We start from the raw sequence: 133,910 nt of genomic DNA, 5'->3' as shown, positions 1-133,910 counted from the left end.
CTGGGATGAGAGCAAGAGAGGCTGGATAAATATTACAAGATGCTGCTATCCCAGGGACATTGAGCCTCATCCCTGTGCTTTGCACCATGCCCCTGTCTGCCCACCCATCCCGGGGATGGTGTAACTGCCCAAGCATCCGTGGGCTGCCCTGAGCTCAGATTTGGATATGTGTCCCTTTGCACACAGCTGGCATGGGCATGGCTGATGGGATGGGGACCGGTGTCCCTGGCCCAAATCAGCTCTGAACTTGCCTGGCAGAGTGCAGCCACCAAGCTGGAGGAAACACTGGCAGCGACCTGAGCCCAGCTGTGCTGTGCCATGCTGCAGAGACACCAGCACTGCTCGTCAAAGCTGCAGTCCCATGCAGAGTGCCCACAGCCTATAGCCAGGATAGAAAAGGTCCAAAGAAAGGAAATGTTTGCTTCCCATTTTCCTTTCCAGCTAATGATCTCACTGTGCAAACATCTCCCTACTTCGCAACTGGTGCTCTCCAGACGTTCCCCTCTTGTTTTCACCATGGAAAACCCATGGCCGGGCAATCTGTGCATGCTAACCTCCTTACCCAGGCCTCTGTCGGCTGCAAAAACAAACACCCCTGGCAAAATAACTCTGCACGCACTTGTGAAGGGCAGCCACTACCACGCACCTCAGCCCCACCAAACAAGCCCATCAAGCCCCTGGGCACAGCAGCTGCAGCTCTCCAAGGCCAGGTCTCCCTCACACATCTGCCCCTCAGCATGGATCTAGGGGCATAGCTCATCCTGCTGTGCCTGGCCGCATGTGGTCCATGTATGCTTCAGGGTGGTGTGGGCAACAGTGATGGCTTTGCAGGCAGCTGGATGTGCCTGCGACCTTACCAGGTACAAACCATTCCCGGGTTTCCCACACAACTGATGGGATTGACCTTGCAGCCTACGTTAGAGCATTAATTACCTTGTTCCTCATTTTTATTATTATTATTATCATTCCTTTCTTTACAGGTATAGAATCACCTCGGGCTAGCAGGCACTGTTGTGGAAACAGCTTAAATCCTCTCTGACTCCTGCACGTAATATTTGCCATGCAAAAGGTCTCAGCTGGGTATCAGTTTCCTTGGCCTCATCTCAAAGTGCTAGAAGAAACAGCATCACTTTCATGCTGTTTTGTTCTTGCTGCTATCTCCTGATCTGCAGATTAAATACATCACAGTCTTCCCCTAGCCTTGATCCAGAGGCCAGATCAATGGGATTAACTTCCAGCTTTCCATACAACCTTTCCCCAAAAGCAGACTTAAATAACATGCAGTGATGTCCCTCAGCATCCCAGCAGGCACCAGTGGCCCCTTGCATCCTTCCCTGGCAGCAGTTTCCAGGCCAGAAGATGCCCCAGGAGGGCAGGACATTCCAAAACCCGAGGGCACAAACACTGCTGACACAGGATTGCTGTAACCCGAGCCATGTCAAGTGCCATCAAGAGCCTGGCAATCACTGGGAGCTGCATGCTCTCTCACCCCCCCACCCGCAGCCTGTTTCTAAATTCACCAGGAAACAGAGCAGCTCATTCCAATGCAGACTGAAAATTCCCACTGTGGCCCACACCACAAACGAGTTAGACCTCTGCGTTGCCCCTAACGCAAGGGGAAATTGCTTTTCAACTCTGCACTAACAGAAAGCAGCCATGCATCACTTACCAGTACTGAGTCCATTTATAAAAAACATGTTTTTGCTCTGCTCTAATTGCTTCAAATGAAGCAATTGCATTACACTCCCTCCCATTCATTGCACCTCACCAGCAGACGCTCCCCACCAGCTCACTAAGTTTGCCCTTAACATGAATTAGATCTCAATGCTCAGGTGGTGGAAAAGTGGCCGCCGTGCCTGTCATACCTTGCTGGGATGCAAACAGGCCTCACAGGTTTCCCAAGCCCTTAATGCAGGCTGGCAACAGGGAACAGGAACTGACTAGGCTGGTCAGAAGTCCTCTTCCAGCTTCACCAAGGAGGTTAATTTAGGAAAGAGAGAGACCCGGCAGCCCTTCTCTGCAAAGCAGGGATGCAGCCACACTCCTTTGCTCACTCTCAGCTCCTAACTGCGGCTTTTGGTGCTGTTTCTGCATCCTGAGGCCCAGCCTGGCTCTGGTCCCATCCCAGCAGGTTTTCAGGTACCCGGGGGATACCTGGAGTCTTGCAAGCACAGGAGAGCAAGCTGTCAGCTCTGTGCTAACCCAGCACTTAGGGTGAAAAGCAGAATAAATAGACTTATAGAGCTGTCACATTTAAACATGATACGGGTTAGGTCATAAATCACCTGAGCTTGTATTTCACATCATTTCTAATGATATATGTCATTAATAAGCAGCTTGTCACTTCCCTCTGCTCTCAGGCTGCTGCTACAGAGCACGGGGCATCCCTCCTGCAAGTATTTACACTTGGGAGATGCTCCCCTTCCCTGGGCAATGTCAATGCTTTGGGTTTATTCCTTCACCTGCCTTAATTTTCCCATGCAACATTTAGCATCCAGCAAGGCACACAGGACCAAAGGACCCTTCTACTTTGGGATGGCTCTATGCCACCACGCACAGGCTGACAAGCAGAGGGACTCGCAGATTCTCTAGCGGCAGCATCACTGGGGATGGAGCAGGAATGCTGCCACCTCACTGCCCGGAGCTGAGCCAGCCTGGGCTTTGCTGTGCAAAGGGGAGTGCTGAAGCACCAGGGCTCAGCACCAGCAGGTGCCATGGCTTGGAATCTTCCGGGCTCTGGCTTGGGCTGGTTGCCCTCCCGTGCTCCCCATGCTACAGCTCCCATGTGCACACACACACACACATGCGCGCATGCATGCTCTTCCTGCCTGCCTCCGGAATCTGCCCATTGCCATGGAAACAGAGTGACATCAGGCACTGCTAACGTTACTCCAATGACTAATTGCATTATGAATGGCAAGCCAAATTATGGAAACAATTCCCAGGCCCTAGGGATCTGCACCTAACATCCCAGGCAGATGCCAAAATGTATCCCTTGCCTGCAGAGATGCCAGGCAGGGCTGGAGGAGAAGAGCTGAGGACCCTCACCTGGGCTCAGATGTGGGGCACAGAAGGGCTGCTTGAGGTTCAGGCACTTTTACATTGAATCCCAGTTTTCTGAGACTCCTCAAGAGCTGTTTTGTACCTGCTCAAGCTGCCTACTCTCACTGGCACCTTGCTGCAGCAGGGCTGGTGGCACCATTGCAGCACGGTGTGCAGGAGGAGGTGCTGCACAACCAGGACAGGAGCCCAGATTCCCGGAGGGAGTGACCATGGACTGGTAGGACCTGCCTCTGCCAAAACAGAGCCAGGTTTATGTCCCCCAACTTTGTTAAATTTAGCCATCTCCTGAAAGCCTTTAAGGGCAGGCTGGACACCTTCCACCCTGTTGCTGCAGCAGGGAGGAGGGCTGTACCCAGAGCCATCCTACAGCACAGTGAGTGTCTGGCTTGGGGGATGCTGGTTATCCCCTCAGAACATAATTTCAGAGATTTCATCAGACTCCAGAATAAGGAAAGACTCTGGAGAGATGGCACTTTGCCAGAACAGCCGATATGAAAGGCAGCCAGGGGGTTAGCTATTCAAGTATTTTGCTTTTAAGTGACAAATACCATAAAAAGGGCTCCAGTCAGAGGCAATTCACAGGACAGGGTGATGGAACTCTTGCTCTCAGCTGACAGCAGCTATGTGCAGAGTTGACTGCTTGTGGATTCCTTTTCTTGGTAATCTGCTGGATATTGGAGCCATCTGAAAAAAAACCAAACCAGGCCAGCTCTATTTGTTTATTCATTTATATATTTTAAATCTCTTCCTTAAAATAACGATAGTTTATTGCATCAGCAGTTTATAACTCCTGTCTCCCTACAACATCCTGGCTGATTACAGCTCTGTATTATTTACTATCTGACACCAAAATAAGAAACATTGTGAAAATACGATAAGGAATTATTTGGGCGCCCCAGATGCAGCCTGAAACACACCAGTGTTCACATCCCACTAACAGAGTTAACCCTCCACTGCCCACCTGCAGGCAGGGCAGTAGTGGCTCCTTCCTCCCTGCACCCCTCACACTCCTGCTGCATCCTCCTCCAGGCACCCCAGGACATTAGGTGCAGGCACTGACTGTGTGTAATCATGTTAATTAGTGGAAGACACTGATTTCATCCTTCTGCCACTCCAGGAAGCATTAATTACAGCAGAAGGCACCACTATCACAGAGGTATTTCTCCCTGTGCCCAAGACCTTGGTGATATCCAGCCGCTGGGAAGGATGAGTGGTATGCCAGTACTTAGGTATCATCGCGGTATGTTCTTCCAGCGCTCTATGAATACATTTAACACAGCAGCTCTACTCATAAATCCCCATCCATCACAAACTGTTAGTCCCTCCTTGAGTGATGTCCTTTAAATTAAAGACAGACTGGTCATGTTTTTCACCAACAAATAAAAAATTTATTATCTCTCCTTGGGTTTTTTTGTTTTTCTTTTCTTTCCTACACAAAAGTGCACTTTCCCAGGCTGGACAGAAATACAGGTTTCCCTGTGGCTGCTGGTGGCCCAGGCTGCAGGCTGGGTGAACCACTTGACTGCAGCCGACAGTGGCGGGGACCCTGCATCAGCTCTTCCCCATTAATAGGCTCATTTAGGCAGCTGTCCCCAGCAGCACCCATTAACACACATGAGAGAGCGCCCAGAGGTTAGAGCTTCACTAATCAAATGTGCTATTAAGATCCTAATTCATTTCATTAGCCCATTTCATCTGACACTTAGTGAGGCTCAGAGATTGCTCTGTGTAACAGGAACGAAGGCACAAGGCCTGTCCTGTGGAAAAATAATCCTTTTCATTAGGCCCGTAGTTCCCTTTCATCCTTTATCAGTTTATTTCTAAAGCCAAAGGGCGCTGGGGATGTGCAGCTCTGGCAGAGCTGCCATGGACTTTCACTTTGTGTGTTGCACCATGAAGAATGTAAGACTGGGAGGAGTACACAGACAGCAGTAATAGCCAAAAAAACCCCCAAGCCCTGAAGAATAGGTGACCTGATTATTTGATTACATATTACTGGACTGTATTTTGGGGATGTTGTCTAGAAGACAGGCTGAATATTTAGAAGACACTGGAGACTGAAATGATTAAATACTTCAACCCCATCTGAAATAATTTCTGATATTTTTCTCCCTTTGATTGGTAGCCACGTGAGATAGTCTCAAAGGTCAGCAGAGAGGAGGAAAGAGGAATGAAATACAGATTGCTCAGGAGACTGATAAACCAGCGAGCTAAACTTGCACCAATGCCTTAGGCAGAGAGGCTGACACCACTTAATTTTCAGTACAGATTCTGTATCACCTCTTCAAAACAAATGAACATGACGATGCATGACTCCGCCTGGGAGCTGTTCACGACTCTGGGGATTTTGTGCGTGGGGAAAGGGCTCAAGTGACCAGATAAGCAGGTCTTCAGTTATCAAATGAGCATTCCTAAATATGTAGACTCCCTGCACAGAAACACACTTGAAACTGCATTAAACCTTCACACTATTAAAGAAATATTTTATGAAATAATAATTTTGTGAATATAATATTCACCTCAAGGACTAGGTTGTGGCAGTTCTTCAGAACAGAGCTGCAGAAAATATCTACATCTCACTGAAATGCTCCCATTGAGCAAATCTGAAATGTTCCAACCACAGGTTTAGCAAGCTCCTACCTGAAAGCAGCTTTCTTCCTGGGTGTCCAAGAGTTATCTGGGAGCAGCCCCACGTGCCAGCAAGGCTTCCAGGCCATGAGCTGGCACTGAAACCTCCCTGAGCTCACCCCAGAAGGCTGATGACAATGGCTCCCTGGCAGGAGAGAGGATGAGCTGGCCAGAGCTGGGCTGAGTGGCAGCTTGGTCCTCACTGTGCCACGCTGGTAGGGCATGAAGCAGGTAGATGGAGCCCTGGAGCACCCTGTACCATCCTCCCCACTGGCAGAGCCCCCAGGCCTGCCCGCCTTCACCTTGCTCAAGAACATATCATAAAATCATAGAATGATTTGGGTTGGAAAGGACCTTAAGATCATCTAGTTCCAACCCCCCTGCCATGGGCGGGATGCCTCACCCTAGACCATGTTGCCCAAAGCCCTGTCCAACCTGGCCTTGAACACTGCCAAGGAAGGAGCACTTCTTTGGGCAACAGCAGCACACACCTCAGTTTCCATCCCCAGGCAGCGTGTGAAAGGAGAAGAGATACAGCCTGGTGACATCCTGCTTGCTTTTTTCTTGCTGGGGTTGCTACCCGAGATGCGGAAAAGGGGAGAGGTTCTGTCCCCACTGTCCCCACAAGCCAGAGGCGGCAATGGAGGAATGAGCAGCAGATGGAGCATCTCTTACAGCAGGACTCTTAGGGGTACTTGGGCTCTTTTGATAATTTATTAGCATACAGAGTCCCTGCAGCCAAAACATAAAAATCCCTTTTTCTTCCTCTGTTCTAACCCATGCCTTTTGAGACAAACAGTTTCTCAGTAATTGATGAAAAAAAGCATTTTAAAAAGCATCTTTGCCCTCAGAAATTCAATCCCATCTGCTCCCTCAGCATTGCCCGGGGCATTGGCCTCCCCCCCGAGCAGCCGGCAGAGGAAAGCCGCCTCCCACCCGGACCCCTGTGCTGCTGCTTCAAAGTGCTCCTGGGGGGTCCCCAGGAAGGTGGCTCTGCCATAGGCACTGCGGTGCTCCATAGGGTCCCCGCTGGAAAGACAGAGCTCAAAGCTGAGCACCACATTGCTGTGATTGGGAAAATGGTGCCGAGAGAGGGGAGCAATATGCAGCACTGCTGCTGGGGAGGGCAGCAGGGAGCTGCTGGGAGGTTCCAAACCCACCAGTACTGCCCTTGGCAATGCAGCCCAAGGCCAACTGCATGTCTAGCCAGGCTCAAGAGCAGCAGCAATGTAGGCAGTAATGCTGAGCTGTAGCTGAAACAGGAGGAATTAACCCCACCAGCTCCTCCGCATGCCCCACATTAACTACTCATGGCACGACTGCATTAAGCACAGCCAGGGCAGCACCAGGAAACTTCAGCCCCAGGTTTTCTCTTCAAATATACGAGAGAGATTATTTTTCTTTTTAAATGCACCATCATCTCCCAACAAAATTAAACACAGGCAAGAGAAAAACCCCTGCTGAGCAGCAAGACCATGAATCACTCCCTTTCCTATCCCTGCCAGCTGCAAGGCTGGAGTGTGCCCATGGCTGGTAGGCAGAGGCGTGCTCTTGCAGGAAGCATGCTCCCTAAACCCCTAGGCTCTGCATTTTCTCCCTGGGCAGTTTCACAGCCCCACAAGCCCATCCCCACTCCCACCAGTGCTGTGCACCCCCATGGCTGTGCTGGCCGCAGCGGCTGGACCCCACAGCACCCTCCAGGGATGGCAGCTTGAGTTGATGCCATCTGCGGTCCTGCCCTTCCCATCCTGCAGCCCCATCCTTCCCCACAGCACCTACAGCCTAAATCATGGCCTGACTTTCCGTGGCAATGGAAGTTTGTGCCCATCTCGTGCCGGGAGCCACCATCCCCCTGCCCAGCCACAGCCAGGCAGCGGAGGTGCAGGCCCCAAGCGCGTCAATGAAAAGCTCTTCTTGATTTAGTGATATGAATTACAGCATGATATAAAGGCCTATTAAGGGCTGCTTTCTAGAACAAATGCTGCCCCCGTGGCTAATCAGCAGAATATTTCCTTCATTGAGAGACAAAATTAATATCGTTTGGCAGATGCAACGATGCCAAGTAAATAACTTGCAATTGAGCTTTATTGTTATGATGCCTTTTGTTGCTGGTCTTGGCCTCAAGAGGATAGCAATGAAAAAGGAAGAATACAAATGGAAACCTGTAAGAGCCTGAAATAAATGCATGCCCTGAAACTGCGGGGAGCTGGGGATTAATAGGGGCTGTCAGCATGCATGGCACAGCCTGGCCACACTGCCCTGTCCCCTGCGGAGGTACTCAGCAGGCAGAGGACAGGCACACAGCCTTGGCCAGGCTTCTCCCCCAGCCCCAAGGGCAGCCCAACCCTCATCTGTGGGCTTTACAGTGTGTTTGCATTTTTAAAAGGGGTTTGTAAAGAGAGAAGACGCTGTGTCAGTGCTGTGAAAGCTGGCATTAATCAAGGGTGATAGCATGGTCTCCTTGCGGGGGGTTAGCATTATAAAATACATATTAGCATTTTTTATATTAATCGGTATAAGCAAGAAAAATCCTTTAAAAAAGCTAATTAGAAAACTCATTTACTTAGAGGACAGGAACAAATTAATACCAGGTCTCAGGGCCATGAAGCATTCATAGAGCGAACTTCCCCAGGCTCATGACTCATCCGCGCCTCATGTTCAGGCTCTTGCCACGCTTGATGCAGTGACCCTGGCTCCCAGCTCGGATCAGGGGCTAATCCTGTTCCAGGAGTCACAAACCGTCTCATGCCAAACACAGGATAAACTACGCTTCAGAGCCCACTGTCAGACTAACACTTCTTCCAGCTCCCTGCTGAGCCCGTGGCAGCAGCGGGCGCTTTACAACATTAACAGTGCAACCAGGAGAAGCCAAGTCATTACAGGGGCCTGATGCTGTTGAGAGATGGGGCCGGACCAGGGCAAGAGGCAGCAATTTCTGTGCTTACAGAAAATGCACAGGCTTTTACTTGCCTTTCATCTTTCTTTCCTCCCCAGCAAGGGATGCAAGGGCGCCACAGCAGCAGAGAACAGGGGGATAGGGGCCCCACCAGCTCCCCAGCTATGCTCCATGGCCAACCCTGTTCAACAGGGAGCCTTCATGTAAAAGCATCCCAAGAAAAAGTCTGCCTGCCACCTTTCCATGGCCAGACTCTTCATTCCCTGTGTCCTCCTGGGACCTAGCTGCTACTGCAGCCCCAACACCCACCAGTGTACAACCCAGGGAAGCTGCAAATCCCATGTGGAAGACAAGAGTAGGCATGATTAAGCAAAATCCTTTGCTTGCCTCCCAAGTGCTGGAGCAGATTTTGCCAGCTGAGTAGCTGGAATACAGCAAATACCAGGTTTTTACCTTGGATTTGTGTTTGCAACATAAAGGGCATTTGGTGGCTCCTGCCAGTCAAGCCCAAGGGCAGGCATGGTCCTGCCACACTGGCTCACCTGCTGCACCCTGCTCCCTCCCAGTGCTCCAGTCATGCTCCACTGAGCCATTCAGTCCTTCCAGAGGTTTCGCAGCTCGGCTCCCTCCAGAGTGGCCATGGGCTGCTGCAAGGCAAAGGAGGCATCTTGCAAAACAACCAGGCTGCGTTAATAAGGTTAGATGGGAGAAGGAGAGCATTAGTAAGGGCTGAGAGCCTGCTCTGACAGCTACCCTAGCGAATTCCTTGTTTGCTTGTCTTTGAGGCAGTCAGCTACACTAGAAAGCTAACGCTCAAACATTTCTTAGCTGTACTTAATGCTAAATCAAAGCATGAGCCACCAAGTGAGCATGGCTACCTCCCAACCCACTGCCCCCCTGGACCAGGCTGGCTGCCGGGGCCGAGCCTCCGGCCCTACTGCCCATATCAGCCCCTGGGAGCTGCAGGGACTTGCCTTCCCCAGCTGCTGGGGGCTGCCCGAGGCACAGACATGCACCCAGGGTCCTGCAGGACTGAAGAGAGGTCAGCTCTCTGCCTCCCACTTTAAAAGTGTGAAACAAGTGAGAGCCAAGGGGCAAGGAAATGTCAAGCTCGGGGTAATTTGACTTATGGGCTTGCAAAGTGCTTGCACTTTGTTCATCTTCAGTGTCTAGATGGACCTGCACGAGGAGTATTTCTTGGTGAGTTAAAGGCCCTCCAGCCTTGCAGAAGAAAGCAAACCAGAAGGACTGGATCCAGACCGTAAGGTTCGTGCTAGGAGATAAAGTGCACAGTTAAGTGAAGATACCTGACTGCTGCAGCTCCCTGGCTTAGCAGGACATGTCTGCCTTGTCACTGAGGGATGATGATGCAAGACTGGCAGAGTCGTTTGTGTGCACAAAGCCCATTGGACCCTAAGCTGAGCCTGGGATAGGCACCCACAGGCCAGGAGCTTGCAATACATGAGACTGCATGTTCACACAGTTCATGTGGGCTGCACACCTCCGTTTTCCTTGTCACCCATTTCAAAGTATCTGGGGAACAAAACTCCTTAGGGATAGGGATCTGACCATGGCCCGGCAGCTGGTACACAGGGCAGGTGCAGAGGGGCTGGAAGGATAAGCAGCTTCCCAGCTTCAAGGGTACAGGACACAGGCCGCAAGGGCTCGGGCTGTCAGCTAAGGAGCTGCAGTACTGGCAGACTGCTTCACACAGGAGCTGTTGGGTCCTGGAGGCGAAGGGTGAGGGTGACAGACCCGAGACTCCCACTGCAAGTAGCTGAGGGTCAGAAGAGGGGAGCTGAGCCATCAGACATGTGTTAACTCCCACTAGGCGTGCACCATGCTGCCAGACACACACGCTCACACCAACTGCTACCAGCTCATCCTCCTGCAGGAGCTGGTGGAGGAATCCCACAGGGAACCCAAAACACTCTAGGCTGGAAATCACTACTCCCAGCAGCTCTTATTTTTAAACATAGGTTGCAGCCCTTATTTACCAGCAGGCGCAATGTTGTCAGGAGCAGTGACTACAGATGCCTCGCTTGCCTCTTGCAAAGTAAACCTCCTGTTTTGACTGCAAGCTGACTGATGCTCAGTTTTTTGGGGAGGAATATTTCTAGCTACACACTGTGATCCAGAGTTATCAGCCAATTAAGTATTTATGGCCAATTCCATTTTCTTAGCAAGATATTTGGAAAGCAGGAACCAGTTACATCAGAGATATGGGTTAAACTGTGCTCTTCCATAAACACCTCGATGCTGGCCTACCAGCAACTACATGCACAGAAGTCCAGTAAAAGCTCCTGTTAAGGCTGTGCTTGGGAAGGAAGCCATCACCAGAGTGTGGTTTAAACATTGCAGCAGTAACTGAGCCTGTCCTCAGTGACACATTACAACAGGATGAAGAAATGGCCATGAGCTCCCAGCCCCACAAGGAGGGTTAGCGGTTATGAGGGCTTCCCAGGGACAGACCTTGCTGTGAGCTATCACCAGGTGAACATGTGGGACAGCTCTTTCCTGCCTGACCCTTGTCAGGTGTACTCCACGACCATATGCAGCATCTCTGGTGAGTCCTGGTTTAACCCTGGTTTCCTGCTTTTCCAGCATGGCTATCACCTCTAATATGCTACTCTCTTCCTGACATCACTTAGAAACACTGGATCCAAACCCAATCTAAACTAACTCCCTCTAGGATACACCAAGAGGGACAACTGCTGTCCCTCTTCAAAAAAAACCCCAAAACAAAACAAAGCCTGCTGCCTATTCTACACCAGCCTTCCCCCACCACTTGAGTTTAGCAAGCAGTTGCACACAACATGGACTCACTGTCTATCAGCTTCTCCAGCCAATACCTACTGTTCTCTCTTCAACTCCATCAAAAACTTCAGGGCAGATTCCTGCTTTCACATAGAAACGTACAACCAGCACGGTGAATGGCAAAGGACAAACCACTTAACAGCTTGTATCTTTGCTTTTCAGTCTGTAGTGGGTTGTTTACAACACTCTCCAATTTCTGTGAAGTAATACTTCACATTTACAGAGCATGCTTGAGCCATGGATGAAACGTACTGCTTGAGTCATCTTCCACCTGTCACAGCATCTGCCAGAGACCAGCACATCATCTGGTTGTTGGTTGCCACACATCTCCCAGGGCAGCCATTCACCCTTCTGCAGCATTTCTGACTGCTGTCAGGGGCTCAAGCCCCGGTGACCGAGGTCATTGCAGCCTTTAAAACCAGTGTGCTATGACGGTGGGTGAAAGAAGCCAGCCTAAACGAGGACAGGAAATCACTTCAAATGCCATGGTAATGGTATGAGGTGACAGACATCTATTTGTTCCTAGGTTATATCCCATTAAGTGTGACTGCAGTCACCCAGTAGACTTTCCTGCCCTCATTGCAGCTGATGTTAATTCAGGGAGGATTTTCTTGGGATTTTAAGTGGTGTTTATCATACAGCATCTCCCAGTGGTACTGCAGAGACAGCTGATGCCTTGCCAAGCTCACGAGGACTGGAAAGCATCTGCATTTCAGATGCATCAGTATTCCTCTAAAGTTGTGACCAGTCGCTGAAGCATGACCACAGCTCAGTCCCTTTGTGTCCAACTCCTGTGGAGATGCTGGATTTTTAAAAGGCAGCCTTCACAGAAGAGCCACCCTCCAAAATCTGGTGCATTAGAGCACAAAGCCCTTAAAGTATTTCCCATTTTGTGCTCTCGTGCTGGTGCTGAGAAGAGAGGTAAAGGAATGAGGGGACTGCAGGTATTGGTTTTAAAAGCACTGCCAGCTCGAAAGACCGTGCTGACCTTCAACAGGGACCACAGAGTATCTGCTCTGGATTAAACTAATTGGTACCTGAAATGACAGTGGGAAAACAGGGCCAAAACATAGAAACTCTACTTGCCTGTGGTCTTTGCATGAAGTGTCTGAAGTACGTAATGCCAGCACAGCACCACAGGTGGAAAGGTGATCTTCCTTTAAGCTGCTTTCAGCTGTAGACCCTCTGGATGTACATGCCAGGACAAGCAGCTCCAGCCCCTCTGGTTCTTCTAACAGCTTCCCATATGGCCACCTCAATACAGGGGTTTGTGCCATGCAGTAAATGCAGCTAGCTGCAATTCACTGTAGGCACTTTTATACATCAATCACACACACAGATAAATACAGACATACTGAGCACTGTCATTTTTCACATTCTACCAGACAGCAAAATAATTCTTCACAGTCAAGCAGGGGAAAGGCACTGCTAGTTGTGGTCTCTGCTGAAACAGGATCCTGGGATGAACGCTGAAGAACACTGCACTAAGTGCTGTGCACTGACAAATACTTGATGCGAGGAAGGAAGTCATCCCATGAGCGACTACTGTCAGTTTAAGTGGATGGCAACATAATACATTGTGGCATTCAGCATTAAGCCAACCCTGATAAGCCACAGCAAGGCATGAGCTAGACCTGCACTTGAATTTGCGTGCTTTTGCCATGCTCAAGAATATTTGCCCACTCTTCTTTGCTGAAAACCCCAGGAGAACAAAAGATCTTTTGAGGGCAATATTTTAAACCTAAATGTGATGCAGTATGAAAATTCCCTTGTATAAAAGCTGAAGGAGGATATAAAATGCTCAAAGAGAGACTGGTGCTGGCACTCTTGTTAGTTCTAGGATATACTGTTTCCTTCCCACTCATGAATAATTTTCTGTGAAACCTGTGTCTGAGTAAGTCCTCTTGTACACTAAATGTCAACAGCCCTGAAGCCAACACCCTCCCAAAGTCGTACCAGCTTGAAACAGTTGAGTGCTTGGTAGCCTGCACCTACAGAGGTGGTGTGAAAAGCAGAGCAATGTGGGTTGGCTTTTAAAGGTCAGGGCTACTTTTTTTAAAGGTTATGGCTACTCTTCCAGAAGCAGCAGCCTGGGGCCACCTGCCCCAGAGATGGATCTCACTGGCCCACTGGGCTCCCAGGACTATGCTTGTCACCCCTCATGCCAGCTGACAGCAGGCAAGCTGGTTGTAGACAACAGCCTCGGTCAATGCACACCCCCCTCCCAGGGGCTACTCCCATCTGTGTAGGGCTCACTGGAGTTGAGGCCTTTAGCTAAGAATTGCACTTCGCACCAGCTTTGCTCAAGCTTGGTCCTTGGACAAGCCCCCTGGTCCAAACAGAAGAAAGGCTGTCTGAAACTTGGCCCATATTCAACTGAGCTTCAATACTCCTGGCCTACCAGCAATGGCGCATTCAACGAGGTCAAGCCAGGGAAAACCAGCCCTTCCCCTGTGTGGCTCTCCACTGACATTTGCATTGCCACTCACTCCTGCAAAAAGAACCATGCGAGTGGTGCAAATGAGCAGTGTCTGGAAGATTCTGAAGTTTACTTGGTGGAGTAGAAACTAGGAGACCTGAGCCTTGTCCACCCCTTCCCACCTGCACATGGTCTCCCTGAAGAGCAGCAATCGTACTGATGCCAGGAAGAAGGTCCTTAAAGATTCCTGATATTTGGCTGTTGATTGAGCCGAGAGCAGCTGGTAAATCAGTGACACCACTGAGCTGGGGTAGTAGACAGAAATCCAGACGGAGGAAAGCCCATTGCTCACAGCAATTCACAAATGAAAAGCAAGCTGTTTTCTCAAAATTTATTTATTCTGAAAGTGTACGACCAGAATATAAAAATATTCTTTGGTGAAAGCAAAACAGAGAAGGGTAGGAAATGAATGCCAAGTGAGAAACATTTGCATGTTCCAGGGGAAGAAGCCTCCAGAGACAGAACTTGGAGACTCCTCAAGCTTGGAAGTTAAGGTCATATTTCTATTTTACAGGAACTTCCTATAGCAGATCCATAGTTATCTCATTGTGACTCATAACTCAGTGGAACAGGTTGCTAGTTTGTTCTCTTTGAGAAGCCAATTACTTCAAGTGCATCACACCAATAAATGAAACCAGTGTGCAGCTTTATTTATTATTAGGTATTTGTTTTTCCTTATGACAACTGCATTACAGCTGCCACAAATATGCAAACCAGCTGAATTGAACCAGCATGCCTTCCTGAACATTTCCAATCTCTCTAAGCTTTGGTACTTTGCATGTTCTCCAATACCTGGATTTTTCTGACTAATTAACTCTTCCATTTGCTGGAAAATATTGAATGCAATTAGTATTTCAATGTGAAGCCTCAACGTATGCTGTGCCTAGCAGCTGAGCACTGTAAGAGAGGCCAGTGCTTGGTAGAAGAACTAGAAATCTGAAAGATGAAAGGGCGATTTATGCGCACTCCCGCCAAGGCCTGCTGCAGAATTTAATTGGCAAGGTCAGCAATAAAGGGGCTGCAGAGAGAACCACCAAGGTCATGGCCCCAGTGCAAATCACAAAGCAGTAACAAGTTATGACTGCCATGCTTAAAAATCAGAAATTACGTTTGGCTCCTCACCTCACACTCCCCCATGCCAAGCTGCAGAGTATGTTCTGATCAAGCCAAGTCTATTCCTTTGCTCTTCTCAGTCCAGCTTTACCTTTTCAAGGGGAGATACAAATCACTCCATCCAACCCTTCTGCAACTTCATCTAGCCTCTGTCTGCACTCTTCCTGCAGCTGCTTCAGCTCTCTCTCCAGGCTGGCCTCTGTCATCTGCAGTTCTCTGATCACCTCTGTAGCACTGACAGCTGAAACAGGCTCCTTGGATACAGACCTACCAAAGCCCATTTTGCTGGCAGGATGTTTGTTTCTGAACACGAGTCTGTGCGAACCGTGCATTCTTTTTTGGGGGGGAGCACAAAGGTATGTAAGATCTAACAGTTTTAGTTCAACACTTTCCTGTATCTTTCTAGCAGTGGCAGAGAACCCCTCCTTCTGTAGCTCTTCCTCTCTTGTTTTCACCTGTAGAGAGAAGGAAAAAGGGGAAAAAAATAGTATGGTAGATTTCTGTGAAAAAAATCGTCCTGCCAGGAAACAACACAAAATGTCATCACTGAACTAGGATGTACCAAAGAGAAAAAAGCCCACTGTGAGTGTAAGCCTAAGTGCATGGCAGTGAAAACTGAATTAAGCTAACATGTGCCTTCTACCAGGTAACAGCCTCAGTGACAAAAAAGCTGCCTGTAGTCTTTTCTTTGCAGATTCACAGTCCACCAACCCCTCCATTGATGACTATACACAAGGGCTCTGCACGCTTTCCTCTTAACCCAGGAGTGGGTGGTTTGACTTCAAAGCAAAATACACAGGGCAAAAAGGGAGACCCATCAGAGTGACTTCCATCACGATTGTGCTTTAAGCCGCCACACTGTCATAACAGATTAATTGCCTCATGACTAACAGTCTTATTCCAGTTTGCAAATGCTTTCTGTACTTGGCAATTCTAAAAAGTAGGGATGACAACTGTAAGCTAGAAATTCCTTAATTCTTAATTCTCATTATGAGGTAAGAAATAGGAGAAGGAAAATTATGGAGCAGAGACAAAGAAGTAGAGGCTAAGACCACAATGAGTACCAGACAGCACACTCTCACTTGAAGATGCAGCACAGTAAAACAAAGCTTTTCTTATGACAGAATCAGTCTGGACGATAAAAGCAATTGTATATACTGGGATTTCTCCAAAGCATTTGATTTAATGTTCTCTAACAATTTGATTTGAAGAACTTGCAAGATGGTAATTGCCTTGCCAGTTTTACTAGTGGATTGAACATAAATTCAGTGACTCATCTAAAAATGTAGTTGTCAGTGAAGAAACATCCATAAGAAGAGGTATCCTGCTAAGGCCTTCAGGGAAACGGCTCTTGGTCCAATGACATTTTCTGTTTCTGTTACAGCAACAAGCTGCCAAATCAGCTCAGCCAAAAAGCAGCAAAGTTTCAGAAAAGTGATGCTGCCTCTGCAACCTGCACAAATCCCAGAGCTCTCCTGGAACTTGTGCACAGTTCTCGAGTTCATGCTTGAAAAAAAACCCACAGGGAAACAGATGAGGATTCAAAGGCAGGTCATGCAATGACTTGCAACCCAGAAAAGAAGCCTTATACTATGAAACTTCAAGAGCTCAAACTATTCCGTTAACAGAGACAAATATATAATTTGGTTTAGAGCCTAAAAGAAAGTGATAAAGAAGGTGGTGAGAGACCAGACTCTGCTGACAAAGCCATAAGAAGCTCAAATGGATGAAAATTTGAGTTTACTATTCTGTTTCGGAATAAGACATTGTTTCCTACTGTGAGGATAATGGACCATGAAATGCTTCATTGCAGCTCCAGGGATGAATCCCTTGGCCAAAGCTCAGCTCAGGTCAAGCTCAGTGCTAATGATACCCCTTCCAGCCTTGAAACTGCTCTACAACCCATCCCTTCCCTGGCTGCGGGTGAAACTAACAACTCCTTAGGGTTTTAAATCTGCAGATCTGCATTAAGATATTGGTACCTCATACATTAGCACTTTGACAAATTCCCTGTAAAGTCTGGGATATTTTGCTGTCTCTCTGAAGCATCAGAGATTGGTCAGAGCTCAAAGCAGCACCAGATGCAAGGACAAGACTCCTAAGGTAGCAAAGCCTCCCCTGCCTTTGCCACTGCCAAGCTACAACTGCTCAGCTACCACACCTGGAGAAAAAAGGTGTGTTTTTTCCATAGATTAGTTGGGAGGATTTCACTATTGAAACCAATTCAGAAGCTTATGACGTAGAGATCAGCCTATGTTTTCTTACGGTATGAAACACAGGAGGCACAAGGGCTGCAGTCACAGTTGAATTTCCCCACTGACACCAACTTCACCACAACTTCACTCATCCCACATTTTTCATCCATCTTCTTGAGTTTTTCAGCCAAGTAATTAATCCTCTTCTGATTTGTTATTCTCTCCCCCTGCCCTCGCTCAAAAACAGATTAAGAAAATCAATCAAATCAGAAAAAGAGTAAATTTCTCTGAATTTTTCCTAACATGTTAAAGGCCTCATCAATGCAGAACCATCCACTAAGGAAGACCTCTGTTGATTAAGCCATCTGAATAGAGAGTAGATGCCAAGAGAAGCCTGTCTTTATCCTTGTCCAAAAATCAAGGCTTTCTCTTTATCATAATCTCCAAGGAATTCCAGGACATCTCTTGGTGTTGGCTAAAACAATATCCAAGGTCCAATTCTGTAACACCACTTTAGAAGAAACAAAACCGAAAAAAATAAATTCGATGTTATCTGGTCTCTCCACTGCCAATGAATAAATGGAAAATTTTGTTTGCACAAAATGGATTGAATGATGGAATCCAGGATGGAAAAAATTTCCCGTTACTTACAAAGAATAAAATCACTCAGCAAACAGAGCCCACAAAATGTGATTTATTTTTCACATTAAACTCAGACAGAATACTAGTAGGGCTATGTAAAAGTACTCTAATGGAACATAGGTTTTCATACTCTTCACAGTCCAAAATTGGAGAATTTTATTATCCATTGTGCAAGGCACATGATGGAAGAGCATGCTCCTCTCAGCATTAAGTGCGCTAAGTTCTAACTCACAGCAATAGCAGGAATAGGAATTACTATACTGAAGCAGGAGCAGCTGTAAGGACAATGACAACAGCCTTACAGTTAGGCAGTCAGGGAAGCAGAAGTAGTATACCAAATCCTGACATCTGAGTATCAGAAGGGTACTGCACATTTTATCTTCTGCAAAGAGGAACAATATTTCCTGGGCTGACACTAGATAAATTTAACAGGGTAAATTTTCAAAATAATGAATATGAAATAAGAGAATAAGTTTAGCAAAGCACTATTTATTTTGTCTCAGCGCAATCTGGAGCTGGAAAGCTAGCTCAAGTTCCTTTTTGCACTGTTCTTCATGGTAAGCTCTGCAACCATATGTATGCCAAATACTCTTGTTACAGTCTGTAGATCTCAATAGCTAAAAATCTCTGAGGGTTACCTTCAAGTAATATTCTTTACTCTTCACATACTGAGCACTTGTGATAATACTCAATAACCTCCTCTTGTATAGTTAATTGATGCTCTTTAACAGCTTGCTGTCTCCCATTAGTCAGCACACAATGATTATTCTACACTGCAACACAATCTCAGCAGACCACTTTGTATTAAACAAACATATTGTAATAGATTAGGAGCCTCAGCATTTTGTGCCTGCCCGTCTCTATCCCACTGCTATGCCTTTCAGTCTCAATCTACCAGCTGGAAGTTGAATTCCCAATTAGGTACGTAGTGCTGTCTGACAACTGCTGCACATCCTCTCTGCATAAATACAACAACATGATAATCGTTGTTTCCACTTCTACAAAACCAACCTCATCCCAAAGGGACATGGTGCATTTTGAGAAAAGCCACACCAAATGTAGAGGGAATCGGCTGAAGGGGAATCAGCATCTTCAAACTGACACAGATCCCACTATGCAGCGAGTACTAATCTGGTGAGCTGTTCACAACAGCACAACAGAGCAGTCACTCACAGATGCTGTAACTGAGACTGTGGAAGTGTGCTGTCCCTCTCCGCACTCCACGGTCAACGTACCCTACCAGCTTTCCCATTCCTAAGACCACTATAAGCTATCAGGAACCTCCCATGGCATACGACTGTCCTCACCAGTCCTACAACGGCTGCATATGGACAGATGCCACAAGCGAACACCAAGGCAAGTACTCCAGCTGGGCTCCTTTTAGCCCTTCACCTCACCATGTCACCGACTGCTGTCTGGGACAGGATAGTGGCCAAACTGCTCCAAGTGCTCCTAGATTATTTCCTTTTAAATAACTTCAGTCTTCCAAAAGACCACCGTAGGTTTTCAAAAGGTATTAAAAACTAAAAGCAAAAGAGAAAACTATAATAATTTTCATGTTCTAAGGAGAAGCCAGTGAATAAGTGTAGTTACAGATAGAAGTATTGCATCTTAGATTATGGACTGAAAAGGGATGGAAGTGACAGACAGCCTGTGCTGCCCTTCCCAAAGCTGGTACAGTGCAAAGGGTTGTGATATGCACAGACATTGCTGGCAGATTCACACGTGGGAATATGCAAAGGAATAAGCACTAGAATGAAATGGATCTCTTCAACGTCAACTGGAGAGTGGGCAGAGACAGGTGGCCTCTAGTTCCTGACATCCTGGAATTAAGCCAGGAAGGACATCCATCAAGTGTGGAAAGGATTTCCATCTCCCCAGGGACAGCGCCATGACTGATGCTGCGTTTCCAAAAAAGTTCAGGCTGAGGAAAATGGCCAAGCCAAAATAGAAAAGGGTGGGCCCAGTCCAGAGCTGGAAAGGGGCAGCAAGGTGAGGCATATCCAGAAAACAGGCTGAGCAGGCAGCTTGGCTCAGTCCCCACCATGGTGGATTAACTGATGCACTGATGCGCAGGAGAGACTTCAAGCCTGCAAACATCTACGCACATGGTTCATTTTCCCAGCACTGCCTCATCCCCACCTTCTCTGAAATTTCTTCTAACCTGAGATACTACTGGCTGTCCTTTTCATCCAGACAGCTATCTCAGCTATTTTCAGTCCTGGGAATCTTCTGAATAAATTTTACAGCAATGAGTTCAGCAGGCAAATCATGGAAAAGGAGTCACATATTTTAAATAAGCTGCCATCCAGTTTCTTCGCATGTTCCACTGTTTTGAGGCCAGAACAGTAATACCCAGATGCACCTCCTCTGGATGTATGCTAATTCATCATGTGGACAGTCCCAGGCTTTCAGCTGCTCATCTTGTGGAGGTCTACTTCTATCAACTGCTTAGTTGACCTACACATTTAGCTCATTTATCTCTCCTCAAAGAGGAGACCTTCCAGCCCTCCACAATTACTGCTGTGGTTTCCTCAGCTCTCTCACATTTGCCTGCAACCTTGTGGATAATGAACTTCCCAAGCACTTCGTGTCATTCTGCATGGCTCAAACATCACTGAAAGACTGATCCGTCTCAGAGTGTTAACAGCTTACTAATGAAAAGTACAGTAAAAATTATGCACAAAATGGTTCTTTTTCTGTTAAGGAGCAAGCTGAATGTGAACTTATTTGGAGAGAATTTTACCAACATGCAAGACATCCCAAAGAGATGCTAAGAGATCTAGATGTCTTTTTAAAGATGATGTTATTTAAATAACATTATGTTATTTAAATCATTTACAGTAATGACCTAACAAAAGTGACAATCTTCCAAATGCTGAAATCAACATTTTAGCTTTTAAAACTTTACACGGCAACCTAAAAGCCTCAGAAACCAAATGAATGTTCTGCCTTCGGTTACGTACTTGAAGGAAGCCACTAACTAGAGATAAAGTTTAATATGTAACAGCAATGAAAGGTCCAAACACCTATTTTGAGGAATAGAGCAGGGGGAGGCATAGGAGCATTTCCATTTTATGATTGTGTTGTTGCCAACTTCGAGGAAGGAGCAGCAAACCAAATTGTTGGTGCTCCTCTTGAAGTGGATGATAAAGACCAGAATCATGTAATTATTTTTTAAATCACAATCTCTTCAAATTATTCTAGTTTTGCAGAAGTGGCTGTAATAACAGTATTGTTCAGAAAAACAAACTGCACGAGCTTAGAAATAGCACACTTTCTGCCTCCAGTCCTATCTGTCCACTCCTCCTCTCTTATTTCTCTCATGAATAGGGAAAAGACCCCATATGCATACAGCATGAAACACAAATTATTCTTGCCATTCTGTACAGACAGATACTACACAGAAAAATCTCAGATCTTGTCTTTTTGGGTTGGGGAGTGAAAGGAAATTAGGAAATATAAATGGATGCAATATCCAAGCCACCAAGTCATACTGCCTTTTCTATCAGGGTATAATCACCCAACACCTTTCATAAACTCATCTAGTTCCTCTGGAAACACCAAACAGCATTTGACTTGCAGAATGTTTTATTCCTAAAGGAAGCTCATTTCCAAGCTTTATTTTAAAGCTACCACATCTAAGATGGCCCCCTGTACCTGGGGAGTTGAAGAGTGAAGTGGAATATGACACGCCTGGAACTACATGATTAATGAGGGGCCAGACTGCAGAAATAGAATAGACCTGCCGGGCCAGCCAGTGACCTCACCTGCCTGGCTCCCAACGGCTTCCCGGCACATCGCAATAGCCCAAGCACAGGCACTGGGAGACATACTCCAGGTTAGACGAGCTTCTCAGAGCTTTCAGTCTCTATGTATACTGAGCAGACTCATTCAACAGACAAGCATCAATTATAGATAAAGATCTATAAGTGAAAAATGAAAGCAGGATAAAGCACAGACATACTGGCATGCTCAGAGACTGCTGTGCAGAAATCCTGACAGCTGAGTGCTAGAAAACAGGCATGGCGAATTAAGGCTAGTTTAGGAGTTTCAGTCTCCAGGCTGGAAGCCAGATCTGTCCAGGGTCTGAATCTTGCTAACACTTGTCATTAATCAGTCCAAGCCTGAATAACACTTTTCAGATGACCATTGTTCATACCTTTTGCTGTCTTGCAGTTTGTATCTAGTTGTTTATTCCACTACCACCCCACCAAGAAAAACCTTGCAGAACTGCAATCCCAGCTGAGAGTCTATCTAGGATACAGAAAACAGGATAGAGAAGGATTTGCAGACTACTTTTAAGAAGCCCTCCTTGTCAGCACTGTAAAAACAGCACCAAGTACAAAAGGAAAGAGAGCAAAGGAAGTAATAAGCAAAAGTGTCAATAACATAGAAGGGTGAAGGACAGAGTCCACTATAAGCGCAGCAGAAAGATCTGTAAGCATTAAATGCAGCAGAAAGATCTGTAAGCATTAAATAAAAGTGGAATACAAGAAAAACAGTCGCAGGGATCCCACAATGCCCACCCACAACCTCTCTGTGCTTCTATACAAGAATTTCCTGGCTATACAATACACATTCTGCACACCTTGCTGCATGCAGAGCAGTGCTGAAAAACAAGCACCATGGTCTGTCTGTGAAAGGAGATGCCCAAGCAGAATTCATCTTAAAGATCATTAGAGATAGCAAGAACTGAACAAGTCAACACTATGGCTCTCCAAGTTTGTCACTGTTTTCTGTACAGAACAGTTATTTATAACTCAAGTGTTTTGTGTGCTTGTGTGTCCCCAAAGGCACTAAAATAAAGCCCTTTTCATGCATAAATAGAATGAGGGCTTTACACTTCTTTAACAATAAACAAATAATAGCTTGGCTACATGGACGGTTTCTTATGTTTGCACACACACCCCCTCTTCTTTTTTTTTGAACAATCATGTTTATGTGTATGATGAATTCTTCCTTAGTAATAAGACAGTGACCCATTCAGCCTCAGAGAAGGAGAGAAAGGCACCATTTCAAGGGATGCTGTGAATATGTAAGTAAGTGATGGAAAATCAAATCCTGCAGCTCCCACTTCTGGGAAAAATTATGGAGCGGGGGAGACAGGACCCTGCAGAGCCTACAAAGAAGTTCAAACATTTGCTGAACAGTGAATTCCAATAAAATCAGACCCCCAATCTTCAGAAAAACATCTAAATGCATTCTGCTGCTTATATAGAAAAAAACAAAACCAAAAACATGACTTAAAGCAAAAGCAATATCTGCATTCAGCTGTTCTGGGAACACTACAACACTGAGTAAGCAGGTGTTTTAGTACAAAAAAATACCTTACTCTAATTTCAAATTCATGTTTTATAGTAACTTGCCCAAACGTAATTTCAAACCTCTAAGAAAGTTACAGAGTTATTCTGCAGCTCTATAAAACTTGTCTCATTGAATCAAGCTTCTTTGCTGTAAGCTTTCAAGGTTTTTAATTTTCTGCAGTAATTTCTGCACACTGAAGAGTAACCAGTTAAAAATGCTGGAAATCGTAATTGTCTATTTTAATAGCTGAACACTTCCCACGCTGTCCTGCCCAAATGAGGTTTCTTTCTTCTTGTGAGATCCTTGGTATTCTTCTGATATAGCCCATTTAATACCAGTTCTCATGCATTTATGGATTTAAAGGCATAATAAACTGTTTGATAAGTCTAACCTACCACAAAGCACAGGCTACAGTATCTCACCTAGTAATTTCTGCAATGCTCTACTACATTTTGGTAAGCTACAGGGTCTATTCTGGAAACATGTACTTCTGTTTTTTTTTAAACACAGGCTCCAGCAGATTGAGAAACTACCCTATCACTGTGTTATCTCAGCAGTGAAATACATCTATGGTTAAAAATATGTCCCTTTTCAGTGAGTTCTGCCTCAGCCACTGGGTCTTTCATCTGAAGTCTTATATTCTCAAAACTCCACTTCTGTCTAAGAACTTGCAGAACATGATCCAGCTGTAACTTTGCCTTGGTTAAATCACACTCTTCTCACCTCTCAAAAAGACAAACCAAATACTTCCTTTATTACACCTCCTTTAATCCTTTCCAACCTTTCAACCATTTTCCAGTTGTAATGGTGGTTTAAGTGGGGCCAACACATCTCATTAAGCTCCAAATTGTGATCTATATATTATCCTCCATTTAATGACCAGAAGCAGATAGCAACACTTAGTTGCCAATAATCTAACAACTTCTACATGACCCATTACCTTCTATTTCCTAAGGCCACGAAATGGAAAGGTTTGCATGTATCCAAAACCTGATGCTGTACGCAGGTCTAACTGGTTTGAGGAACACACATGGGTATTTCTTACTAAACCAAAAGCCCAGCAACAGTATGAAACTCATATAATTTCTTTTGGCTTAACAATAACTATAAACAGCTAAAGCAGAATTTCACCTTAACATAATTACTAATTCTTAACTTGTTATTAGTTCAGCAAGAGCAAAAATCTTAGGCCCTAGGAACTGGTGGTGAATAAAGGAAAAGGGTGATCCCAAAGCAATATTAACGGGTGCATTATTTGTACTATAAACTATGAAGACATTTTAGAAGGGTTGTAAAGCTGAGCTATAACAACTGACAGAAGATGTAATTATACAAGCAGCTGCATTCTAAATTTTCCTGGGATTTGCAATTTCCTGCAATTAGAGAGGAATGTATTAATCTCCATCTTATGCATGCTAAAGCAAGATATTCACTACTGAAATGTTAGCTCCCAGGCACACCTATTGTCAACCCAAAACAGATTGACAGGGAAGCCACAGAGAGGCAATGAACCTATTTCATACAGGAATAGAAGGCCATCTTTTAACTGGGGGAGGAGTCCTCTGAGAAGAAACTAAAAATATAGTTGTAATACCAGGAACGCACATGGCTGCATCCAATGAGAACAGCTGCCATGGTCTGGTATGGCACTGCTGCTCTGTGCTTCCTTTTACTGTATACACTGAATACTGCAAAGCCCTTCGTAAGCCTTCAGAACAACATCCATGCTCTTCTCCAATGGAAAACTTTAGATGGTGAGGAAGCATAGTAATGGAAAGTTAGAAGTTAATTAAAGCATTTGAATGAAAGAACTTTATAAAAAGGAGTGACCTGAACTTGTCTGAATGGTTAAGATTTTTGTTGGGTTGGTTTGGTTTGTTCTGAGGGTTTTTGATTTGTGGCATTTTTTGGTTGGTTGGTTGGTTTGCGGTTTTTTTTAAGATATAATCAAATGGGTCTATATTTAGACTGATGTATCTAAATACATTGATAAGAGTCAGAAAAGTCAGTTTAGCTTAAGATAAAGGAAAATGATACAGGATTAAGAAAACAGGAAAATAACAATATCAATATTTTTCAGGGCCTTTACCAGAAAACTACAAAATATACCTCCAAATATCAATATAAAACACAAAACCACACAACTGATAAAAGCATTGCCTGTTTGCTTAGCTTACAAACATCTGTCCCACAGGCAAAGCAAAAGGGAAATTAATCCTCTTAGACCTTAAATCAACTGAACTCTGTGACTGCTGTGAGCAGGCTTGCTTTCAGTAAGGGCTTCATCCAGCTTTCCTGCAACAGAGATGCACTGCATCCTACACAATCACAGAATGGTTTGGGTTGGAAGAGACCTTAGAGATCGCCCAGTTCCAACCCCTTGCCATGGGCAGAGACACCTTCCACTAGACCAGGTTGCTTAAAGCCCCAGCCTGGCCTTGAACACTTCCAGGGATGGGGCAGCCACAACTTCTTGGGGCAAGCTGTTCCATGCCTCGCCACCCTCAAAGTGAAGAATTTCTTCCTAGTATCTACTCTAAATCTTACCCTCTGTAAGCTTAAAACCATTTCCTCTTGTCCTATCCCTACATATCCTTGCAAAAATTCCCTCTCCAAATTTCTTGTAGGCTCCCTTTAGGTACTGGAAACTGCTCTAAGGTCTCCCAGAGCCCCTTCTTCTCTAGGCTGAACAGCCCCAACCCTCTCAGCCTGTTTTCATAGGAGAGGTGCTCCAGCCCTCAGAGCATCATCTGGCTGTCATGGTTTAAACCCACCCAGTAACTCAGTACCACGCAGCCACTCGCCCACCCTCACCCTTTCCCCTCTCCGGGTGGGATGGGGAGGAGAATCAAGAGAATGTAAAACCCGTGGATTGAGATAAGAACAGTTTAATAACTACAATAAAGTAAAATATAGTGATAATAGGGAACAGAAATAAAAAAAAAAAAAGGAAAAACACCTATAAATGAAAGCTCACAAAACACAAGTGATGCACAATACAATTGCTCACCACCCACTGACTGCTGCCCAGCCTGATCCAAGCAGCGATCGATCCCTTCTGGGTAACCCTCCCCCAGTTTCTACACTGAGCACGACGTGCTGTGGGATGCAATACCCCTTTGGCTATTTTGGGTCAGGTGTCCTGTCTCTGCTCCTCCATGGCTTCTTGTGCCCGTCCTCACTGGCAGAGCATGAGAGACTGAAAAGTCCTTGATCAGGGTAAGCACTACTGAGCAACAACTAAAACATGAGTGTGTTATCAGCATTGTTCTCAGACTAAAGCCAAAACACAGCCCTGCACCAGCTACTAGGAAGAAAAATATCTCAGTTACAGCTGAAACCAGGACAGTGGCCCTCACTTGGAGAGTGATACCCTCGAAGAGATACACAAAGAGGCAGTTGCTTCAAGGTCAGCCCTTGGGTTGGACTGCTAAAGGATAGACCTGAGACAAACAGCCCAGAACAAAGGCAGCAATACTGAAAGCCTCATGAGGCACATCCCTCTCACACAAAGCTACAAAGAAGTTTCCTGTTGTATGAGTATTTTCTGAACTCTGTTCCCGAGATTTTTGGCATGAGTAAGTTGCTTGTGCAGTGGTCAACTTCTGAGGAGAACAACGAAATGCAAAGAATGTAATGTGTTTATTCTATTGCAGCAACTTTGTGGACAGAACCAGCCAGCAACAAATCATAAAATAATAAATGGTCTTCAAAGAAATCAGCAATTTCTGCATCAGCTCTGTTCAGCTAAAGAGGATGCTTGCAGTGCCAGCACGAAGACAGCAGACATGAAGCATCAGCAAGAACATAAGATGGCCAGAATTACTGTGCTCTGGAGCATGAAGCTCAACTAAACCTCCTCAGCTACTTCCTGAGAAGATACACAAGCCCATCACCTGGTACAATCCTGCTGCTCTCAGGAAAATAGGACAACTCCAGGCAGGAGCATCAAACTTGCAGATTCCTTACCATCAACCACAAGGAGACAAAGTTCAGGCTTGTGAAAGTCCCATATGCTACACAATTCTGAATGTGCACCACAGAGGTTAAGAGATGAACTCCTATTTCCTTCTCCAAATTACAGATCTTCAGCATTTTACAGTAGTAAAAAAAAAATTCCATTACAATTAATTTATAATTAATTTCTTTCTAACTAGTTTTATCTCTAGACTTTTCAAAATCCTTGAATTCAATTAGAAGACCACAGAAATTAATTTAGTAATAGGCACATACTCAAAATATATGATATGAAAACTGGAGTGTGTCAGTGTAACTAATTTAGACACTTGCAAAAAGGCTGTAGTGCTACTTTGAAAAAGATCCTGACAACTACAAATTACAAAGGAAGGCAACAGACAAGTATTGCTTCGTATAATAAATTGCTCACTTATTTTTCAATTTGTTCTTCCAAACTTTTATCTTGGGCAGCAGAGATAAACACTGATGATATATCATCTCAGATCTAAGTGACTTGCAGAGGCTTGGAGGGCCCCACATTGTTTTAAGCAGAGCTTTGTCGCTGTGCGACATGGAAGTAGCCACTTGAGAAACGCTGCTGCTTGCGACTTGCACTTCTCTCTATTATCCTGCTTTGGGAGAACAGGATGTGAAGCAAATTCAAGCATTGCAGTCCCTGTATATACAGCCAAAAAAGGAATGTTTATACAAACCACTCCTAAAACACACTGATGAAAGGAAGGTATTACCACCTAATCATACAAACTTAGAGAAAAGGGTCTTATGCAAAAATACAAGGAAAAAACAAAATAAAACAAAAACAACCACCAAAAAAAACCCCACACAAAATCAAGCCACAACTTTTAGTGAGTTTCTTTACCCCCAGACTGGTTTGGTTTTCAGTTAGAAAATACTCTCTTGACCCTTTCAGAGGCTTTGCATGACCATTGCAGAATGTCCACCAGCACCCAGTCCTGCAGCTCTTTCCTCCGCTTTTGGGGGAGGCAGGAGCAGTGCATCCAGAGCAACGAAGGGTCACTCCAGCAATCCAGCCTATCCACAACTATGGCATGAGGTGAATGGAGATTTGTCTACATGAAACATTTTCAGAGTTTCAGTGAAAAAGCAGACATTTTCTAAAGACACTACTCCTCAAATGCATTCAAGCAGTTTCTCTTATTACCTCACAGTTTTCATGGTGACTAGCAGCTGTAGGTGGACGTGAAGCTGCCTGAATGGCCATCATGACTCTTGCAGCAGCCACAGGCCGGGCCCTACAGCTAGCCTGCAAAGGGAAAATCAAACAGCTCTCAGTGTTTTGAGAGATCTGAAAAGATGAAAAGTTAGCAATGGTGAGTTCTGAGCTTAGAAGTGTGCTAAAGCTTTACTTAGATGCATTTCTTGCTGGGAAGAAGAGATGTGACAATATTAGCTGGCAAATGAAGTTGCTAAACCACTGTCCATCATATTTGAAAAATCCTGGCAGTCAGGTGAAGTTCCTGATGACTGGAAGAAGGGTGATATAACCCCCATTTTCAAGAAGAGGAAGGTGGAAGACCCGGGAAACTACAGACCTGGGAAACTATGGACCAGTCAGCCTCACCTCTGTGCCTGGCAAAATCTTGGAACAGTTTCTCCTGGAAAACATGCTAAGGCACATGAAAAACAACGAGGTGGTTGGTGACAGTCAACATGGCTTCACTAAGGGGAAATCCTGCCTGACCAATTTGGTGGCCTTCTATGATGGAGCCACAGAACTGATGGACAGGGGCAGAGCAGTTGACGTCATCTACCTGGACTTGTGCAAAGCGTTTGACACTGTCCCGCATGACATCCTTGTCTCTAAATTGGAGAGACATTGATTTGATGGATGGACCACTCGGTGGATAAAGAACTGGCTCGATGGCCGCACGCAAAGAGTTGTGGTAAATGGCTCGATGTCCAGTTGGAAAACAGTAACGAGTGGTGTCCCTCAGGGATCGGCGTTGGGACCGGTTCTGTTCAACATCTTTGTTGGCGACATGGACAGTGGGATTGAGTGCGCCCTCAGCAAGTTTGCCGACGACACCAAGCTGTGTGGTTCGGTTGATAGCTGGAGGGAAGGGATGCCATCCAGAGGGACCTTGACATGCTTGTGAGGTGGGCCGATGCCAGCCTTAAGAAGTTTAACCAAGCCAAGTGTAAGGTCCTACACCTGGGTCGGGGCAATCCCAGGCACTGCTACAGGCTGAGTGGAGAAGAGATTCAGAGCAGCCCTGCGGAGAAGGACTTGGGGGTGTTGGTTGATGAGAAGCTTAACATGAGCCAGCAGTGTGCGCTTGCAGCCCAGAAAGCCAACCGTATCCTGGGCTGCATCAAAAGAAGCGTGACCAGCAGGTCGAAGGAGGTGATCCTGCCCCTCTACTCTGCTCTTGTGAGACCTCACTTGGAGTACTGCGTACAGTTCTGGTGTCCTCAACATAAAAAGGACATGGAGCTGTTGGAGCGAGTCCAGAGGAGGGCCACGAGGATGATTAGGGGGCTGGAGCACCTCCCGTATGAAGACAGGCTGAGAGAGTTGGGGCTGTTCAGCCTGGAGAAGAGAAGGCTGTGTGGAGACCTCATAGCAGCCTTCCAGTATCTGAAGGGGGTCTATAAGGATGCTGGGGAGGGACTCTTCCTTAGGGACTGTAGTGGTAGGACAAGGGGTAATGGGTTCAAACTTAAACAGGGGAAGTTTAGATTAGACATAAGGAGGAAGTTCTTCACAGTGAGGGTGGTGAAGCACTGGAATGGGTTGCCCAGGGAGGTTGTGGATGCTCCATCCCTGGCGGTGTTCAAGGCCAGGCTGGACAGAACCTTGGACCACATGGTTTAGTGCAAGGTGTCCCTGCCTATGGCAGGGGGGTTGGAACTAGATGATCTTAAGGTCCTTTCCAACCCTTACTATTCTATGATTCTATGATTAATTTAGAGATCTACTTTTATGTCAGCTCATCTACAAGCAGAAGGGACAAAGACACAGAAATGAGTTGGATACTTTGTTCTGTTGTGATCAAGTACCCTTGATTTCAGGGCAGACAGAGAAAAAGGCCAAGGTTAAGGGGAAAAAAAACATTAAAGTTAAGCTTTGAATACATGAATGCAAACAGTCCTCCTAAAAGCACCTCTATCAACCCACCTAAAAAGCAAACACTACTGCAAAGTACGCAACACTTGTAACTCTTGCTGGAGGAGGAGGAACCCATCCCAGCAGTCTGCCCAGAGCTGTAAAGTAAGCCAGATACCTCCTGGAAGTTATTGTCCTCAAAACCCATTCTGGAAGGTTCAGTAAAACCCACTGTTTCTGGTAGAGCTGCCCTAAAATACAGCTACTGGCTATGGTGTTTAATATGGCCTCTGTCAGCCAGAATTAGCTATGTCCCCAAGATATTGCCCTTGTAGAGGACAATGTTTGTTACAGTGGCTCACCAATTGCAAGAGAGTCTCAAAATCCAGAAATCTTATAGTCACAGATACCTCAAATCCCACCCACCAGCCTCCAAGCTTTTCATATTCAAAAGATAAATGTGGTGCTGAGACCCGTGATCTTACATACCTTACATATCTGACCCCTACAGGCATTCCTAGCCTTCATCCATGTTTTATTGTGTGCTTTAACTGTGTAAATACCTAAGTACTACACTTATTATTTCTTAAAAATGCACTAAAACATTTACAGCATCTATGAAACACAGACTCTCATTGGAATAGTTTTTTTTACAGTTTATTATTAAATAAAGCTCATCTAAAATTTATTGGAGTGTAATTCTTCAGCTGCATTTACTACGTTTCATTGCCTTGGTCGGTATCCAAAATCCTGGCAAATAACAGAAGTAAAATATTAACACTGGTTATTGATTATACTTTAACTGATACTGTCACCTGAGCAAACATTCTGCATTTCAGCAAAGAAAGGCATATTTTGGGAAGCAAGAAAAACTCACCCACGCTTAATTCAAACCCCAGAGTTCTGCACACAAAACAGGAGAGGGCTCTCAAATTTTTAATGTTTCTCTCTTCCCTAAGGAGCTGGAGTCTTTTAGAATACATAAGCCCCATGAAAAATGTCAGGCTAGGTAATTTATTTCCAGTTACAGTTTTTGTGTGTTTGAAATTGGTTTGCTGATTTAGCTACTGGTACATAGTCTCTGTCTCTCACGCAGTTCTGCACTCATTCAGCAATCTGCACAGTAAGTTGCATCTGCAAACAAAGAATCTTTTTAATCTCTTTGTATGCTGCAAGCTTACACTGACTATTCAAGTCTGACCAACCTGCACACAGTTCTCAGAAACAAGTAAGATTCTTACAAAAATCTCCCAGGTCTGCTTATCTGCAGGAACTTTCCACATGCATGCCAGCCCTAAACCAGGCTAGCTAGGGGCCTCAGTTCTAACGCAAACGTTAGGTCCTGCTGTTAAGAGGACAACCAACACATGGAGATTGCTTCTTTCCTCCTTCCAACACAAGGTAGAGCACACTGCCCTCCAGGAGCAACCACTTGGATCTTCATGGGCAAGCAGCCTTAGATCTCCTGCTAGGACTATTGGTAGGTGACAAATAAACCAGTGCAAGAAAATACATGAGCAATAAGTGAATACAAAGATTAGGATCTTACTTCCTACTGTTTTACAGCACATCCATGCTTTCTAATAACCTAAATTGGCTAATACTATGCAAATTCCATCAACAGCAAATTTAATCCTACATTTAACTAAAGAACTCCACATAAAAGCCATTAGCCTTGTCCCTCCTTGCCATCCTCCTATCCATGTCCTCCATTGCTCCCTCTGACGGATGTTTCTGCTGATCTCTCTGGGTTTCCTCCCCCTTCCAGGCATCTGGGCCCAGCCAACCATGCACTTCCAAAAGCTGCTCTTGTGGCCTTGCTAGTTCTTCAATTTCTTCTTGCATGAAAAGCTCTACTGACAGCTGCTCGGTGCTCCAGATGGAGGTTTCAAACACAAAGTAGAACACAGAAATGCTCTGGGACCAGGGAAGGGGCAGGGGAAGGGAATGTGCTGACTGAGGAAATAGGCTGGCACTGAACCATTCCCTCCACTTCCTGCACCGCAGACAGCCTGGTTAATTAACTACTCACTACACTAATATCTTCATATTAGCAGAAAGCCCAGAGAACTAGAGTAAGCAGCAGCAATAGCAAAGATGCAATGTGAACAGTTTACTTTTAAAGAAAGAGCTTTTGACAAGCCTGCAGAGAGCTCTTCATGGAGAGCTCAGCTGGCCCGTTGCTGCAAGTCCCAGGTTTTAGGCAGCAGAAACACATCCTGGCCCTGCACTGGTGCGGGAGGAAATGCAGCAGACCAGTAGCTAACCCAACCCCACCAGTGCTCCTCACCACTCACACCGTGGAGGAAATAATAAGACTTTATATTTTCCTTGCCCGCACACATGCACTGCACGTGCCTTTACTTTCACGCAGGTTAGCCACACACACAGCACAGCCACCAAGCACTAGCAGTGGCTACTACGGTACCCACAGTTCCTCATGCCCCCCTCCAATTTATTATGAGGCATATAGAAAAACTTTGGAAGCGCATTAGTTTGAGTAGATAAAATTCAACTCAATCTCAGTAAGAAAACAAACAAACAAACAAAAATAAATCCCTAAGTATGTAGAACTATGTTTCAGCATCAGCCTCTGGAACTGCTTCCCTACTTCAAATAACGAAGCCTTAAACCAAAATGCGTCAAAACCCATTCAGTATTTTATAAATGCAAGATCCTTAGGAAAAAAATCTCCTTTTATTAGACTTCACAAGGTCTCCAGCAGTGTGCTGTGATGAGTTGGCAGTGGCAAAATGTTTGAGTGAATCACAGGACTCTTAGGATGAAGTGAAAGGCCTCTGTGTTTCAGTCCCCACCATCTCCACCTGATGGGGTGTCCCAGGCCACTCCTGCCACCACCACTGACCACCCCTGCACCTCCCCTCTCCCCAGCAAGAGAAAACAAAACATGCCTGTCCCCTACAGCCCCTCCCCAACACACTATGAATCTAAAGGGAATCTCTTCTGAATTGGGCAGCCCTGAATCCTCCTATCCCTATCAAGTCTGCGTGTGCAACAGTTTGGGAAGCTTAGGGGCTACTGAATGGAAGGGGAGGTGACTAATCAGGAAAAAAACACAGAAACAAAGACAAAATTCAAGTTTCAGTGTGCTCTTCCACTGTCATTAAGTAAGTCTGATACGGGCCAGGGATTACAACCTCTGGAAGCCTCAACTCTGGGTACTCAGGCACAACATGAGCCGAGCATACAAGCACAGCCACCAGTACTTCTGGAGAGGACTCTAGTCTGGAAAGAGCACGTTCAAGCTCAGATTAATGGCTCTAAGTCTTTCTGGGCCATGCTTCAGATGTGTATGCATGAGCAAGCTCCATTCCATCATATTGCCATCTCAGAGGAGTCTGGCTTGCTTTTAAATGCTAATGAAACATAGAGGATCCCAAGATGCAATATCCCAAGTTTCAACAAAAGCTCAGTATGGTGTGAGCGTTTATGTGATGAAAACTGAAACGATCCCCAGTTGAAGTGCTCTGCATTCCAGCTTGTGGATGCCAAAGATTTAACACAGACAGAAATCAAATCCCCATCTCAAATAGAGGAGTAGATAATAAACTATTCAGAAAGGAAAAAGCAAACAAGTTCTCTTCTGGAATTAAGAGATTTCATCTTTTACAGTTAAGTTTGTTTCTAAGAAGAGAAATATTTTTAAAGCTTAACCACTTCAATTAACTTTTTGACAATTTACAAATCCCCAAATTGTCACCAAAGAAATGATGAATATTTGCCCAGTACTGCATGGAAGAAAACAAAGCTAAGAGTAAGAAAGCCACATATTCAGATCACGCTTCTGACATATGCCTTTTCTCCTCCAAGATGCGGAACATATTGCTGCCTAGAGATGGATATTAGTTAAAATGTCATATTAATCAGGGTTTCACAAATCACCCAAATCCCGTGGCAACATTCAGATGTTTCCTAGTGAATGTCCCTGAAATGGAAATGGTTTCAGGGTCATTCCAAGCACACAACCAATGAAAGAGCTGGGGGCTGGCAGAAACAAACAAAAGAAAATAAGAAAGAAAGAAACAAATGAAAATAAGAAAACTAAGTTCCTGGATTTTGAAAGATTTACAAACAATAGTTTTAATTACCAGAATCACAGTGTGCAAATGATCAAACTTGCTACAAATAGACACATCCTGAAACCACATCCTGAATAACCAGACATCATGGCATAGCAATGACTTTAACACACTGAAATACCTCTACATTGTCCAAAATAAATAAATAAATCAATTTCAGGCTTGCATAAGTGAAACATACTTCAACAGGTTTTCTAGCCCAATCCAGTCTTAGAGCAGGTCCAGCTCCCCTTCAGCCACCCTTGACAGATATGTGCATAACCTGGTTTGTGCAGAGTCCAAGAATGCGATTTCTCACAGCTCACTGGACAACCTACTCCAATGTTTCTCTGCCCAGGGCATCAGGAATTTTTTTCCCTAGTATCTAATTAGAACCTCTGTGTTGCAATTGACACACATTCTTGTCCCATTTACTGAGGACAAGAGGAAAAAAAACCCCTTAAGATCTTTCCCCCACAGAAAATGTATTCAAAGAATCATACACCTCACTTTAGTCTTTCCATTTTTAACATAAAGACCTTCAAAAACCTGACATTATGACTTACAATGGTTTTCATTTCTCTCTTCTAGATTCTTCCCCAGTTTCTCTCCTGAACTGTGATGCTCAAAACCGGATGTAAAGAGTGAGCAACTGTACCTCGTTTTAACAAAGCTCCATCTAACCCAACACTGTCTCCAATAGTCTTCAATAGCAAATAACTAGGGAATAAGTTTAGAACTAGACAAATATGTAATACCTCACAGGAAAATACAACCTCCTAAACCCTAGGAGTTTATGGCTGAAGGACTTTCTTGACCAGAGAATACTTCCTATATTTCTTGCTTAACAATGATTTTTTTTCTTTAATTTGTCCAGTAATTCCCTCTAGGTTCCCCCATCATGAAAACCAAGTAGCATCAGAAGAACAATAAAAAATGTTTCCTCTTGCTCCACTGTGATATTCCTCTTCTAGTGCAAGGAGCCCTTGCCTAGGTAGATTTACTCACAGAGAAACCCTTTCACAACTGGGGTCATCACTGATTCCCCTCCCTGCACCTTTTCAGCTTAACCATTTATTTTTTTTGTTTCTTTTTGAGTTACGACTGTGACCAGAACTGCACATGGCATTCCAGGAACGGATGGGAACATTGTAAGTTTTGCTTTCCTCTGTTTTCCTAACACTTCTTAGGATTCAGTTTACTATTTCTGACCACTGACATTTCCACAGAACCATCATTATAACCCCAAGAGCTCATTCATGTGCCATGACAGACAGCTCAGAAAAAAAAACGTGTAAAATTACGATTCTCCCTTCAGATGCATTCTGTTAGATTTATCTCCATGCAATTTTATCTGACATTTTACCACTTCGCTACTCAGTACAAGGACCCTCAACAACCCTGTGCTGTTGTCCTTCATGTGCTCTCAGGGATTTAGCCTCATCTCTCAACTTGGGCACCTTGTTATGCACCTCCTTTCCCAGAGCAGTTACACACACACTGAGCACCACGATGAGGCTCCACCAGTGACCGCCTCTGCAAACCCATCGCAGCCGCCTCCTCTCTGCTTCCTGCTCTGCCGTTTGCTCAAGGGTAAGAGGAAAAAGTGTCACGTGGGCAGTTTATTTTTGTTGAGAAGCTTTTCTGGAACTTTACTAAATGCCATTTGTAAATGCAATTAAACGACATCAATCCAACTCTCTTGCCCACATGCTCACTGGTCCCTTCCAAGAGCTCCAACAGATTTTAGATTCATGATTCCTCTGAAAAAACTCTGCTGTCTCTTCCCCAGTACATCACGTTTCATCATGTGCCCTCAATTCTGTTCTTCAGAACAGTTTCTACTCAGTTGCCTGGCACAGACATCAGGCCTACTCGTAACAACAAACATAATTACTCCATGGATTATCACAGTTTTTGTGAAGTACATGGTAGTGGGCACAAGAGCTATAATAAACTGTACTGTCCCTCAGCTGAGCAATGCTTGTGAGAGCCAAGATAATTTCCAGATGTCTCAGTATCACAAGATACAAAGATAGAGGTAATGACCACTTTAGCTACCGCTGTATCTTTTAGTTGTTTGACTAAAATAAAATAATATAGAAGGAAAGACTTGATAAGCTTATTTTTCCAGGGAAAAGTCTGAAGGGGGCAAAAACATAAAATTGATGGAGGAGCCTGCATTCAGCAAGCATCCTGACTGTGAGGAAAAAAAAGACAGACTACAGACAGAAAGAATCACATAAGCAGCAACACTATTCAAAGGAAGGACTGATATAAAGAGGATTGATGAAGAGTCATCTGACACCCCAGCATTCCAAAAAATGCTGTCATGTAGCGTTACAAAATAATTCTGTTCCAGGGCATGTAGAAGAGGAGACACTTGCGATAAACCATCCTTTTAACAACACACTTAAGATGCACTCCATTTGTTACCCACGGTCATAAACTCGTGATATTCACTGAATCTCAGGAGCACTGGAACTTGACTGACCATCATTCAAATCCAATCACTGCACCTATTTCAAAGTACAATGAAGAATTCATCGGTTACTCTATTTAGACTTCATTTCCAAATTTAAACATAATAAAATTTCAGTGTGTTTATTATATAATATTTAACAGCATATATATTGTTATATATGAGAGGAGTCAGAGCATATGTTGCTTTGGAAATCATGCACTGGAAAAAAACAGTCATGTTCATTTTGCCATAAAAGCAACCAAATCTTATGATGCTAGAGACCTGCCTGGTCCAGTACCCCATCACTGACAGTGACCAACAGCAAGTGCCTAGAGAAGACTACAAGACAGAGGCAAACATGGAGATACTTCCTCAGAATATTTCCTCAGCCTGCAATGATTTGTACTCCTGCAGCTTCCTAAGTTTGTAATTCATAACTGTACATTTGGTAGTCTGTGATGAATTTCATCTTCCAAGAATGTGTCCAACGGATTTCAAATCCATGTACAGTAATTATATCCAGTGCCCTGTGGGAAGAAGTTCCATATTCTGTGTGAAGCTGCAGCTTCTTGTGCCTATCCCTGTCAAACTGATCCAAATTAGTTCCTCATCCTTACAGCCAAAGAGTGTGATTAGCTCTCTACATACATTTTCCAGGCCAGACCCTTCTGAAATCTTGGGCAAACACCCCTTGATCTGACAACCTGCCACTTTTCATTTTGTCAGCTGATCTGCAGTCCTGTCTACCAACACTTCAATCTTAAAACAAAAAACCAAAAAAACAAAAAAACACTCACACAACCCCAGAACCAAACAAAAAAATAAAAAGCCCAAGCAAAATTAAAACCCTCTCCTGAGTTAATACAGATACAAAGTAGTGATACAGCATTTCTGTTACTGCTCTATCTGCCCCAACTCTTTCTTTCACTTCTTCTCCATCCATAAGTTTCATAGATTCTCTGGTATCCTTCTTTCCTCTTGATGCATGAAAAAAAATTACTAGCTTTTATGCCTGCACCTTCATTGTATCTTCTTCTCCCAGCATGTTAATATTCAGATGAACCTTCTACACCTACATTAACAGCTCCTTTATTTATGTCCTACCACCCCCTCTGGGTGCTTCCCAGTGTCTCCCCATTCCTTATGTCAGCGAACACCATGTATACTTCCTTCATATCACCTGCTTTCCTCTGCAGCCAGCCTCCCACAGCCAGTCTGTTCCTCCACCAAAACTTGTGCTTAGTCCCTTCTCTCATTTCACAGGTTTCAAATCATTCTTATTCCTTCCCTCATCAGATATTTCAAAGGCTACTAACTCAGTGAAAGATGACAAGCTCTGGCCTCTCACGCCCTCCTTTTCCTACAAATACCTATCTTCATTTTTCTCACTATAACCATTACTGATGCTTTCAGCCTGCTGCCTCTATCCCCTCCGGGGGCTGCCATGATTTTTCCTCTTCTCTCCTCTGCAATGCCTATCCTATGATGCCTTCCAAAAGAACACTTATTTAGTTTCAGCATGCTGCTTCTCTGGGACAGATGCCTACTTTGTGTTTGAAAGAGCACCTGGCATGCTGTGGGCATAAACAGACAAGTAACTGTAGATCTGATATCGAGATTGCAGCAAGGTTGACACACAGCAGACACAGGGAGGCTGCCCTATGATGAGCCATAGTGAGAGCTGAATAGCATAGGATCTTAAAAGTCACTACGGATCAAGAAGGCCAGCCAAAGCCTTACCTTCTCACACCATGCAGCCTTTCGGCGAGTTGTAAGCTTATGCAGTTGCTCACGGAGCGTCGTTAGGTCTCTGGATAATTTGTCAATTTGCCCAGTCAGACTGTCAGCCCAGGGGCAGCACGAGGCCACCTTTGGCAGCCCACTTCCCTCTACACGAGCGTCCTGGGACTCACACGTATTTCCCTCTTCAGCCATATTATCTAACACAGTTTCCTAGAGGAAAAACAATAAAAGTTACTCTTCGTCAGAAGCAAAAATGGTGTGTCTCCCATCTTCTTGGTAATTCGTTAACTAGGAATTCACCGCTGCCATCTCAGTATACAGTTGCTCCATAATTTCAGAGTTACTTTCAGAGATAACCTCCTCAGCTCATTTTAACATATTTCTAAGTTAACAGAAAACTTATGCTGCTAACCTAGCTTATTTTAGAAAGCACTGAATACTGTGAGCTACTCTTCACTGCACTAAAGCATAAAGTAACACTCACGGGACAGAGATCATTACTGCAGAAGCTCTAGGTATGCTCCTTCCCCTCAAACTCTGAGGTTGGATGCATTTCTATGGCTTTTTGTGATGACCAGGAAGGAGGTACATGCTTACACTGTTCAGGACAGCCCCATCTGGTATGTGGCACAGTGAGCTGTAACACCCATGAGATCACCTGTGCCCATGTAAAACTGCAAGTTGAGGAAGACCAAGAGATCCCTGCTCCAGGCTCTGTCAGCTCTGCTTTGACCATGACCACCTAGCTGGTTCTATAGTTAATTCTGCAGCTGCCTTCAGAGATAGCAGCTGTTACTTGAAATACTGAAAAAAAAAACCCAACCCAAATAACTTCAGAGTCCTTGAAATGCATGCATCTGTATACACTGTGTGCACAGATTATGTAGAAACACAGATTTCAGGCCAGGGTAGCACAGCGTAACTAAAGGACCCAGGCCTCTTCACTCAAAGAGTATTAAATATTTATTTCCATATCATTATCAAGAAGACATTAAATAGGAGAGGTCATAATCTCTTTTAAAGACAAACTTTACATTCAAAATGATCTTTAGAAATTGGAGGAGTAATGTGAAAATAGTGAAATTCAGCAGTTGAGCAGCACAATCTACACACAGACAAGGAAAAACCAAATGCATAATTACTGGCTCAGCAGCCACACTGCTGGAAAAGACATCAGAAAACCAGTAAGTCACCAATTTTGTACTGTTAATGTCAAGCACTGTTTCAGAAAGTATAAACACAAGTCTCTGTGATAGAAGAGCGCTGACTATAACACTGATATACGGGTGAGGCACCTGAAGTTAAACACAGACAAACGGGAAGGGAAGTCCCATATGAGAACAGCAACAGCCATCAGAAGTTTGATTGAATGGCCTACAAGGAGACATTGAGAGAACCAATTTTGTTAGCCTAGAAACAGGAACTGGGAACACAGTGACATGTTAACAGCCTTCACTTATATAAAAGATTGCTATAAAGAGGATGGGAATATTTTTATTCCCCTCACCCCCTCTTTCTCTCCTCTGCAGGTAGGTTAAAAGCTCTGGCTTCATGTACAGCAAGAGATTTTTTGGCTCATACAAGAAAAAACTTTGTTAGATAGCTAAGAATTGCAAAAGATATCCTACAAAACCTCCTTTTTCAGTGAGCTTCAGAACTGCAAATTGGCATAAAGGAGCACTGAGCCCAGCAGCTCATGTCAACCAAAGGCCCAGCTCATGACAACACAAACATATTTTGGGCACCCACGAGCTAACAAACTGCATGGAACAAAACAAGACTTTCGTTGTGGTGGTGGTTGTTTTGTTGGGTTTTTTTTTTTTTTGTTGTTGTTGTTAATTTGAAATTCATTGAATGACAGAATTTTAAAGAAACATTACTGCAGTCACCCCATTTGCTGTAGTTATGTCGTGCTGTTATGCTCCTGCCCACAACCATCAGAAAGACCTGGCAGTAGCTATGCAAGCACCATCCCAGCCATCACAGCAGCAATGCAAGCCAAGGGTTAACTGGAAAGAGAAAACTACTGTATCTTCAAAGTGCATCTCATTCCCATACATCCTACTGCATCCAGGCATAGCAACCATCATCAGCAAAACAAAAGAATCCAGCCCATTGAATTACTGAGAAAGAAGTGCTGGTTAGGTTTTTTGCAAGTATTTATTTAGGACTTAACTCCAGGAAGCACACTAACGCTCACAATACTCCCCACACTGTTCAACATGTCAGAGGCAAACATTTTGGTGGATACACTGAAATGCCATAACATTTGCTGTTACATTTTGCCTATCTGGAGCAAGACTTGTGCTAGCATTGATGCTTTCCAAGTAACCATAAACAGTAGACATGTAAAGCAAAAAGCATGATAGAACCAATGGCAGTTTGAATGGCTCTGCATTGGAAGTACCCTTCAAGGTAGGTGAAGTAATTTTACATTCTCCTTTGCTTTGCTTTTAGTGTAGAACAAGGCATATGGGCAATTAACAGTCATCTCACTGATTCTTGAAATTTTGTAAACTCATATGGCTAATGTGGTGCTCTAAAGAATTATTTTCAGCAGCTGTGAATGGGCAAAAGTCATAGAGAAAAGTGAGATGGATGGTACCGTTTACACTCACTTGAGAAATCTAAAGATGCACAAAGAAAGGCTTATTGATTTTCTTGTGATCATTCAACACAGTTCAAGGGGAAATCGACAATGTCAACACTATTTGCCTGGGAAAAATGAAGCTGTTTTCAATATCAGCTGCTTGCAAATTTAGTTGTTCTCAAGTCTGCAATAAAGCTTAGAGGCCCTCTTCTGAAAAGCCATTTAATTTTAAGAAAACGTATGATTGCTGTGTTTAAAAAACATTAAAGACATGAAGATAAGACATTTTCATTTGTGTTAACTATATGAAATTCTGCCACTCTGCCCTGCAATTCCTCAGCTGAGCTGAGTGAGTCTTACTGAAGAAAACAGAAGGATGAAGGAGAACTAAGGAAACATGCCTTACTTTACCAAAGGCTTTTTTGCTTTTTTCATATGCTGTTGAACAGTTGGTTTGCAGCATTCATTTCTGTGAGAAGGGGCCTTTGGAAGTGGTCAGCTATGTTAGAGACAAGAAAGCTGCACCCATCAAAATCAGTGTGATTCATTACCATCCACTGCCAATAAACTGGTTCCAGTTGCTTCCACTCCAGAAAGGCTTCTAGTTGCATGGTTTCAGACTCCAGAAGCTGTAATAGCTAGAGAAAAGGAGACAAAGGAAAGAAAATCAGGTAACATTGATCTCTTGTGAACTAAATGAAATGTGTATTTGGTCTGAACAACAAAAAGTATCAGTGGTATATAGGACAACACCATGTTCCTTCACATAAACACTGCCAAACCAGCTGCAGAAACATAATGTGAAATATTTTCCCCAGCATCTCTGATTTATTCCTCACTCCAAATCTACAAACACCACCAGCTCCTACATACATAAATGTGAGTTTCTATACTGTTTTAAGGGATCAAAGAGCCATAATTCCAACATATTAAGGCCTAGATGCATGACCATCTCCGAATCTTCTACATTTCTTGACTACCAAATTAATCTATGTTTGTCCAAGAGTACTTTTTCATCTATCCATTCACTCACATATATCAAGGCTATAAGGTCTAAACACCTTTTCTTCCACGCCATGTACAGCCTTCTCTCAGCTAAAATTTACATCAGTTGGCCTTTGACTATGTCTCCTCATACTCAATAGTAATGACCCCAGCTGCAATAAACAGGTATCTCCACTAGTCCAATGTATCTCCCTCCCATGCTGCTCCCGTACCTATAGAAATCTCAGAACTCCGGTATCTTCCATCCTCTCTGCCTTTCCCCCAAAACCTCTCAGCCTTATTCAGATCACTCAAACTGAGATGATCTCTGATGCTCTGAAATAGCATGGAAGAACTCCCTTTAAAAATGTTATGTATTTTATAAATTGTCTGATCTGCTGCATTAGAAATCCCTCCCTTTACTTGAGAGCATATAAAGGAGAGAGGTTATGTTCTAGCTGTACGAATTATAATTTTTTCATAAATATATACATAACATGCCTGTATGCACACACGTATATGGGGAAAGAGACATCCCAAGACTAAATATTTCCATATCAGTAAAACAAAAGTTCTTGGAAAAAATGATAGATGAACAAACTAGGTATAAATCAAGAGCTTACCAGCTTTAACAATTTCAGTACTGGCCATATATTCTAAATGAACAATTTTAACACCAATCTGACACCAAAGGCAACTTTTTAAGATGACACGTAACAGTATATGGTCTCAAGGAGAATGGTAAGGACCAGATCAATACCAGTTAGACCACTATCTTCTGCTAGCTTTGTTGGGTTTAGTTCTTACTACATAACATGTAATTCAAGTAACTGCAAAGCATGAGTTGACTCTGCAATTTTATTCTGCAGATATAACTTTAAGATAAAGAAATCAAAGAAGGGAATGCACTTTGCAAGACTAACTGCTGGAAATTATGCGTAGTTTGCTCTAAAACACTGCTGGATCCAAAATACAATTATTACACATTTGTTCGCGGAACTGACACTTGGCATTATGCTTAATGACTCTGCTAGTTTCAAGCTCAGCTGGTATATGAAAGGTGGAAGAAAGGATTTCTGTCTCCTTTCTTTTTCATAGGTATATCTACAGCACAAATGGCTTACATTATGGGATCTGATGCTGGCAATAAAACCCAGCCAAAAGGTTGATTAAATATTCAGGCAACAGCTAAGTTACTTGATTTTAAAGTAGCTTTGTAATGTGGTCATGAGCTCTGTGTGATTGCAGTATGAACATGTCTTGTGACAGCTAAAGAGGGCTGAAGGTTGGAATGGGGAGCTTTTCATTTTAAGCCTTCAAAAACAAACAAAAAAATCTTAGGAAAAACGTAGTCATCATCTTTAGTTTTAGTCTCACTAGAAAAGCTCCTGAATATTAAAAAAGCCATGTGCCACTTGCTTTCATACCACAACTGAAAGGATACGATTCTGAAACTTCACGAACCCTGTAAATGATCTGTTGGAGTTAACTAACCTTACAGCAATCAAAGCTTTCTGAGCAGGCTCCTAACCTCAAGCCTTTCAGGATATTTTGCAATTCTTCTTCTTTTTCTTTTTTCTTTTCTTCTTTATTTTTTGTCGCCCCCACCCCCCCACCCCTCCTCTATTAGCTGTTCCATTGGTTATAACTTGAACAGCTCATTTGAAAGCATTCATCTGACTCACCTACTTGTGGCATCCTCATCATTCACCAAAGTGTTACCACCCTCTGAAATATCAGGACAGCAAGTGTGTGCTAGATTGTTTCAGCCATAAATCAGCAATGGGGTGACTACATCACTCATCCTAGGAGGACAGTTTTCAACCTAGTTGGAATGCACCATGACAGCTTCAGGCAGCCTGCAGTAGCCAACTTTTTAAGATTTCTGGTTTTGAGTTTCTGGCCTGAAGGACTTAAAGCACTATTCCTGGACACCAACATCCTCTGCCATCCTTTATATGGGCCTTTCAAGACTCTCATGTTATTGCAGCATGGAAAATAATGCAGAACACAATAAAAGCTAATGTATTACAAATATCCTTGAGATACCTTAGCAAAAACCATAAAACCACATAAATGTTCAAGGCAGGGACAGGGCAACAGATTACATGCCTGCATGCCATTCATTTGGTCACAACGTCAGTCTCCACATGACCTAGGGGTGACAGGCTCTCACTACCTGCACTTACGAAATGAACACCTATCTGGATCAGCCACCTTCTTCCCCCCAACCCCACCCTTTACTCAAGCATCTCATGATCATTTATTGTTCTTTAGCTAAGCTACACATTTTGTGAGTTTGAGGTTAATGGTGTACATTTTCTTAGGTCACTCGTTGCAGTCACAGCAGAGCTAGTATTTCAGCTGTATTTGCAATAGTGGAAACTAAAGCCCAAATTGTACCTCTGCATCTTCCCAAAACACTGCATCTTTTCTTATTCATTTAACACCAGCAACAGTTCACACAGAGATGCCTTTATATGCGATAAGCAGTTCCACTTCTGCTGCTACATAAACCTCTAAAAATGTAAGACAAATTTGCATACTGCAACTAAAGCTGCCTGCTCATTTTCAGTGACCTAAGGACCCAGATATTGTCACGCCTCCTAATGAAATTTAAAGACTAACATCTGCAGAAGAACATTAATTTTGTCTCATGAGCAAAGTGAAGCAGGAAGTCAAAAATGTGCCTCACAGATATCTAAGTGATGCTTATGGATAACGCATGAAAATTGTCTTCCCCTCTTCATTCTTCTGGAGGAAGTTATTGCTCTAAAATACTTACACTGAGATAAAAAGTAATGACAAATTCAAATCGCTAATCTCTGTGGAGAAGTAATTCCATAATGAATGCTGAGAGCAAACACTTTGCAGTAACAACTCCTCTAAACCATTGTAAAGAAATCATCACTGGTGCAAACGATTTGCAAGCAACAGCTTTGCTATAGAGGCTAAACTGTGCTTAACGGAGCTGTCTCAGAGCAAGCTGCCAGGAAACCTCAGAGTGATGCAGAAGAATGCAAACTCTGTAAAGAACAAGCCTTGCTTCCTCTGACATGTGGCTGTGATCAACAAATCCAAACATCCAGCATCCAACACAGCTCACGGACATCAAGAAACTTTGGGAACTTCAGTTGCAAAAGCCCTAGGTAACCACATCTTCTAGATGGTTTTGGATACTCAATAAGACGCCAAAGTTGAGTCCTCTTTGGTATCCACAAATCTAACTCGCACCAAAATCATTATTTGAACATATTTTTAATTACTTTTTATGTTGAGACAGCAATCTTTTTCATATTATTTACTAGCATACTACCAAATTCATTGATGCCTGTAGACTGTTACAGAAATCAATATTTAATAATTTGCAGCATAATGCATCCTTTTCATAAACTCAGTTCCAGAGAGCTCCCCGCAATGAGTATTTAATCTCTGATGTCCCTGGATCATAATTCAAGTACCATATCACTGGCAAAAATATTTTTAATCAAAAATTGCTCTGCCTAAATATTCAGAAAATCATCCTACTCTTAGACAAAAAACAGTCTTTCAGCAGTGAATTATGTTTCTTGGCTCAGAGGCAAAATACTGCTGATTCATCACCTATTCATGTATGACTATAGATAGAAAACTTGCATTGGACTCCCGATCACCGCAAATCTCACTCTTAAGGCTTGAGACAGGCTTAGACAGGGGTGTCTTAGTGTGAAAGCTTATATGAGGAAAGTATTGAGACTATTTCATACTTTTATTTGTTTGGTAGGAAATGACTTTATCCAAATTAAATTTTGGTAATCTAAATACTAGTTCTAAATACATAACAACAAAAAAACTGCAAATAAAGGGGTAAATACTCATGAAAAAGTAACACAGTTTACATTATCAGAAGTAAACCATAACTGGGATTAAGGCTTTAGAGACCTAACCAAGCACCAGTTGAAATAAAATAATCACAACACAGCTTCCTCACTGCTATCAATACAGAGCTCACTTACCAAAAAAACAAGCATTCCTTGACAAATGAGAGCCTCTTGGCAGGCTGGCTGTTAGGTGGGTGATGTTTTGTTTAAAATGGCACATTCTGCCCAAATTGCACATTAGCAGAGGTAAGTTTTGAGACCTCATCACCAAAAAAAGGAGAAAATCTTGGTATCATAAACATCTCAGGCTGGGACAAAAAAATAACTGTAGGTGGACACGCTCAGTGCTCCAAGATTCAGTTCCACATTGTGATTTATTCAGAAGCAAAGCTAGTTTAAGACATTCCCATATACCCCTTGAAGCCTGAAGCAAAAATAAATAGGCCTGAAAACTAGAAAGTCACACTGGAGTAGTGTGAAGTAAAAGCAGCTGAAGAGCAAAACCCAACAGACCAATAAGCAGCCTCTAGCTACAAGGCAAAAAAAGAACTACTCAAGTAATTTCTCTGCCTTTGAAATATCACTGAGGGTTAAGACACAGCAGGAGAGACATTCTGCCACCCAACCATCACAAGGCAGGTGGATCAGAAAGGCTCCTGGACAACAAAAGCGGATGAGAACTTCTCCTACCACCAGCTATGGACCCCACGACTGAAAACTAGGGACCTTCACTGAAACACTAGCAGGGATGAGGGAAGGTCCTCTGTGGCTCCAGAAGCAGGTATTTCTGTGTTTAGTGAGCATCATCTCTTCTGGAATTGTAATGCTTTTTGTTTGGGGTTTTGGGTTTTGGTTTGTTTTGGTTTTGTTGCTGGGGTTTTTTTGTGGTACAGACCGTAAGGGAAAACAGGATTTGGATCTTTTGCTCAAGACAAAATACATAAAATACAAACCACATCAGCTTTGGGTGGAGGAGTGTAATTCCAGATGCTTGGATGTGTGCAAAACCTCCAAACACCTAAAACAAAATCTGTGACTTTTCCACTTGCCAACACCGGTTTTATACCACTGCAGCTTGAACTCCACTTGAGCTATCTCAGTTTTACATTGCTGAGAACAGGGAATCAAACCACCAGTTAAAAACTTCAGTGACAAAAATCATCATTATAAAACATAATTGCTATTTGTGAAGGGATTTAGAAAACAGCTGTTTAAAATGAAACTGAAAGAAAATGGAATTTAAAGCAAACAAAATGAGGCATTTGGCACATAAAAATTGTACCACAGCTTTCACATTGATAAGCAATGAACTGAGATGTACTAACAGTGACATTCACTTGCAGAGCAACAGGTCAATGAATGGTCCACTTTGCATTTTTCCCTGTAGAAATGGCACATATTAAAACAGGAGAAAAAGATCAGGAAAAAGAAGACTGAAGTGCAAGTTTTATACTTTAACAGCCAAGATCAAGATGTATGAGAACGGAAAAGGTACACATTTTCTTCCCCAAAGGTACAACTGATTTTGGGTGCCTAACCTGGCATACCTGAGGAGCCAAATCTTCAGGCAGTACTAAGTACCTTTAGCTGAATATATGCTCAATTAAAGCACATCCAGTAGGCACCAAAATAAAAATCACAATTTACTTCAGAGAAATCCCAGCCAGAGGATTTCAAAGGAAAGCACCAAATCATATCACAGTACTGCCTGACAGCTGTTCATATTGTACTGCCAACTAGAACCTCCATGTAGCTGATGTCAAAAGAAGACCATTATTCATCTGCCTTTATTCAGACTGTTTCTGTACACAGAACAAAGTATTATCCATACTCAGGTTTTCTTCTTCCTCCCTCCCCCCTCCCCCCATACTTGCCCATTTTCCTATATTTTGAAAAGACCACAAAAACACACATAGAAATCAAGAGGAACAAGCAATTCCTGATTTGCTTTTTAAACTCATCTGAATTCAGAATTGATGCTATATTTCTGAACAGTATCAATATCCTGGTTTCCGTGTGTTTACACGCTGGATGTTACCGCACCACGAAGAAGTGCTAGTCATAGGAGGAGCATTTCCTTTCCTTTGTGTGTGTGTTATGACTACTAATTCCAGCAAGGGAACTAACCCTCTAGGTTTTACCCTCCCCGCTTTATTATCCCATCCATCCTTGCCACCAGCTTATTACGTCCACCTACTGCGTCCTTTCTTGACGTCCTTATTTGGCATTTGGCAGTGAAGACACAAAAACACTATCCTTACACCAAGCAAAAGAAATGCCTTTTTTTTTTTAAATCGGCCTGTATTGCAAACACCTACTAAGCCAAGGGGTTGGCTTTTTTCTTCTTTCCTTCAGATTTAGTACTTTCTCTTAAAAATAAAGGGTTATGTAGCACAAGTTGTATACAGGAATGTCTTAGAACTCCTGTTGGGGGTATGGGTTCATCTATTCTCAACTGAGTACACCAACAGGGTGCCAGTCCCAGTCACTCCACGTAAGGCTCCCAAGCCTCCTTTTCCCTCCCTGTCTGCTCCCTGCAAGAACAGTTGCTCACAGGCATATGTGAAGCACCCTCCTGATGCAGATCCTCCCACAGATGCCTGCCAGCTCCCTGCCACCTTTTTTGCTCGCTGGCCTGCAATGACCAGGTGATCCTTAACCTAGGACTGGATGAGCAGTGACATCCAGGGCTTCCCAGTTCTGTTTTAAGGGACAGGAGTTGTATGGCTTCACCTGCACTCCCAGGGCACCATCAGATGGACATCATGGCTAGGACTGGCTTGTACAGCATCCACAGCAACAGAAACCCAACCTCTGAGCACAAACAATTATAAATGTTAAATAAAATTGAGCTCTCACCCGAAGACAGAAAAAGAAACATCAAGAAGAATGGCTTCCACCATTGTGAGACCCAACAGTGCACAGAATTATCACAGATTTCATTCTAGAGAAACAATGAGTTTAAGAAGTTATTCGATATGCAGATTAGTCTAAGCTTGCCAACCTGATATGAATAGTTTCTTCCAATCTAGCTCTTCTTTGACAAGTCATCATAGCCTACCATGCATGCAGGTATTTCACACATTTTTAAATATGCATTATTGACTAGAGAAACTATTAATTTAAAGTCTGCTACAGTCTCCCTTATGTCAATTAATTTCTCTTGCTAGTCTCTTAACACAGTCCTTTAAATTAGCAACAAACATATTTTAAAAGAAGCACAAATCCGAAACCACTTGCAAAGCATGAGTAACAGCTGATTGTATAACTCTATTTCCTTGGCTATTTAAAAAGAGAAAGTAGAGCTAACATTATGGTCAAACTGCACACACAGTTTAACTTCACAAGGCTATAAAAAAAAGCTTTACCAGTCTTCTCCCTATCTGAGCTGCATTCTCACCTCTGAAAGACAGAGTTTAGTTCAGCTTTCCAGCAACAGTTCAGTTGTGACCAAAACCATATGAATTTAACTGTAGTTTGCTTCTTTAACTAGCACGAGGCTAGAGAATGCAACAGTCCTGTTTTGCTTGGCTTTCTGAATGGGTGTGTCTCTTTGATGCAGTTGTGAATGCAGGACAACAGAGGTTGCAGTGAGGGATCACACGATCGTCATAGCTCTGGGGCACTTCAGGAAGAGCCTTCATCAATAGGCATATTTTGGCACTAGAGTGACAAGCCTGAAGTCTCTTTTCTGATAGAAATGGGTAATTTATTTCTCTTTTAGATGAAAAAAACAGCAAAGGCTCCACAAGCAAAGATGCTCTGCACTCTCTAGTGGCCACTGTTAGCTTCAAGGCACAGTTGAAGAGATGGGTTATGAGTTTTAAAGCTCCTCACCTTAATATTTTTTTCCTGACATTTAATTTGTTTCTTCAGGACCTAATATCCCAATTAAGATCCACTAGGCTGGACCACTGAGACCCTTTCAAATTCCATCACAAGACAATGGCAGCAAGTAAGCAACTCTCACTCTGAAGTCTCCTACCAAGGAAAGTTAAGAGGCAGCATGACCAGGGTATTTCGATATGAATGTGGAAACAAGACACCTCGCACACCACGCACGCCCCTGCACATCAGCCTCAGCTGATCCAGCTGATAAATGGGAATTTCATCATTCAGCTCACAGACACCAGATATGATGCTGGTACAACTTTTTCTACAGCACTGTAAGGGACCACAGAGCCTGCCTGGCCTCCTTGTGCTGGCCCAAAGCGCCACCTGAGCTGGGGCAGCTTGCTCCCATCACTCGGTTTGCTAGCACTTCCACAAAAAAAGGTTATCCAGTGCCAACTGATGACAAAGCACCTCAGCCTTGTCTCTCCAGCTTATTAATTCCAGCTGCATTGTCTCAGGTGGAATTATATTATAGTATGTCACTGTCATTGTCACAGCATTCAAATTATGTTAAGTATGGCATAAAACAAGCAAAAGTACAAAAGCAGCAGTGAAACTCAGTATCATCCTATCAGATTTTCCGTCATTGGCAATCACAACCAAGTGTTCATATCAATCAAGCCACATAGTGCCGTATATATCTACTGTGTTTCAGAGATACCTTCCTTTCTTATGGTGTAGGAGACTAAGATATTGCTGCTATACAGCCCAACAATTTATGGAGTCCATGATGAACCACTGCATCATTTTTCAAGGACCAAGAACTCTACATACTTGGTCAATAAAATGTACTAAGTAATAACTCACCCCCCAAAAATGGTGATGGCAACTCCAGAACTGCAGCTCTATTAACTCCTCTTTTTTTTGTATGGCTAAGTTTAACTGAAGGCAATATTAATGACAAATTGCAGCCTGGGGAAATTTTCAGATGAAGGTAATAATGCCATGAGGAAGAATGATTTGCTTTAGTGTAGCTATATAGTGCTGCTAGTTCTTCCAATGGGACACTAATTGCAGCTAGAGGCCACCTTCCTTAAAAAGTATCTAAAGAAATACTTTAGCACTAAAACTGTCTGGAATAATAAAAAAAAGTAGCATCCTTCCCAAGAAGGAGCACTGAGAAGTGAAATTGGGTACAGCGTTCAACAACTACATGATTCATGGCTGGGTGACAAGCAAGTACTTGTCATCTGAAGAAGATATTCTCATACTAACACCATTAGCTATGAGCAGAACCACACAGGTAGGAAGAGACCTCTAGAGGTCTCTAATCCAATCTCCTTCTGAAAGCAAGCTGCTCAGAGCTCTGTCCAGCAAGTCCTGAACACCAACAACAGAGATGTCACTCCTTCTCCAGTACCTGGTTCCACATTTTTACCACCCTCACAGCAATTTCCCCCCCCCCTTGCATCTGGCCATTTCTCATGTTAAAACCTGTGCCTGTCGCCCTCCTCCTGTCCCAGTGCAACTGTGAGAAGAGCCTGGAACATGCTCCAGCCCGAACCACATCAGTGGCCTTACTGGACTTGCTCCTGTATGACACCGTCTTTGCATTGACAAACCCAGCCCAAACCAGACACCTAGCACTCAGTGTCACGAGCACTGGGCAGAAGGACAGAATTCCCTCCCTTTGGCCTGCCAGCTGTGTTTCTGCTAGCACAGCCCAGGATGCAGTCAGCCTTTGCTGCCTGGGCAAACTGCTGGCTCCTGGGCAACTTGTCCTCCTGGACTCCCACGTATTTGGTTTGCTTTTTGGTTTGTTTGGGGTTTTTTTGCAAAGCTACTTACTAAGCAGTCAGCTCCCAGCCTGTTCCATTGCAAGGGGCTATTCCATCCCAGATGCAGGCCTTTGCACTAGCCTTTACTGAGCTTCCTAATGCTCCTCCCAGTTCGTTTCTCCATCCCCTCCTAGTTCCCTTCAGTGGCAGCACTGCCCTCAAGTGTATTCAATTTGGTATTGTTCACACACTTGCTGGTGGTGTGCTCCATCCCATCATTTAAGCCACAAATAAGACGTTAAACAGTACTGGCTTTTGGGCTGATCTCAGAGGGACACCTCTAATAATCAGGCACCAATTTGAATTCAGTGGCCCAAACAATTTTCCATTCACACTACCATCCACTTATCCGACCCATCTCTAACCAACTCTGCTATAAGGATTTTCCTTTAGTGATACATAAACACAGACACATTCTCTGTCCCTGTCTTTCTCAAACTGCTTTAATTACATGTCTTTGCCTCCTTCTTGGATAGAATACTCCACACTGCATTGAAAGGTAACCATGAGCACGATCTGAGGGGACTGCGGAGGTGGAAAGTGTCTGTCCCAAAGCAGGTGGATCTGAACCAGCTGGTAACAGCAGGCATCAGATGAGCAGAAAACCATCTGACACCACAGTCAGTCACAGGGAAGGAGAAACAGAGGAGATTGTTTTGATCATATTCAGTCTTTGAGATTTAAAGCAGTTCAGCTCCTGCAGAGGCTTCTTTCTCTCCACAGCATGAGGAAGAGTCACTCCATATGTTTCTAACCTCTCCAACCTCCCTAAATTAATTCTCCCACAGACAGCCATTCATCCCTTCTCCAAACACCCATCCTGACCCTCCCCAACTGCTTCTTGGCTCTGGATAGTCCTTGTCCATCTTCCAGGCAGGATCTGGAAGCCAAGCCCCACTGCTTGCAGAAGGGAGCAAAACCTACAACAGCAGCACAACAGGGATGATCGGGGAAGTTAGGAGAGGAATTCCTCTCCCAATACAACTGGTCCACTGCCTGCCCCAACAGGGAGACTGTTTTGTGAGACCACACAAAGCATCCAAAGGCAAATCACTTATATTTAAGTATTTTCCAATGCCATCCCTTCTAAAACTGACTTGAATCTGCCTTAGAAATACCAATATATACTATTTTGCACAATTTGATTGCTCTTGCTTCTACAGTGCACAGCTGGCCAGACCCTTCCTTTCACTTTCTTAAGGATCAGGAACTCAGCTACAATTAGACACTGTCTAAAAGCAGCTCTGAAGCCATTTGACCTCTAATTCTTCCCAATTTTACACAGATGACAAGGTTTGCATCTGCTCTGCCTCATTTTTGCAAATGAGTACCTGATCTACCGTTTCCAAGAGCTTTTAATAGCTACTATAGCAAACCATGTTTTATATGATAAATGTCAGCAAATGAACTGAAAACCAATTGCTATGGTATTTCAGAAGGAAAATGACATGGCAGCTGAACCCCTCCTTCTGTAGAGTGAATCATTAAAAAAAGGCAGGAATTAAATTCTTTGTTCCTGCCATGCAGCATGGGTGGGCAGCACATACTGTCACTGACAGTTTCTTTGCTTTCTTAGCTCTTATTCTTTCCTTGCAATGAAATGCGAGACGAAAAAATGATACCTGAATCACTAAGAGGTTTTTTATTTCATTTTTAAATTGTTTTCTCAAGTAGCCACTCTCCTACTCTACAGGCAATACATAATAACAACCAAATCGCCCCATTTGCAAGACAGTATCCACTGCTACTCCACTAATTCTGAGGAGGGGTTCCCATGTACACAGCTGGAAGAGAAAAATACAACAGCTTTTTCCATTTTCAATAACCTTCAACATACCAAGCTTCAAAGCAACAGAGCCTTCTCCTCCAAAAAATCAACAATAATCCAATTACTACTGGATTTTAAAAGTGATTTAGGCAGTTCTAAGAGAACAAAAATGCTTTAATGTATTGTGCTAAGCATCCTCACACACAAGGAAAATGAGGGTTTCCCAGTACAGCTCATCCTCCCTGCAGGCTCTGAATCTCTACCACCCCAGCACAGTAGACTTCACTGTGCACAGTACCACGGTAGGCACTCTGCTCCTGGCATTGCACAACCACAAGACCAAACTAGAGATTATCCAGAGAGAAAGAATAAATCTTTCAACAAACATAACCCATGGGGGGTTTAAAGCCAGTTCTTGCTCCATTGTTGAGCTTACCAATATCAGGGCACCAAGGGGAAAGCAGTTATCTAGGACACAGCAGGACCCCCAGACAGGGTCAAACAGCCAGCTCAGACCAGCCAAGTACTGCAGACGCTCTCCTGACCCTGCTCATCATACAGCAGCACAAAGGCTATATTCTGTTTGAGCCTGCAGGTGCCCTTCATATTAAATCCATCCTTACAGCCTCCACTCTTTCTTGTTTGAACAACTACCATTAAAAATCGAGTACTCTGGATCATTCAGCTCCTTGAGCTTTCTTGTGAGCCTGCAGGCCTCCTGCATTTAGGTGCTGGGGCCCCATGTATAATTCAATGTGTTATCAGATCTGCTCTTCTCTGCAATATTAATGTCAGCTCCCATGTTAGTTCTCACCAATCTATGATGCATGTAAAAAATCTAAAGTAACTGTGGCTGCAACACCACCACAATACATTAAGTAATTTAACGAGTTGGGGGGGAAGCACTGGCTTTGACTGGCAGTGTTATTCAGAGCTCATGGCAGTAAGCATGCTTTACACTTTTAATACACAATCCAGCAAAAGAACTGCTAAGGTTAGAAACTGAAGCATTCAAAGTTTAAAAGTGCCACAATTCAAGCTGCCTAAACAACACTAATTTGACCATCCCATGTGTATAAGGTCTAGAATTACATGACCAAAATATTTCCCTTCAAAATCTCTCTTACCCAGCGCACAGAATGGCTGGTGCTCACTCTACAAGCTATTCCTTTTCCTTATAAATTGCATATTATTCTGTCTATTCTTCAGAGGAAAGCCATGGACTTATTTGCCATACATCACCCAAACCCCATTCTGAAGACAGAGTTTTTATCTTCCACATAAACAAGTTCTCTTTCCTAATGACCCATGTGAGATGAAATGATAGTATTATTGTCATTTTACAAATGGGAAATGAAAGCAAAGAGATGAAAGTGAAATGGTTCCATTTCTTGTGGTTGCATTAACTGGGACTTCCGAGACCTGATTTTCAGAGAACTTTAAAATTACTATAAAGCACTTTATGGACACACCTACCCAGCGCAACTCAACAGCTTGCAGAAATGCTTTATGTTGTTTTCACTGAGTTAGTTCCTGAGCCAATGTAGCCATGGCACACTGCTTCAGCTGAGCAGCTCGAGTGGAAGAAACCAGACAGCGGGCCCAGGCTGCACTAACATGCATAACTCCACTGACTCTAGGATCCAGCCTAATACTTCAGCAGAGCAATGTGCTGCAAGGATGACCTACCACGTTATCTGGTGTGTGACATTACTAGGTGATGCTGCCTGCACTGCTCAAACTCTCGAAGAGCTCTGAGCACAGGTCCCACCAAATTTAGCAGCAGATAGGCATACTCAACATTTCCAGAAATCAGATGTCTGAGCATCAAATTGTTCACAAAAAATGTGAACATCCCATCAGCAGCCCATCATGGAAAGTCTAGCTTAAATAACTTGCTGTGGGGAACATGAGAACTGAAAGGCACAGAAGATTGCAGCTCTCCAGGACAAAGCTCTACTGCCTCAGCCATTAAGGCTTCCTCCTCTTCCAACAATTCTCCCACTAATACAACTACTTCTTCACCTTCCTCAACCACTTTCTTCACCACGGCTCTGACTCAGAAACAAGGCACTCTGTTTCTGATATAATGGTTCTGGGATAAAGTATCCTAATAAACATGCATTACACTGCAACATGGTACTCCAAATTAAACGATTAATATCTTTGGTGTTTTAGAAAATTCCTGCTGTGGCATCAGAGACGCCCAGATGCCTGCAGGACCATAACCTCTAGAGGTACCAGATATGCTTCAGACTCTTGGGTCAACAGACTAACTAGCAGCAGTAGGAGGTTGTCCATCTGGACCATTGCTGAAGGGGGATGACATTTTCCTACAAGTAGGAAATTTCTCAGAATCCCACAAGGAGCAAGACAGTGCTTTAAGTCTTTAGACAGACTCATCTTCCCTGTTCACCGCACTCTATCCTAATTCTCCTCCCTGATCTTGACTTCCCCTGTCCATATTCAGCCCCTCCTGCCACAGCCTCTCTCTAGTGCCTCACTCAAATCTCTTTTCACCCAGATAGTCTGAATTCTTTCACATCATCACAGCCACCTTGCCTCCCCAATGCACTCATGCAGGCCTCCTGTCCAGGGACCTCTTCCAGCTCCTGACTTCACTGAACAAGAGCCAGAGCAAAGAGGCTCTCCACTGTCCATCCTATCCCTTTCCTCTGCCTGTCCAGAGCCCAACTTCTGCTCCCAGCCTGCAGCTCCTAACACAGTCACATGTTCCCTGTGTTCTTCAATGTATAATATTAGAATGGTTTAGTAAAAGCAAGTTAAAGACAGGAAGAGAGGAAAACCTGAATACTTTAAAAGGACCAAGCATTTGTTATTTTTATTCAGTGCTGTCGTAAGCATAATTATGCAAATACAAAAAACTTGTCATAATTGACCTTTTCAAAACATGTGTGTCCATGGGTCTAACATACAATTCATTGGTGAACCCTGAAATTTATTAAAGGTCAGCAGTTCTAGAACTTCTTCTCATTTCATCATTAAAGTACTTAAGATGTACCCAGCAACAATCATCAATGAAAAACAAACTTGCCTAAAATGGGTAAAAATTTTGATGCATTGGGTTAGAAAAACCTGTGCCTTTAAAAAGTTCTGTAAAAGGAAAAAAATGTTGTTGCTACAGAATCTATCAGCTTACTTGCTGTTCTGAAAATTCAATAATGCCAGAATCCAAATATTCTGGCCATCTGAAGCCCTGTAAGCAGATTTATCAAGTGGTCAGGAGTGATTCAAACTAAGCTTTTTCTAGCAGTGTGTAGAGTAAGTCTAAAAATCTCATTGTGTTTTGATCCTTTAGGGCTTGGCTGTCTCTTCTGCCCTACTGCTCTGAGAATCGTGTCACAGCTCACATAGAGCCTGGCATAACACTTAATAAAATAAATCTGCATGAAGATTTCTGTGGAGTCAAGACTCATCACAGAGGAGTTTCAGACAGAATATGCACAGAAAAAGCAAAACACTCTCCCCCCAACCCCCATTTTCACAAATACTCACAAGCCCTGATGCAAGTACTCTTGAATTTTATGCTGCATTATTTTTTAAGCAGGGTCCACTTGAAAAATTTCAAGTATTTTTTTCCTTTCAAGAAACTGAAAACAATGACAAACAGGCAAAGCTTCCCTTAATTAGAACAATAGTTACAACATGAAATGCTGATCCTGTTCCATGACAGAAATGACAAGAACCGTGGCCTTTACCAAGGAAATGAAGTAATGAACATATAAAAAGCTGAGGGCCAGATCAAACAGAATTAGTTGCTACAGCATCACAGAAGATAATGAATCTAGGGCAATTTATACCAATGAAGGCAGTTTGTCCTTGAAGCTCAAGGTCATTCTTTCAGAAAAGATCAAATCTTTTTTTTCTGGAATCTGCATGCAGTGCAAGCCTTTGCTTCTTGAATTCACCTTCTACACAATAGCATCGCAAGCTATAGCATGAATGTGATTTTTATTTTTTTCTGTTGGTATCTTCACTGAGAAACGTGTTGGTTCAACTGCTTCTTGTACAACAGATGGAAGGACATCATAAAATATCAATGGTCCCCTAGCAGGCTCTTTGAAATTCAAATAAGGTTACACATCCTTCACCCCTACCATACAAGACCATAACAGGGTTGATTCAGAAATACTACATGCTAGCACAGGTCTGTGTCAAATCAGTAAAGTGACACAGTGTCAAGCTTAGCAGCAGGGTTTTAACTGTTTATTTTCATTTAGCGCCTGCCTGCAGTGTCTGTCACCACCAGGAACATTCCATGAAGTCCCAAACAACCAGCACAAGGACACCAAATATAGCCTGGCACACAGCAGCTAGAATTATCCTGCCATAGGTACTCCATTTTCATCCAAGACAGTCAGCAACTTAGGATCCATTTCTGGAGATAATGCAATAGCATTGCAATTATTCAGTAACCAGCTGAATAACTTGTATTAGATTAACAGGTTTCACATTTGCTACTCTGCCTTCACAGATGTTCCAGGAGGTGGTGCTGTCACTCAGATAGGAATAGACCCAAAACTCTCACATGGTGTTTGTGCACTGAATATACTGGTTGATCTTACCATTTAACATGTCTATGAAGATAAAACACTTCAGCAGATCAGGAGGACTTTATGCAAGAAGAGCACAAGCCCATATGTGCAGGCATATGATGCAAACTAAAGACTCAAATTTCATGCAAAGTAACTAGAAAATGCATGTTCAACATTTCTGAAAATTCAAAGCCTATCAGCTCCCAATCTGAATGAACTTCTTCCAAAAAGAACAAAGCTCTTTAGTGCTTTGCATGAATTCAAACCATGGGCTATTACTCACAGGGAATAAACCTGTTGCGTCATCCATCTCTAACAGCCATCTGGACAGATGTTTTAAATGGAAACTGGCACAAGATTTAGGGTCCAGAATCAACTTACCTTACAACCTGATCATTTACCCCTTGAATGTCACAATAAGAAATTATGGAGTTCCATCTGATCAAAGGAAGCAATACACGTACATTGGCTTCCTTCCATGATACATGAACAGCCCAGAAAGCAGAGAAGTGCTACGCCCGTACCATCCTATTCCATCCTACCCAATCCCTGCTACTTAGAGAGCTAAAGCTTACCTGAATTTTTTATGGGCATGGAATTGACCATACATTAGGTATGCAAAGTCAGACAATTTGTTTGCTCCTATTTAATTGTTATCAAGGACCTTAGTTCCTTAAGCCAAATATATTTCCCTTAAAATGTGTTAATGATCAATTTTTTTTTCCATAAAATTCCAACACAAAATTATTAGATATTGACATCCAAGTTCTATAAATTTCTTTGCACACCTATCTGGCAGACAGCTGCATTATTTATTTGCTGTCACACTCAGTAAATTGATCTACTGGCATTTAAAGGTGTCATCTTTACTCATTACAATTTCAATGATTACTCCTGCATTGCCAGCACTGTACCAATGACCTGAGTTCTGACTTCAACTTTTAATCTCTGCTAATCACAGAACCTGTGAGATTGAGTTCCACGTATAAAGCAGGATATGAAGTGACAGAAGAAAACAAAGGAGTAGGCTGTTTTGCTTCAAAGTTCATTCATCTCTACATGGTAACAAGTTGATGAGAAAGTTAATTTAATGACTCTTAAGTGCAACATGCAGTTTTTCAAGCTCAAGGAAATACATCAGAACTGGTGACATTGCTGTGGGCTTCATAGACAAGAATGGGATTATATTAAGCTTACAATGACAAAAAAACTACCCAATTGGTCATACGTCACAACCGCTGTCCTACAGACGCAAGAGGAATGTGAGAGAGACCACACTGCCCTGGAAAATTTGGGGCAGATGTCACTTGCCCTCAGCCACATCTTCTGCATGCTCTCCCCAGTACACTTCCAAATTATTTTAGCAGCAGTGCTAGAGATCAGAACTCCATTTCTGCCCTGAGATATTTCAGGCTGGAAAGTAACTGCAGCCCTCCAGCCCCCCCAGTCGACATGGAGAACTATTTAGAAACGAGCAGTACCACTACAGCTTGGAAAACATACCAAAACAGAAGACGTACAAGATGCTCTAGGCTCTGCTGTAGCACACTCTTAAGTGATACATTCAAGAGGTTTTCAAGAAAAAGACACAATGAACATCCAGGACACGCTCCCTAGCAATGCACAGGCTGTTGCACGCTGCCATGCTGTTTGTCCCTGATCTACACTCTCTGGCATGGCCTCACAGGCAAACGGCTCCATAACTATCACCACTCATTGAGGTGCTTCTGATGAGAAAATGGCCACCAGCGTATCTTCTCATGCAACACTCTGCAAACTAGGGGCTGCTCAAAAAGACACAACAGCATTTTGGGAAAGAAAGGACATACATATAGAGGTCAAGAGCTAACACAAGCATGCATATGTACTTCAACTGGAAATTGAAGCCAGCTGGAATAATGTCACATCATATTCACTGACACCCCTGGGCAGCACAGGAACTAAACTCAGCAGTGACCTTAAATTCACAGCCAAACACAGATAGATAACCACAGCCAAGCCAAACTGCAGGAAAAGTTGGAATTTTTATCATGCCTCACTAGAGAAAAATATAATTAAAACTATTATACTTGGAAAGCTTCCCGCTCTATAAATCTGACAAAGACATTTATAATGATAAATGAATAATAATGTCCAGGAAAATCCCTGTATATAAAAGCCCTAAAAGAGTTTTAAGTAAAAAAATCCAATGGAAGAATGTTTTAAACAAGTTAATGTGCACCTTTTCTATAAAAGGAGTAGCATGACTTTTTCCATTTCATAAACTGAAGTTTAACTTCACAGCTATCTGTATCCTATCACACTTTTCCTGTCAGACTAAACATCTCTTGGTTTATTACAGGTCAGAACAACTTATCTCACAGGATATTCTGGATGACAATGAACTCTAGGCTTCAACAGAAACAGCCAAATGTCCTTTCTGTGATAGCTAATTTTTGACACTTCAATCCACTTTGCATTTCTAGCCTTTGAAGGATACCTAACACAAGAAGAAATTCATAACACCATCCAACAACAGGGATGCATTACAGTAAGACATATTGACGTGCTTGCTCTTTTTATTGATCCATGCAGCAGGCTGTTATTTGAGGTAACATTAACAGAAATGTCACATTACTTAAGAGAAAAAAAAAAAAAATTTTCACAGTTTTTGGAAAAAACATTTGGCAGAGTGCTGCCATCTGCACCAATATTTGAAAACCAATCTATTCAAATACGTATAATTTACTTTATCTTATCAAGATATTTCAAAATTAGAGGCTTTTTATTACATTTTTCCAGAGAAATATCACTTTGCATATTGAGTATTATATCCATCTGGAAAACTGACACTTGAAACAGCCTTGCCTTTTCAAGTCCATACTACCTTGTTATATCAGGCTCTTCATACATACTAAGCGTATGACTTCTGGAGGCTACTTTTGGGAAATAAGGGTAAGGGGAAACAAAAACTACAAAGATTGCTCAAATGATGACAGTAAGAATTTTAAGCCTCTCAAAAATATGCATATGTTGTGATGATTTCCTGCATTTTTTCCTGCTTATTTTAGAATCAGGCACAAGAGAGCAGCTTAGAGGAACCCCTTTTCTTTAATAGGTTCAAGAGCTTCAAGTAGTTAAGAATTTCACAGCTGATTATGCTGACAAACAGTTCCAATTTTGGACCAGTCCAAGCAGTATGTGACATAAGAAAAGAGTTTCCAACACACATGCACTGGAGCTGGAGGAGCCCATTTGGGATTGTGCCTGTCAGAGCCCAGAACTGGAGATGGAGATTGTGGCCGCTCACAGTTTAAAGAAAACATCTTCTGCCACCCTGCCTCTGCCTCTCTCGTTGATCACCCTCGCTTGAAGGGGTATCCCTTGTATCACATATTTGCTGTTTAAGCCTGAGAAACGTAGAATGAATACTCTACAGATTTTAACTAAGCAACATAGCTGCCCACTCAACCTTCCTGACTACAGCACTTTACCTAACCACAATGTTTAAAACACAAAAAAATTCTTTCCATTTTATCCTGGGCCTCCATTGAACAGCACACCTGAAGCAGACATCCAGAAAGGGAGCAGCATGAAAGAAAGAAAAGTCCTGGAATGATTCATTAACAGCACAGTCGAAATCGAATAAGCTTTATTAGAGTATCATTATGCTTTACTGGAACAGATCAGTGATACGTTCAGGGTAAGGCTTTGGAAGAAGGTAGTTGTAAAGTCCTTCTACACAGCCTGGAAGTTTCTAGTACCAGCACACCAGACCTTTCTGGACATTTGCTAAGCTCTGGAAGACTATAATGTATAAGCTTCAAAGGACTGTGCTGCTGTGTGTTCTGAGCTGCTGAGCAAACCATAGGAGAGAGACTGTGAAGCACAAATGAGAAAGAAATTTCAAGCTGACTTAGTCATTTGCTCTAGAAAAACAGTAATTTTCCAGGAAAATCTTCTAAAGAGTTGAACCTTATCAAGAGGCTGGATGTGAACATTCATCCAAGGAATGCTCAGTAATGAAAGATTAACATGCACTTTACTTTAGGGGTTTGAACTGAAGACTATCTCCCATCTTCAAATCTACTTTTCTGAATCTCTTTGTGCGTGGTATTTACAATCTCCACTTCTGTTCTTAAGGTAGCAGCAGAAAGAATATCTTCTTTGAGTAAACAGATTTGGACAGGCTGCAGAAATTTGCCAACTATTGGTTTTGTAAGGGCTGAGCTTAAAATTTCAATCTTCTTTCAGTTTCACACAGACTAAAACTTTTACAAACTGATTTGTAAAACAAATGTATTATGTTGTATTAAAACAAGTGAATTGTACTGTTTCAAATTATAAAATGACACATCCATAACTGAGTATATAAGAGTAGCAGAAATACATATATGGAATGGTAAAACAGTACATTAGGAAAAATGATGTTGTCCTAGAAGGTTCTGTTTGAACATGTAAGGAAACACTTTACTGTGAGAATGACTGAGCATGGAGCAGGTTACCCAGAGCAGCTGTGAAGTCTCCATCCTTGGAGATATTCAAAAGCCATCTGGACATGGTCATAGGCAGCCTGCTCTAGGTCACTCTGCTGGAAAAGAGGAGTTGGAGCAGGTAAACTCCAGAGGTCTCTTCCAATCTCAACCATTCTGTGCTTCTAAAGCATTTTTCAAAATAAAGCTTCTTACTACCGAAAAGGTAGTCAACTTGTATAATTTCGAGAACTAATGAATGTTAGCACAGATGTGCTTTGGCTCTCCCTGGAGAGATAGATCTCTCCACGTCCTCACTGACAAGACACTCAAGCAAGGTCACAGGCAGACACTCTGGCTGGCTGGCCCAGGTGTAGTCACTGGTAGTATACAACAGCAGTCAGCCAACTGATCTAAAATGTTTTAGTCTACAAGCCTTTTCTTAAGTGGCAGTTTCAGTCAGGTCTCTCCCCATTTCCTGTCTACCAGTTTTTACAAAACTTTGCTTAATAACTTTATGTTCTATCAAACTGGAAGAAACCATTTGGTGAATACAAGTTATAATTGAGGAAACTGACAATTCAATATATATAAGCCCTTATTCCTGTTGGAAACCAAATTAAAAACATGTTACAAGGAGTGCAGTCTTCTGCTGAACAATGTTTGTGAAAAGCATATAAAGCATCCAAGAATTACAGCAGAGGCATTACCTGCTTGTAGTTTTCCGGTTGTCTAACAAGATCTGTTTCTGTGACAGAAAAATGTCCAAGGATCTGGTCCACATGGGAGCCACTAGTGAATAAATGGATCTAGAATAGATTAATTTAAAAGATATTTGTCAGTACAAGGACCAGCCCATTAACATCATTAGTTACCATCTAGCAGCTGCACGGATTGGAACGGTGACGTGAACCAGTGGATACAAGCCCATTCCCAATGGACAAGTACAAATGTAACTGCTGCTACCAATACAACAGACCTTTTTTAAAACAGCCTGCAGGAAATGATGATCATGCACCCCAATCATCTCACAAAATGGTCCATCTGGTATTGTTACCAGAACCACATGCTGGAATTGCTACTGCTGCTACCACAATAAAATTGAAAGATTTCTCTTTTTGTCCTGTCTTAAAGTCTTTTTTCTTACACTACACACACTCTTATGCATAGCGTGAAAGGACAAGAGCCAGCAGAAGACTTATCAGAGGTGAAAGATACCCTCAGAGTAATTTTTTATTTCTTCCTTTAAAGCAGAAAATGCTACTAAGTTACATTAAGTTTCTCTTGCTGCTATATATTGTTGGCTTTTGCTTAGCGGGACCTTGTCCGAGGTGGCTAGTGATGGTATCATCAATTATTTGGTGAAGAAGTTTCCCAAGTTAGTCAAGGGAACAATAAAAAGCAATTCCTCCTATTCAGAGCTGATCCCTTTGTTACTGTAATAACTGCACCTGCCAAACAAGATAGTGCACATTTGTCAGACAATCACTCATATTTCATTAATATTTCTGCCAGAACACAGAGAATGTTTCCTGCTTTTCTTCCTTTATTCTAATACGAACTTTATCATACACTTGGGTGTTGACAACTATTTTAAAGTTGACAGGCACTGGGTAATTATCAACCCTTCCCTGAAACTTCAGAATATTTTAGTGCTCCTTTCCCAAAACTCACTTCTGGTGACAACCATCTGTCACATGTGCAGAGCTATGCGAGTTTAAAAATAAAAGAGCACCTCCCCACACAATGTTCTTCCTTTCTACTTGCCACTCCTCTCCCTGCTGCATTCTTGCATAAGTCTGGCTGTCAAACCTTTGGGCCTCCAGCACCAGGAATGAATTTCTGCCCCTCTTCAAAAGCCTGTTGCAGCAGCATCACTGGCTAAAGCCCAGAACAAATACTCAGAAGCTAGAATGACTGAGGAATAAGGTGTTTCTCTGAGACCTGACTAGATGGACACTGGAATAATCCAGTATTTGTATTTTTTTTTTTTACAATCTGCTACCGATAATCACAACACACTGAAGATAAAACAAGGCTTAAAGAGGAAAACAGTACCAAGGTACAAGCAGGAGGTTCGAGAGTGAGACAGAGCTGTTGCTTTGTGGCAATGGAATGAACATGGATGCAGGTCTGATTCAACCTTACACTAAACCACTGCATCAGAGTACAAGCACAGCCCCCCACTGAGCACCACTTCTGGGGAGTTTCCAGTACCAATTCCTAAACGCCCTTGAGCTTAGACACCCTACAGGGAGATCAGCTTGCCTAATTCACCTAAGAGGAGATGAAAAGGGGGCTTGTTCATAGTTCACACACACTTCCACAAGACAAAAAACTTGTACTGCATTAAAAAATGTGCTACTGAGATCTAATGGCAAATTCACTTTAGGGAAAAAAAAATGAAGATTTTTCAAACCAAATATCTCAAGACAAAAATTATATAATAAACCAAGGTAGTAATTTAGAGTAACATGGTAGATTCTTCATGCCAAGATACCGATGCATTTAACAACTGCAATTTAGCTCACTCGTAAATTACTGACAATGAGGTAATCACCCAGCACCAGTCTCTGCCCCTTCTGTTATTCAGAGATCAAGACTTTGTCCTTGTCACTTTACTCTTTTACTCCAACATCAGATATATAGATACCACCAATCCAATTCACTGTAATACATGTTATTTTATATTGTTTATCTTAGAAGAGGCACAAGAAACCACTCCATTCATAGGAGGTATTTCCCAGTGCATACTGGCAGAATACAACTCTTGCTCTTACAGTTTCCAAGTGTATTACAACCATTATTTTTATTTTACCACGATCTGGTAACACCAAATATGCTAAATTCTCCTTCTAACACAGAATCATAGAATGGTTAGGGTTGGAAAGGACCTTAAGATCATCTAGTTCCAAACCCCTGCCATAGGCAGGGACAGCTTCCACTAGACCAGATCACTCAACCTCAAGGCTGTCCAACCTGGCCTTGAACACTGCCAGAGATGAAGCATTCACAACTTCCTCGGGCAGTCATCAGGAATTCCATTTAATATCATTTAATTCCTATTAACTTATACACATAATCCACAATCAGATGTTCACCTGCTTAACAAAATTCACCTCTGAACCCAACCTAACCCTCCCCTATCTCAGGTGTAATTTCTGTCCTAGTCTTTTAGCGGATGGAGGATAGCTGAAAATACCCACAGGAAATCCACCAGTTTTGCAGAAACTCACTTGTTGGGCTATTTCTTTTCACATGCTGATTGTGGCACAGTGCATTTAACAGACCCCAAAACAATGCCCATTTTAATCTATACAGGTTCCTACCTTTTTTTTCTGAAACTATGCAAGGCTTCTCGATCACATTTTTTAAGACAAAATGGTAATTCAAAGCCTAACTAAAAACAGCTGCTCTCTCCTATGAATTCAAGAAGGATCAAAAACCAGGCAGATAGATACTCCTCTGGCACTTGACAGAAAGAAGAAGAAACAGAATAGAAGGAACCAAGAGGCGTGCCTTAACATGGTAATTCATCCTTCGGGCTTCCATATATTTGAAGGTGTACCAGGTAAATATATACTACTGAGAATTTTGAGGTAATTATAACGGTATTACTCTACTATATTTTCAAAGCAGGCCAAGCTGTCCATGTTGAGAAGCCATTATGTTACTCAACAGCTCATAGCCTCAGGCTGCAAAATTCCTCAGGTTAAGATTTCCCTGAGGAAGCCTTCCTCCTACACAGGATATGTGTACATGTATATAAGCTTCAACATGCCTTCTGGGAGCTGAAGTCACTGAAAAGAAGCTCATCAGAAGAACTAGCAAAGAAGAGGAACAGTCAGTCAGACCACCTAACAAGTAATTCCCGACACATGACCAGCTGTAGCTCCAGGGAAGCTTCCCTCTTCACTGGTTACTGAAGAACTTCACACCATCAAATTTAAACGGCTGCATGCAGGACAGAGTAGATAGAAGCCCCAGCAATCAGTTTCAGTTATCATTTGTGTACTTTAGGGAAAGAGCAACGATTTATTTTTGCCTGTTTCCCCCTCATATTTCCCTCCTACTGCTTCCTTACCCTTTCTTCAGGCAGTACAGTACTACTTCATTAAGACATGAGTCATCCCTTCTAACCTGAAACTACATGTCCTTGATCACACAAGTAATTCAGAATTTTTTCACAAAATCACAGAAACAGAAAAGACCTTTTGAGATCTTTAGTCCTACTTCCTGCTCCAACAGGGATTATCACCAACATCAGTTGTGGCTTTGTGTATCTAAGTCTTGGAAACCTCTGAGGATGGAGACTATTCAGCATCTCCGGTGACCTGCTCCAATGCTGCCCATCATCCCAGAGAAGCTTTTTCTAATACGCCTGAACCTGCCAAGCTATAATTAATGGCCTCTTCCCCTTGATCTTCTGGTACTGCTGAGAAGATCATAGATCCATCATTGTAACTGCCATTCTTGTAACTACCTGTTAAATGGCTGAAGACAGCTATTAGGTGACCTCTCCCTCAGCTTCCTCTCCACCACAGCAAGCAAGCCCAACTCCTCAACTTCTCCTGGGAGGTCATGCCCAACTTAGCTAGTCCTTGACTATCTTGGTAGCCTCTTGCTGGATCCTATGTACAATTCTTACTTCCAGTAAGAGTGGAAAACCAGTCATCTCCTGAATAAGGACATATTTTCCAAGTGTGATGTGTTTTTCTCAGAAAGCCCCAAATAGAGAATATGGTATTTTAGAGCCTCTGTGAGTCACAGAATGAAATCTGTGGAAGTGTCGCCACTACTTGGCAAAAATTATAGCTCGTGATCAGCAATAAATAAGACTGTTCCACAGTTGAGATACGTAACCTGTTAAGTTATTAAACAGAGTAAAAGCTGTAATTATCATTTTGTAGAGAAAGCCTTCTGTAAATCTGTCAGCACAATCAAAAAACATAACACTTATTAGCCTTTTGCATACCGTTTGTGGCTTATATGAGAAAAGCAGCAGTTCATACAGAGGTCATATTGGGTCAGCTAGTCTTCAAACACAGACTAGTTTAGAAGTTTTAAAATCAATACAGTAGCAGACAAATTTCTCTACAAAGAATTGGGAAATATCGATTATTGTTTATGCAGCTGTTAAATTGTCTAAGTTATATTTTGTTACCATAAATGTTAACATTAATGTGGCACTATAATGAAGTCCCTTCTAAAGCCACTTTTACCTTTCAATTTTCCTGCTTTTAATTCAGACTAAAATATAAATCAGAGCACTGCACTTTATTACAGCTCTGAACAGAACTCCCACAGTAGCACATACATATCTGAGCACACATAATATCAGCATGTGATCACATATGGAGGAGCTGGGCTCCAATCTATCCTCCTATGTATAGATTTGCGATGGCAGCCCTCTACATACACTGCAGAACATGGTCTGATCGTAGGCATCACCACCAGCACCGCTTATTGCTTTCAATTTAGTCCAATGATGACTTCTGGAGAAAACAGTAATGGCAGCTTTGGGAAATTGGCTGAACAGAGAAACATTCTCCCTCCTACTTATTCTTCCAGATTCTGGAAATCATGGTCCAAGGAACTGCAGCATAGCTAACCCATCTCTCATCTTTGTCTGACTGTAACAGTCCTAACTTGAGCAAACACTTTTCCTTGGATAGCCACAGGGGAAAAGAAAGTCCAAGTTCATTTCAAAGTACAAACCCCATAGGAGGACATTATCTCCCCTGTCAACAAGTTTAGCATGATGCCAAATCAGTACATCTCTTCAGCATTTCAGTGCCTGATCTGGACCATTGAGGGTATCTCTGTTTGTACTCGAGCTCCTAGGTTCAGTCTGCTCTTAATTCTTCCTTGGTCTCATTAACGGCATGGTGAGATATCGAACCTGCCTAACGATTTGATACTGCCAAGTACTACATAAATCAGAGCACTGATGATGAGTTATAGAGCTATTTGCCTCACTTACTATAAAAATCATCATACCTTAAATAAAGGTAGTTATCGAGGGGAGAAGATGCCAATCATTTCATTTGGGTTTTATAGCACTAAGACACCTCTTCCAATAGCATCACTGTCTGTATCTTAGTGCCAAAGCCAAGGACTGCAGCTGCACTTAAGGTGAATTGCTATCTTCATTCCCAGATCAGGAAAGCACATTGGCAGTGGGCAATGAGAAGCAAAAGGTTATTTTAGATGCTGCACACACAACACCTGATCTTTCCCTAGGGCTGTCAATCAGACATCTTCTCTAGCAATCAGTTCATGGTAAAGAACAAAATGTAACCTCTTACAGTTTTCAGCATTACTCTGTCAGACACAGGATTAAAACTAAGAAGGCATCTTCATTCAAAACCACCTTTTTCCGATCCTGACAATTTTCTGATAAATGTTTTTCTTTGAAAAGAAATTTCTCAAAACTATTCTTAGTCTCAGAAGGGTTTTCTGTGAAGGTTCTGGATACAATACCAAGTGGCTTCATATAAGTCACCTGAAGAGATATGAATGGAGAAAGGGGACTTTGGGAAAACATTACTGAATAACTTTTAGTACTATCTTTAGAACCATTTTTTTTTAAGTTTGTCTCTGCAGTCACCATCACTGTAAACTTTGGGACTGCAAGCTGTTTCCATCCTAAGCAGACATAATGCTCATAGATGTCTATGATTTTCAGACAGGCATATAAACATAGTTCACAAACAGGAACAGAACTGGAGTCTTAGATGTAGAGACCGCTATTGATCCTTGATTTAAAAGCAGGTAAGATTTTGGATTCTGCTCAGATGTTGCCTAGTACTTCAGAAAGGGAAACTGCATTTTATCTTGCTGTTATTACTTTCGACATCCGTGCTCCGTATTTTGAACCTACGTTTCTGATGAAGTTATAATAAACAATGCCATAGTGAGTTAGAAGAACTTACCTTGTGCAAAAGTTTGCACTGCTCTTCGTGCTGAGCATGCAAACTCCGCCACTGGAACCTCAGCCTCCCATTTAACCACTGAAGGTATCGAACATCGACTCCACCTTCTAGCCCATGTTCAGGTGCTTTTTCAGTTGTACCTTTCAGGCTGTTAGGCAGACCATCTTCACACTAAAAGCAGAAGAGAATACCAAAGTTGGCTTCAACACTTTCAAATTATTCAGTAGCAAAGAACATACAAGGCAAATAGGCCAAAGAGGAAAAAAATCCCCCAAAAAGGAAGTAATTTCCAGCAGTAAAGAGAAATTGTAATCATTTAGAATACAAGACTGTGAATAGCATAAACAAGTACTGAAGTCTAGAATAAATATCAGCTGCTCAGCTATGACATGGTGAGCTGTCTCCTCTCCCATCTTTCATTTTCCATACCCAGAAAGACACAGTGTTCTTGGGACAGCAAGCATGTTCTTTACCCAGATGAGGAAAATCACATTTTTACTAGATTTTAATAAGTCAAAAAACACAAAAACCAGATCTTGCTCTTCCAGTGTCTTTTCGAAGACCCTATTTTGTATATCAATGACTTACACAGGGACAAAGCTGTGGGCCTGTGCTTACCCAGCTATTTTCTTTTCTCCATCCAGCATTTCCCTTCTTGCAGGATAGAGGAAAAGAAACAATCATCCAGCTGACATTGGCCACGAGTCCACAGAGGCAATCCCAGCTACAGTTCCAACACCTATCTTGCTTTGTTTTGCCTTTCCCTAGAGTACTTCGGAAGGAAGGAGGGAGAAGCCAAGAGTGTCCTTTTCTTCATCTTGTCCCACCTTCCTTCTGCTGCAGGAAAATAAAACCACAACACCTTCATCTTCTAGATAAGATTTCTGCTTGGCCAATGGCATAAAGCAAGCAAGACATTTCTGTTGTATTTCTTTTCCAAGGAACATGGAGGGAATTGAACCTCCTCCAGCCTCTTGCACAAAGAGATCATTCACATTTACAAACAGATCTCTCTCTCCATTTTCAGCTGAGACTCCTGCCGATTGCAAATTAGAAAGGAAGACATAGGTTATTTTACTTCTGATGCCAGTAACAGCACTTAAGGCAAGGCTGAGCCGTCAACTTCATCCAATCTATAGGAAGTACATACAATAAACACACTCCATAATTCCAATTTTTTAAACACAGTATATCATAAGAAATAAACACAGAACTGCAGAGGCCTGGTTATTCAGGATGGGTGTTCAGCAGCTAAGAAAGTGTCTCCCAGTTGTTGGACTCTCAAGACATTTCTTTAAAGCAGAAATTTAAAAAGCTTATGTGAAACATCACTGTTTTCAAGAAAACACTTAAGCAGATATTTGGATCCATAGACCTTGATGGTATTTAAACATATGTGCTCCTCTGCTTCACAGACTTCCATGTTCAATAAAATCTTAGGAAGATTCAGTTGGCAGGCAAAGCTTTAATGTAATTCCAATTTAGATCCTTAAAATAAAAATGCAAACTGTAAAATGAAGATAATTTAATCTTGTCTTAAATGCAGATTTCAGCAGAAGTACACCTATAATCGTGATCAAATAACCCCTAACACTTGTTTTACCTGAAATACCACCTCAGCTGACAGAGCCTCTAATACAATGAGTGTTCATATTATTTATAAGCACAGAAGTGCTGTTCTGGTCACAAAAAAAAATGTACCAAGATTACAGGTTTTTTCCCTTTGCTCTGTGGCTCAGATAAATGCACACTATAAATCACAGGGGCAGGGGGTTGGTAAAGGGCTTTTCCTTTTAAAGGCACACATTCATCTTGTTTAAAAAAAAAAAGAAAAAGACAAGACAGTATCTCCTTTGTGCCAACTGCAATATCACTCTTTTTCCTCAGATGCCTTCAGCCCCGTGCCCCTAAATCAAAAGGCACTGTGTCCTAGGGTGCTGCAGTTCCAGCTAAGTACCTTCATGGTTCAGATGGTCTTGCCCCCCCCAGGGGGCATCAACCATAAACCATGGTTTATGGACTATGAAACCATACAGATATGATTACCGAGTTGTCCATAAACATGATGAGCCAAGCAACTGGATATTAGTCACTACTGCAGAGAAAACTCATGTGTAAACAACATTAAAACACTTCACGTAAGCAGCCAGAAAGCCACAAGGCCAAAGACAGACTTGGAATTTCCAGACTAAAATCTGTATTTTCCATAATTTACAGTTCAACTCCCAAGTTTCCTGGTTAGAAGTTTAAGAATGGCACAAATACTGCTCTCCTGGGGATTCATTTCAGGAAGGAATGGCATTAGACTCGATTGCTTTGGCAGTAAGTGACAAACACCATGCAGAGCTAATTTTATTGTAGCAACCTGCCTTATTAATATTAAAATAAGGAAGCCAGCCAATGCATTTTTAACAGGATCTTTCTATTATTTATTTCACAAACTGCACCAAAAAATTACTTTTGCTATGAAATACTTAGCCTGGTCTAAAGTAAACAATGTAAGAGAAAAAAAAAAAAAAAAAGTCTTGCATATTATACTGTAACCTCAATTTCTAGCTTCATCTTTACAATCTAAGACTATTTCCTGTTCTCCCAGAGCGAGAAAAATCACTAAAATACCAAACCAAGATAGAGCCTTTGCTTCAAATATGACTGAATTTATCTAATCTATGCAGCAATATGGGTACACACCTATATCCACTTCCGACGTACAGAAGTGCATATTTTTTAGTCAAATTCATAAAGAGAGCAGCCAAGGCAACTACCCAGAGCTCTCAACAGCCTCCCTGCACTTGGAACGCTCCACAGCAGCTCTGCAGAGATCATTTCGTAGCCACTTACCAGAAAAGCTTTTTGCTTGTAAGCTGTTTGTTGCAATTAACGTTTCTCTTTGATTGTGTTTCAGAGAAGGAAGGTGCATGGACTCCAACTACAGAATGGAGCCACGGGCTTGCAGAACAAAAGCCACACCAACATTGATGACCAGTATGAGTATCAATACCCACATTGCTGCGTCAGAGCCTTTTCCCATTATGCTGGTGATATCAGAGCTGGTTTTGTCCAACTGGATGATGTGGACTCGCCAGAGCACCTGTGATTAGTGTAACTTGAAGAGAACCTAGAATGAAGCACCTCAATTCCACTCACGCTGAAACTCACTCCACATCAGCTTTCCTGTCCTAAAAGCTCAAAGTACTGCTGTTAGAAGATCTTAATATTCATTTATTGGCAAGACTCAGAAAAGCAAGCACAAGCCTAATGAAGGTGACAAGCATATATTTACATGAACCCTGCCCAGACTTAGGTGGACCTTAAACCCAACTGTCCCATGGCAAAAGACATAGGCAAATACCCTGCTAAAGACTATGATAAATACATGTTCCAGGACACCACACATCACCATCCCAACTAAGGTAGCTCAAAACCTACCCCAATCTCCTAAATACATTGCTGGCTTAGTCAGAGCTAAACATAGTTTATACCCTAAAAGGATATATTTATAACTTTTGCAAGGCAGCCTCCAACACCACACGAGTTTTGCTCTAAACACTCCTCCCCAGGCTATTTCAAGTCCGATTTTTATGAAAACAGATGCCAGATCATTCTTAAAATGTGTGAATGGACTTGTAGTTAGACAATGCAGCAAGTGCAAAAAAAAGCCAACACAGTCCTTGTGGCAGAAGTGTTCTGAGCTGACGAGTCAGAGTCATGAAATACACTGAACTGAAAAAAGCCATCAGATATAAAAGTGCTTAGAGGAAAAGAATAAGGCGTGAGAGAAAGGAAGGTGTGAAAAAAAAAAAAATACATGGTGATACATCAATTTTCATTCACATTCCACACATCTGAGAAAACAACTTGCATGCAACGTGCTTAGAGAGAAATTAAAGATTAAGATGTTTCAACTTTTATAGCAGAAATAAAGCTCTTCTTTTTAGTTTGAAATACAAAGCAATCCCATGTTATTGGAAATCGGAGAGCAGGTCTAACAACAGTGGATGGAGATAAACAAGTCCTTCATCATATAAATAGTTTATCAAAGAACAACATAAACATCAATGTATTTGCAGGCATGCGAGAAGGAAGCATTTTTTGCACTACTTGCTTCATTTGAGAATTTTAGTGACCTGGCATGGGGTTAACATTGCTCTGTTCATATACTTTGAATTAAACTCCAAGAACTGCTTTAAAGCAAAGTTCCTTGCACATTCAGTGGAGATCTTACAATATGCCATAAGGAGTACTGCAAAGAAAACCCTCAGTTGTGCAACTTCATCACACTTCTACGCTTCCTGTTCTTTTCCAATTTATATAGGTGTCAATGCTTATAAATTCTTACCTTATTAAAGTTACTATGCCCTGTGCACACAATGGCAATGGAAAGGCCTACGCTGCCTGCATTGCTGTTAAATCAAGGCAATGGCAAGGCTGTGTCCCCAAGAGATGCTCTTCCCCGACTACAAGCTGCCACCTGTCGGTAAAGGACAGATCTCGGCTCATCCCGGCGAGCCGTAACATCCCCGGACATCTTCCAAACCCCTTCGAGGATCAGTTCTCTGCTTCCAAATTTGGACAGCAAGCAAACAGCTTGTTGCTCTTCCCACAGAGAAGCAGCCCTACTGGAACATGAACATCACGTTTAACCCACAGATAAATGCGTTAAGTCAAGTCCTTGACATTAATCCTTGAACAGAGCAAAATAAAGCAACCACCAGTTGAAACTTCCAATGCTGTGCTCCCAGACCACGGCTCGCTTGCACCCGAGTTAGTCTGGGTCTAGATAGACACTATTTACCCTCAGGGACTACTCAAATCTTAACTACACTAAGTTTTGGTATCACAAAAGTGGGGAGGAGCATATCTAGATCCCTTGCTGCAGGACTCGGGAAAGCAAAGCAATCACATAAATCAAGCCAATAACACGCTCCTGCAGCTTTTACTGAGTGCTCGTTCTGAATCACTCATAATTCAGACAATGGTTTTGATATGACATATGTTAAGCTGTGTAATTACAGATCTTTAAACAGAGCGTATTTTTTTTAATTAAACACCATATCCAGAAATAACATTATCAGACATGCTTTCTTAATTAATACAGCCATATATCTATCTGCAGGAGAAAATGTGAAAATTTCAATAGATGAATGTGAAAGGGACACTATTTTTATTAATAGCACCATCAACACCACCAATTGGAATTTCTCCTAGACAAGGTAAGATCCAGAATAGATGTATGCATAGAAAAATAGATGGTGCAAGAACCCACTTTCGCACAATGCACATACCAATTAAATATCCACATATTTATAAAGAATGTTTTCCACAAACATAAGTGCTCACAACATAGAAGTTACACTCATCGCATATTCAGCAATTAAAAAGAACTAATCCCCTGTGTTTCTGAAAGGCCTTTCAGCTTTTAAATTTCAATGCCTTTTGTAAAAATTACTACTCACAACAGCACTCCCAAGAGCCCACTCTTGGCAGAGTGAAAAAGAGAAGGTGCTGCGGGAAGACAGAAAATGTGAACACAGCTCCTACCCATTCCAGCCTTGTTCAAACAAGCCTGTCTGGCAGTAGCCACAGGCCTGAGGCACTAAAGCAAGTCAGTCCCTCAGCACATCCCTCCTCACTCATTCAGGAGGTTACCTTAGAGCTCTGCAATAGAGCAAAGACACTATGCCTTTGAAAGAGCACAGCAGAATTGCCTAATCTTTGGAGCTGCAAGGTTTTAAAATAACATTTAAATCCCAAAGCTCACTGCATCATGTATTCAGACGAAACAGGGAAACCAAATACACTAAAACAAACACGTGGCATGGTAGGTCTTAACTCCGAGCACTGCATTCTGCAGGGCCCAAGAAACGCAGTATCATAATGCCTTGCACTGTATTTCCTGTGCCTGCAGCTGCAGCCCTGCTTGCCCACGTCCATTTTGCTCCACTGGGGCAAGATGCTGGACAAGGAGTAACCAGCAAAGAAAGATGCAGCATGCAACATCAGCAGCAAATCTGGAGCAAGAGGCCAACAGGAAAAGAAACAGTACTGCCCTCACGGAGAAGAGAAGCAGAGCCCTGCCATGTGTAGAAGGCCTGCCATGCTATTCTTTTGTTCTCCTGAGGAAAAAGTGCTTTATTTCAAAGATCCTCAAGTGACAGCTAAACCCTAATCACTTAAAGTGGGACATCAAAAGCAGAGGATGTTCTCGTTTAAATCAAAACACCATAACCAGAAGGTACAAAAAGTACTGGCTGCTCCCTGACACTGGAGGGCAGGCGAGGCACTAAAACATCCTACAATCACTCGGATTCCCCAACAGCCAAGGAAGGAGCTCCCCCCACAGGATTTCAGCGAAGTACACAGTACCAGTAACGACCATGCTAAGCCTTCCTATTAGCACGCCAGTCCTCATCTTCCTCTCCTCACGTGAAAGCCCAGGTGACTCCAGTGCCTGTTGGTAGAGCCCCATCTAGAACACATCAGCTGTAACATCAGGTCCAGGAAATTTTGCATCTATGTGAAATTCAGCTATAACCGGGGGGGGGGGAAGGTGTTGGGGGGGGTGGACGAGGGAAGGGCACAAAAAACACTCTTGAAAGTGTATTTACTGTGTCAGGCAAAACTAAATGTTGTTAACCACACATTTTCCAGTGCACCACAGGAGATTGTTTTTTACTGGGAAAGGTTCCATGACAAGTCCGAAGCATGGAATTAAAAAGAAAAGAAACCCACAAAAGGTCAGAAGGAATAGCATGTACCTATGCATTACAGTACAACAGGGAGACAATTTCAGCTATCACCTGTAAGTTGTGCTTTAACACCAAAAAAAGTGCATTTCAAGAGTCCAAACTGAATTGTGCTCCAGCTCTTCTATGGCAAAAACATGTTTCTAATTTAATAATCTCTGACCACAAAATATGTTTAGGTCTACAAGCAGTATCAGTAAATAAAGACAAAAATTAACACTTCAGGGTTCAACAGTTACCTATTCAGGAAGTGATTTTTAAAAGTACAAAGAGCAGAAAAGTAAAAGTCAAGCATTTTTATGCCTTAGTTTCTGGTAGAAGCCTTTACAGGATGGGCAGAAATGCAATGAGAGTGCTGCAACAGACCTAACAGCCACACAGGAGCCCAGTGAGCTGCAGAGGTTCAACCCTGGTGCTACCCCAGCAGAGGTGGCATGGAGAGGAGTTCAGCACACACCAAGCACCTCAGTCTGCGTGGGCAAAGCAGCACTGCTCACTGGCAAAAATGAGGTGGAGGAAATTCTGCAGGAGAAACTTTACACATCCTGTGCCCCTTGTTTTGGGGACAGCTTTACTAAAAGTATACCTTAGCACCTACTCAATACAGCAACAATAGTGTCAAAAAAGGGGGCAAAAAGATAAATGGTGAGAGGTACTAGGAAGACAGGAGGACAAAGAGAAGTGTAAGCACAGGGAAGAAGGGAGGGAACTCAAAAAATGAAAGCTGACAGTCTAATACAGCCCATAAAGATCTGCAAAGCAATTACGCTTCTGCATCAGAATCAATAGGTTAATAAAATTCCTTCCTCCGCCCCCACTGGGATAGGTGGAGAAAAAAAAACCCACCAACAACAGAAAACAAACAGAAAAATTGTATTTACTGACACTAGTGTGAAAGGTTTCCCAGTTTTCTGCTGAGGGGAACATCAAGCTTGGCTGCTACATTAACATTTTTCTTTAATAACATGGTTTATGGAACAGCAGTGACAGTCAAGATTTCTATAAGAAAAAGGCATTTTAACAACAAGGTTAGACCAAGCAGAAGCATTACACTATACTGGAACTAGCCATTGAGCCAAAGTAGGTAGTGACAAACAAATGATTAATCAAATTGCAGACCTAAGAGTCAGGAGGCATGCTGAGTTTCATTTTTCCCCACCAGAAGTAATTAAACTGAGTTCACTTTGGCATGCTAGACAGACACGCATGAATTCCAACTATAATAGCCATAATAGCCCTATTTGTTGATTACTATAAATTCACAAAAAGGGGAGGGGCATCCAATTTCACTTAGAGGTCAAGCAGCAGAACAGATGGAATTAGTGGAACCAAGAACCAGTGTTTGTACAACATATCCTGCTGATAATAAGGGATATAACACCACTACCCCCACCTAAAAATACTCAACAGCCTCCACACATAATTAAATTATGGAGCATACAGAGATTAATTTCAGCTGTAGAGATAATACCAGTACAGGCAGTTTTCCTCCCTGGAAACAGAAAGAATACATGCTTACAGAGTACTGCTATTATCTGCACAAGCCATCATAGATTTGGAGAAAGCTGTGATGATCTCACTAAAATTTAAGAGAGGGGGAATAAAAATGTAGTCAAATACTGAATGTGCTAAAAAGACAAGTTTATATCAAACAATTATCTGCTTCTCAGAGAGAGAGAATATAAGAACTCCTCAGGTCTGCCTTACAGGTCCAGCAAATGACAGCATTTCACCTACAGGTTTTCAGATGTGTTTTGAACTCCAGGATTTTCATGTGTAAATAGGAATCAATGAACAGCACTCAAGAATAATCTGCCTGTACATGATCACCAAAGCAACAAAAGATGTTGAGACTGCCAACATGGCAGTGCGCATTTGAGACGGAAATCCACAAGCAGTGTAAAAAGCATTTGAAGACAACAGCCATCACTTAATCACCCAGTGCTTTAAAGCAATAACAACAGGTGAGAATTCCCAAGCAGACACTTCAGTAAATCGATGTGAACCTCCAATTCAGACTGTACTTAAGCCTTTATAGATTTAACAGAATTAGTGATTACTTTTTTTTAAAGAGTCGACCAATGCAAGTTTTGAACTCCCACTTACTGCTTCTGGAGTCATCAACCTGCTGACACATCAGCACAATAAATTCAGAGAACAGATTTACACTATAGCAGCCAGCTGTGAGAGTTTGACACATACTATCAATCCCCTCCTCCCTCTCCTGTTCCTCCTGCACATCAACACAGGTTCCAGTCTGTCCTTTAAACTGCCTCCCCCCTCAGTTTGTAAACCTCATACACTGGAAGAGTGCCATGAATGGAAGACTGGAGAGGGCAGCAGCTCCCTGAATCCTGCTCACTGGGCAGCCCTGCAGCAGGCCCGCAGTACTGGCTCAGGAGGTACTGCAGCATTGCCCTTCTGAAAAAAATGAGCCCCATGAGACAAGATGCCCTGAAGGATTTTCTTACCTAATATACAGGAGCGTTCAACCCATATAATCATCCTAGGCAACTAACCATACCTGTCCTTACCAACAACTACCTCAAGACTATTATTTTTTAATTACATTAGCTACATTAAGCACTACCTCCTACCATCTTAACCCTTTCATCAGGCTTTCACCACTGTCTAGTTTATAATTTTAGGAATCACTTAAATTTGATTCTGCAGATGTAAGTGCATGTAAAAGTAAGTTTGTGGAAGCCTTCCCCAGCTCAGGATCTCAAGATTATGAATTCCATACAGCAGCTGAGCTCCATGTCCATCATGTGTCATGAATACTCTTGTCCCTCTATAAATAACCAGCCTGAGACCCTTTAGAGCTCATGGAAGTGTTCAATTTGCAGGGGAAGAAAACTGCGTTGCTAAGGAACAGCAAAGAAAAAAAAAGGCCAAAGTAGTAATCTGAAATGAAATTAAAGGAATTAATTTAATGGGCCCTTGATATGTTGGGTGTTTGGCACACTATCAGCAATTTAGCAGGCTATAGAGGCTTTGTTTCAAACTTAGGCTGAAAGAATAGTCAGAACATGACTGCACCCTTAATTTAGGGGTTAGCTGCATTCTCTCTCATTCATACAACAGACCCTGTCAGCTTTTGTGGATTTCAGATGAAATTTTAAAAGTAAACCACATGAATATCAGTTTGAACTACAGCTATGACTATAGTTCTTAACACTCCATTCTTTTAGATGAAGACAAAAGGTGAGGATTTTCTTCACATTTTTCTCACTAGTAGACCAAGAGATGTGCTTTGCCAGTAAGTACTGGCTTTCATGATTTGCTGATTTTGGCAGAGATCTCAGCAATGCACAGAACCAAATACTATTCCATGGATTTTTGTTTTACAGTATTTTCATTTCAGGAAAATGCTTTCAATTGTTTATAATCACTTAAAAAAAAGACTAGTTGTGGTGGAAGATTTCTAAAGCTCTTTCTCCAATGAGAATTTCAGTTGTTTAAAAGAGCATTTCCTTTTCTTCTTGAGACAGATGTGTCTCCAGATGTTTTTCTTGTTTTACCTTTTTCCTTCAGTTTACTCAAACAGAAGAGTTACAACAGCGTTACAAGACACTACATCTCTGGCATATTTAGCAATGCCTTTACAATTTGTTACATGTTTTCCAACACTTCAGTTTAAGTATCACAAATGCCTGGTATTTAACATTCCCAGAGTCAAAATTCCAGTACTTCAATTGTTCAAGTTGTATTTTAACTCACAAAATGCCAAGCATCAAATTGACAACTTCACCTTCTTCCTTTCTCACTATGGTTTTAGGGACTATATTGTTGAACAGTCTGATGAGTAGACTTTGCCACATGAAGGTTTCCAATTAAATAGCTACGAAATAACAACTACAAAACTATCACACTTTTATGCAACAAACAACAGGTAAACCACTTCATGAGTGGTTTACAAGGAACCAACTTACCAAAATGAGCTGACCCACCTATCTTCTCCTTTGCACCCACCATTACCTCCTTATGTCCTTAACTGTGCATTCTTAGATCTTAATTTGGTTGGGTCTTACCAGTTGAATGTATTAGTTTTATAATGCCTAGTTGATTTAATAAAAGATTCTCCCTCAAAATTCTGTTTGTTTTACCGTTGTGATGTAGAATCACAAAACATACTAGTCACACTGTAACTACTTTTTTTCTAAAAAAAAATTTTAGCTGTTATTCTAAAGCTTGGGCTTATTAGATCCTGCTGTAACTATCTTTTTTTTTTCATGTGTATCTAATTTTATTGGAGCATGAAAATGTGCAAGATGAACACCATACAAGAAATGTTGACATTAATACAATGAGCTTTACATATATATGCTAATTGCAACTCCCAGTCTATACTATTTTTGTGTCACCTATTGAAAAAATTTTCCAGACCCGTAAACCTTTCCAAACACTGTTTCAGACAGTTATTGGATAAAAACATGAACTCTGTATTCCATGCTTTTTGACAAATACAGGTAGAGCAGGTTAGAATTGTGGTGAAAGGCACAGCAATAAACTTCTCAGTGTGCCTCTGCATGGTCATAACAGATAACATTGTGTTACCATAGTTCTTTCATCTCTTTTTGGAAATGCAAAACTTAAGACCTTCAGAGAAAATAACATAGGCGCTGCCCCATTTCCTGAACTCATGTCGCCGCTACGCTTCACTCATCACTCTTTTGTAATAGAAATTAAGGACACACAAAACAAACTGCTACAATACAAGAAAAACAAGAAAAAGGTTAACAGAAGTTTAAAGTAAAAGTTCTCCAGACATGTTTTTCCTAAAGCCTGAAAGTGCCGTTCACATCACCAGAGGGCACCAGAACTCACACCCAGTGCACCAAGCACAGGCTCTTGTGTTCTGCTCCCTCTTCCGTGCAGCAGTCAATTGTACTGTAGCAAGAGTGGTCCATTTTCCCAAAATACTGTTGTTAACGTTGCTATAAAGGTGACTCATCCCTTTCAAATTGTTTTCTATTTGAACAAGTGTTTTCCTTCTGAAGATACTCTATCTACATCACAGTGTTCCAAACTCTCCCTTTCCTGCTTTGCTGTCCTCTAAAAAGATTCTAGAAAACCAGGCAGCCTACCATCTAGGGACTGTAGAACCACTCATGCTACAGCCTGGAAGCACAAAACTTGAAAGCACAGAGAAGGAAGACATTCACTTATTTGCACTTCTCCACACTGGTCTCACCTATACAGGAAATAAAAATCAGGGAGTTCCAATAGGGGTGGGAGTTTGAGAAAGAGAAGGAAGACACATCACCTGCAGAGTTTAGAGAAGGGAAAGAAAACAGGTTCCAGATACTGGCCCCTTTTAAGTTTTTTTTTTAAGCTGGAGTAAAGCATTTATTTGTAAAGGTACAAAGTCACCACACATTACACACTAATGATAACATGGCTGCTGTCACCGAACATTACTTATGGACAGATGAGACAGAAAGACATGAACATGCTCACCGTGCACACAGAGGTTTCATCTCCAGTCTTTACTCTGTTCCGAGCCAAAAGCTGTTCCAAGAGGCTTATTCTGTGCAGCAGCCAGGAAAATGCCAGCAGCAGCTCCCGACTACCCGCTGAGCCATCGGAGGGGAGCCGATAGAGTTCTGGCCTGTCATAGCCATAGTACCACAACGCTGCCTTTACAAACCTAATTTGGTTATCTGAAAAGAAGAAAACAATTGAGAATAACATACTGCACTACTAGTGCATTTATGCTTCAGTTCCAGAAACTGCTGCCTCCTCTGAGAGCGAGATTTTTAATCAAGCCTAAGATTTGTGTAAGACAGTGGAGACTACAGCCTTTCTCTACAACCGATAGATGACACAAGTGTAACGGGTAAAAGCTTTCCTTATGCTGCCCCATTCTCATCTATGGAACTACTACTAAGGGAAAAGAAGAAATTCAAAGTTGAGATCAAGGCCAGTAATGGCCTCTTGGAGATTAACAAAGGCAAAAAAGGTAAATAGCCATCCCCACTATAACAGGACTCCAATTCACCTATTCATTTTTTATGAGCCACCAAGCATGCTATGAATTAATAAATACTGAGTCACTTTACTCCTGAATGAAACTGGAATTTAGAGATAGAAGTTTCACAGCCTACTGCAAATCTCTGAGCACCAGTGAGCAGACAGAGATAATGCAGCATACCACATGGACTGTTTAATTCTCGGGAACGCTCTGATCTATATTCCTTCACACCAGCAAATGTTACCTGACAGCTACACGACAGGCACTACAGAACTGTAAAATACTGAGGAAACAGAGAGAAAACTTATTTTAAAAGGTTCTGACCAGTAAGCCTCAGCTCTGTACTACGTCAAAACTACGAGAACATAATTAAGGGGCACAATGATAAACAATACGCACTGGGGAAGAACTAACACTTGTAAAAGGAAGTCCTGCTCAAAAAGCTACTGAAGTTCTCCAAAGGCAACAACAAGCAAGTGATTAAGGAAGAGTCAATCAATGCAGGACATTTAGACTTCCCAATGGGATTTAACTAGCACAAAGAAACTAAGCCACTACAGTGGAGGGACAGGGAAGACCCTTCAATCAATGACAAGTGCCTAGCAGACAAGAACCAGAGGGTGGGAACAAATGTTGGTTTCAGATGAGGGCTCTGTGCTAAACAGTTGCTGTTCAACCAAGTCAAAATGACACACAGACAACGTGATAGTGACAGAAAATTTGGTGCTGATGTGATATTACTCAGTAGTAAGGAATGCAGGCAGACCATGAAGGATTGTAGAACCTAATGAGCCCAAGCTTTAGAATGACAGATAAATTTCTTCTTAGAAAAAAAGGGAAAAATGATACACATGAGAAAAAAACAATCCTAACTGTACTGACATAGCAAGGGGCTTGGAGCTGACCATTGGACTCAGGAACACAATCTTAGATGATAAAGGTTTTTCATGACTATCATCCAAAACCAAACGGAATGTAAGAAACCTAGAAAGGAAACTAAACAGAACACAGGGAATAACACTATATTGTTGTCTATACCTACCGTGACCCCACATCTCAAGTTCACAGTGTAACTTTACTTCTTAAGTCACAAAAAACAAAGAGAAGATGAGTACGATCACAAGTGCAGAACAGCTTCATTGTAAGAACTGATGACATAGGCCAAGAAGATGACTAAGAATGGATATAACAAAATGGTAAGTACTGTGGAACAAGTGAATAGGGAATAATCTGTTTGCACAACATTCAATAAAAGAACTGTAAGTCACCAAACAAAGCTAGCAAGTGTGTGAATAAAAACAAGTTAAAGAGATGTTCTCCACACATACAGCAAAGCCCTGACATTTCTGGCCATGAGACGCTACGGATACTGAGAGTTATACAAGCTCACAGAGGAAGTGTATTGACAGAACAGGATTTTATGGAAGCTTACAAAATACAAAGACAACCTTTCTGGTTTAGGACATCTGAGATGTAAATTACTGGAGGTTGAAAGAATACTCCTCTGAAAGAATCCTTCCATATTTGCTCTTTCCCCTGGGCATCCACTTCTGACGGCTGGAACAGCTGGATGAAGCTAGAGCAACCTTCAATTTGATCCAGTTTAGGCATTCTTACAAAGTAAGGAAGAAAGCTGCTCCTCTTTTCCAGTGTAATGCTTCAGTATCTCTGTAGGGTTTCATAAAAAAGGTACAGTAACAGACACAAAAATAACAGTAAGAACAAACCTTGTAGAATCAGGGCTTGTCACTGTTGTCCTTAATTAACATACCAACCAAGTCATCAAATTACATACTCATTTGTCTGCTCTTTGCCACTCGTGGCAAAAACATCCCTTAGCACTGACACATATCGTAATCTTTCTTTGTCTGTCATCAACTGCTGAAGCTCAAAAACCAAATAATGACCAACTCCAAAACAAAAACAAACAAACAAAAAAAAAACACCCAAGAAAAAAATCCTGTTGCTGTCAAAAGGAATTTTTTAATTACAAGAAGCTCTTACAGTGACAAGTGGTTGATTTAAGTTGATCTGCAAAATGCTAAAGGAGTCTTATTCACCAAAAGTAACATAAAGCCAAGACACAGGGAAGAGCTATAAACTGACCTATGCTAATAATCCTATAGCAGCAGCTCTGCTGAGGCTGGAAGGAGCTGGTAGTCATAAAGTGCCACCAAGCCCTTCGCACCCTGACAAACCAGAGGAAGGTATATCATTTGCACTGTTTGACCAACTTTAGGATTTAGAGAAAAAGAATGCAAATCCCTAAGGAGATGCCTACTTGCAGAGTGCTCTTCACTCCAAATACACAGCTGAAACTGTTATACAGATTATTATACATGTTCAGCAGTAGAAGTGGAAATACATGATTGGCCATGTGAAAGCTACAAATGAATTCCTGACAAAGACCTTAGCCACGACTGAAGAACAATAAACAAGATCAGGAGTGGGATTAAGCAGGTAACTTGATGGTGCAGTTACTAATTTTTTGCAGGAATAGTGTTTTGCATAGCAGAGCTTCTGCAGAGATGCATGACAGTTGGAAAATTGGGTTTAAACCTAGCCTGTTTCTGCATTACAGACACAAAAAGGAAACCCAAACACCCGAATCACTTTGCTTGTTCTTTCTGTATAACCTGTGAGTGTAAAAACAAGCAGCTTCCCTTCACGATGTCAGGGTGGCAGAAATGCCTGTGGTTTGCTAAAATCTTGCTATGCAATACAATCCTTTAAGAACAGGGGGAATCACTCAGATATTATTTTGATCCCTCTTGAATATTCTCACATGAGCTAGGTTTTCATGTTGCCCTTTCCTTTTCTTCGTGCATTTGTCAAAAAAGGAACCGCCGTAACAGGTAAAGGGAGAAATACTCCAAAAGGAAGGAAGATGAGCACATACTTTCCTCCTTTTTCAAAACAAACCAGCATCACATACTGCCATCTGCAGTTCAAGAAGCTCCCCAAGAAATCACCTATCACAGAAAAGGAACAGAGCAAGCCAGGTACATTCCTCTGCTCTGATATACCACTCAGGACCAGATCCACGAAGGCAATTTGCCACCTGAATTACTGCATTGCTTTGGTCCTTTATCTCCCCTTTTTCATCTCTCCCTCTCATGAAGGGCTGTGATTAGTGCCAGTATGAGGCAGGAATTGTGGGCAAGTGGTGAAAGCACGGGTCTGGAACTGGGGCTCAAAGAGCCTTTCCATAACATTATAGAAATCACTTTCCCCATCTCTAAAGCGCTCAGATAAATGGCAGCAGAGGCTGTACAAGTGCCAAGATGGACTCCTCCATAATGTGCAGCCAAGAGAGGAAAAAAACTCCCATCACTCACACAGCAGATAACACCAGTCACTCAAACATCTCCCCTTTGACAACATGTTCTTATGGCATTCCATTAGGATTGGGCAATTTATAGAGAAAGAACCACACAGTCCTTCCAACTGAACCCTTTCTGCATGCATATTATTTATTATATTCAGCAAGTAAGACCAAGCTGTGGATGAACCTCAATGTTCAGCCCTCTTAAGACTATACTCAAGCTGTGCTGTTCTGCTTTACGAATCCTGCAGAATATTTTCAGTGAATTACAGCATAATATTCAAATAAGGGTTATGCATTATCCTGGCAGGCTAAAGTGGAAAGGAACTAAATCAAGTACAAGAACACACAAATACATTACTTCATGCACTCAGGCAAGAAACATCTGCATAGGTAGTGGTATGATGGGAAACTACTGCTGCAGAAAAACATTTTCTGCTTCATTTGTCAAACACACATAAATACATTGCAGCTCTAGACCTCTTTCCCATACTATAAAAACTGAATGGCACCTCCAGAAAAGAAACACTTCCTCCAACTATCTAAGTGCATATATAGCACTGCTACCTGCTGTGGCTGTCAGGTTGTTAACCAACACCATCAGCTCTCAGCCTCTGTGAAGACTGAGCAGCAAGAAACAACTCATCATGACTTCATCAGTAAGGTTATGCCCAGAGTACTATTACACAGCTTACTTGGACTTGTACTCCTCTGATGAGAGACCGATTGTTCTAACACGTTTAAGGGGCTGGAGTGTATTAACAGCTTCCCACCAAAGTTTACAATAAATGCTTTTCACTGTGTGAAGAAAAATTCTTCCAAAAAAGAAAACAAGAGCCATTTGCAGAATTTTATAACCACTGACTGGGGCCTTCTGGGGTTTTTTTGCAAGAATAATTCATACATTTTAAAACATCACTGTGTGGTTTTGGTTTCTGGCTTTAGTTTTTTGGGGTTTTTCTACATGTGATTTTTCAAAGAGTTTATTTTCTCCTAGCTAGGCAATAAAATACATCAATCATTTAAAAACATGGTGCAGAAAGTTTTTCTGAACAATATGACAATCATAAGAAGGGAATGACTAGCAGCTGTTGTAGTCGAAGTAAATTTTAATCTCCTTTAAAATTCACCTACATGAAAAGATCAGCTCAAAAACTGACTAATGAAAACTCCTAACTCAAAACAGAAACACACACTGGGGTGCAACTTCAAAAGTCACTTGATAACAAGGACTTCCCAGATCAAGGAAAAATTTTCTGCAAAAATCTGTCCTTTTCTATGGGCAAAATCTGCAAGAGCATTCTGTCCTTGCCACGCGCTGCTTGCATATAGCACCTTGCAACTGCAAAGGGCCCAGCACCTGGCATGCAAACCTTGAAATGTAGGTCTCACTTTACAGAGTAGGAAGAACCACCACTGCGATTACAACACCACATGTAGCCTACAGGCCAAAGGTCAGTGTTTCCTCTAGAAAAAGGAAGGGTACAACTCCATTTAAGTATGGCTTCTCTTTTCCAGAAAGCTGTTCCTATGCACATAGTAACCCTTATACTGAAGGAGTCTTCACAGTCTTCCTCTGGGATCTTGCAACTGCTGCTCTCTTTGTTTTAATTAAATTGTACAAAAACAGCAAAGAAAGGAAAGCCTGATCCATGGACTAAAGCACTAGGCTTGGATTAGGGGAATTCATTTCAATTCTTTGTCGTGCAACAGGATCCCATAACAAACCAGATAAAGTTATTTAGTCCCTATGCCCAAGGCTCCACTTCATCTGCATGAAATAAACATGTGAAAGACCACAAGTGTTCCAGAGCAGGGACAGAGAAGAAAAGCAGTAAAATACTGATCGTGTTCACAGCAGACAACTCATTCACTTGGCCAAGCAAAGGTAATTAGTGTAATCTGAAAAACAGTATGGCTCTCCAACCTGAATTTCAGCTTTAATCACCATGTTGTGACTAAAGAAGTTTCTTAAAAATCAGCTCAGCAGTTCTGAGCAGAACCACAAATTCCTACCTTGCAATCTACCATCAGAAGCTGCATTTGCTCTCTCTAGAGTCAGCAACCTGCCACATGCACGTGGAAATCCTGTCTCCAAATGCGACAAGCAATTAACATGGGAGCAGCCAGGATTCAGCAAGGTTGCACTTGTGCAGGACCACTCTACAAAGCTGTAAGAGACAGCCAACAGACTTACCATACACAGCAGATTGTGTACAAGTAGAAAAGCAAAAACAGCCAAATGAAAAATAGCAGTCCTGTGAGTAACACTGAACTATGCTGATTTCCTACTGAGCTACCAGCAAAACTATGCTGGTTTTGCTCCACACTCCACAATGCTTAGCCTTTTTTAACTCTGCTTACAGAGCCATCAGATTCCGAGCTCTTCAGGGGCTTAAACAATGTTGTTCAGGTTTCTTTGCTTTCAAGGGCAAAAGTGGATTTTAAGTGGTTTTGGTCTGAGGAGACCTTTATCCATCACAGAGAATTCCATTCTCAAAACTTCCTCTGACAAAGAAAGAGCTCTAGATAGGCATCTTTCAAGAGAGATGTCTGAAGAATATTGTAGTTGGAATAGCATACATTTAAACAAATAGTGCTCTGTCATTGTGAGAAGCCAGCCTGTATTCAGCTTCCCTCTGGAGCAGTGGCCTTGTCCATAGAGATATCCACAGTCTCTCTAAAATAATCACACACTTTACTTTTTGTTTTGCCTATAACTTCAATCCAAAACACTGCCTTTATCGTAGAATAGTTTAGATTGGAAAGGTTCTTAAAGATCTTCTAGTTCCATCCCCCTTCCATGGGCAGAGACACTTTCCACTAGACCAGGTTGCTCCAAGCCCCGTCCAACCTGGCCTTGAACACTGCCAGGGATGGGGCAGCCACAGCTTCTCTGGGCAACCTGTGCCAGTGTCTCACCATCCTCACAGTAAAGAATTTCTTCCTAATATCTAATCTAAATCTACCCTCTTTCAGTTTAAAGACGTTCCCCCTTGTCTTATCCCTACAGGCCCTTGTAAAAAGTCCCTCTCCAGCTTTCTTGTAGGCCCCCTTTACGTACTGGAAGCTGCTCTAAGGTCTCCCCAGAACGTTCTCGAGAGCCCCAACTCTCTCAGCCTGTCTTCATAGAAGAGGTGCTCCAGTCCTCAGAGCATCTTCATGGCCCTCCTCTGTACTCACTCCAACAGGTCCACCTCCTTCTTATGTATACGGTTCATATGCTGTAATTCACAGTTTTGGCAGCAGGGGATCAGCTCCAATCCCCACCTTCCCACCCTCCTCTAAGTTTAACAGGGCGTGATGCAGGCAGCTCGGGTCCCCAGGCATGTATAAGCTCTTAACTGAAGCAATCCCAGGGATTAACCCCTGGGGCAACAGTGGGGGAGAAGCGGTTCTGCCATTTGAGAGATATGCTATAATTCACAGCCCTGACATAGGACCTTGACAGAAAATTAACCACAGAAATCATGCATCATATGTGGAATGGGGAAAAGAAGGAATCAAATGAAAAACAGATCAATTTCTGTAATTATCTCTGCAGATACCGAGAATGCATAAGATCATTACAGAGATTTACTCGCAATCAAGTGCTAAAGGGAAACGAGCTTCTAGCAGACACAAGGACATTCCAGTTTCATGGACAAAGCAAGCCAAAGAGACACAAACCTGCCTGCACAGCTGTTATGCAATAGTAAGTTGGTGGCACAGGTCTTCAAAATGGACCATTCCTGACAGGAAGCAAGGGGCCAAAAAAAAAGTGCTACAAAACCAGCCCCAGTACTTCCCTGGGACAGAGGGAAAGCACAGCCAGCCAGACTGACTAGGTTACCTATGGCATCAGACTCTGTCCACTTGCGTCCATGGATTTGTTTCAGAAGAGCATAGAGCAGCCTCCAGAAATCCAAGCTCTGCAAAAGAGAGGAGTGGGGGAAGATGAGCAGGCAAAATATCTGCCATATATTTAGTCTTAATTAGGCAATTAAACCCATATCTGAGCAGCAGCAGTTAATCAGAAGAGCACACCTGCATCCTGCCAACACTGTTGGATGAGGCAGGTTCACATATTAGCTGTCTTATGAACACAACCTACAGTGAGGTGCACTCAGAAAGAGATGGGCTACTAATGCCCACTGTACAGCAAGACTCAGCACTTCTGCTGTGAGGCACATGCATGCAGGAGCACGGCTTCCAAAGTTTCTGCTCTGATATAGCCACATATGGCACAATTTGTCCATAGTCAAACTAGCACTCGAAGACACTGTAAAGATCTGACCATGACAGCATCAAAAACTCACAAACAAGAGGCAGCACACAAGGAGTTGGAACTGGAAATCACTTTTTGGCCACACAAGGGCAGCACACTGACAGACTGAAACAGTGATTCTTACAGTTGGAATTTCAGTCAACACTCGTAAAATGCTTAAAATAGATAATTGAGCAAGGAAAGCATTCTGTGTGCAAGCTGGAGGCCCTGCGAGCATCACCCTGTAAAGCCCTGAAGCAAAGCGCCAAGCTGGCGTACAGTAAAGGGAAGCAAGCCTGAGGTGACGCTAGGACAGTGCTGCAGACCGCGGTGAAACACCAAGCTTTAAGTTAAAGCCACAGTGCGATAAAGCCGTTTCAGGCGCAGGGAGTTTGCGGACAGTCACACAGCGGCTGGGGCCCACACCGAGGTGTTTCACCCCGCAGCCCCCGGCTCCGGGCTCAGTCCCACTCGGGTGTCGCCGTCCCTCCCACCCGGGACCGGGCCCCGCACGGGGACCCCTGCCCAGCCACGGAGCCGTCCCCGCACCCGGGGCGGCTGCCCCGGGCCCTGTGCCCGTCCCCGAGGGCGCAGAAGGGGGGCGGTCGCTAGGCAACAGCGGCGGCCGCCGGCGAAGGGTGCCCCGGGGCAGCCCGCGCTCACCGCCTGCGGCCGGTCGAACCTGGCGCAGCGCAGGGTGTCGGGGGCGGGCCGTGCGCGGGGCGGCAGAGCCCGGCACAGCGCCCCGACGGCACCGGACAGCGACCGGCCCCGCCGCTGCTGCTGCTGCTGCTGCTGCTGCTGCTGCCGCTGCTGCTGCTGCTGCTGCTGCCGCCGCCGCATCGCACCACACCGCCCGCCGCCGCTTCCCGCCCGCTGCCACGGCGCGACGGACGCGTGCGCAGGGCGGCGGAGCGGCTCTTTCCCTCCGCCGCTCCCGCCTTCGGCTGAGCCCGCCCGCTGCGGCATCCCCTGGCGGCTGGGCGGAAGCACTGCACCGCCGGCCGCTGCGCCGCGTGGGGGCGACATGCGCGGGGCGCACCGCGAACAGGCCGCTGCTGCCCGCGCCCGGCCTCGCCGCGGGGCTCCCGGGGTTAGCGCTCCCAAACCCGCTCCTGCCTCCCCGGGAAGTGACCCGCAGCCGAGAGGGAAGTGCCCAGGCGAGGCAGGCTCACCCCGAGCCACGGCCGCATGTCTCCCCCAGTCAAACACCCCCGAGTGAGCCCTGCAAGCTTCCTCTCCCTTCCTGACCGAAAGAGTCTTTGCAAAACGCCACTCGTTTCTCTAAACATACAACTCTGATGCTGTCAGACCGAGAAATAGTTTCCCGGCCGATGGGAGAGCGCGCGGTTTGGCAGCAGGGGATCGGCTCCGACCCCTGGCTTCCCACCTTCCTCTCAGTTCAATGAGGCGTGATGCAGGCAGCTCGGGTCCGCAGGCATGTATAAACTCTTAACTGAAGCAATCCCACGGATTAACCCCAGGGAGGACAGCAGGAGAAGTGGTTCTGCCGCCTGGGAGATAGCCTGAGCCACTGAGATCGAAAGTCCACCTTTTGGCCAGGGTTTACATGGCCAAAACCCGGCGCTGGATGGATTCCTGCTGTGGGCCTTACACAGGGACCACCGCCAGAGCGTGACAGGGATTCTGGTCTGCTCCACTCATACAGTGGGGACCCTGCCTGTGCCTGTGCATAAGACCTGCTAGAAACCCCCACTGGTGGTTTCTTGATCAAGTACCCAGGTCATAACCCATTTAATGTGCTATTCATGGATATAGCGTGATGCTTTTCCTTTTTCCAATATCTGAACACCATGAAACAACCTGTGAAATTCCTTCCAGCTACGGAACAGCCTCTTGCAGCCAAACGGCTGCTTGCAATGAGGAGAGAAATCACACAGGTCCAACAAGACCTTCAGCTAACGTGAACTGCGTATGCACTCTTTCCCTCTGGTTGCTGCCTCTCCCACCCCTGTGTCAGGGAGCGCAGCCCCTTTTCCGACGCCGAGTGCTGCACTAGTCCTCTCCCAGTCCCATGGATCCAGGCTGCTGCGCCAGCCAGCCCTGCAAGGACCCCTGGGTGTGACATATCCAGCCTTAAGGATTTTAAAATATCTTCTCTAGCAGCTGTTGTCTCACATCCTCCCATGTTCCTAATGGCCTGGAAAGCATTTTCCTTATTCCTCATCCAGCTCTAGCTCAGCAATCTCTATCCGCTTCTTTGCTCTCTTTCCTAACAGGTTTGGCATCTCCATATGGTTCCTTGCCTTTGGTTCCCAACAGCCCATAAAGTCCTTTTTTTTACTTCCTAGAGCCTTATCGGACCTGGATAATCCTCTGCTGTCTTTGGCAACCTTCTCAGCTTTCCATACCTTGCTGCTATCGGGTGCTGTCTCGTCCCTCCATGACACATTGCTTGTCTATTTTCCCATCCCCACTGCAGTCTCTGGGCAGGAGGACCTTCAGCTGGAACCAATTTCCTGTGTTTTCTTGACCATTTCATAAACCCTGCTCAAAGACATCCCTATCCCCACACACATTCCTCTGTCTAGGCCTTTCCTCCCTGGGGCAGCTGCCTGCTTTGCCGCTGCCTAGACAAGGACTCTCCTGCAGCACCCAGTTTCACGCACCAGTGGGTGGTTCTGCCCACCAGCCCTTTCTGGGTTCCTGTTGCCCAGTCTCCTGGCCAGCGAGCATCGTCACCCGGCACAGGAGCAGCAGCTGGGAGGCACACCATCCTGGCACACCGACAGCCCCCATGCGGCTCTCCATCCCGCTCGCCAGACCAGCCTCACGGCACCCCAAAGCCAGACTGGCCATCTTCCTGGCCCTCAGCCCCCAGTCCTCGGCCCCACAGCTCCCTCGGCACGCAGCACCGTGGGCGCAGCTGACACCAGACGCCTGGCGCTGCAGAGGGTTGGCGCCTGGCCACAGGCAAGTTGGACGCCAGGCAGCAAATCCCAGCCTCTCCAGCGCAGCATGGTGCGGCGCGGCGAGGGCTCAGTCCCAGCACACGAGGCCCCACTTATCTGCTCTGCCGGCTGCCTGGGCGGTTTTCCCAGGATGGGAGAAACCGATGGGAAGGCAATGGTTTCCTGTTGTAGAGATTGACCTTGTGCTGTGGACAAGACGAAGGAGGTGACAGTGTGACAGCACACAGCATGCTGTCCCAGCAGAGATGGCAATGCCATCCCACTGGCAGCAGAGCCTCTGCCCCATTGCATCCACAGCACCCTCACCTCATCTGTCCTGAGCCCTGGTCCTGCAGGGACTGACAGATGCAAACAAGCAATTACTGAATGACATCAGCACACCGCTCTGATGTCGCTTTGCACACATGTGAGTTTACAGGAGACTGGTGAAAGCCTCCAGGACCCTCTCTATGGCAGGGGAAGCAGGACGGAGCTGGCTCACTGGCTCGACCTGCCCAGCCGCTCCTCTGGGTCCCTCAGCTCTGCCCCAGCACTGGGGCAGTTTCGGGAGGAGACAAGCTGTGGGTTGCCCCAGTAGCGAGCACAGCGGTGGGGACCATAAAGGGAAACTCTGGGCACATTCTGAGAAGCCAGGGATGCTCCTGCTGGGAAGAGGTCACCAGGCTTTGCCCTCTCTCAGTTCCTGGGGCTCGTGTGACGGTGAGCAGCCATGGAGCCGACCGTTTTCAGCGCGATGTGTCAGCTGGGGTCATTTCCGCCCCGGGTGACTCAGCCGGGGCTGAGGATGCTGTTTGCGCCCGTGCCATGGCAACCCGCCGCCGCAGACAGCCCCACTGTTTGTGGCCGTTGCCAGAGATGACGGTGGCCTCCCGTTGCCTCATGCAGATTGTATGTGATAGCGGCGATCTCTGCTTGCTCCGGCAGCAGCACAGCTTCCTGATGTCACCTTGGCCCAGCCCTGCCAAGCGGAAGGTGTGAGCTCTCCTCCCCGGAAAACAAACCCTTGGCTCTTTTATTTTTATTATTCTTTTCATGCTTTTATCCCCGTGAAGGCGCAGGCAGGAGCCAGCCTGTCTCCAGGCCAGGTCCCCAGGCCATGCATCGGTGCTTCCCACGCTCTGCTGCCAGCTCGGGCAGCCGGAGTTTGTTGCTCCTCTCCTCTCCTGTCCTCTTTCCTTCCCTGCTCAGACGGCTGAGCAGACATCAGAGCATATCACAGCGGCTCTCCCTGCCCACGAGGGAGGTTTTGGATGGCCATAGCATTATACAACCTGAGCAGATCATGCAGGCTGCACGATTTCCAGCTCCTTCCCAATGCGCTCCCAGCTCTTTTATACACACATTCTCTATCGCCTCGCTGGGACGCCAAGCAGGAAAAGGTACGGCCTGGCAGCAGGGCAAACATCATGCCAGCAGGAAGAAGCAGAGCAGCATAGAGGCTGAGAACACAGGCTGCCTGCGCAGGGAGGCAGGCCTGCAGTGATGCTCAGCCCCACGCTGCCTGAGGAAGGGTCGGGGATAACAGCTCCCACCAGGCACAGAGCAGCCCCATCATCCGGTGATGATGATCCATTGTGGCCTCATGTCTCCATCAGCCAAGCAGCCCTCCCTGGCTGGGGAGAGGATGGTGCCCTCCAGACTGCCCACCCTGGGATCTCTGTTGTAGCCCAGTCATGTCAGGTCACAAATAGGCATCTCCTTGCCAGAGGGCAATGAGCTGCCTCCTGGCACTGTCCTGACCAGCAAGGGGTGCTGGTATTGTGGCATGGCCAGCACGCTGTCAGCACCCTGAGTTGCATCATGTAACAGTTACACACCACTGGATCCCTGAGAGGGACTGCAATATCTACACAAATGCTCTAGTCCAGGTTTTCCTGGACACAGTGAATTAGTCTGCAATAGGCCTGTACGTGGGCTGTAGCACCAAAATTCAAGGTCAGCTCCCAGCAGTTGGATACTTAAGATAGGCATTGGTGTTTCAGGCCCTCTGATGCAGGGTCTGCACTTTCAGGATGATAAGTGAACTGAGAAGGATCTCACAATTCTCTGTTGTCAGGAGTTTCACCCTTTATGCTTAAATAGCCAAGCTGACAATTCTCTGCACCAAGGGTAACTCCCTTTGCCCTCTTCCCCCCTGGGCCTTCAACGCAAAACTCACCAAAGAAAGCAGCTTTGGTGGGAAGCTCTTACATCCTTCCCTCTCCCCCTTTCCTTGAAAATAACACAAGAGGTGTAAAAATAAAACGCAGCTCTAGTGCCTAATGACAACTTTTCTTCTTGGGCTCCTTGCTGGGGAAAGCCACCCAGGGCTTTTCGCACCTAGCTTCTCACTGGATCATCAGCACTGGGGTGGGTGATGGTGGAACTGTCCCCTCCTCTCCTTCCTCCCTGATGAGACCTTGGTCTCCAGTACAATGGTCTTGTCAGCTTCTTGTTACGCCCTGGCCATCTCCCTTACCCAGAGCCCCTCTGACTTCAGTATCTTCAGCTGCTTCAGTATTTGCTGGGGATGTTGTTCCCCATGAGGAACAAGGTTTGACCCCCTCTCCTCCACCTCTGCAAAGCTGTTTCCGCTGGTGGGATGGGGTTTCCCCAACCCGCTGCTTTGCAGTGCTGGGCCAGGAAGTCTCAGCTTGCTGTGCAAGCTTGCAGAGCTCCTGCTGCCCAACATCAGCTGCACGGTCCCTCTTACCGTTGCCTGGATAAGAAGGCAGATTTCTGAGGTGTTAGGTGATGGGCAGACACTTTCTTGACCTAAAAGATACCAGAGCTCTTTGAGCTTAACACAAACCAGCCTTAGAAATATCCAAAGCAGTAGTGAGCTGGCTATCACCCAGTTAGAGACCGGCTTTGTCCCCAGGAGCCCTACACAGCAAAGAGCAGGAACCCGCTGCAGCCACAGCCCCCATGCCACGCTACCTGGCCCTGCCTGCACCCTGTCTGTCCCTGGAAGGGATGCAGCTTTATTTGCAGAAACACACTGACAGGGAAACAAACCACTCACCACTCCATGGCAGGTGCCTGGCCCCACCTGTGTGCAGGGGCTCCTGTGCCCCTGAGGTGCTGGAGCCTGCATGGATGAGACACAAAACAACCGCAAGGGACATGCCAGAGGTGGCACATCAGTGTCTCCACCAGTGCTGGCAGGGGTGGCCCCACTGGCGTCTCAGCAAGGCAGTGTTGAACCAGACCCAGCACGTTAGCCCAGATGTGCACTGCAGCTCGCTGCTGTGGCCACACTGGCAGGACACAGCCCTGTCCCCAAGCTGTGGCTGCTGCTTTCACTAAGGACAGCCCTAGGGAGCGATGCTGAGGGAAGCACTCTGCTGTAAGGCTTCCAGCCTAAGCCGCCCCTCTCCCCTTGCCAGCTGCAGGCTTAGGGACACATCTGTCCCCTGCTTCGGATTAAGGTCTGTCCAATCTGTGCTGGGAGAAAGACGCAAGGCCAGGCAACCCACACCGCCCCCCCCCCGCCTGCACTGCTCAGCACTGGGGACTGAAGCAACATCCACACCTCTCACAGATCAGCTGAAGGACCCCCCAGACCTCTTTCTGCCTTGTTCCCCTTTTTTCTTCTGTACAGAAAGCCACAGAGTCAGGGTGGGGAGCAACAGCAGTTCAGTTTCTGAACCCATGCTGTTTCCTGTCCTTTTCCAAACCCTTTTCTGCTTCCCTACCCCAAAGCTCTGGGGCTCACCCACACCCAGCTGCTAGAGAATCAGTGGTGATATTTGTTTTTTTTTGTCACAGTGATGAAGTGTTTATAGCAACCATCGCTCAACAATCCACAAACTTCATTGATCTCAGCCAAAGCTTCCGAAACAATGGCAGAGAAAGCACAGCTTCTTTTTCCGGGGTCAGCAATGGTTGTGTTTCAGGTCAACAAAGCTGGGTATCACCACACTGGAGATCACCCAACAGCTTTTGCTGTCCCAGACAGGCACCTTGGGGTTGGAGCAGTGATGGCAGTGATATCCCTATGGCTGCTGTCTGGTGACCAGGTGGGACATGGGGGCTGCCAGCCACCTCCTGAGGGTCTGCTGTCTGCATCCAGAGGTAGAAGCAGCTGGTAGGGCACACTGAGCCGGTATCCCCTGCCTGCTCAGGAAGTTGGTGTTTTCCATGAGCATCCTGCTCTCACTGGCTCCCTTGTTGCAGGAGCAGCACCACGAAGGAGGCTCCTGCCATGCTGGGAGGAAAGGGACCATCCCTGTCCGTCCCCAGCTCCCACCAGGGCTAGGAGCTGAAAGCACCGCAGATGAGCTGTGCTGAAAGCCATGCTGCTGCCTGTCTGCACAGCTCACGTCCCACACCATGGAGATTTACTGTTCAGTGGATAAAAGATTGTGTCTGCTGACAGCTCACCTCCCCGGCCCACTGTTGAGCCTCGGTGCGCATCAGAGGGGAGCGCCGAGCTTGGGTGCGGATTTCCTATCCAAATGCGATACAGCTGTTCATGCTTCCTTTCCAAAGGCCGAAGCAAGTTTTATAAAATCAATTTATCATGTATTTTCTTTGACTAAGGCTCCTTGTGGATGTGACCTGTGCCTGAACTGCCCAACCTCACAGCATCAAGGCTGGAGCAGGCAGAGAGTGTGACTTGTACAAGCGCAGTGCTTGAAGGGGAGTATCCTGACTGCAAGTTCCGGGGCTAAACACCATCTCAGCGGGAGTGCCTGTTGCAGGGCGGACAAAGAAACAGGACACTCAGAAGGAGCTTTCTGGGAATTGATACCCAAGGTCTTGTCCCCAGATCTTGCTTGAGAGACCCCAGTTTTTAACCTCCTCCATGCACAGCACAGAGTGAGGCAGCTCCAGAATCAGGTTTAGTGCCTTTGCGGGCACAGCTCAGTTCCTACATCCCTCTGTGCACCCAGGGCAGGGTGAGCCGTCCCCAGCCACCACACCTACAGTGCAAATTGGTGGCAGGGACCAAAGCAATCAGCAGCCCCAGGCAGCATACTGCAAACAGCAATACACTGCCTCCTGCCCCAGCCTCTGCCCACAGAAAGGGCTTTTAGCTGAGAGCTGGATTGCCCCAGCCTCTTCCTGTGCAGCACTTGCTTCACCATACCTCTCATTGGGACCTGCTTATCCCTGCTGGCCTGGACCCTTGCATCTGGAATTAGCTGCTCCTGAAAAGTTTTGGTGCTGGATCCTGTTGGGAAACACCAGGAGCCCAAGCCATGGGTCCCTTTCCCAGCTGGACACACTTATGCAAATCCAGAGGATGACAAATCTTGTGCTTGCCATCATTTTTAATGCTGAGGGTAAATAGCTATCTCAGCTGAAGGCTGCTGGGATTACATCACTAGTTTGCTTTGAAGCCCAGTTTGCAGAGGAAAGACACATCCCAGAGCCCCGGGGGCAGGCTGCATGCCAGCGGCAGTGCAGAGCAGGACTGTGTCTCGCTGGCCAGGAGCTGTGGGTGCTGGCACTCCCAGGAGGCTGGTGGCAAGGGTAGCAGCGGGAGGGCAGGGGGGCCCTACATGCTCTGGCTGTCTGGGAGCAGTGGTGATGGCCAAAAAGCAGTAGCCAGGGTTTGCCTTTGAGACAGACGCCTGCATTTGTTGTGCTAACTGGGTGGGAGGCAAAGCAGTGCTGGCTGTTCAAGTTTATCACACTGGAGTGTGCCTAGTGGATGCAAAGGCTCTTGGCATGAAGCACACAGGATGTTTTAAGATACTTATCAGATCGGGCTGCTTTTGACACCAAAGATTTTGACACTGGATACTGGATGTACCTCTGACCCCTGAGGGTTCTGGCCAAGTCCCAGGAAGGCTGGTGTGACAGTAAGATGCAGAGCAGCCTCTAAGGAAATGCGTGCACAAACCGTAGACAAAAATATCTCATCATGTTGTGAAGTGTGTCTGAATATGTAAATGGCATGGTTCAGGTTAGGAAAAGACATGGTTAAGAAACTATTTTAGAAACATCCCTCAAGTTGACATCTTTTACATCTGCCAGTGCTGCTCTTCCAGCAGCACATACAGGTTGAAACGGGAAAGAGCAAAGCACTTGCGAGCTAGATCTCACTTTATAATACTGCATCTTTGCTTTCCCTTACTGAGGGAGGCTGGCTCTGCCGTGCTGGTAACTTGGCTTTTTCATATGGCTGCTCAGAGCAGAAGCAGTGAATACCAGGTTTTCCTGGTGCGACAGTCCACCACCTCCCAGCAATACACCTCTCTGCCCCAGGTGAGGGCTGCAAAGTGCCATCTCAGATCCAGGAGCAAAGAGCTGGGGGCTGCCCACAGGCATGGCTTTCCAGCAGGCACTGCCAGGGGCTGGGGCATGGCCAGGAGGCTGCTGAGTGCCTCAGAGATCTCAGGTCAGCAGTCTCAGACCCTTGTCCAGCAGGACCACATGCCTCTGCATTAACGCCATGACAGCCACAGACAAGTGGCTCACGGCTGGAACCACCATGCTCTAGACTTCTGCAGATGTCACAACACAGACCCGGTGAGGCCAGGAGGGTCAGGCCAGGACCTTCCCCCTGAGACCAGGGACACCCCAACCCCAGACAAGCACTGTCACAACACCCACCATCCCTTTTCGTTGGGGTGCACTCAGCACCCAGGAGCTGTTCTCAACCCCCAGGGCTCAGGCAGCCAGTGGGCTGGGCAGCCAAGGGCAGGACCCTGTACACACTAGGAGCAAAAGCACATGGAGCCATCACACGGTGTCCTCAAGGAAGCAATAAGCACTTTGCAAGTGAGTCCCACAGTACCCCCATTACAAAGAGCACAGCTGCTACATAGGGGAAGCATCTTTTGGTTTATTAAAGGTTGAGAATACAACTGTGGACCCATCCATGAGAGCCGGGTGCCAGAAGCAGCGCTGGGTTTTGGCTGGAAGGGTGCGGTCTCCTCTTCAGGCGGCCTTCAGCAGCACGGGCCAAATTTCCTATCCAGCAGGGCGTCCCACCGCCCCCATCCCGGCAGCGCTCCATCTGGAGCAGAGCCCCTCTCCACACCAGCCCTAGCCTTGGTTACTTATTGCTTTTAATGTGCTAGTCTAGTACAGAGTGAATTAAAATCAAAAATGCATGTCTGTCGCAGTGTGTTTGTGCTGTCTTCAGGCTGTGCTGGGAACCCTGGCCATCAGACCTGGAGAGGGATGGAAGAGAGGGGCAGATGAAGTCAGGCTGGGCAGGGAGCAGAGACATCCCACAGACAACAGCGCTCCAGGACAGACTGTCTCTGCTGACAGTCCACAAAGCAAAAGCCTTTGGCATCCACTGCCAGAGCTAAGCGGGTGCTGGCGGTCACTTGGGGCTGGTCAAGAGGAGGAGCTGGCACCCAGCAGGTTGCTCCAAAGCACCGGCATGGGGGCTGGGAGTCACGGCCAGCCCAGAGAGACACCGCGGCACACATGCCTTCCCCGCTTGCCTGGAGGAGGACAGCCCCAGCCAGCCCATAGAGCCAGAGGCAGAGGGAAGCTCCAAGGGCAGGCACCAACCTGAGGTTTACTTGAACGTGTGGCTCTCAGCTCCTCCCCGGCCAAACCCTGGAAGAGAGACAGAGCCAGATCAGCATCACTGCGGGGCAGCAACAGGAGCCCCAAGCCCCCTTTCCCTCACAGCCCCAGCCCCAACAACCCTACCTTTGGGCCCGAACAAGGCAGCATAGCAGGGGTGGTTACAGTATGGCTTGCCATCATGCTGCAGGGAGAGAGAAAGAGCATCAGCCCTGACTGCCCTTCAGCTCCATCTCTGCCCATCCCTAAGTGCAGGGGACAGGGATCTCCTGGGCAGCAAACCTCACCTCTGCATGGCCTCCAGACGTCAGGGTCTTGTTACACTTCTCACATCTCAAGCAGGGCCGGTGCCAGTCCTTTCCCAGAGAAGTCACCTTCTCGGCTGCCATGGAAAGGAGATGGATTAGCCGAGGCACTGAACAAGTCAGTTTTGGCAGGCTGGCCTCCCTGTCACCAGCCTTAAGGTGTATATTTGGGGGCATTTTCTCAAGTCTATTTGTCCAGGACAGAGGGCACCATGTTTCAAACCCAAGTGCTTGCTGTGCACACACACTGCCATGTACATCCAGGCACCAGGATCCGCAACAGCAGTGCCATGCCCAGGGTAAACATCGCCACATCCATGCAGATAGATTCGTATCCATCTTCCAAGGATTTGAGGACGTCTCCACTTACAACATCAGCCTGCAAGGGGATGAATTTCTCCCCAGCCGTCTGGAGCCCAAGCGATCACTGGAGTTGGCAGGGGTGAAGGGGAGATGCTGGCAAGGATCAGGACGGTAAAGCCATTGCCACACCCTGCCAACACAAATCAGTTCCATCCAGCCACCAGAGCTCTGGCCCCAGCTCTGATTCTCCATGCACCATGGCGAACTAGACAGGGGTTGGAGCTTGGATGGGGTCCAGGCAGCGGCAGGCGGGACAACATGCTGTTCGCTGGAGCCAGGACACATTTATGGAGAGAGGAGGGAACACAGGGTGGCTTTTAATTGCAGCACAGTGCGGGAGGAAGGTATTTTCCGCAGGCACATGTGCTCTTCATATTGGCATCTGCACTCCTGGGGATTTATTAAGTGATAAAGCAGAGCTTGCCACAGAAACCCCATCAGAGCCAGGTCTCAGCACTCTCCCCATGCCTCCAAAAAGAAGTCAAGCAATGGGACTGGGCCACTGCTGGCACCACATGCCCCAGAGGGAGAGATCTCGGCAGCCTAAAGCATCTCTTCTTTGGAATCCAAATATGCCCACAACAGCTTATGCAAGAAGCAAGCTGGCAGCTGCAGAGGTGGGAGCGCGGGCAGTGCCCAAATGTCACGAGGCAGCTCTGCTGCCATCCCCAAGCACCACAAAGAGCCTCCTGTGCCTGCAGCCCTGCGGGGGCCACAGCATCTTCCCCCTATGGAAGCCCCTTGAGCGTGAGCATGGCCTGTGGCAAAGCCCTCCCATCACAGGGTTACTGGAAGGAGCTCAGCCTCCCCACCTCTTGCACAAGTATTTGCACCAACACTTGGGCAGCAGCTCTGACGAGGCTCACTGCAACAAAACCCCCCCAGCCCTCAGCCATGCAGGCAAGATTCCCCTGGAAAGCTGGTGGTGGCCCTGCAAACCCCATTCCCAGTCCACTCGGCAACATCTCCTCCTCACGCCTGCTCTCTACAGATGCAATTTGGCAGAAAGCAGCCTGAGGCACACCCAAGTAGGATCATGAGGCTCCGAGAGCCCTGGGGTGCCCAGAGCAGGGCTTGCTCTGCCTCCTCTGCGAGTACTCCTTATCCGCAGGCACAGAAATCAGGCAGTGAGCTTGGTCCTCCAGCTTTTGAACCCTCCTCAGCCTCTGCATAAACAGACACGTTTCGTAAGAGCAGCCTGATAAGCACAGGGCCAAACCCCTCCTTGGTCAAACAGCCCCAGCCTGGCACCTCTGCAGCCGCACCTGCGGGCATGGCAAACCCAGGAACCACCTGGGTGGTCAGGCTCGCCCTTGGCTGGGATCGAAGCCCATCCACAGGGAAAGGTAGACACTGACACCAGCACATCGGTAGCTCCTGGTATCCAGCCACATGGGTAAATGAAGTGCCCCAAGACACTCAGTTGCAGGAAGGAGCCATGAGCTGTATTGTGCCAAAACCCCACCTCAAACCCTGGCTGCAAGCAGCAAGTTCAAGTTCAGCCAAAGTGGTGTTCCCCAACCACAGGAGCCACGTCCCCAGCAGCCCTCCAGGCAGCGCCCATGGCAGCCCCAGCACACCTCCCAAGGGTGAGCATCACTAACAGACGCAGCTCTTTGGCAGGGAGAGCAGCCCTGGGCTTGAGTCTCCAGATTCTTTGGCAGAGCACAGGCAGAAGTTGGGGCACACACATGAGCAGAGCAGAAATATGGCAGAGCAAGCAAAAGCGACAGCATTCGGGTCCGTGATCTCTTGTTTCCCGTGAGCCCAATAAGGCTCATGCCTAGCCTGCAGTGGCGGTTTAAAAATGACGCCCCGGAGCCATCACCTCACTCTGCTAAACCATGCAGGACAACGTGTGGGCAACCCACTGACCACGAATGTGCCCTTGGGAAGGTGCTTGCTTGCCTGCCCAGGCTTTCAGGGCAGCAGGCTGCACGAGCTGGGCTTTTGGGCTGCAAACTGGTACGGGGTGGTGAGGCTAGAAAGGAAACAGAGCTGAGCTCCCATCCTGTGCCGTGGCACCGTCTGCAGGCTGGGGCACCCACCGCAGCCCACTCCCTGCAGCAAACTACCTCTTTGGGTGGGCTATACGGCCACTCAGCCGTGGCACCCTGGAGACCCACAGTGCAGGGCTGCACAACTTTGGTGCACCCCGACAATTTGCAGTGATGGGGTCTACAACATCGGAGCACCCAAGACTCGCAGCGCTGGGTGCACAGGGACCTGTAAGCACCAGGGGTGCCCGGGGACCCGAAGCCCTGCAGGGTGCAGCGTTCGTGTAACCCGGTTTAAGCAGCCCGGCGGTCCCTGCGGGGTGGAGGCGGGTGGGAGGGAGGGAGCGGGAAGCCCTTACCGAAGTAGACCTCCTTCTGGCAGCGGGGGCACTTGGGCATGGCCTCGGCTCTGCTGGGCTCGGGGCGCCGCTCGCACCGGCTGTGGGATGCTCCGCGCTGGCCCCGCAGAGTCACTGCCCGCCCGCCCCGCCCCGCCCCGCCCAGATGTGCGGCCCCGCCCGCAGCTGGAGGCACGCGCCCGGGGCACAGCCCTGCCGGGGCTCCCAGAGCGGGCCCGGCACCCCTTGCACCCCTGCACCCCTTGCCCCTGCAGTCCCTCCACCTGCGCTTCCTGCACCCCTTCCACCCCTTGCGCCCCCGTGCTCTTTGCATCCTGCAGCCCTACACCCCTTGCACCCCTACATCCACTGCGCCCAACACCCCCTGCAGACCCCACGCTCTCCAGCCGTGCCCCTCTGCACCTCGAGTCGCTGCACCCTGGCTCCCTGCCTGCTCCCTGCCCGCTCCCTGCCCATGCTTGTGCGGTACGGGTGGCTAAGCCCCACTCTGAATGGGGCTGGAGGTGTGATTGGCATCTGTCAATCACAATCCTGGATACATAGGGTGCTGACCACCAGGGCTCACCCCCTCCAAGCACAGATCTGTTTTCTCCCAAGAGAATGTAAAAGTCGACCCTCAGGCAGGGTGTCCTGCTCATGGGGAAGTTTGGGGTACGAGGTAAAGCAGGAGAGAGACATACGGCTGTAACCCCCCTGTTGCAGGACCTCAGGAATGGCGTGGGTGCAGGACATGGCTCCACTCATTGTCGAGAGCCAGCCCATCTACGTCGCTGACTGTTGTCATTTTATTAGGAGCGAGGACTTGCTGTTCCTTCATGCTTGGCTGTGAAGGACATGAAAAGCCTATCCAAAGGTCTGTTTTGTATGAAACAATCCTCCCCAGGGCACGTTGCTGTGCGGGAAAGGTCACGAGGGCTTGTGAAACCCAGCGCCAGGACGCCTACTGTCTGCCTCCCAAAACGCAGGGCACCCCTCGCCTGCACAAACAGGGCCCTGTTGACACCGGAGCCCACCCGTGGGCGCAGGAGAAGAGGCAGCAAGCTGTGCCAAGAGAAGTTCAGCTGTGATTGCTTTATAATGCAGCCTGGATCCAGCCTCTCTTCCCAGCAGAATCCCTCTTCCCATGCTCCCCACTGCTGTCTGTGGTGCCGGGCTCATCCCACCCGCTGGCAGCCCCACCACTGGCTGGGGAGCACCTCTGACATGTGCATAGGCACTGCGGGGCTCAGCAGGGCAGTCAGCAGCCTGTGCTGGCTGGGACATCGCTGGGAAGCCCGCTCCCAGCTAAGGTGTGAGTCACACTGAGACACTGTCTCAGCATGGGAGGAGAGAGGTGTCCTGCAAAGGCTGATTCCTCCACCCTGCACTCTCCTCATCCTTCCCCCCCCCCGAGACACCACATGCACGTAAGCACTGTATATTTCAGTCATGCCACGTGCCCCTGCACCGAGCCGCAGCTCCCGGCTGCATTGTCCAGGTCAGGACCCCCTCCCTGCACCTGATGAAATACAGGGGACAGGGCATACCCTCTCCCCTCTCCGATGGCAATGCTTCCCCTCCCACATGGTGACAGGCTGCTTTGAGGCCACTGTCTGGCTAGGACAGCCATCCTCAGCTGTGCTCCCTTTTAAGGCAGGTTTTGTGCCAGCGGGCAGCTGAAAAACAGCCTCCCACAGGTCTCCTCCAGCTGACCCTGCCCTGTGGCTAGTCCCCATGGACCACTCAGAGCAGCTCCTCCTGTGCACTGGGTTGGTGCAGCTGAGGCAGAGCCTGGCCACCCCTTCCGCTCGGCTCCCCATGGACTTACTGGAGACTGTCCACACAGCAGAGCGGGCACAAAGCCGGTGGCAGCTCTGACGAAGCAGGCGTCACCAAAGCCACATGATGCTCTGTGCCAGCCCTGCCCGCATGGGGCTCTCTGCCTGATGTCCGCCCCCCACACCCCCTGGTTCAGCCTGGCCAGCCCTGCTGTGCTGTGGGATGCACGCACCTTGGGCTACCCCCAGCTGGCTTCACAAAGGGGTGAGCCAAAGTGTCAGTGCACCATGCAAACCAACAGGGATTACAGTGAGCCAGTAGGGTAAAGGCTGATGTGGGACAACAGCCCCAGTTTCTATGCCACACCAGAGCTGTGCATGCATCCTGCTCATAGCCGTTACCCCACTCTTGTCCCATCGATCAGAATGGGTGCACAGCAGTGGGACAGTGTAGCAAAGCTGGTGGAGGGCCCCTGGCAGAGAGGGAGAAAGTGTTGGAGGTGCTCCCAGAGCACAGCAGCACCCTGGGAGCTCATGGGGTGTGGCTTCTTGCTTGTTTTACAGGGAGCAAGTCCATAAACACTCCAAACGACAGTGTGTGAAACACATCAGCACATGGCAGGGCAATAAACGGAGCTCCCACCAGCCTGCGCTGGGTGGAGCTGGCTGGAAATGCTGCAGCAGCCCCACATTTGGGGTCACCACTCCTTCTGCCATCCAGGATACCCCCAGGAGCCAAAACTGAGCTGCAGCTGCCCATGAGCCATTTTGAAACAGCAGTAAGCTCATTCCTCTGCAGTGGGATGCTGCCCACAACGCACACAGGCAAGGGCAGGCAGTGGGCAACTCTGGTGCTGGGCAGAGATGGCTCCAGGTAGCAGCAGAAGGGGGCAGAAGCGGTGACTTCAGCAAAGCCAGATCCCAGCACAAGTATCTCTTCAATTCAAGGTTCACAGCCTGCAAGAGAAACAACCCAGCCAACACCAATGGAGAACAGCCTCCTCAGCAAACCACAGCTTTATCTTATCTGGAGACCTTGTTCCAGTTAATTTAACCATTAGAGCAGAGCATGCTTCAGCTGTCTGTGCCCTGATAAGAATCTGTGGGTGAGGCTCCATCCCAGAGCATCAGGCGCCAGTGCTCCCCGATGGCTTAGCAACGGCCCTCGAACAAACCTGGGCTGTCCCATTTGTTTGTTTGGGTGCTGTTGTTATGGCAAGGATCTCCTCCCTGGTCCCTTGGCAAGAGCCAGCACCATCTCCCCAGGTCCATCCTCAGCATATTTTGTGCAAGGTCCTCTCAGCCTTCAAGGATTCCCCAAGACTCTCCTGAGTTCTTGGGGCAGGGTTGCAAGGTGAGAGCTCCTGGGCATGCCAGAGCTGTGGGCACACACTGCCTGCTCAAACATCCCCTGAAGCAACTTGGCCCTGGTGATTACGGGAGTAATGACTCAAAAAGTCAATGGCATTTCAGCAGGCAGGGCGGGTAACATAAGCTGATTTGGGTTTGTTTTGCTAACACAGCAAGAAAAAACAGCTATTTCCACGTAGCAAACCAGCCCATCTGCCAGGGTGGCAGCTCCTGGCTCTCCTCCTGTCCTCCCTCGATGGAGTGGGGCAGGGGCTCCCATGCTTCTCACATCACAACCCCCCAGCATGCTTGCACAGCAGGGAGACGATGCACCAGTGAAGGCACGACCCAGACACCTTCAGCCGACACTTGTGCAAGTCAAGGGCCTGCTCAGCCAAGACAATTTGTTGTGAAATATGCCCTACCCAGCTCAACATGGGACTCTAATTTGACAAGAAAATTACAGTGCGGCATAAAAAAGCCCAGCAGACACTGGGGGAGAGCTGCCAGACACGTGATCCCATCAAAAGGCCCGCAAGATGCCTGTGGGAAGCAGCACGGCGTACCCCGCGGTGGGGCCCAGTGTGCTGCCCCCCCCACTCACCTTCCATCACCTCCGGATTTGCACACCCCTAATCCCATTACTGGCCATCCGGGAAAATAACAGCATGAAGGTGGCTGTCAGGGCAAATTAGGCCGGGAGTAATAGGGAACAGGATGGCAGCGGGAAAGGCAGTGCAGGACTGGGGGCCTTGGGGAAGGGGCTTGGAAGAGGCCACCCCTGGGGGATACTGGCAGGGGAGCCCAGCACACCCACCACCAACCTGCCACTGATGCTGTAAAGCCCCGAATGGTTTGAGCCTGTGAAACACACTTGCTGTTGTGCCAAAATATGTGCTCGCTGCCCTCCTGGATGCAGTGCAGAGTCTGCCCAGCAGTCCATCCCATCATGCCCACTGGGCATAAGCAATCCCACAGCCCTTTCTAGCAGAAACTGTTAAAGCATTTCCAGCCTGGTTAAGGGAGCTGGCTGCCCACAGCAGTCACTTGTCAGGTCAGCTCCCGGCCTCAAGAGCCAGGGTGTGAATTATTATCCCATGGTTAGTATTACACTGCATGAACAATAACAAACATGGGAGCCCCGGCGTCAGCTCCCCAGGGCTCAGTGGGATGGGGTGAGCCCTGCTGCCGGGAGAGCACAGGGCTGCCTGCACAGGGCCACGCCAGGGATGCAGCTGGGATTTCCATCCGTGGGACAGAAGAGTGTGGTAGCCCCCGCCTGGCTCTCAAACCATTCCAAGTCCCAACTACATGGAAAAATCTCCTCTAATTTCATCCAGGCACCGCTCCCCCTGTCTCCCCGAGTACGGTCTGGCCAAAGTCTCTGCTACCATCTGCTCTTTCCTGCAAGCTTTCCATTAGCGGCAGCCCAAGGAAACCTCCTGGCTAAATCCTGCTGGGGGAGGGTTTGGTGCATTTTCCTGGCAAACGCCTGGCTGTTTCTGTTGTGGCTATCAAATCCAGCCAGGATCCTCGAGGAAGCAACGCCCGCTGCTTTGGGAAGCTGCCCGGCACCCATGAGGCATCGGTCTGCCTGCCGGGAGATCACATCCGCGCTGGGGGCTGGTGAGGAGTGCGGGCACAGCTCAGGGGCTGCTCCAGGGACCGGTGCCAGGGAGCACTTCCCCAGCCCTGCCCTGGCATGGGGCACTCACCTGGTGGCACCATTTGCCCTGGGCTGGGTCCAGGCTGTTGACGCCACAGCTTTTATTCTTGGTTAAAAATTCACTGGAGGTGAGGCAAAGGGGAAGGGGTGCAGGGGTGTTTGCTCTCTCCCATCAGCAGACTGTGTGGTTATGCCATGGTGGCGGTGCAGGGAGGGGAGAGGGATAGAGCAGCTCTACTCTGCCGCACCCAAGCATCACGGAGGGCCAGGGCAGAGAAAGAGAGAGGAGAGTGAGAGAAGGAGCCACAGGTTTGCACACTCATTAGCAGCATGCACACTCCATTCCACTAGCACAGGTATTCCTCCCCCTACCCCTGCTGCTCACCCCACCTGAAAACCAACCGGTGAGACAAAGGCTGCTGCAGAGCCCAGCCTATATCCTGGGAGGAAATTCCCTGGCAGATGCCCCCAGGCTGGAGCCTGCCCCAACAGCAATCCCTGCGTAACAGACCAGTGCACTGCACTGGTAGGGGGATTTACAGCCCAAATCCTCCTTTGTTTGGTGTCATGCTGTTCCTCCTCCTTCATCCCTGCCTGCTCTCCCACACCCTCTCCAGTATTTACACCCAGGACTTTAACCTCCTGCTGGGGCTGAGCCAAAGGGTGGCCAAGCCGGGGAAAGCCACTCCACTGACTTCAGGGAATATCAGAGCCAGTTCTTGGCCCTTGTGGAAACAAGCTGTGCTTACTGGGTTGCTTTTAATATCCCATCTTAAATCACATCTTCCAACACTTCATCCTTTTTGGCTTCTATTTATTGACTTCCCAGCAAATGCTTTAAATCTGTCTTGCTTTACTGTCCAGCTGTGCTGCTCCAGCCCCTGGCATGTCAGAGCCATGCTGCCAGCCACAGCTGTGCTGTCCTGCCACCTCCCTGCATTTCAGGAACCCCTCCACACCACGATGGTTGCATCTCCCTTCCCTGCACAGACTAGCTCAGATGCTGTAGCACATGCCTGCCCCCATCATTCCTACCCCTGCCAAGTCCCTCCCTGGTGTTTTCCATGTGTGCAGCCTGTGGTGTCCCTCTAGGTCCAGCCTCTGTACACTCACCGCTCCCTTTTCTGGGTCCCTGACAGTGTAAGCAATGCAGCCCTGTTTCTGGTGGCACAAGCGGCCTCAGACTCTGCTGAGAAACACCACTAGGTGACAATCCTGCTCCTCCCACAGCTCAGGGATACCTGGGCTGGCACCCATCACGCGGGGCTGCTCTCAAACTGCTTGACCACCTGTGCATTGTGGCAGCTGGTGGGATCCTTGCCTGTGCCCAGCGAGGATCTCCTGTGCCCCTGATCCAGCGAGGGGCACGGCTCCCTCTCCCAGGAGAGCTGGGAGCCAGCAAGGGTAATTGCCCAGGACAAGTTCACAGGGCTTGGGGGATTTCCAAGCAAAGCTGAACCCACTTTGTTCTCTGTTTTCCTCTGTACCCTGGAGAGCATGTCTGCAGTCACCGAGCCCTCCAACCTTTTTTATCCCACTAGCAAGTCTGAGCTGAAGAAAAATAAAATACCTGACATCCCCAAGGGGAAGGATGTTTTCCAAGCCTCAAGTAGAAGAGCATTTTCAGCTCACATAGGCCTCCCAAAAATAAATACAAAAATGCACCAAGGATTAGAGGCCAGAGCTGCCTTCTCTGCTTGAGCGAAGTGCCACTCTGCTGTGTCAGCACCCTGGTCCTCTCACCAACCCAGCAGCACAGGGGTAGCCCTGACCCCTCCGAACACACACAGATAACCCCACATGGGATTTCAAAGCCCTGCTGGGTTTGAAAGACCTTCAGCTTCTGGGTCTTAACACCCCCTCTGTGGGCTCCCAATGTGCCTGCCACGAGGGGTGCCCAACCCCCCTGCCACATCAGGGTGGGGGGACAGTGAAGAGACATCACCCACCTGGAGCCTGAGCAGCCAGGTTATCCCCTTTGGGGTAGCAGGCAGCTGTGATGGATGCTGGCTTCCCAGCACTCCCTTGTGCAGCAGAGCTGAATTTTGTCTATTTTTAATTTCATTGCATTCCTCCAATGAAACTCTCATGGGGAAAAGAAAATGTAGGCAAAAAAAATAGGAGGAGGGAAAAAAGCCAGCCCCAAACCAAAATAAATTCTTGCATTTGATGGCTGCCGCCTGGGAGCAGGCAGCAGCAAGGATGCTGTAGCTGCCCTGCCCCATATCCCTTCACACCCAGAACTAACCCAGGTACCAACCATTAGGGCATCCCCTCCCATCCCTGCCACCCCAAACGGACTTCCTATCTCAAGACCACTGGCTTAACTAGTCCCAGCAGCCCTGCATCAGCTCCGTCCCATCACACTCTAGCCTGGTGGTGCCCGGCTTCTCCCTACAGCAAGCATCCTGCCCAAAGGTGCTGGGGAGGGAGCTTGCACTTGGCCTGGGGAGAGACTTTTAACAGGGCCTGTTGTGGTAGGATGAGGGGTAACAGTTTGAAACTAGACGAGGGGAGATTCAGGCTGGACATGAGGAACAAATTCTTTACAGTGAGGGTGGTAAAATACTGGCACAGGTTGCCCAGAGAGGTGGTAGATGTGCCATCCCTGGAGACATTCAAGGCCAGGCTGGATGTGGTTCCTGTGCAGTCCTTCAGGGAAGCTCCCTGCTGCAGGGGATTGCCACAGGCTAGCAAAAAGGCTGGCATATTAAGCTTATTAATTAATGATGGTAAATAATTGATTACAGCAAGAGCTGGATTTGTGACAAGGGCTTCTCCAGCAGCTGTATCAGATCCCAGATGAGAGATGGGGACCCCCATCACCACTGGAGCAAATTTGGCAAAGTTTGGTTGCAAGGGCACAGCTCTGCTGTGGGTCAGGGAAGGAGCCTGCAGTGACACCACTCTGATTCACACAGCAGCCTTGATCCCTAAAGCATCAGAGGGGTCACATCTCTATAGAAACCCGACTAAAACACAAACACACAGAGCCCATTCCCTGGCCGGGGAACCCACTGTCGAGCCCTTTGTGCCTGGGAAAAGGCTGCATGCTGCTGGGATCAGTGCTGGGAGAGGGAACACCAGCAACTCCCGCACCCACTGCTCTGAGCCTGGGGGATGCCACTCTGGCTGAATGCTCCCTGCAGGCACGATGCATGGGCAGAGCCAATGTTCCTGTTCTGTGGTACCCGCTGCGTTTCCTAGCCATGCCCAGGTGAGGAGCAAGGCTGGGTGCTGTGGCTGGTGCCCACCACCCCTCTCCTGCACAGTGATGGAGCAGCTCCAGCCCTGAGGCTGCTACAAGAAAGACATTACAGGTGGGCACCAGGTCCCTGTTTTCCCCAGAAAACAGTGGAGTGCCTGCATCCCCGAGGGGCACAGCCAGCCCAATGGGGCTCTTGCAAGAACCTGCCAGAGGGGACGAACCAGAGCAGCGGTTCCCAGAGCCAATGTTTGCCTTGGCAGCCCCAGCCTCCGTGCCTTGTTTTCCAGACACCGAGCTCCTAGGGGGAATAGATGGATGTCTAAAACCAGGCCTGGCAGCAGGGTTGGTATCTGGCTGGGGACATGGCAGCTCCCACGGGTTAGGGGGGGTGCCTCATGCCTCCACACTGCATTCCTGCACCTCTACCTCCAGGCTGGGCTTTCCCACTGACAGCCCTGCTCAGGCACTGCGCCTGCTCAACAAACCCAGTCTGGGGGAACAGTGTCAGCTGCTATGTCACATCCCTCCATTAGTTTTCCACCCTGCAAAGCCAGGGAGGATCCCATCCCAGCCACAGGGCCAGCAGAGACTCCTACAAGCCCATCCTGCTCACAGCCCAGAGAGTGACCATGGGTTGTGCTGCACCAAGGGCAGTCTGGCCTGGGCAGCCTGAGCCTGGCTGGGGCTAAGGCTGCTCTGTCTTGCCCCAGGAGTGTCCCTGCACCGTCCCAGGACCAGAGGGATGCTGTATGGCACGCACAGCTTCCCCACCTCCACCCAGAGCTGAGCTGCACAACGCATCTCTCAAAACCTTTATTGTCAGCAAATAACAAAAGTCAGCCCCGTGGCAGCACAGGGAGCCTGGAGAGAGCAGGGTGCTGGCACCCCAGGGCTCACCACCCTGGTGGGTCCCCTGCACCAGCCCCCTCCCCAGCCTCCTGGGCAGCAGTGGGGCTGGGTGTGTGCGGGGGGTATGGGTGAGACAGGGGGGCACATGTCATTCTCCAAAGCGAGGGGCACAGTTACAACTGCTTATAAATAAACAACAACGAGAAATCTCCAGCTCTGTGGAGCAGGTGGGAATCCTGTTGCCAACCCGCCAGCCCAATGCGCTCTGCCCTCCGAAGGTGGGGAGCAGCCCATGGCCACTGGGTGCCCCCCCAGCATGGGCTCTGCCACCATGGAGGACCAGGTTGGGGGGCCACCAGCCCAAACCAGCTGACAGAGTGGGTTGGGCACCTGCCTGGGTGGATATAGAGGGATGCCCTGGGAGTGCAAGGGTGGGGATGGAGGGAGGTGCCAGACCCTGCAACCCCAACAGCAGCTGGGGTTGGCAATGGGCCCTACGGACAGTGAGAACCAGGGCATGGAGCCTGGGAAGTGCCAGGAGAAGGGCAGTGCTGCCAGATGGACCAGAGCCCTCAGGGACATGCATTTCCCCAGTGGCTAGCAAGGAACAGGGCTGGGTGCCCTGACCACCAACCTTCCCAAGTGCTGTGGGACGCCTTCACAGCTCCATCGCCCTCTGTGCAGGGGGCAGTAGGGAGCACCCTCCCATGGTGGGACTCCTGCCACCACCCTCCCCCACTTTCAGCCCCTCAGGTGCCACCCACTGTCCCCTACACATGGTGACATCCCCACACTCCCCCACTGCCTCCTGCACTCAGGGGACTGGTGGGAGGCTGAGGAGGGCAAAGCACATTGGGAACCATCAGAGATACCTTCTACCTTTAAACACTGAAGCTTATATTAGAGACTATGATATATAACCCGGGGGGCAGGGCCATCCTGCCCTGAGTAGAGACAGCAGAGAGAGCACAGCTCCGTGGCCAGCCTGGCGAGGGTCTGCTCCAGCTGTGAGCAGGAGGTTAGTACAGGGGCACAGAGCAGGCAGGTGGGCAGGGGGATGCTGTCTAGGGCTGGTTCTTCACTTCGGGGTCTTTGTCGTAGATGTAGCTTCCCACACCTCCGGTGTTCACACCTGCACAGGGGGAGATGCAGGAGGGTGAGGACCTGAGCAGGAAGGCGGCATGCTCCAGGGAGATATCCCCTCTGGGCAGTGGCATGAGCATCGAGCTCCCTATCCCACATGCCCCCAGGCACTCACCCTTTGGCCCAAAGAGGATTCCGTAGCAGGGCTTGTGGCAGTATGGCTGTCCATCATGCTGTGCAGGCAGAGAGAGGCACATGTCTGGGGTGGGGGGCCAGGGAAAGGCCAGTCCCCAGGACATGTCGTCCTGGCTTGTCCCCCAGCACTTCCCCCAGCTGTAGAGGCTGCTCCTGCCAGCCCTCCCCTGCCCTCTTGCAAAGGCAGGGGCTGCCCCACCAGCATGGCACAGCACAGCTCAGCCATGCCCCACTGGCATCCCCTATGTGTGCTGCCGGGGCTCTCAGGGCCAGGACATCCTTACCTCAGCATGGCCCCCCGGGGTCAGTGTCTTGCTGCAGCGCTCACAGCGTAGGCAGGGACGGTGCCAGTCCTTCCCCAGTGAAGTCACCTTCTCGGCTAGAGTGGGGACAAGGAGGGAGGTCACGCCACCCCCTCTGCACACATTCTGAGGGGAAGCATGCCCCATGGGGACATCACCTCTGCATATAAAATCCTGAGATAGCCCTGTGCACCCCAGCCTCCCGTGTCTGTCCCACCCCTCTGCTGCCTTGCAGGTGACAGAGGGTGGCGGAGGACAGCTACTAAGACCACACCACCCACCTGGGAGGTGACAGCAGGGGACATGATGCAGATGAAGCCCTGCACCCAGGAGCTCCTCCAAGAGGACGCATTGCTGCAGGCTTCTTGGGCACATCCCTCTGTGCCCCCAACCTCATGTCTGAGCCAAAACCCCTCCCAGTCCCTCTACATGCCCCAGGGGTCTGCATGGAGCCCCAGCACTGTGGGGCCATGCCATCCTGGGGCATGCACCCACTGCCCGCTCACCACCTTACCAAAGTAGACTCTCTTGCCGCAGCGCGGGCACATGTTGGGCTCCCCAGTGAAGGTGGTGACACTGGAAGCTGGAAGGAGAGAGAGCATGGGCATGGGAAGTGGAGGGACATCTCAGCCAGGATACGAGTGCAGAGGACCCCACACACAAACCCTGCACCCCGCACCATCACCAAACAGTGAACACCACAATGGGGGGCCAGGCTGCCAGTCCTGCCTGCTCCTCACCTTTGCTGGGCCCCTTGGGAGGTGCAGCGTTCACCTTCCTCTCCTCCACCTTCACTGGGTGCTCAATGGGTCCCGGTGCAGTCTGTCCCTCGATCTGCGGCTTCTCATAGATGTAGGACCCAGCACCACCAATGTTCACTCCTGCAGATGGGCAGAGAGAGGCTGCGGTGGTCTGGGAGCACTCAGAGTCTCCATCCTCCCCCAGCCCCACTGAGCCAAAGGGCCACTGCAATCACCGCTGCATGTTGGCCCCAGCCTGCTTTCTCCTGACCCAGGTTTTCTCCAGCCACATCTGGAATGGGAGAGCAACTCCACCTTCTGTTTGAATTGGAATTTGGTTTATAAATATAAAAAAGTGGACAGCTGTCAGGACGGATCCCTCCCTCCAGCAGCTCTCCCTCTGCACAAGGGGATGGCAGGGTTGGGACTGCAAGTGCTGGCTTGATGCTTAGCCCGTGCTAGCCTGGCTCCAGGAGTATTTTCAGGGCCACAGCTCCCTGCCAGCAGGGATGAGGGGACCTGGCCCCTCCTGCAGCCCTGGGCACAGCCACACAGGTATGGGGAGAGCACAGACCTACCTTTGGGGCCAAACAGCGTGGCGTAGCAGGGCTTGTGGCAGAAGGGCTTCCCATCATGCTGGGGAGAGAGAGGGGAGTGTTAGAGTGCCAAGTGGAGACCATGGTTCTCTTGGGATCACTTCCATCCCCACTGGTGTTCAGAGACCACCATGGCCATGCCTACACCCCAAAATGCACCCAGTCTGTGGGTCTGCCAGCGACAGCCCAACCCAACCCTAGCACTCAAGGATTCTGCCTGCATCAAATGCTCTGGCTCTTCTGCACATGCCATAAAGCGGGGCTGGAGCACCAGTACCCTGTGGCACTTCAGCTGAGAGGCATCTCCAAGCCCTAGCCCAGCCATGTGCCACCCAGTAAGGTATCACTTTGCCTCAAGCCAGGCCGTTATTAGGCACACAGAGCACTATGGCTACCCCCAAGCTCTGCCTCCCCCTCGCCTTGGTCTGAGATCAGAGGCCCCATGCGGGCACTGGTCCCAGCCCAGCTGCTGTTGGCCCCACTATCAGCTGGGGGCGATTTATCACAGGAAGGCATGAAGCGGGCAATAAGCCCCAGAGCTCCCTATAGGCATTTCTCATGGGCCAACAGGAACCGAGTCCAGGAGAAAAGAAAGGGCCTTTGTAGCTGGGGCAGGGGGCCAGCAGGGATACCACGCACACTGCCCCATGTGGAAAAGCCACTGGGACCCAGGCAAGAACCCACCGCATCGCCTGCTCGGCTCCATTCAGCATCTCAGCCCTGCTTCCTGCCCTGTGCTCCTGCCCTCCATCCCCTCTGCTGCAAGGCAAGGATGCCTTGCACAAAGTGGCAGGGCAGTAGCTGGGCAGAAGCCATGTCCCTTCCCTCGCCTCCCCAAGCGGTGCTATGCCGAAGGCAAGGGCTGGGAGCAGCCGGGGCAAGGCTGGGGAGCGAGCAGGCAGTGGGCTGGCAGCAGGCAGCTGTAAAACATAGCCAGGCATAAACATCAGTGCGCTCGCTGCGTTACTATGCCGGGGGGAGGTAAACATTTAGCTGGTCTCTGTGCGACACCTTTCCAACGCGGCTGGACACACTGGCTTGAAAGGAGGGAGAAAAAGCAGGGAAGGGCCAAATCCTGCTTCCGGCACAGTTGGTGGGGCCTTGGCTGTTGTCCCCACGGGAGCAGAATCTGGCCTTATATGGAGAAACTGCAAATCCCCCAGGGTTGACCCAGCCCAAAGCACAGAGCTACCCGTGCAGCCCCATCGTCCTCCCTGAAGGATGGACCTTGCACCCCCCCGGGCTGGTGGCAACCAGCACGGCTGTCCCTGCCGCTGCTGCCTGCTCCCAGCTGTGCTGCATGCTAAAACCCTGCTAAAGAGCTGGTGACACACTGGCATGACAGGCACTGTGCTAAACCCAGGGCACCGTGTGTCACGCTGGGGCATCACACAACAAAAACACAGTTGCTCCCAGGCCTGAGCACCTGCCACCGCCAGCGTGGCACCCTCACAATCCTGAGTGCTGAGCAGCTGCGGTGGCACCGCACTCCAGTGTAAGTCCCAGGGCACCAGTGCTGAGCTTGTACCATCACAGCAACCTGTGCTTCCCCAATTTTTGGTGTTTTTAACCACACTGCAGTGCGAGCTCTTAGTTCCCGCATGACTGAAGTCAGCACAATGCCCAAACAAGCTTGTCTGGCACACAGAGCAGCTTCAAGTGCTTGCCAGGGCACGCTGAGCTCTGCCACAGGCTGCCTGCGAGCCCACACCGGGGTGGCACAGCTGGGCCACAACACGTGGTGCCAGCACCACTCTGTGGCTTGCCCAGGACTGTGCACAAGAACTCTTGAGCACTATGTGTCACAGCAGCACTTGAAGCTACAGTGCGTGCTCCTGGGCTTGTTTGCTGCAGGGACAACCCATCCACGTGGCATCAGGTACCTGTCCCTGCCAGATTCCTGGGACTCTCCATCCCTGGGGTGCTGGAGAGCCCACCAGCCCACCAGCCCCATGGCAGCACAGCTCCCCCGCCCCATCCACCCCAGCAGCTCTTACCTCAGCATGCCCGCCTGGGGTCAGGGTCTTGTTGCAGCGCTCACACTTCAGGCAGAACTTGTGCCAATCCTTGCCCAGGGAGGACACCTTCTCGGCTGCACAGAATACGAGAGAGCAGTGAACAACTGCCCAGCTGCTGCTGAAGCCCCTGGGGAAGCCAAGGGGGGCTGTGCTGGAGGGGGCTGTTCATCGGCATGCTGTGCACATCAGCCACGCTGCGGGGACCGCTCTGTTCAGGCCACGGGCACGGGACCCCCCAGCCTCTGCCTCCCTGAGCACCGGCTCTGCCATTCCACGGATGCTCTTTCCCACGCGCCAATCCAGCAACGGTAGCATTTTCCTTTCTACTCCCTACGTCTATTTTTACCCGCCATGTTACCCAGACTGACCCTGCTCCCATTCAAATATTTAGTGTTACCATGCCCACCCCACCCGTTTAGTCATGCCTCCACACACACACCCAGCCTCCTGGGCTCCCCAGGGAGCCTCAGCCCCAGTTCCAGCCCTCAGCCGGAGCTGCCCCGGGTGCTGCTCCCAGGCCTGCATGCAGCTGGGAGGAGGGGACTGCAGCCAGCCTCCAGTGCCACCAAGGATGGATGTTTGGCCCTGGAAAACACCTGTCTCTGGGTGTGCGAGTGATCCCCATCCCAGCCCGGGAGCAGGCACGACGTGCAGACGGGTGCGCAGGCACCATCGCTGCATTGCCCTGGAGTGCCATGAACCTGCAGAGCAACTCGCTGCCGGCACCGAAAATGGTTTCAAAGTATCAGTGGGAAAATTCATGAAAGGAAACTGCTTTAAGACCTGTTACACAAATGCACCTCCTCGGGCTGGCCCCGAGCTGTGCGTCTCCAGCAGCACCTGGGAGGTAGCACAGGCTGCCACTCCTCGTCCTGCATCCCTGGCCTTGTGCTGTCCCCTCTCCCTCCCAGCTCCTGGGGGGCTGGTCCCTGCCCTGTGCCCCCCACCGATTCCCGTTCCCCTTTCCTTTTCCCCACACATGTGTGAAGACAGCTGGAAAACAGCATGATCCTCTTAAAGCCACCGTAAAACTAAATCAGAAGGGCCAAATAAAATATTTAACAAGCAAATAAAAGCGCAACCAGAGCCGGCCCTGCTCCACAAGACCTCCTCCGCAATGGTGGAGTTCCCAGCCCTTTTTTCCCCAGATGACTGCAGCAAATGTCACCTGTTTGCAGCAGATCAAGATGGGGGTCAAGAGCTCCCTGAGGGCAGGTCCTGGCTTCCAGAGCCACCCTCCTCTCAAGGCAAACAGCTGCGTCTGGGGCATGCCACAGGGCCAAGATAAGCTGAAACAACTGCCCTCACCACCCACAAAATCAACCTCGGCACAAAGCAGGGTAGCCAGTGGCAGATGAGGGCAGAGTGAGGGGACAGAGCTGGAGCCATCGCACCAGGGTGCAGGGGGGAGCCCCATGAGCATCCCCAAGCAAGCACGTGGAGGGAGCACGCGACCAGGGAGGGAAACAGAGCATGATGGGCTGAAAGCCAAGGTGGGGGCTTGGGGCCAGAGAGCTCTTGGCTTTGTCACAGCGGATGCACAGCCAGGCTGTGCCTTGGCTGCATCACCCCCAGCTCCCCCCAACGCCTTGGCCCAGCACCACCGTGGCCCCGGGTACAAAGCAGGGAGGAAACTCCTGGCGGATGTTTTCCAGAGGCCATTGCAATTACAGCTGGCCACAGCCCACACCAGCTCCTCCTGCCCCCGCAAGATGAGGTCTCCCTCCTGTATCCCCCCCTCCATAATATTTCAGGCAGCTGTAAATCCCTGCTGCTCCCTGACAACGCAGACACCCCCCCGCCAAGGCCACACAGAGCAAGAAGGACTTTGCTGTCACCCGCAGTCCCTGGCAGGGGACAAGGCAGGAGGGAGGAGGTGACTCGTGCACCATCCTGCTCCCAGGGCACAGAGACAGCCCCTGTGCTTCAGGCTGCCCCTTGCCCGCGGGTGGAAATGCCATGCAGAGGCTGCTCAGGCATCCTCTGGCTGCAAACAAGGGTTCCCGGGGGACCCGGCTGGGGCCAGCACAGCCGGACGGCTTTCCAGGCAGCATTGTTCGCGCCGAGCAGAGGAAGCAGCTTGGAGCCACCCCAGCCCATTTCCAGGGCAGTGACGTCCTGCCCGTGGCTGTGCTGCCCCATAAATCACTGCGAAGAGAAAGCAACTGCACCCAGATTTCCTGTCACCCAGCCGCATCTGCTCCATCGCTGCATCAGCTTCAGAGGAGATGTCTCTGGCCACGTCCTCCCACTGCAGCAGAGACCCCAGGGCAGCTGCTGGGGGGAGCCCTGCTCCACACCCGCAGACCCCTCAGGGACACCCCACCATCAGCACTGCAGCCTGGGGTGAAGCAGCACCAGGGCTCCATCCAGCTCTGTGCAGGGAGCATGGGATGGCAGTGACCTCCAGAGCAGGCTTCACTTGGCCAGATGTCACACCCCACCCAGCCTCCACCACTGAAGGCCATAGAATCATAGAATCTGTGGCCATGCCATACTGTGTTGAGCCATGACGAGAAGGGATGGGCCAGTGTCCATTCAGCATCACACCGCATGCACGCACATCCTGCCCTGCTTGCTGCATCCTGCACTGACACACTCAGCCTGCAGCAAGGTGATCCCCTCAAGCCTGCCAAATTTAAACCAGCCATGCAGCACTCGCCGCACAGGGCAGAGTACTCACCTGCAGGAATCTGGCCTCTGCCAAACTTGCACAACTCAGGGTTTGCCTGCCCTGGGTTACCCGTCTCACCATGGGTGGGCGCCAGGTGCCCATCGATAATAAACCTCTCCCCCGGGGGAAATGCCCCCGTGGAGGAGAGGTGGAGGCACAGCCGGGTACACGGCCAGCTACAGGACACAGCCATGGCGTGGATTTGCACCGTGCAGGGGGTGCAGCCCACGCCAACAAGGGACACCACCAGTGCCAGGTAAGATGAGAGGGCAGAGCAGGAAAGTGCCCAAGGGGACTGCCGAGGCTGTCTGCTCCCCAGCTCTGCAGCAGCCCCACCCCAGAGACAACATGGCTCATCTCAATTACCTGCTGTGCCTGGGCAAGGCAGCTGGTGTGGGCCGGAGGTGGGTGCATCTTTTTGGCTTTGGAAGGGAGCATCCCTCCTCCCAGCCCCAGCGCTGGGGTTGCACTGAGCCAGCTCCAGGCCCTCGCACAGGTATTTCCATAGCCTGACGTCAGTGCTGCTTCCAGCCACAGGCTTATTCAGCAAAAGCAAACGTAGCTGCAGCCGCGTCTCTGCAAAGGACTGGGCTGTGCCCCATCCATTCCACCACAGCCCTGGGAGGATGTGGGGAAGGGCTAACAAAGCCCAATCTGGCGATAAAGATGCCAAATCCCCTCAGGGACCCAGTGACAGGCACCCCTGGAGGAGAGGGATGCTGTCAGACTGACCGCAGATGCACTTCAGAGCACTCACATGCACAAAGGAATGAATAAGAGAGATGAGCACAGGGAAAGGAGCCTGGTAAATGGCTGGAAACAAAGCCAAGTGCTCAGGCAGCCTGCAGTGTGCCTGGGAGATGGAAAAGGCAGAGGGATGGCTTGAGGTTTTCCTGCCATGCCATGTCCAATGGTATCACCATCCATGGTGCCTCTCTGGTCTCTTGGGAAGAATCTGTGCCCATGTCCCCCACTCCACGTCCCCCACTCCATCCCCTCCTACCCTCCCCGCACGCAGCCAGGCAGCTCCTCTCCCTAATCACACAGCCGGTGCTGACGGTTACACCACACTGAGATTTTTGGCCAAGACATATATATTTAGCTCCCCCGCAGCAAGGCGAGGCAAGCCCTCCGGTCCCGAGCCGCTCGCTTGCTGGGCTCCCTCCAAGTGTGCAACAAAGCTAGCTCAGTACAGCCTTGCCAGGGAGCGCAGCCGGGGCAGGAAAAGCAGGGACAAGGCATACCCCAAGCAGGGGGTCCTGTTTCCCAGGATGTCGCTTCCAGCTGAGCAGAGAGCCAATGTCTTCCCCAGGACCCAAGTCCCCACATAGCCAAGCCTCTTGGGTGCAAGCAAAAGTTTGATTTCCAGCTGCAGCCCTAACGCGTGGCATGGCTCCCATCCACCCCGCCGCTCCCTGCTTCCCTGCCGACAGAACCTCACCTACTGCAGGCACTTCCCTGGCCGTGGGCCTTCAACCTCCTGCTCTGGTTCATGGGGCCACCTCCAGCAAGTCCCTCTCCATTTTCCACAGGGCTGCTGTACTTCAGCAAGTAGCGCCCACATGGGATGCATCCCTCTGGCTCTGAGGCCAGGCAGCTTGACTGTGGCTGTGTTGGGAAAAGATCAGCAGTGTTTCTTGCCAGGCACTGAGCAAGGCTGAGCCTCAGAAATCAGCTTCTTCCTTGCTGTCAGGCATTGCGAGCAGGACCCCTGGCCAGCAGCAGGAATCAAAGCAGCCTGCAGCCCTCCTCTCACCCTGCTGCATGCTGAGGAGCAGCAGAGAGCCAGGAAATGGGTTGCACATCAGTAAAACCCCTCCCTGGGTAATCGCTGGTCCAGCGCAGAGTGTTCCTCCTGCATACTGAGATACCATCTCTGGCCAGCAGCGCTGTCAGGAGGGTCAGACAGTTTCCTGGCCCGTGTCAGCAAGAGCAGGACTCTGCCGGAGCAGCCATGCCTAAGTGCCTCTCCAGCTCCATGGCTCCTCACCTCCCCACCCTGATGGCTCCCCACAGCCACAGGGCACAACCAGATCCAAGCAGGGGCAGGGCCAGGGCTTTGGGCAACACAGTGTGAACAGAGGCGGCAGCAGGAGAGGATGCTCGGGACCTCCCTGGGGACCACAGCATGACACTCCCCACGGGCAAGTGCATGGCAGGCTGGTAGCAGAGCTCTCCCCACCCGCATGCCAGGACCTGTCCCCACCATCACCTCCCTGGTTGCTTCAGGGCCACCCAGCCCACTGACCGGAGTGATGGGTGCCACCACAGCCAAAAGTGGCACCACAGCACTTGCTCCTGGCTCACATTTGATTGCAACATTGCAGTGACAGGTTTTCCATTACCTGTCACTTGTGCATTCCTGCTCTGCCTTTCCTTGCCTTTCCTTTCCAGTTCCATCACTTCACCTTTCCCCACCTCTGTGCTCCTACCAGGGACAGTGAGGGAGGACGGGAACACAAGGACCTCTGCCCAAGACCTGGGACCTGAGATGTGGGTGCAGAGCTCCATAAACCAGACACCAGAGTCACCGAGGACCAGCCAGGCTTGCAGAGCGCTGCCTGCCAGCCCCAAGCCTCCACCCCATGCAGCCCCAGGAGCAGCACTGCTCCCCACAGGCACGGGGATAGCAGGGTACCCAGCTGGCCAGCACAAACCCCTGGCACAACCCTTGCAAGCACATCCACATGGATCCCCATGTTCCACAGCAGCTGAGATCCAGCTCCCTGCAAGGCAGGCATCTGCCCATGAACATGCACACGAGATGCCAGCACTGCACTGTGCAGGAGCCCCAGCAGCTCCAGCAAAGCTGAGGGTGCGTGAGAGCAAGGGGGCCAAGACCTCAGCCCATCCCATCCCACCCTCCCACAGGTAATTTTCTATAGCTCTCACTATTTTCCTGAGGGAGAAGCTAATGCTAATCAGCCCATCCTACAGCTTCCCACAGAGGCATTCCCTCCCCGGCAGGGCCCTGTGTGGGAAGCAGGGAACTGGTGCATCTTTAGTTACCATTCTGCAAGGTCCACGCACACTCCGAGAGCAGCTACCCTGAGACAGGGGAGCAGGCAGTTACTCAGGGGGCCCGGCCAGCCTTTGTGCTGGCAAGCCAGGGGCCGTGCCGACACTGACGTGCTGACTGCTATGGCTGCGCCTGAAGAGCTGCTTCCTTTGTTAGGGATGGCTGTAATAAAGCCCCTCCTGCCTCTCTGCCCGGCCACCGTCTCCCAACAGCCAGTGCCCAGAGCCAAGCACAGCAGTTACTTATTAATTGCAGAGTGGCTCCTGCAGCTTGAATTTCTGCAGAACTGACCTGTCAGGGCAGAGCTCTGCGGGGAGAGCACCCACACCCCACATTACCCTGTGTGCTGCTGCATCCCTCTCCTCCAGCACGCTCAGGACATCAGTGTGACAGCGGGGTGAGGCACTGGCTGCAGGCTCCTTTGCGCACACTAGGCTTGGACCCTCCTTGCTTCCCAGCTTAGTGCCCCTTCATGTCCTTAGTGCCCCTTTGGCACTCCACCAGCAAACCGTGCTGCTCCAGCTGCAGACGCGCTGGGACAAGCCCCAGTGCTACTGGGTGATTCCCACGTGTTTTTAGGATGCCTTTTCCCAAAACAAACAGTGCAGCAGCCTCCTGCCACCCCCCAGACACCCCAGCATGTGCAGAGAGCTCCCTGCAAGCCACCCGCTGGCAGGCCCCACTGCACGTGTGCTCACCACATCCTCGCGATGGGATGGGAAAACAGGAAACCCCCCGCCGCCACAATCCCCCGCAGTTCCCTGGGAAGAGAGGTCGGGTGGCGGAAAGGCTTGGCCAGGGCTCCCGGCGACCCTGCAAAACTCATTTAAGGCTCATGGTGCAAAAGGGAGCCGGGAAAACGTGCGGCTGTTTGGCTTCAGTAGACTCCGGTCCCTCCGGCACTTCCTGCCACAAGAGATAACCCAAATCCAACGCGCCGCCACCTGCCAGCGCGGGATGGGAACTGGCCCTGCAGCCCCTGGCAGCGCTGCTCCACTGGTTAAACATTCACTGCATCTCTCCAACCTCCCCAGACCAGGCAAGTTAGCCCCAGCCGCTCCTGGAAACAATGTCACAGACCTCGACCTGCCTTAAAAAAAAATAGAGAAAAAGCCAGCAAACTATTTTTATATTTCCCTGCGCTTTTTAAAGTAAAAAAGCTCATTCTGTAGCTCAGGAAACGCCCACATCCTCCCAACCGCGCAGGGAGGAGCCCGCTGGATTTTTCCAGGGAGCATGAAGCAACAGGCAGCCTGGAAATGAGTTTTCCATCGGTACCCAGGACGGTTGGTGTTGGTCAGACACTTCACGGGGCCGGGAACGGGACATGGTGACATTTCTCATACATGACCCATGGCTGCAATCCCAGGCATTTGAGAAGTTCGGAGTTGCCAGCGTTCATTCAGCACAGGCGAGGAGCGCTCCCGAACAAGCAGGGCTTTATGAATCACCTCCCTGCTAAGCTTCGGGCCAGCCGAGGAATTCACAAGCGCTACCAAACCCCAGGCGCAGTGCTCCCATCACCCTTCCCACTGAACCATGCGGTCTGTCAAGAGAAAACCCAGGAGCCATGTCCCGGAAAGACAGCACAGAGGTCGCATAGAGTTTCTGTGCATTAAATAAACGGACCTGTGTTTATTCTGCCAGAGCCTAGGCAGGAAAGCTCAAGGCGTCAGCAAGGACACGCTCCAGCCTATCTCAGCATCAAGTACAGAGAAGTTTCTGGCTTGATCCCATTCCTGTTCATCCCCCGGTCTCTCTCAGGTGCACTGGGAAGTCCCTGTGGGGAAGATGTGTGATGGGGGCTGCTGCTACCCCACTGCTGAGCACCTGCTTCCCCTCTGCCCACAGGGCAAAGTGTCCTGGGGGGTGGGGGCAGGAACAGGGAAGCCAAGGGAAGCACAGACCTGGACATGGACCACTACACCTACAGAAATCCAGCCGGGGAGAGAGAGCCAGCACACAGCTGGAGACATGGGGTACAGCTCTGCTCCCACACACACCACATCACTGAGAGACCAACTCCCCCAAGCACGCGGGGAGAGAGAAAGAGCACAGACACTGCTGGTGCCTCACCTCCTGGCACAGCCCAGCCTGAGTGACTGACCCAGGGCCAGTGCCCAGCTGGCTGGGCGGACACGCTATTTTCTGCTTAAAAAGGAAAAGATTCACACAAGGAAAGACATCCAAGGGGCCGAGCCCTTCCCACCCCCACACAAAAAGGTTTATTTAAAGGAGGAAGACAGCAAATTCCTATTTCTCTGTGTTTACTTGGAGACGGCCGGAAAGGAATGAAAGCACCAATGCCTCAAATGCTCAGGCACCATCAGGACCCTTTGGTATTTCTCCACCAAACAAACATGCTGAGGCAGCAGGGGCAGGACCCTAAAGCACCAAAGGGAGACGGGCAGGGAGAGGTGCAGGCTGGCAGTGCCAGGCCAAGGCAGCTGGACCCTGTGGCCAGCAGGTCCCAGGAGGCAGCTTGGGCTGGAGTGATGAATGCATGCCCGGAGCCACACTGAGCCCACAGTGCAGCCCTGGGGATGCTCACCCCAAAGGATGCCCACCCCGGGGCCAGGGGGTCAGGTCACTCCCTGGGAGGCTCCTGGTGGGGACCACTGTGCCAGGGGGAAGGTGGCTGAGGCAGGCTCCCTAGGGAGCAGCAGCGAGGCACCGAGGCAGGGGATCAAGCCAGGGACCTGCTCCCACCTCTGCCCCCGGCATCTTCTGCAACCTGGGCGGTGGCGCTTACCCAGGGATGCCAGACGGGAGACACCCCATCCCTGGTTCCCAGAGATCCTGACCAGCCACAAACCCAAGCAGGGCCCTCAGGGACTCGCTGCTGCCCAAACCCAGCCCGGGCATGCCAGGATGGACTTCTAAGCTCAGACTCTGCCTTCGTAAAAGTCCCGTAGAAACCCCAAACCATTCATTAGCTCTCCCACCAGGCTGGGGAGAGGCGCGATGGGGAGGGGTGAATGGCACACCTGGAGCGAGGTTCGCAGGGAATGGGAACAAATTGGCGGGGAGAAGGTTTTGTTTGCACCTGCCACCGCCAGCTCCTCCCCACCATAACCCCCTGCCCAGTGCCCCATCCATGTCAGATGGGCTGGGTGTCCCTATGACCCGAGCCAGTGGGGACATCAGCCTCCCCAGCACCAAAACAGGTGCGGTCACACACCCCAACCGGAGCTCCTCACCCCCCGCTTCACCTCCTCAGCGCAGGGACCAGGGGAGAGTGCCCCGGACCCCCCTGTAACCACCCCACTGCCGTGTCCTCAGCCCCGGGGCGAGCCGGCAGCATCCCCCAGCACAGCCCGGGGACGGCGGCACGGGGAAGGGGCGGGGGGCTCAGCAGAGGGGCCGGGGCCGCGGCCGCTGCCGGGGGGGAGAAGCAGCTGGTGCCGGGCATGTCTCTGGGCGCTGGGCTCCCCGGGGGAGCCGCGGGGACCGGGGCGCGCCGGCACAGGGGGCAGCAGAGCCGGGGACACACCCCGGCGCCGGGAAGGAGCTGAGGACCCGGGGGCGCAGCGGGGCTTGGGGCAGGGGGGACAGGGGTGAGCGCCGGCTCCGGGATGGGGGACCGGGGACAGCACGGGAGTCCCGGGGGTGCGTCCCGGCTCGGGGAGGGGGATGCATGGCAGGGCCCCGGGGGTGCGCTCACCGAAGTACACGGTCTTGTCGCACTTGGGGCACTTGGATGCCATGGCGGGAGAGCGGAGCGGAGCCGAGCCGCGCTGTGCCGAGCCGATCCGTGCGCCCCGCTCCGCCCGGCCCCCGCCCACTGGCCCCGCCACCGCCCGGGGGGGGCGGGCCGGGGCGGGGCTGCCCGCGGAGCGTCTGCCCGGCTCGGCTCGGTATGGCACAGCACAGCGCGGCGCGGCGCGGTGCGGTCCGAGCGCGGCAGGTGCACGGCCCCGGCCGACGGAGCCCTCTGCTCCCTTCCGGAGCACACCTGCCCTGCCCTGTTCCCCATCTCCGAAAGCTCAAAGGATGCCAGTGCTCGCGATTCCCCTTTCTGGGGAAAACACTGCAATGAAGCAACGTGACTTGTTGGGTTTTGCCACTGTGCCCCATCCCTTCCAGTGCACGCCCGAGCAGCGGTGCCACCTTCCCTGTCCCTGGGTGAGCCCTGCATCCCTGCGTGCTGGCACCCACCCAGGGGACTAGCAGGTCCTATTGTCATGATCCCCGGCCCCAGAGCCCATGTAAAAAAGGGACAGGAGTCATCTTGCCCCCTCTTTTAGGGACAGCTAAGGGACACTTAGCCTCCTTTTTTAGGGACAGGAGAGCACCTGGGGGGAGGCTTTCCATCTCTGCATGCACACAGGCTGGTCAAAGTGATGTACTGTGCGGCTGTGGAGGGGTGTACAGCCAGTTGCTGTAGTCCTTTGGGGCAGCAGGCCATTTGAAGAAGCTCAGCACCAGATGTGCTGGCCGAGAGACCTCTGGCTGCATCCTGACAGCAGCTGCTCTCAGCAGCCCATCCCCAGTGCTCACAGCCACGGCCATGCAGAGCCTGGTTTCGTGGGATGGTGCTCCAGTGGGATGGAGGGTGCAGGGCCAGGTGGTGTGTGGAGGGGGCAAGCAGCAGCCCCCCGCCCTGGGAAGCGCCATGCCTGCGCTGGGTATTCTTAGATACATTTTTTCCAGATGGGGTAACTGAGAAACCCAGATTAAGTAGCCGGGACAACAGGCCTGATACAGGAGACCTTGGCGGGTGGACGAGGGCAAGAGGCCCTGGAGAGCAGAGATAGCGGTGGTAGCAGGCGGGAGAGGGGAGGGAGCAAGGCACGTGCTAGTGCAGCATGGCATGCATGGCACGACATGGCATGGCATCACGGGGCAGCGCTGCCCATCACAGGCATGCCATGGCCTGGGGCGTGAGCTGAGGGTGCTGGTCGTGGGGCCAGCCCCAACAGAGGGGCTCGGGCATCTCCCATCCCCTCTGCAGGGTGAGCCGCCGCGCTGCCTGCCCCGGCACCCTCAGTCCTTCCCCGCCATCCCCTGCCCCGGCAGCGCAGGCTGCCTTGCCACAGCGCCCAGCTGCCCCCCGGTTCCTGGCGCCATTTTCCTTCGTTGCCATGGAAACGCCATGTCAAAATTCCCTCCGCTGCACAGGGATGCTCGGGAGCCGTGCAGCGGAGCCGCGGCGGCACAGCGGCCTCGCCCGCTCCCAAACCTGCCCCGTGCCGGGGTGAGGACCCTGCACCCTGGGAAGCCCCCCCGTGCTCGGCCGACAGGGTTCTGCCCCGCGGGGCTGCTGCGGGCAGCGGGCGCACGGGAGGGGGCACTGGGGGGAGGCGGTAGGGGCGCAGGGCCGTGGGCTGGGTGCTCCGGGGGTGCACCCTGCACCGACACCCTCGGCTCGGGCCGTGCGGGTAAACAGGGAATCTGCCGCTCCCCCAAAGTAAAGCCGTTGCATTATTCATCAGCCGGCAGCCTGGCTCTCCTCTGCCGCCATTGTCATATAATTCCTCCTTTCTCTGCCGGCAGCTGGCGTGGCTGCCAAGCGCCCGCCCGGCCCCGGCAGCTTTGGGAAGAGAACGTGGGGCTTCGGGATGGGACGGGGTGACCCTGATCAGATGGGACGGGGATGCTTGACAGCGGGTTTCTCCACGGCCGCGCACCCCGCTGCCTCGGAAGGACCCAGGCGCCCCTGTCACTCCTTGCCCAGCTGCTGTCACAACAATGTGGGGCTTTGTGAGCCGGGGGGTCCCTGCACAGGGGCAGGTGGCAGCGGTGTCCCGGCCCCGAACGGCCCCAGCGAGGCCGCTGAGCCCTGCGTGCCCCGCAGCAGGGCCCGGCCCGCAGCCGCCGCGGTGCCGGCAGGCGCCAGGGCCAGGCGGGAGCTGGGGATTTGTGGAGCTATTGATTTCTGGGAGGCCAGCTGCCTCCGCCGGCACGGCCCCACGGGCGCTCCTGTGGGCCCCTCTGCAGTACCGGTGTGTCTGCCGCCACAAAGCACCCCATGGCAGCAGGCAGGTGCCAGCACGGCACCAGCAGCATCATCCCCACGCCTGCAGCGGCTCCTCTCCATCCCGAAAAGGGTCTGCTGTCTAAATCCTCTGGATCCATAGGAAATCTCAGCTGGTGCCACAGCCCCCAGGGGGCAGGAGGAGGAGAAGAAAGGAGGCTGCACCCACCCAAACAGTGTGCATGGGGCAGCCACGGGTGAAACCCCGGGCTCAACCGTGCTGCAGAACCAGCACCCAGCCAGGCTCTCGCCTGCCAAGGGCTTTTCACACATAGAGGCTAGGGGGAATTAAGACAAATCACCTAAAGGTGTGAATCCCTGCCTGCAAATGCGCTAAATCCCAAGCGGATATGCTCTTTCAGGAGCAAAGTGGCTTTAGCTGCTTGTGTCTTAAGCTGTCCCGGTTTAGGCTCGGCATGCTCCTGCACCAAGGGCAGGGCTGTCCCAGGGCCGCAGGGACAGTGGGACAGGTGACTCAGGTGGCACTGCTTCTCTGGGGACAGTGCGCCCAGTGCCAGGCACGGGAATGCAACCGTGAGACATCCTGCTGCCGGGGGGGACGCAGGGTGCAGACAGTGGTGCAGTGACACATGGGGGACAGCCCTGACCCCACTGCGCAGTGTCCCTGGACAGCCACATTAATGACCAGGCTGGGGACTGCCCCAGGGAACACTTTTCACCAAGTGATGTATTTTACATCAGAAATCTGGGGGCTGCCTCCCTGCCCGAGGGCTGAGCTGGGGTTTCCCTGGCAGTCCTTCAGCAGATGGGAGGTTTCTGGCACGGGTGACACACCCCACAGCAATGCCGAGGGGTGACCGTCCCCCAACCCTTGCCCCCATGGCAGCAGGTGACCCATTTTCCTCAGTGGTGCCTGGCCCCGCAGCCTCGGGGCTCCCCAGCCCAGCATGCATCCCGTTGCAGGCACTGGTGAGTGATGTTCACTGGTCTGGCCCTGCCTTTAATTACCTGCTTAGGGGCTATTGGGCACAACGGGGTCTCCCTGGAGTGCCTGGCAGCCCAGCATTCCCCTCCCCAGCCCCTTCCCACAGGGATGCTGCACGGAGTGGATGAGGAGCCACATGCCTGCAGCATCCCCCTTCCCAAGCAGGAATAAGACTGAAGCAAGCCCAGATTCTAAAGCTGGGGTCAGCATGTATAGCCGTCCCCTGGGCAGCAGCAACAGCCGTGGGCCCAAGGGGGGGCCTGCGAGATGTGGGAGATGTGTTTTGCTGACCGTGCGGGGCTGGCCTTGGCCATGAAACAGGGTTTGCCTCCACTAGGAGCCTTGGAAAGGCTCAAGGCTGCTTGGGACCTCTGCCTGGGGCAGGTCAACCAGAGAGCTTTGAGGGAGATTAAGGGAAAGTAATAAATAAATAAGGAATAACTCCCCCGAGGCTGCCTCTCCTTTGGCTCACCTCTCTCCCCCTCCCCGTGCTGTCTCCCCTCAGCTCTTTCTTCTTCCTTCGGATGCAAATACCACAAAAACTCACACATGGAGACAGGGCTGCTCACACAGGGAGCTGGGGCTGTAAAGCCTTCCTCTGCTCTCTGCTTGTGTCTCACATTTTCTGGCGCCTAGGATCGGCTGGATTTGTTACAGAGCAAGAAAAGATGGGGGGAGGATATCAAAAAAGACTAAGGAAAACCCCCACTGCTGGCTGGGTTTGCCCAGGGGTCACTTGTCCGTCCATGGCCCACAGCCCCTCGGATGCTGCATCGGGTGCACCCACATCCCAGTCCCTTCTGTCTCCTCTGTGAGGGTCCCCCCAGGGTGACAGGCTGCAGCTTTCTGTCACCTGAAGCTCCTGCGCCCCTGAACACAGCACGTGGCCAGGTGCTCATGGGTACATGTGGCAGAGCAGGCAGCTGCCGCCACAGGCTGTGGTGAGTGGTGGCTGTCGCCCATCAGCTACCCCAGCTCTGCCTGTGTTTTGCCTCGGTCCTCACCAGTTGGCAGAAACTTCGTGGCAAAATGGGTCAGGCTCCCATTCAGGGCCTGAGAGCTGTTCCCGGCGGGTGCTCAGGGATGTGACAGAGGAGCCTTTCACAAAACCAGGCAAAACGGTTATTTTACATTTTATTCTTCCTGCAGAGCCCTCCTGGACGTGTGGTGCCTGCCTGCTCAGACCAGGCCATCCCACATCCTGAGCCTGGGTTGCACTGGAAGGCGAGCAGGGCAGCACCCTGCCTGCAGCGGGGAAACCTGCTCCCCAACGTGAGGAACCTCTGGCTGGCTGGGAGAGGGAGGCAGCCACATGCAGGGGGGATGCAGCCCACACATGCCAGGTACCCATGGCAGCTTCACCGCCAAATGGTGGCCACAGGATAAGCACATGGCTCAGATAAGCATACGGCTCAGGAAGGGGAGCCCAGGGGCTTAGGAAGGATTAGCAAGAGATGGGAAGATGGAGGACGAGAGCAAGAGCGTGCGGGGGGCTGGCAGGAGCTGGGTCTTGTCAGGCAGCACATGCCACTGGCCAGGGCTTGGCACGTCACCGCCTGGCCCCGGCACCCGCTATCTGGAGCTCCAACCATCCACTTGTCGCTTCTCTCCTTTAAAAGGCATCCGAGCCCCTGCCGTTATCAGGCAGGGCAGATAGCACTGTCACGCTTACAATAAACAGGTTTATGGACAGCCCACTTCTCCTTGCAAGCGGGAATGGATGTCCCCATTGTCTCTGCGCCCCTTTCCCAAGGGGCTGTAGCTGCCAGCCCACCCAGGGCCTGTGAGCATCCCAGCCAGCTGCACGCGGACACCAAGGAGGCAGATACCTGTGGATGGTATCTCCATACTATGTGAATGTGAACCTCCATGGAGCAGGAGTGATGGCTCCGTGAGGCAGCATGCAGGTGCCCAAAGAGCAGTGCTCTATCCAAGAAAAGGCAGTAAACCACCTGGAGAGACCCGATCATGGCCCTCAACCCCTCAGCGGAGCCAGGCTCCATGGCAGGGCTATAGCGGGCAGGCCGTGCAGAGGGTGGCCATGCATGGCAGCAGCTGGCACCAGCAGCTCTTCTGGGGGAAGGAAAGGGTGTCCTGGGGGACAGGCTGTGCTCAGAGCCAGGCTTCAGTGGCAAAGTCCAGCTCCTGGTGCGCAAAGCACCCCAGGGTGGTTTATCACTAAGCTCTCCCGGTCCCATGGCCCCTCCCAGACACGCTGTGGCCAGAGGTCAGGCTGGCCATGACATAACATGGGACCAGCACCGTGGCAGAACAAGCGTGTATAGTGGCTGCCCGGTTTTCGTTGTCCGTGCCCCCATGCACACCACCTCCAGGACACAGCTCTCAGTGAGCTCCTGGGCTGAACACACATAACTCAGGGCCTTATGGGCACTGTGCTCTCCCCATGGCACCATGTTCTCCTTCAGCAGCACAAGGGGCAAGACACACCTCTCAGTGAGCTCCTGGGCTGAACACATATAACTCAGGGCCTTATGGGCACTGTGCTCTCCCCATGGCACCATGTTCTCCTTCAGCAGCACAAAGGGCAAGACACACTCATTGAGATGCATTTGCTCTAGGCCTGCACCAGACATTACGAGCATCTTCCTGGGATGTAGGGAAATGAGCGTGCAAACATGCCTGGCTTGGCTCCACATCTGCATGCTCCCCTCTCATATGTCCTGCATGGGGGCAGCCAAGACGCAGGCAGAGGGGAACAAACTTGCTCCTGCTCAGATGGAAAATCTCCGAATGAGCACAATTTGGCTGAAACCCTCCAGCAAAGACCTGTAAATCTGCTCACTGTGACGCTGCCAGCATCCCGTGGAGCACTGGATCCAGGTGGAAAGTCCCCTTGCAGGCAGGAGGGGAGGAAGCTGTCTGCAGAAAGATGCTGAATTTATGTTACTCGCATTGCTCCAGGAATGCGGTGAATGAATTCACAAAGCCCAGGGCAGGAACCAAGTGTGCTTCAGCCCTGACCTTGTCTGACTCTCTTCCAGGCTGAAGACGAGGTGGGGACAAGCTCCCGGCCCTGGAGCCTATCTGAATTTACTGTGTGTCTTTTCTTTTAACAGCTTTCCTGCTCCCAAGAGCCTGAACAGATGAAACGTGAGCATCAGAGGCAGTCTTTCACCAGGTTTCAAAGGTGGCTGAGCAGAGCAAACTCCTCCTGTTCAGTCCCCAGGAAGGGAAGGAAATGCAGCAGGAACACAGGGCACATCAGCCTCCTCCCTTGTGGAAGGCAGCAAAGACCAAATGCGCTCATGACATGTTTTTACCCTGAGGTTGGGGATCACAGCAGAGCCCATCACTGTTGGCCCTTGCAGGCTCTTCCAGAAAAGTATTGACTAAAAAGCACATTTACAGGGGGAAAAATACCCAACAAACAAATGCTTGCCAGCTAGAGAAGACTGTCATGCCAGGGCTTGCCTTTCTGCAGTGATGTCTCTTCTCTCCCTCTAACACTGCTGCCAATGCTTGTTTTAAGTTAAAAGTGTTTTTGAGCCTGTGCTCTCTTGCTGGATTAAGAAATCCATTCTCCCAGTCAAAATCTGCTAGGAGCTCACACTCCTCCCATACCACTACTCCGCACACCACCATGTGCCTGTGCCATCATCTGAGCAGGTTAAGTGCCCCCTCCTCCTCCGTGGCCCTACCTCAGCAGTGGAAAGCGGCTCCACCGTGACGCAGACTGACCATCCGAAAGAGACTCTCAGGCTTCTCAAGGTCTGGCTTGTGTAACGCTCACACCGAGAGCCAGAGCCCGCAGCAGAGCTGGCACGGGCTCCAAATTTCCATTTCAAAGTCGATTTCAGCGTGTATTTTGCTTTACAACTCTGCAGTAGTGTCCCGGTTACAGGCCACCTCCCACAGCAGGAATGCCAGGTTCGGAACTGTTAGTTTTGGTCATGCTTTGCTTTTTTATCACGCTGTTTCAACAGTGCTGTTACAGACAGGGCGCTGCCTTCATGTTGCAGCATCAAAAGCCAAGATCGCAGTGAGCTGCTACTGACAAGCTGGTAAAATGCTAAATAGAAAAACCCCAAACAAACAAATTCCGAAGTTAACTAAAGAAATCCGTTGCCATGAAGTATTGTAGGAATGTTTGGATTTTTCTTTTGTTTTTAAAAGACTTCTCTGACCAGCTCCCAGCTACTTTTATGCCTGTAAAATCGTAAGCACTGTAGCAAGGCCGGAGACCAGCACGCTCCATCCATGTGAGCATGAAGCACAGCCTCCCCCAAGAATCCGAGCTGAGCTTGTGACATGTCTGCAAAGCAGAAAAGTGAAGAATGGGGGTGCCAGGGACACACAGCTAGGGGAAAATATCGAAACGTATGCGGCAAAACTTGCTATGGGCTGGAAATGCATGCAGTGGAAATGAGCTGCTCCAGGCAGGCGAGCACTTCCAGATGCCAGGGCTCTGCATCGTGGAGTTAACATGCCTCAATGCCAGCCCATCTTTCACTGCAACTCCCATCAGAATTTGTCCCCTACAATCCCAAGGGCT

At 47.9% G+C, this 133,910-nt stretch overlaps 3 protein-coding genes across 7 annotated transcripts; all 3 read right to left on the bottom strand.

Moving 5' to 3' along the window:
- Positions 1 to 14,202: 14,202 nt before the first annotated feature.
- TEDC1 (tubulin epsilon and delta complex 1) lies at positions 14,203 to 90,489 on the bottom strand. 5 transcript variants are annotated; one of them, XM_030495019.2, is made up of 9 exons: positions 90,245 to 90,423; positions 89,005 to 89,246; positions 83,459 to 83,678; positions 81,497 to 81,699; positions 69,288 to 69,458; positions 63,063 to 63,161; positions 41,613 to 41,699; positions 38,469 to 38,681; positions 14,203 to 15,451 (listed from the first exon to the last, which is right to left on the bottom strand). In XM_030495019.2, the coding sequence occupies exons 3-9, from the start codon at positions 83,619 to 83,621 to the stop codon at positions 15,092 to 15,094; spliced, it is 1,296 nt and encodes a 431-aa protein (XP_030350879.1). In that variant the 5' UTR covers positions 83,622 to 83,678; positions 89,005 to 89,246; positions 90,245 to 90,423; the 3' UTR covers positions 14,203 to 15,091. The 5 variants fall into 5 exon arrangements, with proteins under 5 accessions (XP_030350879.1, XP_030350877.1, XP_030350880.1 ...); XM_030495017.1 differs by lacking the exon at positions 83,459 to 83,678 and having other exon boundaries at positions 89,168 to 89,246; positions 90,245 to 90,489; XM_030495020.1 differs by having other exon boundaries at positions 81,497 to 83,678; positions 89,168 to 89,246; positions 90,245 to 90,427.
- An 8,783-nt stretch (positions 90,490 to 99,272) lies between these two features.
- On the bottom strand, positions 99,273 to 103,208 carry CRIP1 (cysteine rich protein 1). Its single transcript, XM_030495176.1, has 5 exons — positions 103,018 to 103,208; positions 100,281 to 100,375; positions 100,120 to 100,177; positions 99,976 to 100,023; positions 99,273 to 99,623 (listed from the first exon to the last, which is right to left on the bottom strand). Exons 1-4 carry the CDS (start codon positions 103,055 to 103,057, stop codon positions 99,983 to 99,985), a joined length of 234 nt encoding a protein of 77 aa, XP_030351036.1. The 5' UTR covers positions 103,058 to 103,208; the 3' UTR covers positions 99,273 to 99,623; positions 99,976 to 99,982.
- Positions 103,209 to 111,793: 8,585 nt separating this feature from the next.
- On the bottom strand, positions 111,794 to 126,391 carry CRIP2 (cysteine rich protein 2). Its single transcript, XM_030493575.1, has 8 exons — positions 126,139 to 126,391; positions 116,761 to 116,855; positions 114,746 to 114,803; positions 114,168 to 114,308; positions 113,942 to 114,010; positions 113,410 to 113,504; positions 113,106 to 113,163; positions 111,794 to 112,979 (listed from the first exon to the last, which is right to left on the bottom strand). The coding sequence occupies exons 1-8, from the start codon at positions 126,179 to 126,181 to the stop codon at positions 112,912 to 112,914; spliced, it is 627 nt and encodes a 208-aa protein (XP_030349435.1). The 5' UTR covers positions 126,182 to 126,391; the 3' UTR covers positions 111,794 to 112,911.
- Positions 126,392 to 133,910: the final 7,519 nt, after the last annotated feature.

This window comes from Strigops habroptila, chromosome 8, assembly GCF_004027225.2.
Source record: "Strigops habroptila isolate Jane chromosome 8, bStrHab1.2.pri, whole genome shotgun sequence".
Taxonomy (NCBI): Eukaryota; Metazoa; Chordata; class Aves; order Psittaciformes; family Psittacidae; genus Strigops; species Strigops habroptila.
The sequence above is the reverse complement of the archived record's forward strand: the minus strand, read 5'-3'. Positions and strand labels throughout refer to the sequence as shown.

Coding starts and splice junctions, on each gene's coding strand:
- TEDC1 (XM_030495017.1), bottom strand. CDS start 90,424: ATGCGGCGGCGGCAGCAGCAGCAGCAGCAGCAGCGGCAGCAGCAGCAG. Junction 63,162..69,287: donor AGTGCAAACTTTTGCACAAG/GTAAGTTCTTCT, acceptor AATCTATTCTAG/ATCCATTTATTCACTAGTGG. Junction 38,682..41,612: donor CAGTTTATTGGCAGTGGATG/GTAATGAATCAC, acceptor TTTTTCCTCTAG/GAAACTGTGTTAGATAATAT.
- CRIP1 (XM_030495176.1), bottom strand. CDS start 103,057: ATGCCCAAGTGCCCCCGCTGCCAGAAGGAGGTCTACTTCG. Junction 100,178..100,280: donor CGTCTGGAGGCCATGCAGAG/GTGAGGTTTGCT, acceptor CTCTCCCTGCAG/CATGATGGCAAGCCATACTG. Junction 100,024..100,119: donor TGCCTTGTTCGGGCCCAAAG/GTAGGGTTGTTG, acceptor TCTCTCTTCCAG/GGTTTGGCCGGGGAGGAGCT.
- CRIP2 (XM_030493575.1), bottom strand. CDS start 126,181: ATGGCATCCAAGTGCCCCAAGTGCGACAAGACCGTGTACTTCG. Junction 114,804..116,760: donor CCCCAGGCGGGCATGCTGAG/GTAAGAGCTGCT, acceptor CTCTCTCCCCAG/CATGATGGGAAGCCCTTCTG. Junction 113,505..113,941: donor CGGCAAGAGAGTCTACTTTG/GTAAGGTGGTGA, acceptor TCCCCACTCTAG/CCGAGAAGGTGACTTCACTG.